Source organism: Pelodiscus sinensis, chromosome 1 (genome assembly GCF_049634645.1).
Source record: "Pelodiscus sinensis isolate JC-2024 chromosome 1, ASM4963464v1, whole genome shotgun sequence".
Lineage (NCBI taxonomy): Eukaryota > Metazoa > Chordata > Testudines > Trionychidae > Pelodiscus > Pelodiscus sinensis.
The window spans coordinates 213220207-213364385 of record NC_134711.1 but is presented as its reverse complement, the minus strand read 5'-3'; the positions used below and the strand labels follow the sequence as shown (position 1 = coordinate 213364385).

General features: G+C 43.3%; 1 protein-coding gene across 4 annotated transcripts; it reads left to right on the top strand.

The window, feature by feature from the left end:
* The first annotated feature begins 75208 nt into the window (after positions 1-75208).
* EGFL6 (EGF like domain multiple 6) lies at positions 75209-141559 on the top strand. Of its 4 annotated transcripts, none has more exons than XM_075914762.1 (12): positions 75210-75451; positions 86109-86218; positions 90390-90482; positions 94058-94177; positions 97766-97885; positions 102977-103111; positions 105873-105974; positions 118051-118359; positions 132708-132791; positions 134415-134501; positions 137676-137944; positions 139832-141559. In XM_075914762.1, exons 1-12 carry the CDS (start codon positions 75372-75374, stop codon positions 139940-139942), a joined length of 1620 nt encoding a protein of 539 aa, XP_075770877.1. In that variant the 5' UTR covers positions 75210-75371; the 3' UTR covers positions 139943-141559. The 4 variants fall into 4 exon arrangements, with proteins under 4 accessions (XP_075770878.1, XP_075770877.1, XP_075770888.1 ...); XM_075914752.1 differs by having other exon boundaries at positions 75212-75451; positions 105873-105995; XM_075914763.1 differs by lacking the exon at positions 105873-105974 and having other exon boundaries at positions 75209-75451.
* Positions 141560-144179: the final 2620 nt, after the last annotated feature.

Sequence of the window (144179 nt, the reverse complement as noted above, 5' to 3'; positions counted from 1 at the left end):
ATAACCTCTGGAACTTATTGTTTATATACATCACTGAGACTAAGAGCTCAGTCGAATTAAAAAAATTATTAGAACTACAGGCAGTCCCCGAGTTACGCGGATCCGACTTATGTCGGATCCGCAGTTACGAACGGGGTTTTTCTCACCCCCGAGGACGGGAGTGGCGGGACGCCCAGATGCGCCGCCGTTCCCGCTGCCCGCGTCCTCCGGGGCGAGAAAAGCTGCTCCACGTCTCCCTGGTCTGCTGGGGGGGAGCCCCCCCCAGTAGACTAGGGAGACGCTGAGCAAAGCCGCGGAGCACGCGGGCAGCGGGACAGCCCAGATGCGCTGCGGCTGTCCCGCTGCCGGCATCCTCCGAGGCTTTGCTCCCCATCTCCCTGGTCTGCTGGTCTCCAGCAGACCAGGGAGACGCGGAACAAAGCCACGGAGGACCCGGGCGGCGGGACCGCGGTGCGTCTTGGCTGTCCAGATGCACCGTGGCTGTCCCGCTGCCCGCGTGCTCCGCGGCTTTGCTCCCCATCTCCCTGGTCTGCTGGAGACCAGCAGACCAGGGAGATGGGGAGCAAAGCCTCGGAGGATGCCGGCAGCGGGACAGCCGCAGCGCATCTGGGCTGTCCCGCTGCCCGCGTGCTCCGCGGCTTTGCTCAGCGTCTCCCTGGTCTGCTGGAGACCAGCAGACCAGGGAGACGCGGAACAAAGCCGCGGAGGACCCGGGCGGCGGGACCGCGGTGCGTCTTGGTCCGCCACCCGCGTGTCCCTGGTCTGCTGGGGGGGGGGCGCAGCTAGTGCGCCCCCCCCCCCCCCCCCCCAGCAAACGAGGCTTTTCTCCGGACGCCGGTGCTAGAGCAGCTGGGGCGCTGCCGGTTGGTCCCGCAGCACCGCTCTGGGCGTTACTGGACCAACCTGGCAGCACCCCAGCTGCTCTTCCCCAGGCGTCCCGATTCAGCCGCTGCTGGTCAGTTTCAGCAGCGGCTTAATCAGGACGCCTGGGGCAGAGCAGCTTGGGTGCTGCTGGGTTGGTCCAGTAGCGCCGAGGAGTGGCGCTACTGGAGCAACCCAGCAGCACCCCAGCTGCTCTGCCCCAGGTATCCCCAAGTCAGTCGCTGCTGAAACTGACCAGCGCTGACTACAGGAAGCCTGAGGCAGAGTTGCTCTGCCCCAGGCTTCCTGGAATCAGCCGCTGATCAGTTTCAGCAGCAGCTGACTTGGGGACGCCTGAGGTTCTTAAGTTGAATCTGTATATAAGAACTGGCATACAGATTCAGCCTGTTGAAACTGATCAGCGGCTGATTCCAGGAAGCCCAGGGCAGAGCAACTCTGCCTCTGGCTTCTTGTAGTCAGCCGCTGGTCAGTTTCAGCAGCGGCTGAATCTGGATGCCAGTTCCGACTTACATACAGATTCAACTTAAGAACAAACCTACAGTCCCTATCTTGTACGTAACCCGGGGACTGCCTGTATCTATAGATAATTAGAACATCCATTACATTAAATAATAAATTGTAAGTAAATAATATTACTTCAGAAGATTTCTTCAATTTGTCCAGATCATTTTGAATTTTCTCCCTATCCTCCAAATCATTTGCAACCCCTTTCTGTTTAATATTGACCGCAAACTTCATAAGTATATTCTCTATGCCATTGATGAAGATACTGAATGGAACTGGACCCAGAACTGATCCCTGTGGGATCCCACTCATTATGCCCTTCCAGCATCACTGTGAACCATTGATAGCTACTCTCATGGAATAGTTTTCCAACCTGCTATGCACCCTTCTTACAGAAACCCATCTACATTGTATTTCCCTAGTTTGTTAATGAGAAGGTCATGTGAGACAGTATCAAAAGACAAACATACCATTTCTACCTCTTCCCCTCATCCACAAGGTTTGTTACTTTATCAAAAAAAGCTATCGGGTTGGTTTGACACAATTCATTCTTGACAAATCTATGCTCAACGTTATACATCACTTTATCATAGCAGAACACCAAAGTTATGAACAGCTCAGGAATAGAGGTTGTCTGTAACTCTGAAATGTTTGTAACTGTGTCATAATTAGTTCCCCTGGAGAAAGCTAGGTGAGCTAACAAGCCAGTTAGCCCATCAGCCAGATAGAGAGAGACAAGAAGGAAGTGCCAAGGGGATAAAGGAAGATGGCTAGCTGAACCCAGCCTCAGAGAGGCTTCGGGGAAGGGAGACCTCTGCTTCTGTCAGGTCCTGAGAAGAGGGCTGAAAGCATAAAGGACAGTGTAAATGATAGTATTGCATGGGAATGTGAAAGTGTTGGTGAAGGAAACTCAGGGTATGTCTACACTACAACGTTAATTCGAACTAACTTAGTTCGAATTAGTTAATTCGAACTAAGCTAATTCGAACTAACGGATCCAGACTAAAAAACTAGTTTGAATTAGCGTTTTGCTAATTCGAACTAGCGCGTCCACATTAAGTGGACCCTGAACCAGGCTTAAGGATGGCCGGAAGCAGTGCCGGCAGGGCATCAGAGAAGAACTCAGAGAATGGAGATGCTGTCTCAGGCTAGCCGAGGGCTGTGCTTAAAGGGTCCCGACCCCCACCCCGGACAGACAGTTCTCAGGGGTGCCCCGCTTGCAAAGCAGTCCTGGATTGGATTGCCCGGACTACCCACACTGGGCACATCACACCACTCGGCCATCAGCCCGGCTGCACTTGCCGCAGGCTGCCATCTGGGGAGAGGGGGCAATTAGGGGGCTACAGGAGAGTTTCCACCCCCAGAAGCCCACAAAGCCAGCCCAGTCCTCCCCATCGGGGGCTCGTGCCCCATTCCTCCCTCACCTCCTTCCACTTACCCTTCCCTAGCCCCTCTTCTTGATGTACAAAATAAAGATAACGTGTCTTCCAAAATGGAATCTGTCTTTATTGAACAAAACTGGGGGAGACTAGGAAAAGGAGGTGGGAGAGGGGAAGAGAGAGGCTGGGAGAGGGGAGGGCAACTAAAATGATCAGGGGTTGGGAACAGGTCCCATATGAAGAGAGGCTAAAGAGACTGGGACTTTTCAGCTTAGAAAAGAGGAGACGGAGCGGGGACAGGATAGAGGTCTCTAAAAGCAGGAGTTGGGTGGAGACGATGCATACAGAAAAGTTCTTCATTAGTTCCCATAAAAAAGGACTAGAGGACACCAAAGGAAAGGAATGGGTAGCAGGCTTCAAACTAGTAACAGAAAGTTGTTCTTCACAAAGCAAAGAGTCAACCTGTGGAACTCCTTGCTGCAGGAGGCCGTGAAGGCTAGAACTAGAACAGAGTTTAAAAGGAAAGTGAAATCAAGTCATGGAGGCTGGGTCCATGGAGTGGTATTAGCCAGGGGGTAGGAGTGGTGTCCCTGCCGAAGATTTGTGGAAGGCTGGAGAGGGATGGCACGAGACAAATGGCTTGGACGCTGTCTTCGGTCCATCCCCTCCAGGGTCCCTAGGGTTGGCCGCTGTCAGCAGACAGGCTACTGGGCTAGATGGACCTTTGGTCTGACCCAGGATGGCCATTGTAAGCTCAGGGCTCAGGGTTGGGGGTCTCACTGGACCCCCTTGATTCTCTTGCACACCTGCTCCTGGGTGACCAGGCTGGCAGCTCTCCTGCCCTAGACGGCCACTTTCCTGTGCCTAGTGCGGAGATCGTGGACGAGGTCCACGATGTCTGCACTAGCCCAGGTGGGTGCCCGCCTCTTGCGGTCCCGGGCAAACTCCTGGGAGCCGCCAGCCTGGTCCCGGGAAGAGGGGGAGGGCTGGGGGGCATCGGGTGGGTGGCTCGATCCGTGCCAGGTGCAGGGTCTGCTGGCTGGGTGCTGGCAGGCTTGCACCTGGCACGGGCACCGTAGCCAGCCCGTGCCCCTTTAAGGGGTCCGGGGCCGGGAGGGGGGCAGAAGAGTTTCCCTGGTGTTGGCCAGAGTGGCCACCAGGGAAACCTGGGGAGGGCTAGCCTCCCACTAGTTCGAATTAAGGGGCTACACACCCCTTAATTTGAACTAGCTAGTTCGAACTAGGCTTAATCCTCGTAAAATGAGGTTTTCCTAGTTCGAACTAAGTGCTCCGTTAGTTCGAATTAAATTCGAACTAACGGAGCGCTAGTGTAGCGCCTGTGAAAGTTAGTTCGAACTAACGTCCGTTAGTTTGAACTAACTTTGTAGTGTAGACATACCCTCAGATAAGTAGTAGGGGCTGGTTTCTGTTGTGCAAAAAGGCAGGAGTGGAGCTCATCCTACTACTGATTATGGATGTTAGATACCGTGTAATTGAATAGTTGTGTAACCTCATGAATTTTTAGCAGGCCTAGGGGCAGGAGTGGCAGCCAGTGCGCTTCTGGTCTCACTCCCGGGGAGCCCCCTGACACCCTGTGCTGCTGCCTCTCTATCTGTTCAAAAACCAGCTCCCCGCACAGATCGGTTGCCTGCCGCCACAGGCTGCTATCTCTGATTCAGAGGCAGCAGCACAGGGTGGCAGCAGCCGCTGTCCATGGGGAGGTCCAAGAATCATGTAGTCTACTACACAATGACATCCCTACTACAGCTGAGTTTTGAGGATTTAAAAAATAACTTTGTCCTTTACATCAAGGTGTATTAAAATGCTATTTTATAGAGAATGCCTAGCTATTTGGAGCCCATAATACCACTGATAGACAATGTATGATGGCTATGCCAAGGCAAAGCAGCTGGAAAGGCTTCATAAAGGCAGAGGGATGCCAGTTAGGGACTGCTGTGACTGCTCCAACCTGCATTATACATTAAACTATCTCTTGAGAATAGCCCCAGCATAAGGGAGAGAGAATGGTGAGGTAAAGTCACCTTCGCCCCTCACCCTTTACTCCCTACACTGAGCCCAATTTCAGTTAATTTATTATGCCAAAACTGCTATCAAAATATTTTCAAATACTACTCACAAGTGAATGCATTAGAGACTCACTGTAATCCCCAAATATTGGAGCTTCATTTTAAATCCATCTCTGTTCTCAGGCTCTTAGTTATAGAATACATGTAGATATGGTTAAAAGCTTTTCAAAAAGATTGGTTGTATTCTAACAAATCCAGACCATCAAATAAAATATATATTTAAACATCTATTAACACTCCCACTCATTGCATTACTTGCTAAATCTGTAATAATTCTATGCATTAATGTCACCACTTTGCAAGGATAAATGGTAACGAGAGCACACTGTGGCTTACAGTGGCTATAAAAACAAATCTATGACTAGCCATTGGATGTCACCCTTGCTTCACATAAGTACAACTTAAAAAACATGTGCCAGGTGGTACTGTCCATCATCCACAGAACCAGCATGTCAGATTCCTTGTTGCTCATTAAAATGCAAACAAATTTCAGTTTTCTCCTCTCCAGCTTGCACATGGTCAGCAGAGCTACAAAGATTTTGCCACCTAGGAAAAGGAATTATTTTTTTGAGTTGGCAAGTCGGCAAGACATGTGTAAAGGAAAAGTTGGCAAGACGTGTAAAGGAAATTCTATTAAAGATTACAGCCCAAACACTTATTCTACATGTGAGCATTCACAGAGATTTTTCCCCAGCGAAACTGTTTGACTACGTCTACACTGCAGGCTTTTTGCACAAGAACAGTTGTTCTTGCACAAAAACTTGCAGAGCATTTACACTGCACGCGCATTCTTGCACAAGTAAATTTATAGTACAGCGTCGGAAAACAGGGCTTCTTCCGGAAGAGTTATTCCTCTCCCCATGAGGAATAAGCCCTTTTGCTCAAGAGCTCTTCCACAAGAAGGCAGATGCTAAAATGGCTATCAGAGCTTTCTTGCGCAAGAGAGCATCCACGCTGCCATGGACGTGCTTGTGCAAAAGCACATCTCTTGTGCAAAAGCACATGGTAGTGTGGACGCCTCTTGTGGAAGACCTTTTGCACGAGAACGCTTGCGCAAAACAGTTCTTGCGCAAAAAGCCTGCAGTGTAGACGTAGCCATAAGGTTCCATCTACTGGCACTCTTAGGCAGACAAGACGTTTTTGTATGGAGCCATTAAAATCTTTATATTGGGACCTGCATATTTATTGGTATGCTAAAACAAAAAAGCAGCCATGTAGCACTTTAAAGACTAAAAAAATAGGTCATTAGGTGATGAGCTTTCGTGGGGCAGACCCACTTCTTCAGATCATATCATCATAAGATGATCTTATGATGATATGATCTGAAGAAGTGGGTCTGCCCCACGAAAGCTCATCACCTAATGAACTATTTTTTTAGTCTTTAAAGTGCTACATGACTGCTTTTTTGTTTTACCAAGATCAGACTAACACGGCTACCTCTCTCTGGCTATTTGCATGCTGTACATTATACTCTTAAACTGTTTCCCCAGAATCACTGATTAAGCTCAGAATATTACTGTGAAGTAGGTCTGATAAATTTATGAGATGGGGAAACTAAGGCACATTCTTTACATTCTTGCTCTCTAACCACAATTCCCATGTAGCTACAGACCAGCTCCCCAGATATAGAGAGTAATTCTAGAGAGTGAAGATGTGCATGTTGACTTACATCAGAGAAAATGCCTGGTCTTTTACCCAAATGAGAAGTATAGCTATGTATGAATCAAATATATCAATTAACAAACCAGCAAGTCAGCAACTTCTTCTACGGAATCACCTTAAAAATGTGGCTTAGGCTCTGAAATCTGCAATTTATATTGAATTCCCCAAGTGAGGAAATATACTTTGTGACTGAATAAAAGGCAAGGGAACAGAAAAAGACTTAAAACTAAAGCAACCATGTACAGACTATAAATTACAGTGGATTTCTCATACTAGGATAAATACTCACGACTTGCATTCCACTGATTGACTTGATGGGGGATATTAGGGATGTAAAATCCCATTTAATTGGTTAACCAGTTAAACAGTGGCTGGGCTGGAGTGGCCACTCACCTGTGGAGCACCAGGGCAACCCCTTCACCTGCGATGCACCGCCCGGACCAGGCCTGCCATGGACAGGGGCTGTTCCAGCCAGGTAGCTGGAGCAGTCCCTGTCTTCAGTGGGCCCTGAGAAGTTGGAGCAGCCCTTTGTCCACGACGGGTGGGGAGCTGCTCCAGCCCCTACCGGTAAACCACAACTGGTAAGCCTTACTTGTTAAGGGTGAGGCTTACCAGTTAACCATTCACATCCCTAGCAGATATACCATCTCCAGTTGAGTGTTCACCAATTCTCTCTGCTAAGTGAACAAATAATGAATGCTTCGCTCCTATCATGTGCTTTTCCTTTGAAGAATTCATTAAAAAGTGAGCTAATGGAGAGCTGTTAATGCTCCATTAGATCACCTTACAAAAGTCATTAAAGCTTGAGATCAAAGGTGGGTAGGGAGTTTTATTTCTAATGTTACTGCATTAAAATATGCTGTTCATGTGTTATACTTTCAGAGCACCACTTCCTTTGCAAAATACACTTCCCATCATCTCTCCTGAAATACACATTTATTTTATAACTCCTATACATCGCACAAGCATGCAACAAATTACATCAACATTTTATTTATACTTGTTTGGGATTAAATAACTATTTATGAATCCCACCCAAGCCGTTAACCTCTGTACCTCACTGCAGTATCATTTATACTAAACATACATGCTAGGTGCCCACACATGAAAATTAGCTGAAGTGCTACTGACGGGTACAGTCAAGGCCATCCCTGAGAGGTGCAGTGCTCCTGACAAATCACTCTGTGTTTTTAATCCCCTCTCCAGCTGCACCCAGGCCTTGCCACTCCTCCACCTCTTCCTCCGGGACCCTCCCCCTGTCCTTCTTCTAACCCTGCCTTTTCCTGCCCCCTCCTCTGAATGCACTGATTCTTCTCTCTCTCTCTCACACAGACACACACACACACAGACACACACACAGAGCGGTCACCCCAATTCACCGTACCCAAGGGACGGCTGTGGGTATAGCTAAAGTTGCTTGAATTGCAGTCACTCAGTTTCCCCCCTGACTTCACTGACATTTAAGGCAAGTTTAAACACACAACAGTTTTAATTAAATTCAGCAGTAAAAACACCTCAAAGGGATCTTTCAAATGGTGGCTCGGTGTGAAAATTCTGACAAAATGGTGAATGGTTCTCTGAGTGCACAAGGGAGCTGTAAGCAGATAACTTTGAACGCAGATTTTCAGAAAAATTACCTTTAAGCAAATAATCATCCTCCAAGAGAATGAGGAGTTAGCTAACCTTATGGGGGAACTGCTTTCTGTTTTGGAGTTTGACAACCAGATGTCATTTTGAAAGCTGCACAAGGGTCGAATTGCCTGGTCAGTCATTAATGGGAGTTGGCTAGCTAAAACTCCATGATTAAAAACAGAGAATATTCCCTGTAGTGCAAACTTCAAAATCTCACCAAACAATCATGTCAACCAAACAGATATGGTAAGACTGGGAAACCTAACAGTCTCCTCAGAGTAGGAATTAGTTTTCTTTTATATTTGCAGTGTTTAACACAACAGCATCCCGATTCACAGCTTCTAAACACAAGAACAATTCTCTGAATAGAAAAGAAAGGAGACTTATTCAGTATGCAGCTACCAACCTAAAAATCACTTTAAAATAGTCATAGTCTATTATTCTGAATCCCAAATCTTGTAATTGAAAGCACAGAATGTTAATCTTACATTTTGTCCCTATCATTGTTATTTGATAGACATAAGAATAGTATGATCTTTGATCATTGGTATGGCTAGAATGACATGTACAATCTTTTTAACGGGTCTACCATAGGATTATCTGAAAAACTGCTCAAAGTTAAATGCTATATATGATCCACCAAAAAATGTGTAGTTAGTTACAGGAAATGTCTAGCCATATATACAGCAGACACTGAGACTCTGTTGGTACAAGTTTTATTCTGGATTGGCTTTTCATAAACACTTAGATTTTGGTGCTATAGTACAAATTCTTTTCTAAAGTGTGGGGGAAAATATGCTCCCAAGTGTCTCCTAGAAATATTTTATTAGATATATTGCTTCAGCATTTGAAATTTTAATTATTGTTTGGTTATTTCTATAGTTCAGTGTGATAGACACTTCACAGAAAACTAAGATGTCATCCCGTCCTCAAAGAGCGTACGTTTTAAGGCAGTGGTTTCCAACCTTGTTAAGCACAAGATCACTTTTTGTACTTAAGTGCAATCCAGGATCTACCTCAAACCCAAATACCCTTGCCCCACCTCCTTCTCACCCCTTCTCTGAGACCCCGCCCCTGTTCACTCCGTCCTCCCTCCTTCCCCCATCCTTCCTCTCTTTCACCAAGCAGGGGCAGAGGGTTGGGGCACAGGCTCTGGTCTTGGGGATTTGAAGTGTGAGGGGGCTCTAAGCTGAGCCTGGGGCAGGGTGTTGGGGTGTTGGAGGGGGGCTCAGGGTACAGGCTTTCTAAGGGAGTTTGGATCCAGTGGGCTCATGGCTGGGGCAGGGGCTTGGAGTGTTGGAGGGGGTTCATGACTGGTGCAGGGTATCAGAGCTGGCTCTAGCTGGACACTGATTATCACAGGTGGCTCCTGGGTGTTGGGACAGGGAGGCTAAGGCAGGCTCACCCCTGCCCTGGCCCTGCACCACTCTCCAAAGCAGCCAGCAAACTCCATCCTTCCCAAGCCCTGTTGTCCCCCCCTCCATTCTGTGGAGATAGAATACAGGGTGGGAGAGAGGGCCCCCTGACATTAGGATTGCCAGGTCTCCAGTTTGGAACCAGACAGTCCGGTATTTGAGCTTTCTGTCCAGGAAACAAATTGAGAAAATACTGGACATATAAATGTCTGGTATTTTCTAATTAAATAAGTTTTATTGTTATCATGAGTATCAGTCGTAGTTGCGTACTGCGTGAGTGTGCCTACCAGCCAGGCAGTACGCAGCTATGCAGTACAGAGGAGGGAGGCGGGGCCAGGGTGAGATGGAATCCTCAGAGCAGGATGAAATCCCTGGGGCCGGACTTGCCAGCCAGCCCTGCTTCCCGCCAGCCAGTTCCACCCCCCTTATCAGTCCCGCTCCCCCTGAACCCTTCCCAGCCAGCCCTGCTCCCCTCCCAGCTGGTCCCCTCCTCCCAGTCTGAGATCATGTGTGTCCGGCATTTTTTTTGAAAGCCATCTTGGTAACCTTACCTGACATCAGTGCCCCTCCTCTATCTCCCCTGCCCTGCTGAGAAAGCAGGAGGCTCCCAGGGAGGGGCAGCTCCAAGGAAAAGGACAGGAGTTGCACAGCAATGGGGGGAAGGGCACTTGAAGTGCTGTGCTTGATAGCCTCTTGGCCAAACCAGTCAGGATCACCTGTCAAAGGCTCCAAGATCTACCAATAGATCATGATCTACTGGTTGGTGGCCACTGGTTTAAGGGTTTGTATAAACACCGAAGTTGCATTGGTTTAATTTAAAGTGGCTGCATTTTAACATACAGGTGCAAACTAATCTGATATAAACCAGGTTTAAAATTGAAAAATGAGGCTAGCAACCGCAGACTAGAAGTTAGGCACACATTTTTGACAGTTAGAATAATTAATCATTGGAACAACTTACCAAGGACTGTGGTGGATTCTTCATCACTAACAATTTTTCAATCAAGATTGGATGTTTTTCTAAAGACGTGTATTAGGAATTATTTTGGGGAAGTTCTATGGCCTATTTATACAGTCAGTGAGACTAGATTATCACAATGGTTCTTTTTGCCTTTGGAATGTACAAATCTATGATAACAAATTGTACAAAAGTCCACTCTCAGTTGCATCAGCTTAACTACGTGGCATACAGTCACACCTTTGTGTTTATATTGGTACAACTTTCTGTGTAGGCCAGCACAGACCTCTACTACTTAAGACAGAATATCTTTACCTGTAGCAGCAGCAGTTTTATTATCTTCTCTGTCTCAGCCACTTTGAGTGTGTATCTGCATAATTCACTTTACACACCTTACATACTCCACCTTTATGGGCCTTCCATACTTTGTTCGCAGGCAGATGGGGCAGTCTTAGCCCCTTCTCCTGTTTCACCCTGCATTGAAGTCATAACACTGAATTTCCAATTTTTTAAAATAGAATTAGACTATGTGATGGTATAAACATGTAATTATAATCTCACTTCAGTTTATTAATTCTTGAAAAATAGATAAAAAGGAATTGATAAAATATAGTTAAGATCTGATAAAAAAGAGTCAAATGAAAAAGAATCCCATACAATCCCATCATGTAATGGCAGACAGCTAAAAAGTGCTTATATACACACTCTAACCATCTAAATAAAATGTATGAACTAGAGTGCCTCATATAAAATCAGGATATTGATATAATAGGCATCGCAGAATCTTGGTAGAATTAAATTAAGCAATGGGACATCCTACAAAATACACCACAAAATATCTTGGAAGAACAACAGGTTGTGCTGGTGGGCGAGTGGCACTACATGTGAAAGAAATGAAATAACAATTTTAAATGAACCAAACTGTACCATAGACTTTCCAAGAGGTGACTATAGCTGGACCACTTGGAAAGAGTGACCACGATATAATTAAATTTAACATCCCTATGGAAGGAAAAACACCACAGAGCCCATGGGCAGTCAGTGAAGGAAGGGCTGGGGGAGTCAAGCCTCCAGCCCCAGCCCAACCCCTTCTGCTGAGGTCCTGGCCCCCCACAGGAGCCAAGTTACCTCCCCTCCCACCCTGGGGAAGTGGAGCAGTGAACCATGCACTGCTCCCCCACCACCACAGGGAGGGGACGGTATGGAAGGAGAGAAAGTGGGCACGTGCGCCACAGCCTCTCCAACCCAGATCATGGGCGGCATATGATCCTTTTGTTGGCAGAGGAATGTAAGTGAAGCACTTTGAAAGTGCAAATGAAGCCGGGATTTAAATATCCCGCACTTCATTTTCAAATCACGTAATGGTGCTCTTTCCAAAAAGCACTATTTCGAAATTGAAACCACAGTCTAGACACGGTTCTTTCGAAAACAGGGTCCTTTTTTGAAAGATCCTGTAAACCTTAAAAAATGGTTCTTTCGAAAAAGGGCTCCGTTTTTTAAAGAACCACATCTAGACTGCAGTTTCAATTTCGAAATAGCGCTTTTTGGAAAGAGCGCCATTACGTGATTATGCAAATGAAGTGCGGGATATTTAAATCCTGGCTTCATTTGCACTTTCGAAGCGCTTCACTTACATTCCTCTGCCGACAGACGGATGTAGTCTAGACATAGCCTCTGTGTGGTCAGGGCAAGGCTGCAATTTAAGAAAGCTGTGCCTTCCCCTGCCTCTTATACCAGACGCCCATGACAGAGCCTAAGACTGTGGCATTTAATTTCAGAAAGGGGAACTTCACAAAAATGAGGATGTTAGTTAAGCATAAATTAATAGGTACAGTACCAAAAGTAAAATCCCTGCAAACTGCATGGAAACTTTTTAAAGACACCATAATAGAGGCTGAACTTAAATATATATACCCCAAATTAAAAAAAAATGGTAAGAGAACCAAAAAAGTGACACCGTGGCTTAATAATCAAGTAAAGGAAGCAGAGAGAGCAAAAAAGGCATTTAAAAAGTGGAAGGTAAATCCCAGCAAGGAAAATACAAAGGCGCATAAACTCTGTCAGTCAAATGAAGTGTAAACATATAATCAGGAAGGCCAAAAAGGAATTTGAAGAACCACTAACCAAAAACTCAAAAAGTAATAGCAAAAAAAAAAAAAAAGTTAAGTACAACAGAAGCAGGAAGCCTGCTAAACAACCAGTGGGGCCACAGCATGATTGAGATACCACGGAGCACACAAAGATTAAAAGGTTATTGAGGAAAAACTAAATGAATTCTTTGCATCGGTCTTCACAGCTGAGCACATGAGGAATACTCCCAAACCTGTGCCATTCTTTTCAGGTGAAAATTCTAAGGAACTGTCCGAGATTGAAGTGTCTTTAGGGGAAGTTTTGGAATAAATTGATAAACTAAACAGTAACAAGTCACCCAGGGCCAAATGGCATTCACCCAAGTGTTCTGAAATAACTTAAGTCTGAAATTGTAAAACTTTAACTGTGGTTTGTAACCTATCCTTTAAATCAACTTCTGTACCAAAGACTGGAGGATAGCTAATGTAACATTAATTTTTAAAAAGGGCTCTATAGGTGATCCTGGCAATTACAGGCCAGTAAGTCTAACTTCAGTACTGGGACAATTGGTTGAAACTATAGGTAAGAACAGAATTGTTAGATACACAGATGAACATAATTTGTTGGGGGGAAAATCAAAATGATTTTTGTAAAGGGAAATCATGCTTCATCAATCTACTAAAATTTTTTGAGGGAGTCAACAAGCATGTGGACAAGGGGAATCCGGTGAATATAGTGTACTTAATTTTCGAGAAAGCCTTTGACAACATCCCTCACCAAAGGTTCTTAAACAAAGTAAGTAGTCACATATAAGAAGGAAAGTCCCTTCATGGATTGATAACTGGTTAAAAGATAGGAAACAAGAGGGGGGAGAATCAATGATCAGTTTTCAGAATGGCGAGAGGTAACTAGTGGTGTCCTCCAAGGGTCTGTACTGGAACAGTCCTATTCGACTTATTTATAAATGATTTGGAGAAAGGAGTAAACAGTGAGGTGGCAAAAATTGCAGGTGATACTAAACTGTGAAAGTTAAGTCCAAAGAAGACTGTGAAAAATTTCAAAACAATTTTGGTTCTGGACATCCAAAACATCTGAAGAAGTGGGCAGTGCTCACAAAAGCTCATGATACCATCATATTTTCTTAGTCTTTAAAGTGCTACCAGACTATTTATTGTTTTTTAAGTTTTTCACAAAACTAGGTGACTGGGTGAAAAAAATGGCAGAGGAATTTTAATGTTCATAAATGCAAAGTAATGGATATTGGAAAACGATCCCAACTATATGTATAAAATGATGGGGGCTAAATTAGCTGTTACCACTCAAGAGAGAGATCTTGGAGTCATTGTGGATATTTCTCTGAAAACATCTACTCAATGTGCACTGACAATCAAAAAAGCAAACTGAATGTTGGGAGTCATTAAGAAAGCGAAAGAGAATAAGACAGAGAATATCTTACATATAAATCCATGCTATATCCACATCTTTAATAATGCATATCCATAATCTTTAAAGTATGACGGTTCTTATGTTTGTCTAAGCAATACTGGAACATAAGAAATGTAAAAAAAACAAAAACAAAAAACCTTCTTTCCCCAAGAACTCAAGCCCATCCAAGTAAGATGCATTCCAATTACTCTATCATGTTCATATTACACTCAGAAGTTACAATATGAGAAACTGGGGAATGCAGAGAGTTCATTGCTTCAGGTTTCACATAATCCTAAACTTGACTCTGAATTTCAGCAATTTATTTTTAGTATCTTTAGCTGCCATAAATCAAGTCTGATCAGATCTGACAGTTGATATTAGCTTTTTTTCATATGTGCCCCAAAGTGTCTAAAACATTTTAGCTCTGGATACAAGAAAAATTGAAAAACATCTTGATCATTCTAAAAGTAGTGTATTGCATATTTAAGTTTTCTGACAAAGGGATAATCTTCACCAGAAATAAAAAGACAGACATAAAATGGAGTCCTGTATATTTCATCTGGAATACCCAGGACCTGAAGGAATAGAAATTATTTTTGTGTTATCTTCATTGACTTTATTGAAAACACAGATAGAAAAAGAAGACCTAAGTGCATGTTATAGATCTATATAGAGTAAAAAATGTTCAAAACCAGGGCATCTCTTTATTGCATGGATCTACAGATGCCAATCCATACAATAAAGTGGGCAAAGTTAGGAGATTTGAGGAGAGAGAAAGTTTGCTGTGTTAGAAACAGGCAAGTTAAAAGCTCCATGGCGGCTGCTTTAACTTATTCATCCAACTTTTTCCTCATAGGCTACGTCTAGACTGGCATGATTTTCCGCAAATGCTTTTAACGGAAAAGTTTTCCGTTAAAAGCATTTGCAGAAAAGAGAGTCTGGATTGGCATGGATGCTTTTCTGCAAAAGCACTTTATGCGGAAAAGCGTCCGTGCCAATCTAGACGCTCTTTTCCACAAAAAAAGCCCCGATCGCCATTTTCGTAATCGGGGCTTTTTTGCGCAAAACAAAACTGAGCTTTCTACACTTGCCCATTTGTGCAAAAGCTTTGCGCAAAAGGATTTTTGCCCGAATGGGAGCAGCATAGTATTTCCGCAAGAAGCACTGATTTTAGACAGTAGGAAGTCAGTGTTCTTGTGGAAATTCAAGCGGCCAGTGTAGACAGCTGGCAAGTTTTTCCACAAAAGCAGCTGCGGAAACTTGCCAGTCTAGACACAGTCAGCACAGTCAGACACAGAAAGCAGTTTCTCCCCATTTTACCTCTTTTCAGAGGATTTCAAATCTGAATGGAATTTAGAATCATAGAATCATAAAATACTAGAACTGGAAGGGAGCTCAAATGATCATCAAATCCAGTCCCTTGCCCTCACAGAAGGCCCAAGCACCCCCACAGAAATTCCTGCATACAGGCCTGATCTAGATCATTCCTGATAGATGTCTATCTAACCAGCTCTTAAATAGTTCCAGTGATGGAGATAGGTAATTTATTCCAGAGTTTAACCATCCTGATCATTAGGAAGTTTTTCCTGATGTCCAATCTAAACCTCCCTTGATGCAACTTAAGCCTGAGGGTACATCGACATAGCAACATTATTTCAAGATAACTACATTTCAAGATACACAGCGGGCAGTTATTTCAAAATAATGTCAAAATACTGTCAAGCTGGAGGACTTCTTACTCCTACTTCTGTAACCCTCATTGTACGAGGAATAAGGGAAGTTGGAGGAAGAGTGCTCTATTTTGAAATAAGCGCTGTGTAGACATTCCCAATTTTGAAATAAGCTGTTTTGAAATAAGCTACACGATTGACATAGCTCAATTTGCGTAGCTTATTTTGAGTTAAGCCCTGCAATATAGATGCTCCCTTATAGGCTTGTTTTTCCCCTAGAATTGTCAGTCATTTTTCTACATTGTTTTAAAAGTACTATTGTTCTTACATGTATGAAATGGCTAAAAAATCATAATCTTATTTTCTCTCTTTCCTAAACAGTTTTCTTATCCCATTTTTCCACAATCTATCATCACATATTAGAGTGCATCTGTTGGTCTGCGACTCCGTCTATCTGTGTGTCAGAGGCCGTTTGTTCAGGAACTCCTCCTAAACTGTAAGAACACCAAATTTGGAATGCAGCTTCCTCTTACCTTAATTTAAACCGAAGCCAGGGTTAGAACTGATTTTGATAACATGGAAAGGGAGGAGCACAGAGAGGAAGGATTTGATACTGAGAGTGTACCAGGAGCCTCACTTTTCTGACAGCATACAGGTCATAGGGAGGAAGGGGCTGCCAGAGGGAGACAACTAGAGGGAGGGCAGTCCCTAGAGCCTGGCCCCTGAAGACAGCCTGAAAGGGAGCCGCTGGAGGCCGGGGCAGCCCATAGAGCCTGGCCAGCCTCTCAAAGCACCCTCCTAAGCAGGCTGCAGGATGGAGTGGGCTGCTGAAGGTCGGGGTAGCCCCCAAAGTGCTGCTACTTCCAAGCAGTTGGGAGAGAGGGGGAAGAATCTGGAAGCCTGTGCCACCTGCAGAGAGCTGCCCCACAAACAAGCTGAAGGACAGGTTGCCACCAGTATTCCAAGATTTTCCAACCACAAGCAGAGTGAGTTTTGGCTTGTGCACCAGTATTGAGGTCATGTGCACTGGTCTGGATGCGTGCCACTCAATTTATTAACACACACACGTTCCCGGCCCCCAGAGCAGACACCCCTTCCCCTCCGCCATGAAGCATGTCCCATTCCCGGCCGCCAGAGCAGACTCTGCCCCCCCATGTGGCAGGTGCCATTCCCAGGCACCAGAACTGGCCCCACTCCCCCGCCACATGGCAGCCCCTGCCACCGGAGCAGGCCTCTCCCTCTGCCTTGCAATGTGGCCATAGCAGGTCCCAACCGCCTGCCCCAGCGGCTCCTCACCATGCTGTCTCAGCCAGCCCCGCTCACTGGAGCAGCCACCTGCCACGCAAGTGCTACTGTGCAGCTCTCCAGAGGAGGTAGGTGGGGGAAGAATTTTTTGAGCACGCCTTAGCGGGAACATTGGTTGCCACTGCCCCAAGCAAGACTCGCCCCCCAGAGTAGCTGCAGGCTGGGAGGAAGCAGCAGGCCGGGGCTGCCCCCCCAGAGAGGCTGCAGGCTGGGGGGGGAGAGGCAGCTGTAGACCAAAGCCAGCCTGCAGAGCTCCAGCTCCCACCTGACAAGCAAGCAGACCTGAATCCCCCACTCCCAGGAGGAGTGCCCCTCTGAGGAGTGCAACTCTGGCTCCTCATGTGGAACCACTGGATGGGGAGCACTGCAGAGCCACTGTCAGAGCAGCATCACCCTCACCATCCTGGGCAGCCTTGGTAAGCCCCCCCCCACCTTCCAGCCCCCTCTCCTGAGCCCTCTGCCTTAAGTCCTGAACCTCCCACCTGCCTTCATGTCTGAACCCCACCTCATTCCCCCTGGGCCCTTTCACCTCCTTTCCCACTGCCTTGAGGCCCCCACACCCTGCCGTGAACCCCCACACACCTTCCAACCCTCTGCCCTAAGCCACCTACCCCTTGCCTTGCCTCACTCCAGCCTGCATTTCCTTCTTTTTTAAAATATACAATCATGGCAATAAAGCATGTACATTTTTCATTTATTTAAAAAAAAAAAAAAAAAAAAACCTCCAGTTAAAGATCCGAGCAATGCCGGGTACATCTGCTATTATAAATATAAGTGAAATCTTTCAATGCTATAAAGCATGTATTCCCCAAATCAGGGAAAGATGTGTATTCATTTATCAAATAATTGCATGCCTTGGAATAAGAAGATGGAAGAGTTCAACTTCAGTGCCTTTCCTTTAAAAAAAAATTTTTAATTATGACACCCAATTTGTCTGACTTGGCTTTAAGCAAAAAGACAACTGCATCTAAACCAGAAACAGCTGAATAAATGACATTTTCTGAAGCTGAATCACACACACATTTGTGAATTACATGAGTGTTATGCTTATAAGAAGCACACGGGATCTTTTCTAGGGAAAAGGAAATAGGCTGTGTTTATTAAGAATACAATATGAAAAGCAGCCTAAGTATTTACACACACATGTCCTGCAGATGATTTATAGTTACCAGTCTCTCATGGCTTAAGTCAATCTTACTAACCAAGTAAGACTGAACATGAGTGAGGGATTGGGGCCTATCTATTTGAGGCTCGTCCAAGGCTTGGCTTGCAGCACTGAACCCAGCCTGAACACCCCATTTTATACCTATGAGATCCCATTTGAGTCTAGGGGTTTTGCAATGTTAGGGTGTGTCTAGACTACAGGGTTTTGTCGACAAAAGTGGACTTTTGTTGACAAAACTAAACCTGTGTCTACACTACCGCTGAGTTCTGTCGACATAATATCGACAGAACTCAGCAGTTTTGTCGACGCTGGTAAACCTCATTTTACAAGGAATAATGCCTTCTGTCGACAGAAAGCGTTATTGCATCTAAACTGTCCTTTGCATCTACACTGCCATGTCGACAAAGCAGCTTGCTTTGTCGACAGAACTGAATGTAGTCTAGACATTCTTTGTCGACAGAAGCTTTGTCGACAGTATCTGTCGACAAAACTTCTGTCGACAAAAGCCTGTAGTCTAGATGTACCCTTATAGTGCAATATATTAATCTTGGGGTTTTCTGGCAGTTATCCTTTGATGTTTATGGTCAGGCTTGTTTGTGTCTGCCTGTCTCTAGGGCTTGTAAATTCTGCTAATAATTGTGCCTTAGGCACAGTGGATGTACTCTGACCATCTCCAAGTTTCTCAAGTCTTCTTGATTATCTGTGCCTTTGTGATGGCTTACACACACACACCAAACAATTTTACAAAGCATTCCAGACAAAGGATTACATAATTACTAAAAGACCTTTACACAACTTAGTTTGCAATGCAGACATTGTCTAACCATGAGAAACAGGGTGAAATAGAAGCATACAGAACTTGTAAGCAAATCATTATATTGGACATTATATAGGACTTGTTAGCAAATCATTATATTATCATCATTGTACTTATATTATATCAAAACTAGGGCTACGTCTACACTAGCATGATCTTGCGCAAGAACTCTTTTGCGGAAGAGTTCTTGTTCAAAAACTCTTCCAGAAGAGAGCGTCCACACTGGCATGTACGTTTGCGCAACAGATGTGCTTTTGCGCAAGAGCATCCATGCCAGTGTAGACGCTCTCTTCCTCAAGAAAGCTCTGATGGCCATTTTAACCATAGGGTTTTCTTGCGCAAGAAATTCATGTTACCTGTCTACACTGGCCTCTTGCGCAAGAACAGTTGCACAAGAGGGCTTATTCCTGAGCGGGAGCATCAGAGATCTTGCGCAAGAAGCACTGATTTCATACATTAGAATGTCAGTGTATTTGCGCAAGAACTCGCGGCCAATGTAGACAGGCAGCAAGTTTTTCGCACCAATGTAGACACAGCCTAAAATACTATATTTGGGCTACATGAGTTGCCAACTCTCATACATTTCCTCCTTTTCTGCTTCCCATTCTTCTACATTCTTGCAGAATTTTCCTCTCAGAATTGACTCTGAAGTGACCATGGGGCAGTGCTACTCAATTGTTTACATCTCAGACCAAGTCTACACGATCAGAGAAAGTCAACTTACAATACACAACTCCAGCTACGAGAATAGTATAGGTGGAGTTGATGTACCTTAAGTCAAATTTCTGCAGCATCCCCACTGCAAGAGGTCGATGAGAGAAACTTTCCCATCAAGTTCTTTTACTCCTTGCAACCCTGTGGAGTACCGGCGTCATTGGGGGCACCATCAGTGGTCAATTTAATGAGTCCTTACTAAACCCGCTAAATCAAACCCCAGAAGATCAATCTCTGGAGCAGCAATTTTGGGATAATTCTAGACCTGGCCCAAGAAGCTGTCTTATCCTGTGATAGAATCACACATCATTATGAAATTCCTATGATGCTCTCTCAACCCGTAGAGTCTGAATAAACTACAGCAAGAGACAGACAACCAAGCCCCTGAAAATGGGTGGTAGCAATCATCATCAATGACTCCTTCATGCCATTCTTGATTTGCCTTTCTCCCCATAAGAAACTCAGTGCATCAACCCCTCATTCATAGCGTATGCTCTAAAACCGTGGTCCCCAACACGGTGCCCGCGGGCGCCCGCCAGGTGCTCGGGGCTGACCTGGCCCCGAGCACATGGCGCGGCGCTTGAGGGGAGCGTCAGCCCCGGGCGCGCGGCGCTTGCGGGGGGAGGGAGGGAAGCGCCGGCCCCAGGCGCGCAGCACTTGCGGGGGGGAGGGGGTGAAGCGCCGGCCCCGGCCCCGGGCGCACGGCGCTTGCGGGGGGAAGGGGGTGAAGCGCCGGCCCCGGCCCCGGGCGCGCGGCGCTTGCGGGGGGGGTAGCGGCGGCCCCGGGCACACGGCTATGGGGGGGCCCCAGCCCCGGGCGCGTGGCTATGGGGGGGCCCCCCGCCCCCGGGCATGTGGCTATGGGGGGGCGCCCCCAGGCGCGCAAGTGTCCCCACCCTGTGGCGCCCAGCGGGCGAACGGCCACGCCCCCTGGCGCCCGACAACCTCAAAAGGTTGGGGACCACTGCTCTAAAAGTTTTTAAATCTGCAGTGATTTTCCAACAGCGGTACATGCACTGTAGGGATACACAAAAAATATCTTGTAATGGTGGACAATACATTTTATTTAGAAAGACTTGTCAATCTAATCAACATGGAATCTCCTTTCTGTTAAAACTGCAGTCACATTTGTTGTATGTTCCTTTTCTTCTGTGCAACTCAGAATCAGAAGTTTTCAAACAATGGGATGTACCCTCCCAGAGGGTTGTGGAGGAACATTTGGTGGGGCAGTTGGTTCAGTCCAGCCCCACACAAGGGGGCTCTCATAGGGAGCACCAGTTCCACCCCCTGATTCACCTTAGTGAGGCACCCAGACCATCTGGTTTGGAGAGGGGACGCAACCAAAAATTGTAACACAAAGGAGGGCTCAGTTCAACCAATTTGAAAACCACTGTTTCAGAGATAACAAGAATGATAATAGAATATGCCAGTAGCAAGAAGTGAGAGAACATTTTGCAACAGTTACTATATTGCACTTCATGTTTACAAGCTTCAGAGGAGTAGACGAGTTTGTAACAAGAAAAACTTAAAAAACAACCAATAGTCTAGCAGCACCTTAAAGACTAACAAAACATGTAGATGATATCATGAGCTTTCATGGGCAAAACCCACTTTACAGACAGCCCTGTACAGCATCCTTCAAAGTCAATGGCAAAGCAATTATTGACTTCAGTGGGATCAGACCCAGCACTTGCCATTGAACTGCCAGTTTATGGTAACTGGGTTGTACCTCTGATTTTCCATGCCCCCGAATAAATTCCCAACAGCATGAAAATTCCTTACTAACTTAACATCTTGATATCATTACTGTTAATGTAACACACACAGGGGGAGACTATACGGTAAATGGTTATAACCGGGTGGGTACTGCTCAATTTATCATTTATTTGTCCACTAGAACTTCCCTTTCTTGACAGCCGGTTCATTTCGGGTGTGTCTAGACTACCTAGTTTTGTCGACAAAAGTGGACTTTAGAAAGTGGACTTTTGTCGACAAAACTATACCAGCGTCTACACTACCGCTGAGTTCTGTCGACATAACGTCAACAGAACTCAGCAGTTTTGTTGACGCTGGTATACCTCATTTTACAAGGCATAACACCTTCTGTCGACAGAACTCTGTCGACAGAAGGTGTTTTTGCCTGTAACGTTGCGTCCAGACTACGGAGTTCTGTCGACAAAGCAGCTTGCTTTGTCGACAGAACTCAATGTGTCTGGATGCTCTTTGTCGACGGAAGTTTTGTCGACAAAACTTCCGTCGACAAAACGCGGTAGTCTAGACGTACCCTTCATGTTTCACATTACTTCAAATTTTGCTGGTGAGTATTCTGTGTCTAAACTAGACTGAAAGATTGGGAGGCCTTTGTGCTACCCCACTGCATTCTTAGTAATTCCAGGGGTTAAAGTAATAGTGCCAACATCACTTCAAATATGCATAAATGGCAGAACCATGATAAGAGATTTGTGAAAAAATAACTAGAGAAACAAGGTTTTTAAAACTGTTCAACATCGTAGAGTGACTAGAACTTTGAAAGGATCAGGACAAATCCTTTCTGACACTGAAGAACAAAGTGAAGAAAAAAATAAAACTAAACAATGAATAGGAACAGAAAATAAATATCCTTTCAGAACGTATCAACACAAATGGATACAGCAGAAATTAAATTGATTAAAGATAATAGCTTTTAATTTGGGACCCTAAGGGAATCTAATTAACCAATTTCTAGAAATGACAATAATGCCTCACACTGATTTCACTGTCAGATACTTGGCTGGAAATCAAATGCTTCAAAAGACATTAATGGAGGAAAATGCAATGTCTGATTATGAAGCAGACAGGCTGGTATAAGCTATGAAATCTTTAATTCAAGAATTCCCAAATAACTATTATGAGCAAACAAACGATGAACCCACAAACAGGGTACAAATAGTAGTGAATGTCAAACAAACCATACCAAAATATATTGTCACCATAAGTCTCTCACAGCAATTTCCTTTTCATGCAGCAAGTGCTACTAGTAATCAGAATAATGAGCAATAACCCTCAGAAAAATTGAGGTTCCTATGTTCTGTATTGGCATCTTTGGGAACTTCTCAACATAAAAATTTGGAATCCATTAACACAAAACAATATCAGCATCTTTAACTTTTTCTAGTCAATTCTAAATAGCGTGTTTCTAGTCCTTGGACAGATGACCTAATTTCTGATGAAGTAGATATATTCCATATGTGATTATAACTGATGTATAGCTCAAATTCATCAAATTCATGTAACTCTTTTGATTTCCTAGTTATTATTGAGAAAACTATTTCAAAGCTGAATTTAGCTCACTATCTTCTTTCACGGTTTTTCTGTTCTTTATAGTACTTGTGTTACCACCACCAAGGTGGATTTGAACTTGGGACCTCGGGAGCTGACTCTAGGAGCCTCTAAAAGCCAGCTGGCTCTCAGCCCATGCTGTAGAGGTCTCTTAGTATTAACTGTTGCAGTGGTCTAGGTGCCACTTGCAGTACTCAGTAACCATACTAGGTGTGTGGGTTACACTCGCACTGCTGGTCACTGAAGATTTGAAAACCAGCTGCAATAAGGACTATATCAGCTCTGACGTGGAAATGTTGCTTAATGAAATATCAGCTGAACAATCATGGTTCTCTTTGCAAACTATAAGTAGGGCTTTTACAGTAAGGTTGTCTATGGCATGTTATTGTGCACTCCCCATGAGATAATAACTATTCCAGAGAGTGATGTTAACACAGAGAAACTGTGGTATCATATTTGAGTTAGTATGTGTGTGATAGGGGACCCACAGGATTCCTTTTCTTCCTTCAAACATGCAAAATGGAGTTTTCATAGACAATTTAAATTTTTCTGCTGAATTCAAACACCAAAACTATCTGTTTTGACAGAAATATTTCCGTTTTCAACATGAACGTTTTCCAAGGAAAACAGACACTTTCTGTGAAAATAATTGTTTTTAACCAATTATATACATATGCAATGTATAACAGTCACTGGCACTCCCAACTCTCTATTTCACTCTTAGGGTATGTCTACACTACCCCGCTAGTTCGAACTAGCGGGGTAATGTATGCATACCGCACTTGCTAATGAAGCCCGGGATTTGAATTTCCCGGGCTTCATTAGCATAAGCGGGGAGCCGCCATTTTTAAATCCCCGCTGCTTCGAACCCCGTGTAGCGCGGCTACACGGGGCTCGAACTAGGTAGTTCGGACTAGGGTGCCTATTCCGAACTACCGGTACACCTCGTTTCACGAGGAGTACCGGTAGTTCGGAATAGGACCCTAGTCCGAACTACCTAGTTCGAGCCCCGTGTAGCCGCGCTACACGGGGTTCGAAGCAGCGGGGATTTAAAAATGGCGGCTCCCCGCTTATGCTAATGAAGCCCGGGAAATTCAAATCCCGGGCTTCATTAGCAAGTGCGGTATGCATACATTACCCCGCTAGTTCGAACTAGCGGGGTAGTGTAGACATACCCTTACATAGTTAGTCTTGTATTATTTAAAATATTTAGACATAGAGCAGCATACGGATGACATCAGGACTCCCATGGAACAAGAAGATCCCTTGAGACTCAAATTCACTCAACATACTAGTCTATGCAAAAAAGTTAGGTCAAACCAACTACATTAAAAAAAATTCACACTCCTAAGTGACATAGTTAAACCAACTTATCCCCCTATGCAGACAGCACAAGTTTCACAGAAGAATTCTTCTGTTAACCTAGTTACTGCCTCCTGAGGAGGTGGATTACCTACACCAGTGGAAGAACCCCTCCCACTAACGTAGCATCTATGTGGTAGCACTACAACTGCAGCATTTCAAATGTACTCAAGACCTAAGTTTCGCTTTGGAAGAATAAGAGAGGAAACTAAAAATCTTTCAGACAAGATCATTACAAAAGTGAATCTGTTTTAGATCTAAAAGGATGATCTATGAATAAAAAAATTAATTCAGTATTACTACTGCTGGCTTTTCTAAAGATGGAAAAACAAGATAAGTATGAAAATTCAGTGCTAATTAATCTTAAAAAGCATTCTTGACTTGCACCACATTTGGGCATTAGTATTATTACAAAAGTGTCCTTTTGATATGAAATGTTGTCTAGAGTCTCCAGGGGTGGGGCTAGCGCTGGGCAGCTCTGTGGGTGAGGGGCTGTAAGAGGTGGGGGCTGGCACTGGGGGGCTCTGAGGGCGGGGCTAGTACTGGGGAGCTATAACAGGTGGGGGGCTCCAAGAGGGGGGGCTGACACTGCAGGGCACTGGGGAATCTGGGATGGGGAGCTGGCACTGGGAGACTCTGGGAGCAGGACTGGCATGTGGGGGGTTAAGGGGGCTAATATTGAGAACTGGGGACTGACTCAAGAGGGACTCTGGGGGGTTGGGTGCAGTGGAATTCTGGAAACAGGAGACTGGCACTGGCTGGAACAGTGGTAGTGGGGCTCTAATGGGTGGAGGGACTGGCACTGGGGGGGTTGGGTGCAGGGTAGGTATGTTAAATTTAGATTAACTAATCGAATAGTCAATGGGATTTCCATCGACTATTCAATTAGTCAATAAGGGCGCCTCTGCCTTTGAACTGTAGCAAGAGCCCAGGGGGACTCTTGTACATTTCAAAAGGAAGCCCTGCAAGGAGTGTGGGACCAGTGGGAGTCACCCACTGGCCCAGCGCTCCCTGCAGCATCTGACCGTTTGAAATGTACAAGAGCCCTGTACATTACAAATGTACATTTGAAAAGCAGAACCCTTCTGCCCACCATGCAATGAACCACTCTTCCATGTCCTGGAGGAAACCCTGCCCCTGCCCAGCACTGGTTGCCCAAGAGGTGGGGCAGGACATGCCTCTCCCAACAGCCGCAGTGGGTGGAGAGGTATATCCCAACTCGGCGCCCAGAGCCACCACAGCAGCGGGCAGCGTACCAACAGTTGGGAACCGCTATCTTAGAGCATTCCAGTAGCACATTAAGCCAAATGACTACACATTCATCATGTGTTTTTTGTTTCATCCTGTCCTTAGGATGGAGAAGCATGTGCAATTGTGCAGCAGAGCACCTAGATTTGGAAATGAGCTATATATATTTATATAAAAGTGACAAGGAGTCCCGTGGCACCTTATAGACTAATAGAGGTACTGGAGCATAAGCTTTTGTGGGCAAACACCCACTTCATCAGAAGTGGGTCTTTGCCCATGAAAGCTTATGCTCCAGTACATCTGTTAGTGTGCTCCCAGCCCCACTCCCGGGAAGTCCCCAGCCACCCCACACTGCTTCCTCTGATATAGAGGCAGCAGTGCAGGGCAGCAGCAGCCCCTGTCTGTGGGGGGCCTGAGCTCCCCTCAAACAGGGACTGGGCTGACAGTGTGGGCTGGGGAGGCAGCTCAACGAATCCTGTGCTCATGGGGAGCTGGCTTTTAAACCAGCTCCCCCAGCGCGCCACCAGCTTCCGCCTGCCTCCCCTCCCTGCTGCCTCTGTGGGACGCAGGAATGGGGGGAGCAGGCAGCTCCACGTGAGCCGATATGCGCAGGGAGCTGGCTTGAAAGCCAGCTTCCCACATGTACTGGCTTCCACCTGCTCCCCTCACCCTCTGCACTGCTGCCTCTCTATCAGGGGGGTGAAGTAGCAGGCATTTCCACAGGATTCAGTGTTCGTGGGGAATGGCTCCTTCCTCCCCCTCACTTGCTGCCTCTAATAGAAAGGCAGCAAAAGGGAGGCTAACAGTATGTGTAGTCATTAGAATGAACTGATAAGCCCAGGCTTATTGGTTAATCATCAACACAGTTATGCACTAACATCCCTAACACACACACACACACCAATCTGTTGCTATGTGCTTACCTTAAAGAAGACAAGGTCGTAAGAAACAGACCTTTCACTTGCAGCAGAAGGTAGTGAGGTTTTAATTGTCCTTAGCTCCTGGAGAGTTCATTCCACAGTCTTTAACTTGCCCCCAGGGAAGATCCAATATCCTGCACAGACTAGCTTTTGCTCATATTTGAGAGAGTTCCATTTTGCCAGTGGTGCATAGTTGTCAATCATGGTCTTTGTCCTGGAGCTTTAGACAATCTTTGAGGTATCCTGAGCCCAGCCCATGAAGTGCTTTGAAGGTAAGGACTGAGATCTTGAACTTCATTCAAAATTCTATGGGAAGCCAATGCAGGGGTGGGGGGAGGATAGTTTTGATGTGTTCACGGTAGGCATTGCTGAGGAGACACGTTTGCAGTATTCTGTACTAGCTGTTCTTTCCTAAGTACTGAAGGCTTTATGACCACATAGACTGCACTGCTGTACTCCAGCAGACAGATAAAGAAAGCATCAATAACTGAGGCTAGGTCATCATCCACCTTCAGGTATCTAAAAGGGTGTCATAAGGAGAAGGGAGAAAACTTGTTCATCTTGGCCTCTGATGACAGGACAAGAAGCAATGGGCTTAAACTGCAGCAAGGGAGGTTTAGGTTGGACATTAGGAAAAACTTCCTAACTGTCAGGGTAGTCAAACACTGGAATAAATTGCCCAGGGAGGTTGTGGAATCCCCATCTGTGGAGATATTTAAGAGTAGGTTAGATAAATGTCTATCAGGGATGGTCTAGACAGTATTTGGTTCTGCCATGAGGGCAGGGGACTGGACTTGATGACTTCTCGCAGTCCCTTCCAGTCCTAGTATTCTATGATTCTATGACTTTCCTTGCCAAGCAGAGATGGTAGAAAGCATCACTCAAGGATGCTGTTAGGTGAGAGCTCAGTGTTAGCAAGCCACCTGAGAGCACTCCTAGACCCCAGACTGACTGACCAATTGTGGGTGGGTATCTCCAACCAACAGAGACTGCACCATGGCTCAAATACTAAAAAATACTTCCCTCTGCCTACCAGCATCACATCCGTCTTGATTGAGTTCAGCTGCTGCCACTTATTCTTCAGCCAAGAGCTGATCTCATGCAAGCACTGGACTACCTTAGTGGTGGTACTGTATACATACATGGTGTAGGACAGGTAGTGCCATGTGTCAAATCTGCATGTTGCTGGCACTACGATATATATTCTGACCAGCTCACCTATACGTTGAGAAGGGCTGGAGACAACTGAACCTTGTGGAACCCTGCAAGTGAGGGATGTAGTGCAGGAGGTGCAGTATCCCTCCATCATTATTCATTGGGTGCATCCCTTCAGGAAAGACTCCAACCATTTTAGCAGATTACCATGAATCCTGCCACCTCTCTCAGGCCAAACAGCAGACAGAACCTCCTGATCAACAGCATCGAGTGCTGCAGAAAGGTCTAGTAGGATGAGAACGGATGTCTGTCTTCTATCCACAGACGGGAGGAGATCATCTATCACTGGCAAGAAAGTAATTTTGGTTCTGTGTCCTGGTCTTGTGCCAGAGGTAGAATGTTGGCTTCCATTAGAGGAGCTTGTAGTTGGCCTTTTGATTGCTTTTCTATGAACTTGCCCAGGAGTGGGTTTAAACACTGGGCAGAGTTGGCTAGGATTGAAGGATCCAGGGTGTCTTTCTTCAGTGTTCAGACATGAGAAAGACAAGATTACATCTCTGATTGAGATGCTGGCTATTTCAGTCACCTGTTGTTCATGACTCTCTTTCACAAGCCAGAAAGAACATGGGTTAGATTCAGCAGTCTTGGGTAGAGACTCTTAAGCTGTCCAGAACTTTTTCACAAGAGGAAGCACTGAAGTCTGGGGATGCAGGCGACCTATTGATTGGTGGCTCTAGGAGAAGTGGATTCACACTGTTTGAGAAGCCTTCCCTATGTGTGTGATCTTTTCAGCTAAGGAGGATGATTGTTTTTCACAGCAATTGGTGCTCCACTCTGACACAGAATCAAGGAATTTAGGACTAATAAAACAGATTACCACCCTGGTTAACTCACTGGGGAAGTTGACAGAAAGTTCTCTTGCTCTATAGTACAGCCTCAGCATAGCCTTTGAGAATTTCATACTGTCTGAATGAGCGTTTCCTTTTTCTTTCCACCAGCATCATTCAAGTTTCATCCCCTTTCTCTTCATCTCGTGAAGCATGTCAGAAAAAAAAGGAGATCTGTGTGAATGAAGGGGCTGCTTGAGAGTCAGCATGCCACTAGTCACGGTCAGCATATCACAGTAATGATTCACTAGGTCTTTAGCTTCTCCTCCTGTGAGGGGAGTGCTGTGGTACTTTAGCAGGCTTAGGGAATGTGTCAGAGACCATAACTCATCACAACTAAATCAGGGTCATAAGTCTTTCCTACTTATTCTCAGAACAACCCTATGAAGTACTATTATCCCCATTTTACATAAGGAGAAATCACAAAAGGTATTAAGGCCATATCAACATTATGTCAACCTAACTTATGTCAGCATGCAACCACCACCTTAATAGAATTGCTTTTGTGTATGCACATTTGACTGGCCTTATTGGTTAATCTTGTCAACTACACGCACTCTCCCCAACCCGCCCAGCTGCCTCTGTATCAGAGGAAGCAAAGGGGGGGGGGAGCTGGTGCCCATGGGGAGCTGGCTTTAAGCAGGCTCCCCACAAGCATTAGATCCATCTGCCCCTTCCTGTGCTACTGCCTCTGATAGAGAGGCAGCAGCACGGATGTTGAGGGGGCAGGAAGGAGTCCATACAGGCAGGGAGACAGCTTTTAAGCAGGCTCCTACATATGCCAGCTCTGTGGACCTGCCTCCCCGCCATCCTTCCCCCCCCCCCCGCCCGCTTTCCTGCCTCCTACAGTAAACATTATCTAATCATGAGAGACAGAGAAATAGAAGCATACAGAATGTATAAGAAAGTTATTATATATAAAATCATTATGCATCCTACTTATAGTCTTATAACCAATACTAACCAATACTAAAATATACATGTTTGCTATAGTGTAACCGCTAAGATTTCATGCGGTTACACGGCTATTCAATTACACGGTATCTAACATCCCTACACTTGACTCCTTCTGTCAGTGGTGCACGTCCTCATCAGGAGTGCATGTAATTGTGCTGTCAGAGTGAGGCATTGTGGGATGGCTCCTGAAGTGCAGGAACAGTTGATGTAAGCAATGCCGTCTCTACACTGGCACCGTGTTGATCTAATTACATCAACTGTGATTCCATGCTGCTCAGAGCAGTGGTGTTTCTAAATCAGCCTAGTGAGGGATTTGTGTCAGTGGGAGACAAATTTAAATGAAGACATTTCCATAAAGAGGTTGACGTAAGACAACTTAAGTTAAGCTAACCCTGAAGTGCAGGCCAGGCCCAGTGGAGTTGCCCAGGGTCACACTGACGTATGCAGCAGAGCAAAAATTTAACCTGGGTCTCCCATGGGCCAAGCTAGGAGCCTAGCCCCTAGACCACATGTCCTCTGAAAGGCAATGGAACTGCCGCATCAAAGACACTCTCGTATATTTTCAGAAACCTATGCACCTGGAGCTGTAAGGATGTTTGCAGCTGCAAGTGACATTTTCCCCAGGCTTTACATTTCAAGAATATAGGGATATAATAAAAAGGTATGAAAATGTCCATAAGCAACTGACAGCTATTAACTGTATGCCTGCAAGCTTTCTTTCCAGTTGAAATGCATGATTTATTTTTTCATGTATGAATTTTTATCAGTATGTTCTTAATCCTCCCAGGAAACAACCAATAGGTTAGGCAATAGAGCAAGAGGAGCCCTCAAGATGACATTCATGGGGTGTTATGGAAAAAGTCAGTTTCATGCATGTTTTCCAGTTTAACTCTCATTTCCATTGATAAAGAATTCCCAGGTCTATTTTTAGATTTAGCCATATATTGATAGCAAGTACATCATCCCCTAGATGCGCGCACCAAAGTGCCATTAGCATCACAAAGCATCATTTCTATCTGTACACAGAAGTATTACTGAATGAATGAATCTGTCCCTGTGGTGTTATTATTTCAACTGTTTCCGGAAAGCTTATGTACTTTTAACAACCCATTAACTTTAAAATAAATACAGTTACACCTCCCTAAACCGGGACTCTCTGGTCTGGACCACGGATGTTCCCAGTCCAGAGAACTCCAGTGGCTGGGAGTCAGGCAGCAGGAGGGCTGGCTTCTGGGAGCCCTTGGGAGCCCAGTGCGGCTCACAGCAGCCCAGCAGGGGAGCTGGGGCCACACAAGCAGGGAGGCTGACTGGGGGGCTGCATGAACTGGGAAGCCAGGGCATGTGGCAGCCTGGCAGGGGGCCAGAGCTGCGCACACTGGGGAGTTGGAGCCAAAGCTGGGGCTGTGCAGCAGCCGAGTACGGGAGCTGGATCCAGGGCCATGACAATGCGGCAGGGGGACTGGGCTCTGACAGCCTGGGGGGCAGGAGCGGGGACAGGGATTGCATCCCAGCAGAGAAGCTGATTTGGGGCTGCACAGCAGCTCACTGAGCTGGGGCCATCCCAGCTGGGGCTGTTAGCAGAGTGACCAGCCAGAGCCAAAAGCACAGACATCGGCAGACTAGAAAGCTGGCAGCAGGGGACCTCCCGGTCCAGCAAATTCCCTCATTCGGGACCAGTGAGGTCCCAAGAGTGCCGGACCAGGGAGGTCCAACCTGTACATTTTTACTGAGAAGGGATGATACAATAACAAAACGTTTTTAAAAAGTGCTTTTTAGTGGAAGTGATGTGACACCTTCATAAATGCACTAAACCACAAAAATTGCACTAGATGACAGAAACGTCTTATGTCACTCAATTCTGGCTAGATCACATAGATTCTCCAAAGAATGGGTGTGATGAATCAGGGTATGTCTACACTAGCCCCCTAGTTCGAACTAGGGAGGCTAATGAGGGCAACCAAAATTGCAAATGAAGCGCGAGATTTAAATATCCCACGCTTCATTAGCATGTTCCCGGGCGGCCGCCATTTTGGAAATTGACTAGCCTGGAATAACTGCCCGCGTCTACAAAGTAAAGCCCTAACTCAAATTAGCTGTTATTCCTCCTGGAATGAGGTTTAACAGATAATTCGAATTAAGGCTGAAAAAATGAGGAAGAACAGCTCTTGCGCAAGAGGGTTTTTTTGCGCAAAAAGGAGCCATCTACACAGCTCCTTTTTGCGCAAAAGCCCCGTGCACAAAAACGGCCCCTAATTAATTATGCAAATGAAGCACGGCGATATTCTACTCCCCACTTCATTTGCATAAGCTTTTGCAGAAGAAGGCTGCAGTACAGACATAGCCATAGTTTCCATCTGGCTAGCCAGTGCTCTCTCTCTCTCTCTCTATTTCTCTCTCTCTCTCATACACATTCACACACACACATTTCAGCAAAACCCCTCCACTCATGCAGTCCAAACCCCTATTCGGTTCACAACCCTGTTTTATCTTGAGGAGGGGGCTTCAGATTAATTTATCCTACATTTATGTTAATTGCAGGGTTTGTCCATATCCAACTTCAAACAGATTTGTGATCCAACCAGTCTCCAGTACCTCATAGCAGAATACTTTTTCTCTCTAGATGCTTTGCAATAACCATATTCATTTAAAACATGCTATTAGAAGAAAGTAAAAAGAGGGGAAAACATATTTATGGCTGATTTCATATAAAATTACTTAGGATTCCAAAGTAAGTGCAGATCTGAGGCATCTGACAAATTGCCCCTCTGTGATGCAAAGGTGGTTTAAATTAACTGGGTTTCATTTCAAAAGATGGTATTTCTGAAAAGTACTCGAGAGTTAAGCAAGTCTTCACAACTGCAGTGTAGACTTGTCTTTGAAGACAGGTAGATAAAATTGTCTAGTAAGTTTAATAATGTGCAGGAAGTGAAGGCCTGGTTATTTGGGTCTTCTACCACAAAGGGCTTATGTCCAAGTTGCTGAGATATAAATGAAGACAGGCATCTTTTAAAATAAGATCCTGGAGTGGGAATGATTAAGCTCAGTAAAATGACAGTGAATTATAAGCTCCATCTCATGTTCTGCTTGAAGTCTGTGTTCGTGCAGCATACCATCACACATACTTATACATTATCTTGTCCTTTGTCTGATGTATCGGGCTTCAAGACTACAAGTATGACAGAATTGATAAACCATTTCACAAATTGAAGCAGACATGCTGCTTGGAATGCAGTTCACATCTAATTACCTTCCTTAAACTACTTAAAGTTTAGGGTGCCCAATAGCAATCATTCTGACTTGCAGACCTGTCCTTAGGGCAAAGTGAGCAAGGCAGTTGCCTTGGGCCCCGGGCCTTTAGGGCACCATGCTGCCCAGTTGCCCAGCCACATATCACAGCATGCTGCCTTGGGCCCAGCAAACTCTTTGGCTAGGCCTGCTGACTTCATCAGAGAACCAGAGACACCCATTTAGGCCAGCTGTTTCCAGATGCACTAACTGTTACCACAAACACAAAAGCAACTCCAGCCTGCATTTCCTGGCACGTATAGCCACCTCAAAAATAAGGCCAGATATCATGACGCTGCTTTCCGTCAACCCTGGCAACAAAGATAGAAACAGGATAGGAAATCCATCATATTGGCCTCGCTGCTTAATGGATGGTCTCTGGACATGCTCTCTCAATCAGGATGTATGCTGTGTGTAAGCAGGGGAATGGTTTTGCCATTGAGGGGAACATTCCGGACTTCTGCACTACCCCGGTGAAAAAGGCTAGTGAAAGGATCTGAATCCCCGCTTCCACTTCCTTTTCCTCCCTGACCTCAAGGGCCCCCCTTCTACTCTCCTGAGTGGCAGAGTCCTTGTAACCCCAAGAAGTTGCTGGGGACCCCAACAAGGGAGATGGGGAGCAAAGCCTCGGAGCACGCCAGCAGTGGGACAGCCGCGGCGCGCCTGGACTGTCCCGCTGCCCGCGTGCTCTGCGGCTTTGCTCCGCGTCTCCCAGGTCAGTAGACCAGGGAGACGGAGCAAAGCCGAGGAGGACTTGGACGGTCCCGCCACCCCCGTCTCCCTGGTCTGCTGGGGGCGGGGTACAGCTAGTGCCCCCCCCCAGGAGACCAGGCTTTTCTTTCCTACCCCTGGGGTAGAGAAGCTGGGGGCTCCTGGGTTGGTCCTGCAGCGCCGCTCCAGACCAACCCAGCAGCACCCCAGCAGCTCTGCTCCAGGCGCCCTGATTCAGCCGCTGCTGGTCAGTTTCAGCAGCGGCTGAATCAGGACGCCTGGGGCAGAGCAGCTGGGGTGCTGCTGGGTTGCTCCAGTAGCGCCGAGGAGCCGCGCTACTGGAGCAACCCAGCAGCACCCCAGCTGCTCTGCCCCAGGCGTCCCCAAGTCAGCCGCTGCTGAAACTGACCAGCAGCTGACTACAGGAAGCCTGAGGCAGAGTTGCTCTGCCCCAGGCTTCCTGGAATCAGCCGCTGATCAGTTTCAGCAGCAGCTGACTTGGGGATGCTTGGGGTTCTTAAGTTAAATCTGTATGTAAGTCAGAACTGGCGTTCAGATTCAGCCGCGGTTGAAACTGATCAGTTTCAGCAGCGGCTGACGCCAGTTCCGACTTACATACAGATTCAACGTAAGAACAAACCTACAGTCCCTATCTTGTACGTAACCCGGGGACTGCCTGTAATATTAAAATGCCCTAGAACAACAATACTCAGTAGAATGTAAGTTTACTTTGCTACATGTGTTAACTTGATTTTTACATCCTGTCTATGCTGATTGGCATCTTTAGCAAGCACCAGTGCTACAGCTGGATGTGGTGGGAAGAGAAGGAAATTGGTGCCTTAAGATCCAGACTTCCAATTGGGGACACATTTAAGTGCATATACACTTAGCCCAGGGTGGGCAAATACAGGCCTGCAGGACAGATCCAGTTAATCAGGGTTAGCCCCTGGTGGGCTGGCACTGCTATATATACTTATGCCCCCACAGATACTGGTGATTGCAGCTCCCATTGGCCATGGACCACTGTTCCCAACCAATGGGAGCTGCAGGAAGTGATGTCCCAGGCTGCACCATTTCCCACAGCTCCCATTGGCTGGGAACAATAATTTGTGATCAATGGGAGCTGCAACAGTCCATATCTGGGGAGGCATAGGTATACACAGTGGCACTGACCCACAAGGGGCTAACCCTGGAGAACCTCCACCATTTTATTGCCCACCCTGACTTAGGCACATGTGCCTTTTACCATGGGCCTGTATGATATTAGTTTCCTTGCAGTACAGTGTTTCTTACAGCTGAAAAAGCAGACTCATTTCTATGTGTGCAATCAAAAGGCCACACGCTCTGGCCAATTAAGAATTATAGAAGGTTCTGAATGCAACAGAGCTGGTGTGCTTTAACTGAGCAGTGGCAGACAGAGACCACATTTTGCATTTCCAGCACTTCATGGCAGCTTTTCCAGCATTAAAAAGCTAATTGAAAGACCCTAGTCAGAGCTGGATCAGATTCAGGGTGGAGTGAATGTGGCCAGTGAGTCTATAACAACATAGATCTTTTGGCCATGGCACTCCAGTCAAGTAGGGAAATTCAGGGCACAGAGACAGCCCATGAGCTGCAGGAGATAGTCTACTGTCATAGGGTATGTCTACACTACCCCGCTAGTTCGAACTAGCGGGGTAATGTAGGCATACCGCACTTGCAAATGAAGCCCGGGATTTGAATTTCCCGGGCTTCATTTGCATAAGCGGGGCTCCGCCATTTTTAAAACCCCGCTCGTTCGAACCCTGTGCCGCTCGGCTACACGGGGCACGAACTAGGTAGTTCGAACTAGGTTTCCTAGTTCAAACTACCGTTACTCCTCGCCAAAAATGGTTTCCTTCTATGTCCTTCTTCTCCCTCTATGCCCTATGGCCTAGCTATCGTCACAACATCCAGTGATGTAAAATTAATGATGCGTATGTATTTAAAGTCTCTTGCTGTCTAAGTTAAGGTACAAAAAATGGAACTAGTGGGTATACAAATGTAAAAACAAATCTGTTGCTCTCGCTAAACAGACTGTTTGGTATTGAGTGAAGAGTCAGGACAGGTGCTTTCTCCCCCTTCACACATAGTACAATGCAAAATGTGTGTTCCATATTTGTTATCATGAAATCCAAGCCTCATGCAGTGGCTGACTAGACAGATGGCCTGTCACCTGGAAAAGCAGCCAACACATAAGAATGGAATACAGGATTAGGGATCAACATCCACTACTCAAAAACAAACAAACAGAAGCACACCTGTATATATTTGTGTATACATACACGCCCCAAACACACCTCCTCTCTTATCGATAGCAGGGAGCAAAGACTGAGAGAACTGTGGCTGGGGAGAAAGTTGTTGAGGAAGCCATCAATGCTCCCCTTGACCCCAAACATTTATGCCACCCTCTCTGTTCTCTGGGCCTGGTTTGTGACAGTCTCCCTCCCCTATGCTTTATGAAATTGCCTTATAGACATAAATATGCACAACTCGAAGACGCTTTGGACAAAATACCTCATGTAGCCTACCAATTTTAATGTCACAATCTGTTGGATCTATATATCTTACTTTGGTACATGTATCATTCTTATAATGTAAAGTTAGAAATATGAAATAGGAAATTGTTTATGGTTTTAAATGTGCAAATGTAAGCCCTCAATGGTGCTCCTGAAAGCCTCAATGACTGGGTGATCAACTTGACAACTTGGTAACAGCCTGGTTTGTCCTTTAAGTCTAAGCAGTGGTTGGTCTTAGGAAGATATGTGGCCAAATCAACTTATACTGGTATACCAGTTCAGGTAATTTTCTACGGAAGGGTGTGTGTAGAAACAAAGGATTCCCACACAAAAGGAAGTCTATTTAAGCTGGAAAACTACCAGTATCTTGGTCATTGGCCAGCATGACACAGCCAAAGGAAAGGCTGAAGACCCAAGGCAGAGTAAAAGATCTTCTCTGACTTGAAGGCTTGCCTGAAATAAGAATAGTTTTAGGGTAAGGTTGCAATACACTTTAATGTGTTAGAACTAGATATGTGTTTTCTTTTGCTTTAATTTTGTAACTTACTTTGATTTGCCTATTTTCACTTGCAACCACTTAAATCTAAATGTTTGTATTTAATAAATATACTTGTATTTACTAGCAAGCCCAGCGTACAAAATTGTTACCCAAGGGAACAATCAGTGCACACATCCTCCTTTCACTGTTAAAGGGGGCTTGCCTAAAACTCTCACACAGTGAAAGACAGATTTATTTGGTATTTTGATCCCATTTGGGGGTTGGTTTTCTGGATGCTGTGGCCCTGAAATGCATTCTCCCAGAGCTAAAGTGATTCAATGTCTGCAATGCTCTTCAGAGGGCGGTGATCTCAGCTCTGTGCCTTGTGTCACGGCGTGTAGGGGAGTCCTCAGGCCCTGCACCCCCATCCGCAGCCAGATGTGACTCTCAGACAGCAGGTAGAACAGAGCGCTTATTGGTTCTCAGGCACACAGAATAGCTTAGGATGAATGTTAACACAGGGAGCAAGAGCAGGCAGCATTATTTCTCTCAGGGTATGTCTACACTAGCCCCCTATTTCGAACTAGGGTGGCTAATGTAGGCATTCGAACTTGCAAATGAAGCCCGGGATTTAAATATCCCGGGCTTCATTTGCATGTTCCCGGGCGGCGCCATTTTAAAATACCCTTAGTTCGAACTGACTGCCCACGGCTACACGCGGCAGTCAGAAGTTAATCCGAGCTCATTGCAGGAGGAGTAACAGTTAATCTGAACTAAGGACTTAGTTCGGATTAACTTCTGACTGCCGCGTGTAGCCGCGGGCAGTCAGTTCAAACTAAGGGGATTTAAAATACCATGATAAATACCAGGAGAAAACTAGTGTCTGGAAATACCAGCCATGGCTTATGATAATGCATGATGATTTCCGGCCTAAACAGCATATTTAAGCTATGCCATGAACTGGCAGAAGTCTCCATCTAGCACATGGGTCAAATTAGCAGAAAGTGGCGTTAGAACTTAGAAAGATCTTCTGAACTTTTTTTTCTATTCTCTGAAAATAATATATTTAAAAAACTTTTTGAATGCAACAATTGTGGCTGTTTATTCTTCAAGCCAACTAGCCACTCTCAACTGGCCAAATAGCCACGTGTGGCTAATGGCTAGATTGTTGGACACAACAGCCTTACACTGTTACAGAAGGTGACCCTGTTGCTCAGGTTGGCATAACCACGCTTGTTTTAATCTAACTTGCACGGCTAACAATAGCAATAATAGCAATATGGGATAGTAACTAAAGTACATACCCATTCTTCATGGTAGGCTTGTACTCTGGGTATCTCAGCAAAGGAATAAAAGACCACAGCATAGTCACAGCTGGCCCAAGTCAACTGGCTTGGACTCCCAGGGCTTGTACTGAAGGGACAAAAATCTCTGTGCAGATGTTTGGATTAAGATTGAATCTGAAACCTGGGTTGCAACTACTATAGTTACCCTTGATAGCTGGATAAAAGCAAGCACACCTGTGCCAACTGGTGCTACCATCACACTTTCACTTGCAGTGTAAACTTCCCCTAGCTGAAGAAGGCAAATGGCTACAGGGAATTAATTGTCTTGTAGAATCTCCTGCTGGAAAGCTAAGAAGAGTGCTGCAAATACCACTGGCCAGAACTCAGAAAACACACTATTTCAGAATGCGAAGGTTTTGATTTGGGGAGAAGGAAAAATTCCTTTCAGGAACTCACCAAATCTGGAAAAGCTACTATATTATATATACAAATACACACACTGTAATGAAATTGACCTAAAGTTAGGCTCTGTAGCAGCGATCTTCAAAGTGGGCCAAGATCTTCTTTGGGAAAGCCTGGGCCACTTTGTTTACCTAAGGGGTCTGTAGCCAAGGAGCCTCGCATATTCCATTTGCTCCGGTTCACCATTTCCAGCCATGGGGAGCCATGGGAGATGCTGGCCTGGGTCATGCCACTTCCCACAGCTCCCCCTGGAAACAGCAATCCAGAGCCAACTGGCCCCACAAAGTTCCATAGACCCGTTAGGTAAACAAAGTGTCACAGACCGGTTAGCGACTTTCCCAAAGTGGGTCCATGGCCCAGTTTGAGGAACACTGCTCTACAGGAAAAAGATTAAAGGCTGATCAGAGTGCTCAGACACTGGGGCTAAGTCTACACAGTAGCATTATTTTGGAGTGACATCAGTTATTCTGAAATAACATAGTGCACATCTACACTGCAAGCCTTTATTTTGAAATAATGTTGAGCTGAAGGACTTCTTACTCGGACTCCTATAACCCTCATTTCACAAGGAATAAGGGAAGTTGAAAGAAGTGTGTTCTTCCTTCAACTCCCTGCTGTGTAGACAGCACCAAAAGCCGAAATGAGTTATTTCAACTTCAGCTACACAACTGACGTAGCTCAAGTTGCGTAACTTATTCCAACTTTAGCCCTGCTGTGTAGCTGTACCTTGACATTCTTTAATTTCTCCCTGGGAGAAGCATCACATTCTGCACCACCTGACATTTCCAAATGTTTTTATGGCATGTGCTCTTTTAAGGTGAGTCTACACAGCAGCATTATTTCGAAATAATGGTTATTATTCCGAAATAACGGTGTGAGCGTCTACACAGCAGGTCTGTTATATCGAAATAAATTCAAAATAATGGACGGCTTATTCCAGCTTCTCTAAACCTCATTCCACGAGGAATAACACCTATTCCAAAATAGCTATTTCAGAATAGCAATACTATTCTGCTGCTATACTCTACTGCTGCTATTTTGAAATAGCTCCTCCCCAGGGCCATTCAAATTAATTACTCACCAGTGCCTCCTGGGGCTCCAAATCCAGGTAGCACATCCACATTAGGTAGTCAGACTAATTTTTGAGGCATTTCTGTAGTGTAGACGTGCTATTTTGAAATAAGCTATTTCAGAATATTTCTTCCGGAATAGCTTATTTCGAAATAAGAGTGCAGTGGAGACGTACCCTTTGAGGCTACATCTACACTGCAGGCTTCTTGTACAAGAGATCTTCTGCAAAAACTTCTTGTGCAAGAGTGCATCCACGTTGCAAAAGTGCATCGAAAAAGCAGTGAGCTTTTGCGAAAGAGAGCGTCCAGACTGCATGGACGCTCTCTCAAAAGTAAGCACTGATTGGTATGCACAGAATGGCCACCAGGACACATATACCTTTTCCTCCTTTTGCACAAAAACCCCTTTTCCCTGTCCACCCATGCCTTTTTGCAAAAGAACTCTTTTACAAAAAGGCTTCTTCCTCGTAGAATGAGGAAGACCAATTAAGCAAACACTCCTCTGTTCTTTCAATTTACTGTCAATTTACTGTCAAAAGAATGTGCTTGCAGTGTGGATTCTCTGCGAGTTTTTGCAGAAAAATGGTCATTTTTCCGCAAAAACTCTGTAGTGTAGACATAGCCAGAGTGTTTTAAGGAAATCTGTCCCTGAGATGGTAAATGCTATGGATTGTTGCCTAAAAGACCACATGTTCCCCTGTATCTATAGGCTTGGCGGTTCATTGCCCCCACACATCTGGCCTTTGCATGTCAGTTATGAAAGTAAAAAAATTACTTGAGTCCCAGCTCCTCTTTAATTACAATTTAAGCACTGCTTGTCACCCTTTGAGCTTCTCTAGAACAGCCCCCTGGATTGAAAAGATTCAACCTGCCAAAATCCAAAAGGATCTCCCTTCCCAGGCAAACAAAATGAAAATATTCCTGAAGGAGGAAAAGAATGCAGCCTATTCTTCAGGGCAAAAAAGAAAGAGTAAGCTTAGGTACAAAGTGACCTGCATTCACTTTACATTTCCCAATTTCCTGTAATTTCCATACAGAGCTGTTTTATCAATTACATCCACACCTGGCAAATAAAGTTCTGTCAAAAAACAAACTTTAATTCAAATTGGATTTGGTATTTGTTCATCAAAAAAATATGTCATTCATGGAGCCTGATTTTTTAAAAAAAACATGATTTAAAGCCAAAGAAACTGCAGCTGGGAAAAGATTTGCTCCACATGATAGCAGTCTTCTAAAAGACACTGTAGCGCTGTTTACACTATCTGCAAGAAAGGAACCAGGACATGTCGTTTGGGATTTATTTCCAAAGGAAGCAAATATGCTGCTGCCATCTCACCGTACATTATTTACTGCTGAGATTCAGACTGACAGTGTCATCAGATTTAAAAACAGAAAAAAAATGGACAATGGTAAGACTCACCAAGAATGACTGACTTCTAACGCTAAAATGTCCCCCTCGAACAGTTTAATCACTAACATTCTCATTGGTTGACTTGAAGTGTTTTCTATTCTATATCGGGCTTACAATCTACTTCAATGACTCTCTGCACCCTCTCTTTAAAATTGTTCCAGAACTCCTGAACACTACTATGCCTCTGTTTCTTGCTTTACTGCATTGCTCTAAAACCTTCCCCATCCAGCCTGGTTTCAGATTTAAACAAACAATATTTCTATCCTCACATGGTTGATTGAGCATGCTTGTCTTTTTTATTTACCTTAATCCCACTCCTTTTTCCAATATATGCCTCATTTCCTTCTTCCAGGTTAAACATCATTGTCATTCAATCATGAAGTCATCCATGCAACACAAATGTATTATCCCAGAGAGTCAGACATTCTGTACAACAGACTCTCTGACTGCTGATTTGATTTAAACCTCATTTTCCTAATGCCCAATTGTGTGCCTAGACCAAACTTCGCTCTTGAAAAGCTTCAGGGGGTAGCCAAGTTAGTCTGTACAGGATAAACTTAAAAAACAACAAACAAAACATGTAGATGGTAGCATGAGCTTTCGTGGGCACAGTCCACTTCTTCAGATGACTGGAGTTTCTTCAGATGACTCCTTTTCCTTCCTCTGATGTACCAGCTGCTTTCAGTGTACCAGAACACTCCTGATCAATTAAACTTCCACTGTTGGATCATTTAGCTCCACACAGTAACAAGGCTGGACATGGCTTTCACCATCACAGAGGAAAGAGCAGGGCTGTCTTCCAGAAACAAATCTAGCATCTCTTGAACTTAGTCTTTTATTCATTCATCTTCATATATTTATTGACGTTTGCCTGAAGTACTTCTGTTTAAGGCTCCTGTTCTCTCCTAATTCTGTCACATTACATAGCATAAATTCTGAACCTTAAAGAATGCAGGGGAGGAAATTTCTATTTACTAATTATGACCTAGGCTTTACCTCTTTCCCAACATGGACCAGATTATTGAACAAGATTGGCTGTCATTTATTTAGGTGTCCAAATAAGACACCAATCAGTTCAGCTTCAGGGTGCTGACCCCATTTGAAAGTCAGGCCTTATGTGCATATCAAAGTGAAATTTACTACAGTGAAGCAACCACTGAAAAAGACAGAAGTAGCAACATTGCACTGGTTCAATTTGACATTTGAACCTTACAAAACAGTAAAACTATTCAGGCCCTTCATTGTATTTTATTGTGAACAAAATTTCACTATATCCAAATTCATTCTCAGATGGTTCCACTATATTCACATACCTGTGTAATATACATACAAATAATATATAGCAGGATGAAAACTATTTGATGAAAATAATTAGCTTCCTGCATAATAGGATACTGGATTTCATATCTTTAAATTTAATAAACACATCCATTCACCTGGTAACTATATTGCTAAAGGAGGACTGCAGGAGTTTGTTTGGATATATAACACAGATGGATTCTTATTTTATGTGGCCTGAGAATTAAACAGATTTAGAAAATCACCTATCTTAATATAACTCATAACAATGTTATTACTTTTTCTATTGCCTTTAGCAATGTGGCTATCAAGTTTTTGGATGTGCTGGCTGCATTTTACAATTACAGAAATTCAATTCTGAATTGTTGTGCAAGTTAAAGGACTGAACCAGCTTTTCTGAGTCTTGCAGTTTTCAACCATCATCATTTATAAAAACACTTATAATCAATATAATGATCACAGGGTGAAAAATGCTTTCCCACAAGTGGAATTTCCCAGAACAAATGCAGAAATGGAGATTATAGTGGTTAAAAACAGAGTGTGTGAGCCATGGGAAAAGCCAGTACCTTCTAACAGAACAGCACTGACAGTAGCCAGTTATGTATGGATCAATATTTAGTATATTTCTTCATAAAGAAAACTTTATACCTTTCCTAATGTTCGCATATAGTATTAAAGATTCTGAAATGAGGGAAATGACACAATGAGATAAGATGTCCCTTTTAGTTACTTAGACACTTACCATCTAGTGAACTCAATTCTTAGAAAGAAGAATGAAAATAAAGCTAATATGTCTACATATTTTAATATTTAGTTATGTTTTAAAAGAGTCCCCATGCTCACCGCTCCCCCTGCCACAGCCAGACGTGGCAGGGGAAGAATGCTCCTGCCAGCCTTCCGCCCAAGAAAAACAGAAAATACCGGACATTTTACATGTCCCGTATTTTCTGGGTTTTTTACTGGACAGAGGCCACAAATACCAGACTATTTGGGCAAAAACCGGACACCTGGCAACCCTAATTCTAATCCACATTTGGGCCCACAGCCTCAGATTACAATGGAACTGCTTCCATTTACACTACCTGAGAATCAAGCCCTAAAAGAAAATAAAAACTGAGAATTCTCCTTACTTGCTTTAGGACTCTGGATTGCAGGTATACAGGTGTCAACATTAGAAAACATTTGTTAGAGTGCAAATGATCACTGTTCGATTATACTTTTCACCCAGATGGAGACAAGGAACTTGGATTTATCTGTACAGTTAGGGGCAAAGTTGGCAAACAGAAAAACCCTGTGCCTATTCCTGGAGTACAGCCACTTCTGCAAAGAATGTGGCAGCAATTCAACAGCAAAAAAACACTACATTTTAGTACCCATCCAATGGAAGTTACAGATGAAAATTAGGGTCAGCTATTAAGAATTTGCAGTTTGTTTTCAAGCTCTCTCCCGAGGAAGTATTAAAGAGCTTGGGGAACTCCACAGGAAGAAATTCCCAAGTGCATCTTCCTGGGTTCCCAAAGAGTTTTGGGGGAGGGATTGTTTGTTTTGGGGGGCTTCTCTTTTTTTTCCCCATTTGGGTAGTGGCAGTGTATTAGGAAATCTGTTAACTTGGAGAGTTTTAAACAAAAGCCTTTACAGCCTTTTTTTTAACGTCTCTTGTGGGCCCCCACCTTCTACACTCAAAGTGGGAGACCACCTTGACAACTCTAATTAGGGTTGCCAGATACTTTCACGCAAAATGCCAAATATGGCGGGAAAAAAATTGGTTGAGAACAAAAAATGGAGGACCAAAGTTGTTGAGCGAAAAAACAAAAACGGGGGACCAAACTTGTTGAGCAAAAAATAAAAAAAGCACTGTGCCTTTAAATCCCCATGCTCAATGCTCCCCTTGCCCCTGCCAGACACGCAGGGGAAGAATTTCCCGGCTGGCCTTCCTTCCGAGAAAAACAGAAAATACCAGACATTTTACATGTAAAATGTCCGGTATTTTCTGGTTTTTTTACTGGACAAAGGCCACAAATACTGAACTGTCCAGGCAAAAACCAGACACCTGGCAACCCTAATTCTAATCTACATATGGGTCCATAGCCTCAGATTACAATGGAACTGCTTCCATTTACACCACTTGAGGATCAAGCCTAAAAGAAAATAAAAACTGAGAAGCTCAGATATGTATTTTAAACATAACATATACAACTGGGATTCTTTATTACAAAGAGAAAATGCCAGCTACATAGGTCTGTTCTCTGCCATGTCATCAGTCACCATCCCCTTCTGTTGTTCACCCACAGTTTTTCTCTTTCACAGTTTTTTAGCAGACACACCTCTAGTTCCGGACATGTTGGGCTCTCCAAATCCCACACATTACAATATAAAGGAGTAAGATCCATAGCTGGAATTCCAAACATCATCATTTACAACCAAACAAGAAGAATGGAAACAATACAATTAGAAGACTACTAGAGCTACTGCAAGATCAAAGGCGTTATGTCCTAGATGGCTACAAATCCCACAATACAAAAGGTAAGAACTTGAAGAACTACATAGACTCCTGAGAATCTTCGGGTACGTCTAGACTACATGTCTCTGTCGCCAGAGGCATGTAGATTAGGCTACCTGACACAGTAAAATGAAGCGGCGATTTAAATAATCGCCGCTTCATTTAAATTTACATGGCTGCCGCGCTGAGCCGACAAACAGCTGATCAGCTGTTTGTCGGCTCAGCGCGATAATCTGGACACGGGGGTGGTGACATCAAAGGTATTTGTCGACCACCCAGGTAAACCTCATCCCAGGAGGCATACCTGGGTGGTCGACAAATACCTGTGACGTCGACACCGGCGCGTCCAGATTATCACGCTGAGCCGACAAACAGCTGATCAGCTGTTTGTCGGCTCAGCGCGGCAGCCATGTAAATTTAAATGAAGCGGCGATTATTTAAATTATTTAAATCGCCGCTTCATTTTACTGTGTCGGGTAGCCTAATCTACATGCCTCTGGCGACAGAGACATGTAGTCTAGACGTACCCTTCATGTCCTCATACTCGTGGCATTTAAGGGAATGGCCTTTTCCTTGTGGTGGGGAGAGAGTTCTCAGGCTGGAAATCTCTCTGCCCCACTTAGGCTATGTCTACACTACAAAGAAAAGTCGGAAAAAGATAAATAAATTGTGAACCGCAAATTGCGTATCTTTTTCCGCTTTTCTTCCAAAAGAGGCTTTTCCGATATTTGGCCCATCTACACGGGGCCAAATGTCAGGAAAAACCCTCTTTCAGAACATCCCTTCTTCCTCGTAGAATAAGGTTTACAGGGATGCCGAGAAAACGCGTCCGCTTTTCCGAATTTTTTTCAGAAAAGCAGGCATGTTCCTTGGACGCGACAGAGCTTTCCCAGGATACCTGGAAGTTTAACTAACTTCCTCATTTTTGTGTAGTTCCCCTTTCTGAAATTAAATGGCATAGTGTTGGGCTGCTGAGGTGTTTTTCCCACCATAAGGATGTTAAATTTTATTACATTATGATCACTATTTCCAAGCGATCCAGTTATATTTACCTCTTGCACCAGACCCTGCACTCCACTTAGGACTAAATCAAGAATAGCCTCTCCACTAGTGGGGTCCAGAACCAACCACTCCAAGAAGCAGTCATTTAAGGTATCAAGACATTTTATCTCTGCATCCTGTCCTGAGGTGACGTGTACCCAGTCAATATGGGGATAGTTGAAATCCCCCACTATTGTCGATTTTTTTAATTTGATAGCATCTCTAATCTCCCTTAACATTTCATAGTTACTATGAAGGTCCTGATCAGGTGGTCAATAATATATCTCTAATGTTAGATTCTTATTATTGGAGCATGAAATTACTATCCATAGAGACTCTATGGAACATTTTGGCTCATTTAAGATTTTTACTTCTTTTGATTCTATGTTTTCTTTCACGTATAGTGTCACTCACCCATCAGCACAACCTGTTCTGTCCTTCTGATATATTTTGTACCCTGCTATGACTGTGTCCCTTTGATTGTCCTTATTCCACCAAGTTTCCATGATGTCTATTACATCAATAGCCTCCTTTAAAACTAAGCACTCTAGTTCACCCATTTTACTATTTAGACTTCTAGCATTTGTGTATAATCACTTTAATAATTTGTCACTATTTATCTAGCTACCATCTCCTGATGTGTTAGACTCTTTTTCATTGGATTGTGTGTCATCTGGTCTGACCCATACTTCCATCCTCTTCTCCTGACTAGAACATAGAGCATCTCTATTAATAGAACCTTCCCTAATAGATGTCTCTGTCCGATCCATGTGCTTCTCCACACCTGTCGGCTTTTCCCCAGCCCTTAGTTTAAAATCTGCTCTACAACCTTTTTTATGTTAAGGGCCAGCAATCTGGTTCCATTTTGGTTTAGGTGGAGCCCATCCTTCTTGTATAGGCTCCTCCTATCACAAAAGTTTCACCAGTTCCTAATAAATCTAACCCCCTCCTCTCTACACCATCGTCTCATCCATGCATTGAGATTCTGAAGCTCTGCCTGTCTACCTGGCTATGCACATGGAACTGGAAACATTTCAGAGAACGCTATCATAGAGGTCCTGGATTTTATTCTCTTACCTAGCAGCCTAAATTTGACCTCCTGAACCTCTCTCCTACCCATCCCTACATCACTGGTGCCTACATGTACCATGACCACCAGCTCCTCCCCAGAACTACACATAAGACTATCTAGATGCCTCGGGAGATCCACAACCTTTGCACCAAGCAGGCAAGTCACCATACAGTTCTCCCGGTCATCACAAACCCCCTCTATCTATGTTTGTAATGATTGAATCTCCCATTACTAACACCTGCCTTTTCCTAACGACTGGTTTGTTAGGAATGTGGACAGGGAGATTCTGAAACACATAATAAGCATGGGCAACCTTTATTTTCATAATAGCTGTTTGGTGGGTAAACTAACAAGCACCATGTAAAAATTGCTTAAAGCCTTACAGAATTTATGGTGAGAAAATGAAAAAGCTCTTCCAGGAAAGAGCAGGGAGGTCTTCCTTCTGTGAAGAGTGCGGTACAGAGGTTAAGCACTGAAACTCCTTAATGAGAGCTCTAATTGTTTTCTGTTGGACACAAAGAGTAATAAAAAACAGATGTCTCAAAGCAACCACTTTGTAGGAGTGCAAGGCAGGAATGGATTGGGGATGGGGGAAGCAATATGATGCAAGCGGCATGGTTTGGAAGTGCTACTTTATTTACAGTCTATGCACAGCTGAAGAGCCAAAAGGGGGTGATCGCATATTTAAAAAACATCTTTGCAGCAGGGATCTAGTAAGTACTGCTGCCATTAGACCTAGTTTTACACTATGGATATTAGCAACAGATTTTAAACAGATGTGCATGAGAGAAAATATCCTTAATACATAATCATAGACACTCAGATATATGCTAATGAGAAATAAATGGCTAACATGTGAGATTTAAAGAGAGGAAATGACTGGAGGGTTTGGTGGAAAAAGTTCCAAGATAGATTGGTCAAGTGGACTTTCAGCAGTGGAGCATCAGAGGGAGATGAGAGAGAATGCCAAGAATGAAGGATCAGGGTAAGTAGGTGGACATATGGTTGGAGAGGTAAAATGGAATAACAATAGAAAGTGCTGGATGAGGCACATGATCTCATTATACTGACAGAAATTAATTCACAGTGCTGCAGCTATGGTATGTGCCAAGAAAAGAATAGGTATTTGGAAAGTCCATAACGGATGGAATTGTGTAATGAAGATAGAAAATTATTTCACAAAGTTTAAGGCCCGAAGTCTGACCTCATATATATCACACAGTCTATTAAAATTTCATGCAGTTAGCCCAGTGATGAGCCCAATAATTTTAGACTAATACATTTCATTCCTCAAGAGAGTAACCTGTTAGGTGTCACAGAGAGAAAAGGAGAAACCAAAGTGCCCAAAACCCCTGCAATGGCAGGGAATTAACAGAAGGAGACATGCACAGATGATCCAAACAGATGAACCATGCTCACACTGCAGTGGAAGGCAAAAAGCCCTGTGTCCCTGCCACTTTAGCCTGATAAAAAATTCCTTTAGACCCCAACTCTGGTGATCAGTTTGACTCTGAGCATGTGAGTAAGACACTCCAATCAAGCATCTAAGAAGCCACCTCAGGGCATTGGTGCACCCCATCTGGAGTCCTGTCTCCAACTATAGCCAGTCTCTGAATACATCCAGCCAACTGGTGCATCAGAAGGGAAAGTTCCTTCCTGGCTCCTGCAAGTAACTGACTGAAGCTCTGAAGCATGAGAATTGTTTATAGACATTGTCTTAATGCAGCACTGCCAGTGTTAGGTGTTTGCTAAAAACAATGCAAGCAGCCCTTTCTCCTATGGCCCATGAAGAAAAGGAATGAACAAGGAGATTCCAAAGCCACAAGGGACCATGTTGACCCTCCAGCCGGACCCCCGGCACAAAGACCATAGAATTTCTCTGAGAAGCTAGAGCAAATCATACCTTGTAATGCAAGATGCATTGCTTTCTAAAGATACCAGTTGATGGCTCATCCATCACCTCTCCTACTAATCTCTTCCAATATTTAATTGCCTTTGCAGCCAGGAAATTGTATCTTATTTAAAGGTTGGATTTGTGTATCTTGTTATACCTTTGTCAGCAAGGTTGAAAAGCCTCTCCATCAAGTTATTTTCCATTGGTAAATATTCAGTGATCAGGTCGCCTCTCAAGCCTCTCTTAGATAAGGAACTCAACCTATTCAGTTTTAAACTCACATTATAAGGTTTGTTTCAGTCCCTGGATCCTGTTTGAGACCCTCTTTAGTTACTTTCACAGCCTTCCATAAGTGTGAACACCAGAACAGGGCAGAGTAGTCTAGTGGTGGTCTTACCAATGCTGTAAGGAAGCAATCTTGCCTCTGTACTTCTGCTTGATATTCCCCTATTTATATCTCCAGGGATTGAATCATCGGCCCCTTTTGCTGCAATATTTCACAGATGAAGTGGATAGAGGTCTCTCGCAATGCTAAGTTTGGGAAGTGGCAGGAATAGACCAACTATACACACAATTCACAAAGAATCTTGGTCCGAAGACAAGACATCTTCAGCAACATCTAGTTTGCTAGCACAATACCAAAAGAGTGGAAAGTAGCCAAGATTATAGCCATTTTGTAGCCTGGAAAAGCCGCTGAAAAACTACTAGCACATCTCCCCCCTGAGCTGTTGCTATGAACTTCTGGAGCAGCACCTACTACAAAAATTACCACCAATACTAGAACAACTGGTCCTCAAAGAGCAGGCTGGACTGATCACAATTGCTGTGGCCAGGCACTTGCCTTAGCCAACTACACAGAATCTGGCTATCAATGAAAATTAAAAACAAAAGCCACACTCACTGGTCTTTCTCCTGCAAATAACACTGTATGGTGCAAAGGTCTCCTGCGAAAATTATCGTTAGCTTTCCCATGCCAACCAACCATCAGACTCATCACTGAGATGCTGAGTAGTACAAGATGAACTCTTGATGATTCTGCCAGTAAATCACAGAGACTGAACAATGGCCTCTCACAAAGATGCATTTTAGCACCTGCTCTGTTCAAGCTCTACATCAGTGGCATTCCGGTCACATCATCCTATAAATTAATCTATGTAGATAACATGGTACTAGCAGCACAAGCATCCTCTCTAAAGACCAGAGAAAATGTTGTGAACAACAACCTCCTTGTGATTTGTTTCAAAGCCTGGCAAGAAATCTGCAGGATGTATCTCAAAACTTGGCAACAGAAATCAACACTTCAAAAACCACTCATCTCTGCCTTCCACCTGAAGACTCATAAGGCCAAAGTGCTACTTAAAGTGGACTTTTGTGGTCTGCCTTTTTCACATGACCATAGTTCAAAGGTATTTTGCAATTACTCTCCATCAGATACTGAGCTATTACCAAAGTCTTGTCAACAACAGAAGGCAGAAAAAGACAATGGTGAATTTCAACCAGCAGGATGCTGCTACACCAGGGGATATGATGCACACATGCTTTGAATGTCAGCACAAATCCTGGTCATGCCACCAATTGAGTACTGTGCACCTGTTCGGTGCAACAGCTAACACCCCAATCTCATTGACACTGAAATTAATGCCATGCTCAGGATTGTTAGCAGCTCTCTCCAATCAGCACTAATGACATGGCTTCAGCTTTGGTGGACACCATGCCAACCAATATCAAGTGCACTACTATAGTCCAGGAGCACAACAAAATCCTGGCTTCTCTGGACCTGTTGATACATCAAGGCCTCAATTAGTTGCCACTCCCCCAAATCAAATACAGGAAGACCTTTACAATAGCATCCTTCTGGTGGTACTCTAGGTTGAATAGGAGCTGGAATTCAATGTGAGTTGAGTGTTACTGGACATCAGAAAGGATGACAGGACTCTCTGGCTCAAATCATGGGATGCTTGTGATGTCCTAAAGACCTGATTGAAGAGCTGATAAAAAAGTCCCAGGATTCTGTCTTCCTTGTACATGGTAGACATCATTTAACCATGTTCAGATAACTCATGGATGTGTGAAGTATGCGTGAAGCCACCCAGGAGCTTTTGGCTAAGTACTGTACTTAGCCAAAGGTACAAAGGGGCTGAGAAGTGATCATACAGAAACTGAGGTGAAACAAGAACAGACTGAAGGAGAGACACAGCCTGAAGTGGCTATTGAAATCATGGTGGCTGACCTTGGAAGAAACATGAGAAGAGATTTTTGGGTCAGAGATGCTGGCTTAAAGAGCACTTCTGATGTTGCGAGCAAAAGAAGCCATTTCCTGTTCTATTCCCTTGGGGCTCAGAAACACGGGGATTCATACATTCTGTACAAATAAACAAAACTGCAATTAAGGAAGCTACCAGATTCCATGTATTTCTGCTCCCCAATGGAATACCCACAATTTTGACAAGTCACTCAGGTAAAAGAGTCAAAAATGGTATAGTCATATGAAGAGATACACTCTCACACTGGTGGATGTGACTGCCAAGCTCCTCTGGAAGGCTTGTTCTGCCTGGAATTTAGAAAGAAAACCTGCCAGAGGAAAGGGTGATGAATAGGAAGGAGGCAGCCATGCCTCATACAGTTGACAGAGAAAACAGCAGGTCCTTTTGCAGGCCCATTGACAAAGGGAGCAGCTGTACCAGGGCTCAGGGTTCCTGGCTGTCACTACAGCCCTGAGCCCTTTAAATCACAGCCAGAGGCCCAGGTGGTGCATGCTGGGCAGCACTGAAGGGCTGACTGAGAGAAGCTAACCCCAGCCCTGCCCCTTCCACACAAAGCCCCACCTCTTCTGGGGGCTCAGAACTCCCTCCCTCCCTCACTCCACACACACACCTTGTCCAGAGATAGGTGAAGTCTGTCAGCTGCTCTTCTCTACGGCTCCAACAGCTGCAAGACCCAGCCTCAAAGCAATATGCCTCATGAGAATGGGCTGGATGTAGACCCCATTTATACTAAGCCTGAAGAGCTGACCCAGGAAAACTACCTGAGATCCACGTCACTTTTGCCTCTTTTCCTTTGGACCCTGCTCTTTCATAAGGGAAGGAAGACTGGAGAGGACTTTTGTTTGCTTAAACCTTTCTGGGTGTCTGGTTCAGGTGGGGAGAAGACAGACATTGTAAAGGACTAGAAGAGGGGTCTGGAGAGAACTTGAAGGGAAACCCCCTGACCCCCGCCACCCCAATGTCACAAGGAGGAAGGGGAGGGAGGCAGGAAGCAAAAAACAAGATTTGAAGGGAGACCCATGAGAAGATAATTTATTTTAAAAAAAATCAGTCTGCTGCAGCTGACGGCTATCATATGACCTCAAATGTACACAACAGAGACTGTACCAAACTCTCTCTAGGTATTCTAATACACAAGTCAGCTGCATAGTTCTTTTTGTTGGTTAGATAAGAAGCCTTGGGTATCATAAATAATACTCAACTTTTTTCCTCAGGGTTTTATGGAAGGACGTTGTTTCTACTCTCTTCTACTATGAGATCAGCCCCTTGTGCTTCATTACTTCCATGTTGAGTTGCTTTCCTAACTTCCCTGAAACATATTTAGTTTAAAAAAAAAAGCCTAAAAGAGTTTGCTTAGTCTTCTGAAGGAAATATCGCTAGAAGGCTTGCTTAATTAACTTGTCAGCTACTGCATTTTTTATTGCCAGTACTTTAATAGTTATAAATCCTCATGCCATTCTTTTGTAACTAACTGGAAAGGATGAACATGATACTTTGGGGTGCATAGGTTGCCCTCCCCCTTTTTAAAATATTTCATTGTTTTAACTTCTAGATATGCTAGCCATTGAGTTATTCTAGCCATTGTCCTAAATAGTTAAATGAATAAACAGGTGCTTCCTGAAACTTGGCTGCCAACACTAGGAAAACCTTTTATTTTATTTTGAAAAGCAAAACAACCATCACCACCCTTACTTGATATTAACTAGTGTAACATTTACTAAGGAAGACTGGAGCGCACTTTATTACCTTATGTGAATCCCAGATTGTTAAGATATAAAACTAAACTCTGACTCTCTTTCTTTGTATTGATATAAAGATAATGCTGCTGGAAATTTTACATTTTAATGGTGTAGTGAATGCCTACTACCTTTGACTTTCCTTACTCCTCACAAAATGAGGGTTACAGGAGTTGGAGTAAGCAGTCCTCCAGCTTGACATTATTTCAAAATAATGGCTTGCAATATAGACACGCTCTTTGTTATTTTGGAATAAGGTCAGTTATTCTAAAATAACATTGCTGATAGACATACCCTTAATTATTAAATAAAAATGAGAACCTTAATCTTAAAAAAACAGACCTTCTTTACTGCAATTACTTTATCAGCCATCTGTCAGAATACTTGGTTCAATACTCCTAATCCAGACTATAACACACTGACACAATGATAGTGTTAATTGCATTACCAGTTTCACAATAGTATTTTAACTCAAGAGTTTAGATGTTACATGTACATTGGCAGTATATATACTTCAGTATTATGGCAAAAGGCAAACACCAGAATAATGCTAAAGTTCTACAATGGCAATGAGTGAGCCCTGTTTGGGCATGTCTGCACTAGGAAATTATTTTGAAATAAGTAAATTTGAAATAACTCCCAAAATAACTATTTCAAAATATGCTTGTCTCCCGAGGAAAGCAGGAGCTATTATTTTGAAATAACGGGCTTGGTAGTGTGGATGCGCTGCTTGTAATTTCAAAATAAGGGATGTATTTTTGAAGTAACTCCCTAGTGTAGACCAGGGCTTTGTGACAAATCACGGCCTCTGAAGCATGGAAGTCAATGAGTGTTGCATACATACACACACCAGTAGGTAGAATTTAGCCCTTTCTGTTAGGTTGGAAGAATACTATCAAATGTCAGAATGGACCACTATCAAAGTAAGGATTTATGGAGGAATTACTCCTGGAGAGTCCCTAGTTTTGGGGATATTTTACAAAGGTTAAGATTAATTAAATTTGTCTAACTTACAAATACCATTAAATAGGTACAGTAATGCTTCTGCTCTGTTCTTAAGAGTCCAATCCTCTGGCCTTTACCCATGTAAGCAGTCTCTCTGGCTGGCTGTCTTACAAGAGGCCTAGAGAAGTGAAGAAGACATGGGGAACAGAAGAAGCTCCAGCAATACATCCAGAGATAGACACGGGTATGAAGGAATCTAGGGAAGCATCAATAGACTCTATAACTAAGCACACTTATGTTGCGAGTCATAGGATCCCTAGGCTGGAACCCCAAGTAGTAGCCTGGCCTTGGTTTTCCTAGCAGCCATTAGCACAACATGAGAAGCTGGAACAGAGGACTGCCTAAGATGGCATGAAGGCAACTTGGGGGGTGGAGAAATGTTGCTGTCCCAGAAGTGAGGTGAGGACTACAAAATAACCTCGCTGGAAGCCTTAGTCATGAAGAGGGAACACCTCAAGACAGACCCACAGACATTGTGAGCAAATGACGGAAGGGGATGCTAAATGCAGTGAAAACTAATTCCCAGTCCCCTGAAAAAAACAGCAAGCAAATGGTCTGGTAGCACTTTATAGACTAACAAAACATGTAGATGGTATCATGAGCTTTTGTAGGCACAGCCCACTTCTTCAGATGATGGGAGTTATGACTAAAGGATAAGAAAACTCGAAATAAATAGGAGAAAGGAAGGGAGAGGGGAAAGAGAACGATGCTCTGTAGTCCACCCCCCTACCTCTATACATAAGGTATAAGGAGAAAGGGTGCTAAACCTGAGTAAATAAAGATCAAAGTCAGTGGATGAATTGCTAAGGCAGGAAGGATACCATTCAGAAAGTTGTTCGCACCTTTTAGGAACACCTGTGATGAGCAGCACTGCTTTTTCAGGTCTTTATTACAAAGAGACCTAATGTGGTTGTGGCTTTTAAGTACTACTCCAATACCAGCATTACAAAACCATAACTAGAACTGGTTGCAAATTCTCTGATGGAAGTTGATATAATAATGTAATCAAAATGCTCCTCAGGAACATGTTTATTCTACTGAAACTTTTGATGGAAAGGCTATTTTCTGCTAACTTCCCCAGCAGCCTGCTGGGCAGGGAACTTAACTTGGGGCTCCCCAGGCTTCAAAGCTTTTGGCTCCTATGCAGCCTACTAGATAGGCTGCCGCAGAGGCAGAACTACCAAGATCCCTGGCTCTCTGGCAGGCAAGCTGCTTAGGAAACCAGTTGGCTCCCCTCTCTGGGCTGCCAGGCTAGCTGACTCCACAGACTAGGGATGTGAATGGGTAACAGGTAATGTTTACCAGGAGCAAACACACACCCTTCACTGCCGCTTTCAGCCCCGTGTGAGGCTGCTAAGTCCCAGCCTACGTGGGCTGGAAACTGGCAGCCCAGCACAGGGCCAGAAGCAGCCAGGATGGAGCAGCCCCTATCCATAGTGTGGGGACCACTCTGGTCTGGCTGCAGTGGATAGTGGAGACCGATCCAGTTTCCAGGGCTGCAGCAACCTACTCCCTGTTTAATCAGTTAACAAATTAACCTTAATGTTTAACTCATTAACTAGTTACATAGGATTTTACATCTCTACCCTAGGCTGCCCATCTGGTAAGCAGGCTAGTTGCTCACTGGCCAAGGGGCCCAAGAACTGAGCAAGTTTTTTAAAAAAAATCTTTGTCAGTTCAGCAATTTACTTAAAAAACTGTCCTTCCTGTGGAAAACTTTGCATTTGCATCTCTTTATTCCAATTAAGAACAGAAGAATTTTCAGAAATGTGACATTCTAGTACTCACCCAGCTCTCATCATAATCCTAACAACTGGTTTACAGCTGTCCTAAGTTTTCATGACTGTCTTTGAAGGGAAAGGGCTAGACATTTAATTTTTTAGATTGGAAACTGAGGACCTTCTTCAGAAATGACCTCTGTGAACAAGAACAAAATACAGGACTATGTGGCACTTTAAAGACTAACAAGATGGTTTATTAGATGATGAGCTTTCGTGGGCCAGACCCACTTCCTCAGATCAAATAGTGGAAGAAAATAGTCACAACCATATATACCAAAGGATACAATTAAAAAAATTTGATCTGAGGAAGTGGGTCTGGCCCACGAAAGCTCATCATCTAATAAACCATCTTGTTAGTCTTTAAAGTGCTACATAGTCCTGTATTTTGTTTCAGCTACACCAGACTAACACGGCTACATATCTATCACTATTCTGTGAACAAGGAATTCCCATTAGCTCCCTCCTGTCAACCAGGTGTATGAGGCAAAAAGTTACCAGATGGAAGTCCTCTGCCTCCCCTGTGTATTTGTAATCCACACACCTAGGCTATGTCTAGACTGCAGGCTTCTTTCGAAAGAGGCTCTTTCGAAAGCATCTTTCGAAAGAGCCTCTTTCAAAAGATCGCGACTAGACTGCAGGCGGATCTTTCGAAAGAGAAATCCGCTTTTTCGAAAGAGAGCACCCAGCGAGTCTGGATGCTCTCTTTCGAAGACGGCCTCTTTACATTGAAGAACGCCTTCTTTCGAAAGAGGAACTTTCGAAAGAAGGCGTTCTTCCTCGTAAATTGAGGTTTACCGCCATCGAAAGAAAAGCCGCGTTCTTTCGAAATAATTTCGAAAGAACGCGGCTTGAGTCTGGACGCAGGGGAAGTTTTTTCAGGAAAAGGCTACTTTTCCCGAAAAAACCCCTGAGTCTGGACACGGCCCTAGTGTGGTTACTGAGCAATGAAAGTGGTACCTAGACCACAGCAACAGTTAAGACCAAGATACCTCTACAGCATGGGCTAGGAGCCAGCTGGCTTTTAGCTCAGAGGGTAGAGGCTCCTATATTCCACTTCAGAGGTCCCAAGTTCAAATCTGCCCGATGGTGTGGCAGTTACTCCTTGAGAAAGGAACCTCCATGCTGATATGGAACAAGCCAGTATTGAGATAGGCACTGAGGGCAGGCTAGGAGATGCAGACTTACACAGATCTGATGACTCAAACCCTCTGGGTAGCAGTGACCATTTTACCCAATGCTCAGACTAGTTGACTAGTCGACTATTCAATAAGCAACTGCTTATTGGATAGTCAACAAGATAGGACTAGTTGCTTCCCCCCTCATTGCTGCCTCTATAATAGAGACAGCAAGGGGAGTCAGAAGAGCGGGTACTTCAAAGTGGCAGCACCGCTTGAAGCGTGGGGCCAGACCCTGGGCTCCATGCGGTGCTGCCACTTTGAAACACTGAGTGCAGCCTGGGACCAGCTGAGGTGTCCCCAGACTGTACGCAACGTTTCAAAGCGGCAGCACCACGTGGAGCCCAGGATCAGCTCCACGTGGGAAGCCCGTCAGGTTCCCTGCAGCATTTCAAGGCCGAGGTGCCCTATCGACTAATTGAATAGTCAATTAGTTGATACTTAACATCCTTACCCAATACAGTGAACAAGCAGCAGCTATGGTGGCATGTTGCCTGTAGAACACAGGGGGTAAATTCCTTCTATCCAGCCAATCTTCACTTAGTCCCTGGTACAAAACCCAGCTTCCTGCTGGGACAGGGTAAATTTCACCTTTCTTCCATATGCTGTGCTAATCATTTTATTTAAAAACATCGAAAGGAATTAAGCTGTTAAAATGTAAAGCTCCGAAAGGTTGAATTACAGAGCAATCAATTACCATTTAACACACTAATGTAAATTAGTAAAGCTGTAAGTTTTGTACCTTTCATTTTTAAAAGTACAATTTAACTTCATGGGCTGTAAAGTCACCTTTTCCTGTCAGAAGGAAGACAGCAATTCTATTTTATTGAGCAAACATATGGAAAATCTCATAAAGAAGGATCAACAGTACTTGAATTATCTTGTTACAAAGGTATGTAGTCAAAGAGCAAAAGACCTACATTACAGAATGAACTAGCAAAGTCCACAGTTTTTTTACAAGGGGGGTTGAAACCAAAAAATCATGACAAAAGCCAGGAATTTATACTTGTAAAAATTCTCAGACAAAACCATATAGTGGTCTCTTATTACAAGCATTCGTTAAAATTGCTAAAAATGGCAATCCCTGTTGTAGCCTCAGATTGCATAGGAATCAATGTTGAAAAACCTGATGGGGAAAATGATCTCAAATGTGGGGCTTTATATATTGAATGTTTGGTGTTAGGTTCCTCACGCTGAAGTTGTGACTTTTTCAGGATCAAAGGTTTCATTTTAAAAAATAACAAAAGTCTTAAATGTTCCCCTTTCTCTTGTGAATGTGGAAGGGACAGCTGCAGCCTGAACCAGAGAAGCCAGGAAGAGGAGAATTCTGGTTCCATGCGATTTCATTTTCCTGCCCTCAATTCGCCTATTCATCTACTCGGGACTCCAGAGAAATGAAAGAGAAGGGTCAGGAACAAGAAAGCATGGTTCAGTCAAAGCCATTCTACTATTCCACAGAGCTGGGTGAACCTAAGAGGGGTGTTATACAGTATCCTCCCTGAACAGTCCTTACTTTTGGCACGCTTCTAACATGATCTATTGGTTCAGAGAGCAATTTCTATGTCATTTAAGCTGGGAGTAAGAGAGGCTGAAAAATTAGGATGAAACTAAGCAAGTACAAACTTGCTGCCTTTCCCAGTGCTATGAAGAATTGTAGCCTGATTTCTGGGCCTGTCAGGCTGTGGAAATCACCTTCCTATAGTAAAGCCATACACTCCTATGCTGAAATGAGACAGATAGAATATTGTACAATGGCTTCAAACAGATACGAGAACTTCTCCCATCTGTTTTAACAGCATTTTAAACCAACCAACTTTTAATAAAAAATAAAAATGGTAAACTGTCATAAGAATATTGAGTCCTAAAAAGGAAAATGGATTTACTTTTAAAAATTGTCCTTTTTATTCTCACCTGTTCTTTTTTCTTTTCCTTTGTTCTGTTGTTATTGTCATGCAATACTGAATCAGTTAAGTAGATTTGGTACAGTGGATGTGCACAGCTGGAGTGGCTATCTCTACAAAAGGAAACTGGCAAAGCTTGACACTAAAGGGTCCCTATGCCAATGTTAAAACACTTGAATGGCTATTTTAACGGAGGGTAGATAGATATTTTTAAAGGCACTTAGGTGTCCAGCTCCCACTAAAAGCCAACAGGTGTGAAGCACCTAAGAGTTACATCCACAAAGGGTGTGTTTTACACTGGGGCTACATCTACACTGCATCCCTCTTGCACAAAAGCTTATGCAAATGAAGCACAGATTAACATATTGATGCACTTCATTTTGCATAATTAATTAGGGGCCATTTTTGCACAAGAGGCTTTTGCTCAAAAAGGAGCAATCTACACAGCTCCTTTTTGCACAAAAAACTCCTCTTGAACAAGAGCCATTCTTCCTGAAAAAATGAGGAAGAACGGCTCATGCACAAGAGGGTGTAGTAGTCCGGTGTCTAGGAGATTCACATTGGGGTTGGAGACCTGTGTTCATGTCCCTGTTCCTCTCAGGCAAAGTTGCCCACATCCTGAGTGAAAGCTCTAATCCTGAAATTCCTGGATAAAAGAGGACACCACCTCCGCTGATTGTATTTGATGCAAGCCCTGCTCCAATAGGCATGTTCTAAAGCAGCCGCTAAGCATACCTACTGGATCAGGTGAGACAGGAGAAAGAATGACTAGTTTGAGGATCCTGCTAGTGCTTATTTCAGCACCAACCATCAGGGCTTAGAGAGTGGTGCACAATCCCACTGGCAGATTTTTAGCACCCAATCCAGGGACAATATTAGCAGAAATGGAGGCACCTCGAGAGTTTAGGTGCCTACAGGGCTAGATGGCAAATGACCATGGATTTTTAGAATCTAAACTTTGGATTAGGGGTCTGACGTGACAGTTAAACCTCAGTGGTGTTGCACAATGCCACTTGGTTTGGGGGCCCCCTCTAAGGGTTGACTCAGGCCCAATTCTCCCTTTTTTCCACCCCATTGTGCAGCAACATCTAAATCCCTTTATGACTCTAACCTTGTGTATCATTTCAAAATCTCTCCTAGGGCATTTTCCAAACGTGTGATTGAGATTTTAACTTACAGTGATTTTGGTTTCTTGAAGTCCCAAGAACTTTATTTCTATAATGGCTCTGAAAATTATTTTGTCCCATATTTACTAGTAAAAAACCATTTCAGTACCAGTTCAGCAGGAAGTGTTGCTGGTAACCATTGTCTTGAGAAACAAAGTAAAGTATAATACCTAGCTGAGGTTTATGTGAGGTTTAACCTTGCTTGCCTTACTCACAGGAGCAGTTTTACATAATTAACAGGGACTGCTCAAGTGATTATTACGAGTAAGATTTGGCTTGTGGAGAAGGGTCAGGAACTCCCTTCCTGTGTGGTAATGAGGCAATCCCACAGTGAAAGAATTGTTTAAACACAATGAAATGTCTATAAATTAGAGATGTTAGATATTGTTTAATTTAATTATCATGTAACCACACAAAATCTTAGCAGTTACATGATTATTTGATGGTCCTCAGGGGCGGGATTGGCAGCCGGTACTCTCCTGATCCCACTCCTAGGGGGCCCCTTGCTATTGTGCTTTGCTGCCTCTATAACAGAGGCAGAAACATCATGGACAGAAGCTGTTCCACCATCCCACAGAACAGCCTCTGTCTATGGTGAGCCTGGACACACCACAGATAGGGGCTGCTCCAGCATCCCGCCTGTCTCCCACCATGAAGCCAGGGGGTAGATGGCTCCACAGAGCTTGCACACACTGAGAGCTGTCTTAAAGTTGGCTCTCCATGCGTATCGATTCTACCTGCCCCTTCTCCCACCCCGCACTGCTGCCTCTGCCTCCCACGGAGCCAGCATGTTCAGGGAGCTGGCTTGAAAACCAGCTTCCCATGTGTACTGGCTCCCGCCTGCCCCCCTCATCCTCCACACTGCTGCCTCTCTATCAGAAGCAGCAGTGTGGAGGATTGTGGGGGTGGGAGGTAGGCAGCTCCATAGGATCTGGTACTCATGGGGAGCCAGCCTCTTTGCTGCCCCTGATACAGAGCCAGTGGGGTCCAGGAGTGCATGTAGTGGTTTGAATTAACCAATGTTGTTTAAACGACTATACACTAACATCCCTACTGTAAATTAAAATGTTTTATGGATTAAATGTCTAATGTTTAAGAGAAAAGGCTAAAAAACTTAGATGTATTTTAACTCACTGTAAATTTGATCACATATAAGCTAAATGAAAACTTGTTTTACATTGGCTTAATACTGATCAGGGAAATTTACTTAAATCATTTTGTGTGTGCCTAAATGCAGCCTTATGTATATGAGCATAGTAGTGATATTATGTGACTGACAAGTGAACTACAAAGGGATTATTGAGTGTTAGTGAGAAATCAAGACAACCCAACAGCTTCATCTTATGGGTTAAACTGTTTGCTCTACTCATGTAAGACTCCATTGAACTCAAGGGCAACTTTGTGTCAGTAAGGCAAGCAGGATTTCATTCTAAACAGACGGGTTCTGTACGTCAAAGACTCCCAAGAGAAGGAATTTCTTGTTATGAGGCCCAAACAGCATTCACATCAACTACAATGCTCCTACTGATTTAGCAGGAGTGGGATTGGGCCTTTCAGAGTAGAATTTGTTCCACTTTCAGTATATGTACTACTTCACCTCAGTAAACAATGATCCATACACATCTCCTAGTCCTGCAGCTTTATAGAGACTTGACTTCTGCTGAAGTCAACGGCATTATAGGTCACAATCCTGTGACGGCTTATGCATGTGTTTAACTTTATACATATGAGTAGTCCCACTCAAGTCAACAGGATGATTCACATACATTTGGGAATACATTTTTGTAGCTGTGGAGCCTTAGTGTGCATAACATTGCAAGCTCAGCCATTTCAGTGTATACCTTTGAACCTGTTTGTGTCCAGATTTATCAAATGAGCCTTCAAAACAAATCCAGGACCCCAATGAAAGGACTCATTATCACTCACAAAGCACTCCCTGACCATGGTTTCTTGATTTGTCATTTTTGATTGCAATAAAGTATGTCCGTGAAAAGTGGGCTAACTGTAGTGCCTTGGTACACTACAGCAGAAAAGATGGAATCTATCACTGAATAAAGAAAAGCGGAGAGTGATTTTTGGATGACTAATATGACCTTGTGGACCACTCTTATCTATTCTATATTGTGAATGGCATCTGGCCCTATATCCCCTCTCACAGGGGCCAGCCAGTTGCAATCTCACTGTTGCCCTTCTTTAGCAGAGAGATTACTCCTTGTGAATGCCCACCAGAATACATGCCAGCCCCAGAAGATATGGGAACCAGGGTGTGAGGCCAGTCATCTGTACATTGGGCATTAGCACGGAGCAGTTAGTGTACAGGTAGCATATGTCACTACAGCTGACTGACCATGCAAAGAAGAGCTCATGTTGATCTCTTAAAGGAGTTTACAATGGAGTGCACTTCCTTGAACTCTACAGTGTGGGTCTGTTTCTCCATTCTCTTGACTGGTGTAAATGAGGAGTGACTTCACTTCACTGAAATCAATGGCCATATTCTGGTATAAAGCTTTTGTAGGGAGAGGAAAAACTGACCCATCAGATGGCCTAGATACATAAGAAATGGTTTGTTACCCATGTATTAGTGCATGTCTTGGATGAACTGGTAGATATGAGTCCCCAGAAGTGTACTAATCCATTAATTTGGAAAATATTGTTTTAACAAGGCAAAAAGGCCCTCAGAACAATTACCAGGTATAAGTGACATGACTATGACATCACTGACACCAATCAGAAAGTTCAGTTTATGTCCAGGGTTCATTTCATTATGTAGAACAGGGGTCGGCAACCTTTCAGAAACGGCATACTAAGATTTAACTTATTCACTTCTATTTATGGATATGCGTGCCATTGATACTTTTTAAAAAGTCAATAATAGTCCTACTCAAAATCAACTTGCATGCCACTTATGGCACACATGACATATGTTGCCAATCCTTGATGTAGAATAAGAAACAGGAAATTCTAAATTAAGGATACCCGTAGTGGGGGGGAAAACCCTTAGATAACTGCACAGATACTCTCTCTCACATACCGCTTTAGACATATCTTAGGTCTTATCTTATCTTTCCCTGAATTTTTTGCCAAATGAATAATCTGTATTATTTCTCTTTTTTTGAGAGAGAGAGAGAGAGAGAGAGAGAGAGAGAGAGAGAGAGAGAGAGAGAGAGAGAGGAGGGGGGGGGAGGTATCGGGGAGGGAGAGACAGAGAGAGAGAGACAGAGACACACAGAGAAAGAGACAGAAAGTGCGAGAAGCTGATTCCCTGATAAAGGGTTTGGGGACACTGTGGCTTTACAGCAGCTGATCCTAGTGACCATCAGTTAGTGAATTTTAAAATTATATGCTGCCTCTGGTACAAAAGAGAATCTGTTTGGCGGGGAAGATTGGGGGTAGAATCACTTACTTTTGTATCTCTTTTGTAGCTATTTGAAAAACAAACATTGCTAATTGAATTTGCTGTAAATTAGTTCAGATTTTTGCCTAGACAGTCCCATCACTTTTAACTTGGATAGTAGTGCCTTTTGAAGCACAAGACTATTAAATGCATGTGTTTTGTGTATTGTTTGTAGGGATGGCTTGAGTCAGGAAGTTTGAGTTGGACACTTTATGTACTAATTACTTAGGACAGCTATACTATGTGTTCATTGCAATAACCTCCCAGCATTGTGATTCTTATGCTTTGTATGATGTCAGTATAATGTTTTTGTTACTGAAAGGAAGGAAGCCACAAAATGTGTCAGCAGTGTAAATCTGTCACATTGGGATTTTACATTATGCCTGTGTGCTTATTTTGGAGAGGAAAAACTGAAAGGTCTGGGTGAAGATATTATCATCACTTCATTGAGTTTTCTATACACCAGAGACTAGAAACTTTTAGGGTTCAGCAATGTGGAAGGTCAGGAAGGAAAACAAAACAATAGCTCAGACAGAGGTGAAGTGAGAAATCCTAGATCAGTCAGGAATATAGTCAGACTTGGATAAGAGTTTGCTTTGATGGGCAGCTAGTAATCTATCGACCAGGGAAATTAAACATCCTGTGGCTCTTTTAATGACATTAATGAACAATTCCAAAGAGCTCTGCAGTGCACACCTGTTTCTCAGATGATTCTTCTATATCTGAGTGTTATCTGAGATCATCCTAAATATAACTGATAGAAGACTAATATTAGCTATCCTTTTTCTCAGGATATTGTATCACCTTTTTCACAGGCACTGAAATGACATTGCAGAATGTGTACCAAAGCTCAGATGGCCCTCATCAGATGACCGACTGCCCCAGAACTCTGAAAGGTAACTGCCCATTTTACACTTCATGCTGACCTTTGTTAGTGGAAGTCATTTGACTGGGAGGCACAGGAAGAAAGAGAAAAGGGAGGAGCAGTTAATAGAAGTAAGGTTCTCATTTGTTCCTTTTGTCTTGGTGATAAACTTAATTCTGGTCTCACAATATGGACAGGTACCAAAGAATCTCTGAACTAACTGGTAGTAAATGCTTGCTCAATCTACTAGAATTCATGCTTCACCATCTAGTAAAATTATTTTAGGGGATCAAAAATCATGAGGACAAGGAGAATCTAATGGATTGAGTTTATTTAGATTTTCAGAAAGCCTTTGACAAGGTCCCTCAACAAAGGCTCTTAAGCAAAGTAAGCTGCAATGGGATAAGAGGGAAAGTCCTGTCATGGTTTGGTAACTGGTTAAAAGACAGGAAAAAAAGGGGAGGAATAAATTATTAGTTTTGGAGAGAGATAAATATTGGTGTCCACCAGGAGTTCATACCATAATCAATCTTATTCAGCATTCATAAATGATCTGGAAGAAGGGGTAAACAATGATGTGGCAAAATTTGCATATGTTACAAAACTACTCAAGATAGCTAAGTCCTAGACAGACTGTGAAGAGCTACAAAAGGATCTCTCAAAATTAGGCAGTGGGGCAACAAAATGGCAGATGAAATTTAATGTTAATAAATACAAAGTATGCACATTGGAAAACATAATCCCAATAATACATATAAAATGATGGGCTCTAAATTAGCTTTTACCACTCCAGAAAGAGATCTTGGTGTCATTGTGGATAGTTCTCTGAAAACTTCCAATCAATCTGCAGCAGCAGTCAAAAGAGCAAACAGAATGTTGGGAATCATTAAAAAAGGGATAGAGAATAAGACAGAAAATATAATATTGACTCCATACACATCCATGGTATGCTCACGTGTTGAATACCATGTCCAGACATGGTCACGCCATCTCAAAAAAAGATTTACTGGAATTGGGAAAGGTTCAGAAAAGGGCAACAAAAATGAGTTGGAGTTTGTAACAGCTTCCATATGAAGAGAATAATAATACTAGGACTTTTTAGCCTGGAAAATAAATGATTAAGATAGGATAAGGCAGAGATCTATAAAATCATGGGGTAGAGAAAATAGATAAGGAAGTGCTATTTGCTCTTTCTCATAACAAAAGTAGTCACCAAATGAAATTAATAAGTAGCAGTTTAAAACAAGCAAAAGGAAGTATTACTTCACACAATGCACAATCAACCTATGGAACTCCCTCTTTTTTTTTTTTTTTTTTTTTGTCAGAGGATGTTGTGAAATTCAAGAGTATAACAGAGTTAAAAAAAGAACTAGATACAATTATGGAGAATAGGTTCATCAATGACTATTAGCCAGGATGGGCAGGGTTGTGTCACTAGTCTCTTTTTGCCAAAAGCTTAGAATGTATGATAGAAGATAGATCACTTGATTTCCTGTTGTGTTTATTCCCTCTGGGGTACCTGGCACTGGCCACTGTCAGAAGACAGGATACATGATGGTTACATTATGTTTTAATCTAGATGGGTCTTTGGTCTGATCCAGCATGGCCGTTCTTAAGTACAGACAAATGTGAGTCCTGACTTCCACCAAAAGGAAACTCATTGACTGGCAGGCCCCACAGCAAAGCAGGAGATCTGTGTTTGGAAACAACCTCTCCAGTGTTTGACAAAGTAGAGGTCAGATGGCTTGAGCCTTGTGTACAATGCTTCTTCAACTGAGTCCAGGGAACTTTTTACAGCATGATTTAATCATGTACTGTGAACATGTTTAAAGGAACATGGCTCTGTCGTAGCCTCCTACAATGTTTAATCATGTTGTAACAAGATGAGCGGTAGTGTTGTTGAGAGTAAATACAAGTAAATGGAGTTTCTTGTTTGGAGAATATGGAAATTAGTTTAGATTAGTTTACCCACTTATTTTTTTTACAACTGCAGGTTAGGGGAGAAAATATAGATGGTAATTTAGTAACTCCAGAAGAAGGCCATCATATCCTGGGAGTAGATTTTGTATAAGAGAGGCCTAGAGCAAAATTGAACTCAAATGCCAAGCATGAGGAAAGTCTATCTGTCCCATTCCACTGGGTTCTTTCACTGTTTAAAATGTTTTATTTTAACCCTGTCCTAAGAAAGTGTGAGGAGTGAGTGGTACTCTGGCGATGTATGATTTCCTCCTGCCTTTGGTCTAAATCTGGCAAATACTGAATGGGAGCATTCAGTATCTCACAGGATGGCTCCACCCCTTCCAAAACTGAATCCTTAAAAGGAGTCAGGATTGCAATTAATGTATGCAAATATTAATATAAATATCCTGCAGGCAATCTAATATTTCTGTTTCTCTAATTATTTTACTAAACATAAGGAAGGATAGTCTGATTATTATCTATCAATAGATTAGTAACATCTAACATGGTTTTGAAGGGAAGAATTACAGAGTTCAACTATTTAATTTTAAAATTCAAAATCAATTCTCCATTAGTCAGTAAAACAACGGAGCAGCATTTTAATGGAGTGGCTTGCATCAAAGGCTGCATTAATTATTGAGTATCTATGCATATGCACATGCCTGGTAAAATCTCCAAGTTTTTATCACGTACATCTTAAGGAAATGCAATATTCTTAAATGGTACTTAACTGACTGAATTCCTCTCTTTGTCAAAGACATAGGTAACCGAGTATGACATTATATTGGCAATGCACATTTCCCCAATTTGTCTCACCTAAGTGCATTAAGCTTGTCTTGAAGGAACCATCCCTCTGTGAGTCAGTCACCATGCACTCAATTTACATAAATGCCAATACACTTCACAATGGCCACCATCCAGCTATCAAATGGCAAACACGTCTCTTCCCTACCATTCAGGGCTGAATTTCAACCAATGGCCTAGAGATAAAAGGGCTAGAGCCTGTTATCAGTCCTATCCAGTCCCCCAAGAAATGGCATTTCCACATGTTAAATAGGTGGCCATATTTCTCAATGCTGAATATAGGACACCTAATAGAATTACTCCTATTCAAGTGAGTTCAATGGCTATCAGAACTATGTAGAATACATAATCAAATTAACATCAAGTTGACTGAGCCCATTAAAAAGAAATACTGCATAATTACATTTTTGTTATTTACTTCCTTATCTTTAAGGCTTTAAGGTGTGTGTGTATACACACACACACACACACACACACACACAGAGAGAGAGAGAGAGAGAGAGAGAGAGAGAGAATGAGTCCTGTATAAATCTCTCACCATGGGGCAGAGAGTAGGTAAGGTGTGATCTACCAGACCAACCCTACCTGCCTAGCACTCTCCACCCTCCAAACCTGGTTTGGCCCGCGGGATGGAATCTGCCTCTCCTGGAATCTAGCATCGCATCTTCCAGAGGCAAAATGTAGGAGGGGGCACACAAGGTCACATGTCCCCCATCCCCAGATTTCTGCCAGGGTTCACACCAGAATGTGGCCAGCAGGAGAAGAGGATGCTAAGCGCCTGGGGCTGCTGTGGAGCCTGCAGGGTTGGAGAGTGAACAGTGGACATCATTCTACCCCCTACCCTCCCAGCAGTGCAGAGCTTAGCTGAGGGGTGGACAGGCTTCCCTGTGCCAGCACTGTGCAGGGCTTTCACACACACGGGGCTTGGCTCCTCCTGGCCAGATCCCAGGTCAGAGGGTTTTGGGCCTTCCTAGGGTGCCAGTCCAGCCAGAGGCCAGTCAGACTATAGGTGAGCTCAGCACTCCAACCAGGCGGCTGGTTCTCTGCACAGCACTGGAAGCAAGATACAACCCACTGAAGAGATACAGCGGCGCAGCAGGACTGGGGGGAGGGGGAAGTGAAGGGGAAAAGCAGGGAGAAGGCGAGAGAACAAGCACATGAAAGGCCAATGGTTGGGCAGCAGAGGCTACACATAAACAGCCAGTGACAGCTGGAAACAGGACAGAGGGCAGGTCTCTGCTGGCTGACAGCCGGCACGCAGCAGGGGCTGAACTGACAGACCAGCAGAGAACGGCTAGCCCCACACACTGCATATTTGCCCTGCTACCAGACTGGCACATCCCCCCCCCCCCCGCCACTATCAGCACCAGACTCCCCACACATACTCCCCACTTGTGGGCAGGTGGGCAGGTGGCTGGCAAGCAAGGATCTGGCCAGCAGCAGGAGCTGCCAGTTCTGATGGAGGCAGAGGCCAGAGGAAGACAGAAAATATGGGAACAATTTGCCAGTTTTTAATCAAAAGTCAGGATACCTGCAGGAGGGTTTAAATATGGGACTGTCCCTTCAAAAATGGAATATTTGGTCACCCTAATTTTAAAACATTTATGGTTCATTTAATACTGGCCCTCAATTTCAAATCTTGTTAAAAGTATGGTTTTCAATAAAGAACTCTTAAGTTTTGATGTTGCCCCTCAGTGATAAGATGTTAAAGTTGCCAACTATCTAGGTTTGTCCTGGAGTCTCCAGGAATTAAAGATTAATAGTTATTTCAAGATTATGCCATGATGAAAGCTCCAGGAATATGTCCAACTAAAATTGGCAGCCCAATGAGATGATATAGAGTCTGCACCAGGCTATTTTGGGAGGAAGTCTGTGGTCACAGAAGACAAAGGAAAAACTAGCAAGGGAGTCCATCATAGCATATTTTACATCAAGACTGGATGAGAAATACAGACAAATGTCAGACTGATTTACAGGGTTTGGATAAAATATTATATTTTGGGTACTTTTTTTTATGTGAGTATGGTGCAGAGACTTAATAATCATCCTGGGTAGAGTTCAGATAGAGTAAACAAGTATTTTTGCTTAAAACACTTGTACTTAAAAGGTTAGAAGGGCTGATCTGGTGATTAAGGAACAGGAGCTGCTATCTAAGGGTACCTCTAGACTGCAAGCTTCTTTCAAAATAAGCTTTTTCGGAAGAGAGCTTCCAAAAGAGAGTATCCACACTTCAAAAGTGCATCGAAAAAGTGATCTGCTTTTTCGAAAGAGAGCATCCATGCTCATTTGACGCTCTTTCACATGTACGCTGTGATCACTATGGATGGAGTGGCCACCAGGGCACCTGTGCTTTTTCCTGGAGGCCTCTTCTTTCGAAAAAACTCCCTCTTCTGCATCCACACATGCCTTTTTCCGAAAGAGCTCTTTCGGAAAAGGCATTCTTCCTCATAGAATGAGGTTTACCAATGTTGGAAAACCCCCTGAATTCTTTCAATTTTCTTTCGAAAGAATACAATAGCAGCATGGACGTAAGTAAAGTTTTTTCGGAAAAACAGCCATTTCCAAAAAAAAACAAAAAACCCTGCAGTTTAGACGCACCCTAAGATGTGTCTTCCACAGATGTCCTGAGAGATGTTGGACATGTCATTTAACTTGTTCTAACTTCTCCTTCGGCCAAATGAGGATAATGGTACTTTTCTAGTTCAGAAAAGGGTGTGGCAAAACTTAATTATTTATAAATAGCTATGAGATCATTGAATGAGAGGTGTTATACCAGCACAAAGTATTGTTGCTGGCTAAGTTTCCCCAAGTAGGTTTTGCCTACTGTCTTTTGAGTTTGATACATAATTGTGAGTGAAGATAGGTGAATAATTGGCAAAGAATAAATAACTGTAAATGTATGGGAGGGTTTTGCAGATTTGGAAATTTCATAGCAGATTATAACTCTCTTGAATGAGTCAAAGGACTGTATTTCAAAAACCTTTTTGAGAATACCTTTCTGAATTCTTTGTGAGCAGGACTGCATATACTGTATTTGGTATAGTATGGTATAAAGCTTGAGCTGTTGTGCTTACTCAGATAAGTCTCACTGTATCAAGTCAGATTCTGGCATCAGTTACTCAAGATACATACTGTTGTAACTCTGCATTTGCACAGCTATAAATGGGATTCGAAATCATACACAGATATTGCTGGTGAGAAAACTGAATCTGAATCTTTCCCATGCTGCCAGTGCCAAATATTGCATCGGGCACAAAGAAGGGTCTGCCATCTCTGTCTATCCTGGACTGCCCTTTGCCTATCCCCTACATTAAGTCCCTTTGAAATCAGGTGATTTAGAGAAAACAGGAGAAAATAGAATATGGAATCAGGAATATGGAATCAGACATTTCTTTTATGCAAATCTAATTATTTACAAAGAATATTGTTCGTTAAACACAGAAACAAGAATGTATACTCTCACCTCTTCTGTTTGGCATTGGCATTGCCCTCAGTATGAGGCTACGTCTACACTTACTGGAACATCTCTAGTAAAGACCCACTAAATAGACCACTGATTGTACTCTTGTGGACTCGGTATTCTGCCAGAACCAGACACATAAGGGGAGTTGCTGGGAGAGTTTCTCCCATTGACCCCCTGTAGTGAAGATCTCGCGACAACTCAGTCTAAGGCAGTGGTCCCCAACCTTTAGAGGCTGCCGGGCGCCAGGGGTTGTGGCCGTTCGCCTGCCAGGCGCCAGAGGGCAGGGACATACCCGGGGCTGGCGCTCCCCGCCAAGCGCCGCACACCCGGGGCTGGCACCCCCTCCAAATGCCATGCGCCCGGGGCCGGTGCCCCCCCACCAAGAGCCGCGCGCCAGGGGCGCGAGCAGCCAATTTGCGGCGCTCCCGGGGCCGGCGCTTACCATGCGCCCGGGCTGGCTCTGGCACCATGCATGCACCACGTGCCCGGGGCCAGGCCAGCCCCGAGCACTTGGCGGGCGCACACAAATGGCCCCGCGGGCACCGTGTTGGGGACCACTGGTCTAAGGTACGTCAACCCCAGCTGTGCTAGTCATGTATCTGGACTTGCACACCTTAGTTCAACATTGCCCCCCATTATAGACCTACCTTGAGAAAACGGTAGACTGATACAATATGGGCATTGCATGGGTCAACAACAGGACACTATCAGAGGGGTAGCCGTGTTAGTCTGAATCTGCAAAAGCGGCGAGGAGTCCTGTGGCACCTTATAGACTAACTGAAGTGTTGGAGCATAAGCTTTCGTGGGCAAAGACCCACTTCATCAGATGCATGTAGTGGAAATTTCCAGAGGCAGGTATAAATAAACAGGCCAGAATCAGACTGGAGATGACAAGGTGGATCCAATCAGGGAGGATGAGGCCCACTTCTAGTAGCTGATCTGGAGGTGTGCATTCCAAGAGAGAAGAAGCTGCTTTTGTAGTTTGCGAGCCATTCACAGTCTTTGGTTAATCCTGAGTTGATTGTGTCAAACTTGAAGATGCTTCAGGCTCTTTCTTTCTCCTACAGTAACAAATGCCAAGAGTCACTAGAAAGATCAACAGTGTCATATCTCCAAAGTTTTCCAGAAAAGAAAATGGAAATGTGTGGATGCATAGGCATTGCTGCACTAAGGATGTTAAAGACTAGTTGACTAGTCGACTATCCGATAATCATTTGCTTATCAGATAGTCTTTTGACTAGTCAACTAGTCGATATTCTCCCCCCTCCCCTTGCTGCCTCTATGAGATAGAGGCAGCAAAGGGGGGAGAGGGGGAGGGAAGGGTATTTCAGCGCCACACAATGGCGCTGCCATTTTGAAAATCCAAGGCGCCCACTGAACAGCTGATCTGCGGATCAGCTGTGCGGTGGGCTGCCCCTTTAAAACGTCACCCCTGCGTGATTCAAAGGGGGAATCATGGAACTCGAGGACTCCCCAGTGGATCCCAGGCTCACCGCAGCATTTCCCTGGAACCCAGGATCAGATGGGGAGTCCCCAGTTGACTCCAGGCTCCTACCAGCATGCAGCATAGCATGGAGCTAAGGGTCAGCAGGAGATTGTGAGGATTATTCTAGGAGGGGGTGGGTGAGATTCTGTGGCCTGTACTGTGCAGGGGGGTCAGAGTAAATGATCATAATGGTCCCTTCTGACCTTAAAGTCTCTGAGTCTATGACTTTGAAATGCATTTCAAAGTAGGCACACCGCGTGCAGCCCGGAGTCAGCAGGACTTCCCACTGGCCCCGGGCTATATGTGGCGTTCTGCATTCCTCCTTTGAAATGTACAAGAGCCCCAGCAGGGGTTCCATCGACCAGTCGACTAGTCAACTAACCGCATTTTAACATCCTGATGCTGCACCCCCTGCTTGAAGTGGATTCCATTATATTAGGGATGCTAAATGGTATATAATTGAATAATTGTGTAATCACATAAAATTTTAGTGGTTGCATGTTTATTTGATAGTCCCCGGGGGCGGGGCCAACAGCCAGTGCACTCCTAGCCCCACTCTTAGAGAGCCCCTGCTACCTTGCACTGCTACCACTGTATCTCAGGCAGCAGCATGGGGCAGCAGGCGAGAGCCGGTCTGCATGGGGAACCAGTTTTTAAACCAGCTTCCTGCACAGACCAGTTCCTGCCAGCCATCCTGCGCTGCTGCCTTTGACACAGAGACAGCAGCACAGGATGGCAGCAGCCCCTGTCTGCAGGGAACCCAAGCTCCCCGCAGACAGGAGCTGTGCCAGCATCCCATAGAGCAGCCTCTCTTCGTGGCAAGTGTGGGCCCACCACGGACACAGGCTGCTCCACAGTAGCAGCCCCCATCTGCAGGGGGACCAAGGTCCCTCAAGACAGGAGTTGCACTAGAATCCCATGGAGCAGCCTCTGTCTGTGGCGAGCCTGGGCCTGCCACAGAGAGAGGCTGCTCTGCAGCAGCCTCCCCTACCCCTCCACTCTGCTATCTCTAATAGAGGCAGCAGTGGGGGAAGCGAGCAGTTCTGCAGAGCCGACATGCATGGAGAGCTGACTTAAAAGCTGGCTCCCCATGCATATTGTCTCCTGCCTGCCCACCCTCTGCTGGTGCCCCGATAGAGAGGCAGAAGTGTGGAGTGGCAGACAGTTCTGTGAGAGTCGATGCACATGAGAAGTGGCTAGAAAGCCAGCTTCATGTGTGTACCAGCTCCCGCCTGCCCCCCTTACCCTCTGTGCTGTTGTCTCTCTATCAGAGGCAGCAATGTGGGGTTAGCAGGAGCAGGTGGCTCTGTGGGATCTGGTGCTATGGGGAGCCAGCCTTAAAAGCCTGCTCCCCACGAGCACCAACTCCCACCCTCTCCCCTTCCCCTTACTGCCTCTGATACAGAGGCAGCACAGAGAGAATGTGTATAGTTGCCTACACATTTACATCCCAACATTATATACAGGCAGTCCCCGACTTACGCGGATCCAACTTATGTCGGATCCGCACTTACGAACGGGGCTTTCTCGCCCCGGAGGTCGAGGTGGCGGATTGCTACCTGCGAGCTCCGGGGCGAGAAAGCCTCGTTCGTAAGCTGCTCCGGTGCCCCTGGTCTGCTGGAGACCGTCTCCAGCAGACCAGGGGCACCGGGCGGGTTCCCACGCTTCTGAGGCTTTGCCAGAGCAAAGCCTCAGAAGCGCGGGAACCGCCGCTGCTGCTGCTTGAGACCCAGTGCCTGTGGTCTGCTGGGGACGGTCCCCAGCAGACCACAGGCACCGGGACTGAAGCCGCAGCCGCGGGGGGGAGGGGTCCCGCACCTCTGAGACTTTGCCAGAGCAAAGCCTCAGAGGCGCGGCACCCCGCTGCCGCTGCTGCTCTGCTCCCCGTGTCCCTGGTCTGCTGGGGGGGGGGGCGCGGATAGTGTGCCCCCCCCCCCCAGCAGACCAGGCTTTTGTTTTGGACCCTGGAGCAGAGCAGCTGGGGCGCTGCGGATTGGTCCTGCAGCACCCGCTCTGGGCACTACTGGACCAACCCGGCAGCATCCCAGCTGCTCTGCCCCAGGTCCTGATTCAGCCGCTGCTGGTCAGTTTCAGCAGTGGCTGAATCAGGACACCTGGGGCAGAGCAGCTGGGGTGCTGCTGGGTTGGTCCAGTAGCGCCGAGGGGTGCTACTGGAGCAACCCAGCAGCACCCCAGTTGCTCTGCCCCAGGCGTCCCCAAGTCAGCCGCTGCTGAAACTGACCAGCGCTGACTACAGGAAGCCCGAGGCAGAGTTGCTCTGCCCCAGGCTTCCTGGAATCAGCGCTCATCAGTTTCAGCAGCAGCTGACTTGGGGAAGCTTGGGGTTCTTAAGTTGAATCTGTATGTAAGTCAGAACTGGCGGTCAGTTTCAGCAGCGGCTGAATCTGGACGCCAGTTCCGACTTACATACAGATTCAACTTAAGAACAGACCTACAGTCCCTATCTTGTACGTAACCCGGGGACTGCCTGTACAAGGTTCAATGACTCTCAACACCCCCACTATACAAATTGTTCCAGCTCCCTGGTGAGATGTGTTAAAAATGAATGCTTTTCAGGGCAGGGACCACCTCTCCTTCTGTTTGTACAGTGCCTAGCCCACTTGGCTGGTTCTTAAGCACTGCTTAAATAACAATAAATGTGTCTCCGTGGCAAGGGTGACGGGGCAGCGGGAAGGGAGAACCCTCATGACTAAACATGACGCTCACAGTTGTGCAAAAACACCGAGGTCTGAAATTCACTTTCCTTGCACCACTACAAATCAATCTATCTTTGCAGAAAGCCAACACCCAAGGCCTATGTCTAGACTGGCATGATTTTCCGCAAATGCTTTTAACGGAAAAGCATTTGTGGAAAAGAGCGTTTAGATTGGCACGGACGCTTTCCGCAAAAGCACTTTTCGCGGAAAAGCGTCCGTGCCAATCTAGACACGGTTTTGTGCAAGAAAGCCCCGATCGCCATTTTTGCAATCGGCGCTTTTTTGCGCAAAACAATACTGCGTTGTCTACACTGGCCCTCTTGCACAAAAGCATTTGCGCAAGAGAGCTTTTGCCCTAACGGGAGCAGCACAGCATTTCCGCAAGCAGCACCGATTTCAGACAGTAGGAAGTCATTGTTCTTGCGGCAATTCAAGTGGCCAGTGTAGACAGCTGGCAAGTTTTCCCGCAAAAGCAAAACTTGCCAGTCTAGATGCAGCCACGGTGTGGAAGTGAGTATGTGAACTTGTACTCCTGGGTCCATCGCTAGGAAATCCACTGCTAACCCTGCTGTAAACGGGTTGCCTGGGTCACCCTTGTTTTACCTCCTTGACTGGGTGCCAGCAGCCTCCACTTCAAAGGGGACGTTGTGGTGTTCAACACAGCAGTACCTGTGCCCTGCTGAACTGCTTTTCGGGCTTTGTTGTGTGTGTGTGTGTGGGGAGGGGGGGTGTTAACGGGGGGGTCAGCCCCTACTTTTTCCTGCCCCCCACGCTTAGCGGCCAGTGCGCGCCGCTTGCCTTGCCCCCGAGCGCTGAAGCGGCAGCAGCGTGTGCCTGTAGGCGGGTCGCCACAGTGGGAGCGAGGGACCCGCCCCCAGCCGACCCCCTGTCTCATTTAACCAGCCCCCCGCGCGTGTGGGGGGCAGCGGCGTGGCTGTCCCCGCTGGCAGCCAGCTCCCCTCGCTCCTCCTCCGCTCTCCGCTGGGAGAGCCGCTCCCCCTTGCTCCGCAGCCCCGAGCCGGCACCGGCGGGCGAGGCTCGTCACGCCCACCCAGGCAGCCCGGCAGCCCAGCCATGGTGGGGCCGATCGCTTGCAGCGCTTTGCTAGCCGCCCTGCTGCCCGTGGTTACCCGCGGCGTTGCCGACACGGCCAGGTGAGTGGACGAGGGCGGGCGCCAGGCGCTGCTCGCCTCTCCAAGGCAGGGGCGGGAGGCGCTGAGCGGGGGGCGAGGGTCTGTCTCTCACGGCGGAGGCGCGCTCCGCAGCTCGGACCCTGAACTGGAGTCGGGCAAACTGTAGAGCACAAGTCGTGAATCCTTCAGGCGCCTTTTGTTTCCGCTGGCCGGTGACCAGGGAACAGGCGCAGCGTGTTACAGATGTGCTGGGCAGGCTCTGGTCTGTTGGATGAACGCTTCCAGGGACATCCTCCCCCTCCCGCTCCCAGCTCTTTGCCCACCACAGCTTATGCCCTAATATATCTGTTAGTCTCTATGGTGACACAGGGCTCCTGGTTGTCTCTTTGACTGTTAGCTGGGGGAACAGGGGAGGGATGACTGGTGGTCACCCTGTTGTCCTGCTCTGAGTGGTGAATTAATGTCATAGATTACAGCGGTTCTCAAACTTTTTGGGCTCCAGAGCCCTTTACATGTGTAAAAATTTAGGCGGAGCCTCTGCGGTCCACTGATTGTATGTGTTGTACCTATCCATGTTTCCAGTTTGTCAACCTCCGGAGCCCCTGGAGATGTCTTGCGGGACCCTGGGGCTCCACGGAGCACAGTTTGAGAAACACTGTCATAGAATGAAGAAAAGGGAAATCAGCCATATCAAGGTGTTGATGGAAACACTTTTCCTATAAACATTTGCACAGACACCTGTCCACCTCCTGGAGAGGGACTGGTTGCAGAAAGCAAAACATTATTGAGAATGAGAAAAATCGCCTGTACTAATGATCACAGAAAACTAATAAAAGGGCTTGTGAATGTTTTTAATTACACAGATATTTACAGTTTTTCATCAGTATTTACGCAGTTCTACTCAAATGTATGTTAACGTAAGCTTTCCCCCTGTTCCTCTACACAGTTATCCTTTTTAACAACATATACACGTGTTTGGATGTTTTTATCACTATGTGAATGCATGTACTGTACCTCAGTTTGTAATGTTTTAATCTCATGATATCTAGGCATTAGTGTAAAATGTGTATTATTTTGTGAATTATGCAATTAGAGAGCGACCCAAGTTTCAGGATCTGATTCCTAACACTGCAAAGTTTTGGAGCATTTGGGTCTAGACATGACATAAAAATAATGGGGGAGAGAGTTGTGAAACATATATTGTAGTTAGAATTTGCAAATTCATGGGTGGCCAAACCTGGAGTTTTGTTTCAAGCTCTTCACTAGCTTTAATATATAAATTTAACACATTTCAACCCCTGCTTTGGGTTTTTTTCCTTCTCTAATCAATTGCTTATCAGAGACTGTTATAGCTGCTGGTTCTGGAGGGTAGGGATCCTCTCTAACTTTGATTGAGGGTGCAAGCAGCTGTTTGGTGGGGGTGCCCAGCTTCGCCTATTTATGCTTGTTCTGCCTAAGAAGAGTGCTTCTTTTAGGGTACTTTGACTGACATGCATTTAATAGACTTTCCATAGGAATTTATATCTTCATGTTGTGTTTCCTCTAAAGCTTTTTGAATGCATCAAACCCTCAAGCATTTTCCAGTAAATAGATGTAGATGTGCAACATGTTAAATTCAGTACAGATTGTACCTCCAAAATCTGGGACTCTCTAGTTCGGCAACATCTGTGGTCCGGCAGGACCAGAAATGCTCCTGGAGCAGAGAGCCCGGGAGCCTAAGGGCAGGAGTGCCAGCCAGGGGGGACATCAGAATCGACAGCCCTGCTGAGGGCAGCATGGGACCAGGGCCAGAGCCCTCCAGTAGCCCCCAGGAGTGCAAGGCTGGGACCAGAGCCCCGCGGCTTCCCCTGACTGTGCAGGGCTGGGGTCAAAGCCCCATGTCTTTCCCCAGCCCCACAGCTGCTCCAAACTGCACAGGAACATAGCCCCACAGCAGGAGCTGGAGCCTGTGCCTCCCAGGGAGCCAGCAGTAGATAGGCAAGCAGCCCAGCCAGGTTGGGGAGGGGTGGAGGACAGCGAGGCAGGGTTGCCTGCTAGGACAGCCTGTCAGTAGTGGGAGACGGGCTTGGGAGCAGGTGGTAGGAGATTTCCCCTGGTCTGGAAAATTCTCTTGTTCGATGCTGGACCAGATGGGTCCAACCTGTACTGCTTGTTGGTACAGCTTTGATTTTTATAAAGTTGAGTATAGAGTACTAAGATTTTCTCTCTGTTTTACAGACTGTAGTATAGCCTAAACTTTCTATGGAGTAATTCCACTGAAGTCAATAGGGTTACACTGCATTTGGCTCTGGCTCTATAATTTAAAAAACTCAGGGAAATACAGATGAAGAAAAAGGAGTTAATCAAAATACAGAAGGCGATAAATTATCCTTGCCTTTCATTTGCTTATTGAAATAGACCCTCTCAATAACCACATGTTAAAGGTTTTTAAACATTTGTATTCCAACATGGAGAACATCGAGGTAAGGTCTAGATACAGTTTTGAAAGGGAATTACATTTATTCTGTATCAGACAAACTTTTCCAGGGCTTCACGTTCAGAGTTAAACAAAAAACCATAAAGACCACAATAAAATAGTAACTATTAAAAAGGAGAATTCATTGCAATTAGAGATGAAGTGTTCAAGATGTAGCATGGTTTATTTGTTTAGTATTAGGGTCGCGAACTGGTATGTTTCTTATCAGCAAGTGGAAGTGTGCTGTTCCAGCATGTTCAGAGCTGTCAAGTACTCAGTTTTTTTTCAAGAACTGCACTGGGACTCAAGTTTATAAACTCCAGAGCTGCTCGTATAGAAAACACATTTTGCATTTAAAGTAGGGAACCCCAACATTATGTTTGTGCTGGTTATTTCTTGAGCTTTTATGTGTTTGTTTCAAGCTTCCTCAGAGGCTTTAAATTGCAAAATATAAGCATCCTATTTCAACAAAAAACATTTATTTTTGAGCTTAATCAGGGGTGTGTGATATAATTTAGTTAGTATACATTAAACCAGTAGTTTGTAAGACCAATCCTTGCATCATGTTCTATAGCTAGATATGAGAAGACGGATTGGTGTTCCCCAAGAGCTTTGACAAAGATCAGAGTGCATCTTGTTCTAATAAAAAAGACTTCAAACATCTGGATGGAAGGATACAACAGCATGTTAAATACTCTTGTAGACAATACTAAATTAGGACAGTTGGTAAGTTTTTTGTCCCCATACAGAGCTTAGAAATATGGACAGGAAATAGCAAAATTAGAATCAGCTTTGAAAAACTGAAGTAACTGCTAATATTTTTCTAAAAGGAAAAATAATCACTGAAAAGGGATCCTGTAAAGAAGTGATACCAGAAGAAACATACAGGTCATAATGGACAATAGTCAAGAAACAAGTATGAAGAGAGCTAAGACAAGAACAAAAAGGCCAATGACTTTTTCAGGCATCATATTACGGAGCAAATGAAAATGGTTCTTTTTTTTAACATTCAGATTACTCAACGTATTAGGGATGAAATTATAATAAAACTTCTATTGATTTCAGTGGGGCCAGGATTTCACCCTACATCCAAGTCTTGCTGTACTAACTCAGCACTGATTTAAAGGAGAATGTTGTCTGCAAAAGGAGTATCAGATTAGTCCATTTGAATACTGTGTTCAGTTCTAGGCCTTTGTTTAAAGTTCAACTATTTTCTGATAATGAGTTTAGAGAACAGTGACAAAAATGGCTACATGCTGAAAAGAATGGCTAGGGAAAGAATTAGATTTGTATAATATTAGTGGAAGATAGACATGAAAATAATCTATACTCAGGGCTCGACAAATCCGTTTATCTACTCGCCTGTGGTGAGTAGATTTCAGCCAGTCGCTCCGTTCACTGGCGGTGTGCGCATGCACAGTGCAGGTCTGGCGCATGCGCGGTGCGAGGCTGGCGAGTGAATTTCGCCGCCGTTTGTAGAGCCCTGTCTATACTTATATAAAGGATAAAAGACCAGGTCTGGGTTGTGCCTTTGAGGCATAACCATGGGATGAGGGGAGGAAAGAAGTGATGGAACCCTTAGCCATATTCTTGCTGACTCAGCCAAAATTCCTTCAAGGGTGGGGGATCGAAACAAGATCATGTTGAAGCTGGTGCTTCGTCATGTTTCATAACTAGAATTGGCTAGGGCAAAGTTACAAATATAATCAAAGAGGTCATAACAAAGAAAAACAAAGACATTGCTTCAAATGACATGGCTTAACTCTATGTATACAATGTACATCATAAAACTTAACTGTTATTTATGGGTGTGTCTGTCACTAGTCAGCAACATAGTCTGAGGTAACAATAGAGCCAGCTTTATTTTTTTTTCTCGTATCCTCCTCACCAATGATTGGGTCACTTCCTCAGTTCTCCTGGCGGAATTCCAATAAAAATATTGACTTTTCACACATGATATTTTAAAATTCTGCATATTTTATTTCTCAATGTAACACAATATAATCACATTATTTTTAATTGTTTTGGAAATGTATTTCAAAATATTTGTCAGTGATCATGTCTGTAACAATACAGACAACAACAAAAATCAGGAAATGTTTTATGACAAAGAGATTTCTTACTAAGCATATTAATACAGAATTCTGAGCCGAGCCATCCCTATGGCTACCTGGCTAACCTGTCTCAGAGAGCTACAACAATGTACACCAATACATTTATTTTTAGGGTAAAAGCATTACACGTCATAAAAGGTCCTCTCTGCATGCTTAAAAAAACCTGACGAGTTGCCAGAGGAGACCCATCAGTCTTATGGAGTCCTAGTAAGCCAAACTCCTTCCAGTCCTTCCTCAGCAGTTACCCTCTTCCTTCCCCAACTGCCCTTGCACAGAGGGTGCTGTCCATTTGCTGAATCAGAAGGCAGCTGTGTGTCAGTTTAAACTCAGCCTTTTATACCAAAATCCTCTTCTTTGTCTCTGGAAAACCTAGTGTCAACCACTACATGCAAATCTCAGGGAGTGGTAACTCTCTGGAGGTGTTTACAAGCCGAGTGATTTTCCTTATTCACTCCTTGCTGTTTTTTCAGTTCCTGGAGGAGCTGTGGTAACCCTCCTAGCCACTGAAGTTGTATACAAACCATGGTCCATGGGAACCCAAACCATTCATATACTTAATACAGTATAGTCCCCAAAATTATTGCATGTGATTGCAATATCTGTCACAGCCATTTCCTAAATCTTCTCTGACATACTATACAGCACTGATAAGTGTCCTAATTCTATTCTATGTAGATTCTCTTGTATTGCTGCCTCATGATAAGTTAATTCAGAACCGTACAGGAACTGGTTAGGAAGCTAGAGGTGAAAGGCAATTTGGATGAAAGTGATCATAAAATGTCAGATTTCATGATCCTAAGCAAAGGAGTGAGAACAGCACAATAAGGATAGTGGACTAAACAAATAAACAAGCAAGCCAACTTTTAACAAACTCTGATAACTAGTAGTAAGATCCATGGGAAGAAAATCTAAGGGAGGAGGAAGTTTAGGACAGCTTTCAGTTTCTTAAACAATATTAAAGGCACAATGGTAAACACTCCAAATGCAAAAAATGTCACAAAGATTATATATATGGCTCTATCAGGAGCTTTTTCGCAACCTGACAGTCAAAAAGGAATCCTACAAAAAATTGAAACATGGACAAATTATTAAGAATTGCTAGTAAAGATGACACATAGTTAGAAAAACTAAAGCACAAGATGAGTTACATCTATCAAAGGGCATAAAGAGGTTCTATACATTCATTAAGAGAAAGAGCTAAACAAAGGGAAATGTAGATCCTCTACTTATCCGGTACATGAAAGGGACTTTTGGGTTGCTGGACTTAAGAACCTGTGGGGAAAAGGATACTGCTCAAACTACTTGGAGGTGGATCTTTTGCTCATAGTTTATGAACTCCACTTCTGGTGTTTTCCCAAATTAACACCCAGTTACTTCCCTCCTTTTATTAAACTGTTTCTTTTCTACACTCGGACTCTATGCATATGAATGGGGAAGTATTGCCTCTAAAGGCATCTGTTGTGGTGTATAATTTTCTAAAACATGCAACCTTGGTGTTTCATATATGCAACGAGTGTTTTGAGGTGCTTTGAGTTTCTGAGAATGCTGAAGAACTTCCAGGCTTAACATTCTTATAGGCATAAGAAAAGAGGCAGGTGGAGATGAAGGTCTAATGTGGGTCAGTTGCAGAAGTAAATACAACCCAAAGCTCCTGACTGCTTCTGCAACAGGCCAAGCACCTGTTATGCTGGGTACAAGACAAGGTTAGTAACATGTCTTGTTAAAAAATGTTTGCATCTTAGGATCTAAGCATCAACAATAAAAAAATAGATCACAACGTTAGCCACTTTTTAAAACTGTGTCTTCTTTATACAGAGTACCATACTTTCCCAAAGAAATTACAAGTCTGTTAATGTCTATCTTTTCCATGGGTGTAGTACCATTGTAAATCTCTGTAATCCATGCATTCACTTATAGCACCCATTGGGATTAAGTTACTGTGGACATGTCTACACTAGGAAATTATTTCAAAATAACTTATTTTGAAATAACAACTCCCAAAATAACTATTTTGAAATAGCTTATCCACACTACAGGGAACCTCAAAATTAGTCTGAGGCATGCTCCCTTAATGTGTATTCACTACCTCTACTTAGAGCCCCAGGAAGCACTGGGGAGTATTTTCTGTGAATGACTTCTGGGATTAGTTATTTTGAAATAGCAGCAGTAGAGCGTCCACACTTCTGCTATTTTAAAATAACTATTTTGTAATAAGCATTTTTCCTCATGGAAAGCAGGAGTTATTATTTTGAAATAACGGGCTTGGAAGTGTGGACGTTCCACTTGTTATTTCAAAATAAGGGGAATTTTGAAATGAGGTACAGGGTATGTCCTCTCTGTAACACTGCCTTTTTTTTTATAAACAAGGATAGTTGTCAAACAGAATTATAAGTGTGTATATTTCAAGCTTGCTCATGTGTAGTGTAGAAATAAAAATCTCAATATAGAATTCAAATGGAAAAAAAATTTGGTACAAGACAGTTTGTCTGCTCAAGTGTAAAATACCCACCATTGAGCCAACACCTTCAAATGAAAGAAGTTAAAGTAGAGTGTTGTTCACACTTAGACCAGAAGATGTTCCATCTAAAAGTTGTCCAAAAAGTCAGAAAAAAAACCTCTCCTGAATGAGCCTCTCTAAGAGTTAGTCTCAGGTGTGTGACATATTTGGAAGCCATGAATGGTTTCTGTCCAGTGGGGTTCAGGAGATAGAGGTTAGCTTTTGACATGAGTGGTACCAACTACTGTGGTTTATTTCTGACTCTGTCAATCACTTCCTGTCTGACCTTTACCTTAATGTGCCTCCATTTACCTCTGTGTTAGAGGTATCATTATAGTTTTCATGATCGATTGTCTGAAGCTTCCACTGATCTATGCATTTCAAAGCACTTCACAAATACTCAAGTTTTATATGGACTAGAAGGTGTATTATAATAGTAATAACTTTTTACTGGGGTTAGCTGTTCCAATATTGAAGATTAGATTCACTTTGAACAAAAAATCAAAGAGCCCCAATTTTTGGAGACTAGGAATAATGAACTGATTCCTACTGGAATAACCATCTGAGACCCTGACATGCATTTTCAATGTACCTTTGCATATCTCTTTATATATAAATTTAAGAGTAGCTGCAGAGCCAATGTAAATCAGCACAGCTCCACCAACTTCAAATTGAAGGAAGACACTTTCCAAACAAGTTTATCTGTAACGTAGGTCAATGAGAGTATTTTTTTCTGTGCACATTCTTTTTCTCCACCTCAAGTGTATAGTGAAATCAATGGGAAACATCAGCTACTTGTACCTCCAAGAGAATTGGGTCTTGTGAGAAACTTCATCTAATAAATAAAAGGAAGAAGTGCAAGACAGAGTTAAGGTGAAATTCTTCAATGATCAGATTGCTATGGGATGAGACTGGATTAATTCCAAGTCTTACAAAACTAGGCCATTTTGCAAGATCCTCTGACAGATAGCTTTACAGCCCAGGGGCCCTGGGAGGAAGGGGCTCTGCATGCTGCCATACCCTCTCTTCACTGGCAGATGGAGCTGTATGCATCACTGCTAGCAGCAGTCATCTACAGGCTCCACCCTTGCCACTCATATTGGCCGGGAATTGCACACGATGAGAGTAGCTGGGGGTGTTGCATGCATGTGTTTCCCCCCCTCCCGTCCCCAAGAGTTGTGCCAGGTAAGTGCTATGGATATTAAAATGCAGGACAATGTAGCACTTTAAAGACTAACAAGATGGTTTATTAGATGATGAGCTTTCGTGGGCCAGACCCACTTCCTCAGATCAAATAGTTGAAGAAAATAGTCACAACCATATACACCAAAGGATACAATTTAAAAAAATGAACACATATGAAAAGGACAAATCACATTTCAGAACAAGAGGGCAATGCAGGGGGTGGGGGGAAGGAAGGAAGGTAAGTGTCTGTGAATTGATGATATTAGAGGTGGGGAGAGTGGGATGTTTGTGAGTTAATGGTATTAGAGGTATTAATGGTAATGGTATTGGGGAAGCTATCTTGGTAATGGGTAAGATAGCCTGAGTGTTTGTTCATTCCTTTTTGGAGAGTGTCGAATTTTAACATGAATGACAGTTCAGAGGATTCCCTTTCAAGTGAAGATGTAAAAGGTCTTTGTAGCAGAATGCAGGTGGTTAAGTCATTGAGAGAGTGTAGACTAACACGGCTACATTTCTATCGGATATTAAAATGTGAGTATTTAACTAATCAAGTAGTCGATATAATTTTTATCAACTACTTGATTAGTCAGTAGGCAGCCCTGCTCAGTTCCAGATCGTGCCGAGTGCAGGATCAAACCCCTCTGAAGCTCTGCAATTTAAAAGGCAGAAGGAGCCAGGCAGCCTGCCCCCGGCTTCTACTGCATTTTAAATTGCAGAACCACAGCTGGGTTTTGTCCCACACCTGGCATGAGCTCCTGTGCCTGGGGGTCCCAGTGGGAATTTGGGACTTCCCGTGCACAGGTATTACTGATAGAGAGGCAGCAAGGGGGGGTGGAATGCAAGTAGTGAACTTGACTATACAATAAGCATAGGCGACTAGTCGACTCCTCCTTTACATCCCTAGTAGTTGCCCTAATCCTCAGGCCCCTCCCAAACCCTCTCTCCCACCCAGACTCTCCACCCCCAGATCACTCCTGCATTCTATCGCTTAACTGCACATGCTTCTTCCTTTGGGAAAAAGGAATGAGAGAATAAACATCACATAACAGATGAGTCATGTGCCTTAATGCATTGCTGGGAGGCATTCAGATTCTATAGTGTGAGCATATTATTAAAACTTATATAGAATAGACTTTACAGAGCTTCATCAGACCCCTAAGTTTTGTCTCATTCAGGGTGAGATGCAACTCTCCAATAACTTTGAGATTTTGGATTTCTTTGGGTGACTTGTCTCCTGGCTGGCCTGCCTCTGTTCAATTTCAGAAGGCAGTTTTGCTGAGTGGAAATATTATTCCCTACCTTTAGAAGTATTATTTTTCTCTTAATTTATGTGAATGATTCCTATGGGGATGAGTGCTTTGGAAACCTGCAATGAGTATGTAACTCTGTAGTTGCTCTAATAAGTTATATTACAACTCAGTACAGGGTAAAAAGGCATTTAATGACATTATCATCAGAAGATAATGTGATGCAGAGGAAGTACAAAAAATTAATGAGTCTTATTTTTATTATAGGACTTGTGTGTTCTCACAAATTGCCCTGTAAATAGCCACACAAGCTACTGAAATCTCACTAATGAAGCAACATTTTCTGTGAGGGATGACTAATATTTAAAGACTTTGTCTAAGTGTATTAGAAAGGGACTTAGAAGGAAGCAGAGGCATGGGATTTCAGGTCAGGGAGGGAGTTTCATGTATAAGTGTCTGTAGGGTTGCCAGATGGTTTCAACTAAAATACCAGACACACTTGACATTACATCACAATTTACATTACATCTTATTTTGAAAATGCCAGACATTTATATTTTCTCATTTATATTGTCTCAATTTGTTTCCTGAACAGAAAGCTCAGATACTGGACTGTCTGGTTCAAAACTGGACACCTGGCAAACCTAGGTGTCTGCATGGCAGAAGACGTTATGGACAAAAGTGGGAGGAAAAATAGGCCAGGGGGAGGAAGTAAATGGGCAGGGGGAAGGAGCCCCCAAACCATCCTGTCATTTATCACTGCATGTCAACCACCTCAGGATTTATGTAGTACTGATTTTTTTCCCTTTAGTATTGTAATTTGGTAATTAGCATTATAGAATTAATCACAGCGAGCTATTTCCTTATGTGGTGCAAAATGGAATAGCCCCATTGACTCCCGCAGCTTACAAAAGTCAGTGGAACTTCACTGATCTGGCCCTACTTTCTCCTCTACGATTTTAATCGAAAAGCTGTCAGTTAGTTGGAAAATCCCCAACCCATCTACTCAGCATCCCTTCAACAAACCCTGCTGACTGCTTCAGTAAAGCACATCAGCAACATTCAAATGTGTGATGGGATGGGGGAGATGACATTGAATTAAAACATGCGAAGGAGGCAGTGGGGTGGTAGATTAAAAAGTGTTCCTCTGCTGCAGCTAATTTTTTTGCTTCATGCACAGTTCAAGAAGTCACAAGCAGCTGATGACTATAAGCCAGCCTGGGGTTTGTCGCTACGGTTCTAAGCTCGAATGCTGTTATGGCTGGCGAAAGAACAAAGGGCACTGTGAAGGTAACATCAGCAAATAACCATTGATATCTTCATGACTGTGTGCTTAGCTTTTAACTATTGTGGCTCCTTATGGGTCTGCCAGAAGTTATAAAAAGCAGAACATGTGTGGACTAAATATATTGTAGGAATAGGATGAAAATAAGTTTGAGAGACAATCCCTTTAAAAATGCGGAACTGGATAAACAGAGCCACCCAGTGAAATGGATTCATAACTTTAAGGCCAGAAAGGACCAATAGGGTTACCCGGATGACGTCAAGCAAAAGATAAAAAATGGGGTTTACTTGTACCACTATTGCCGTTAAAAATTATAACAAGATAAAAAAATAAAATACAGACTGTAGCCACTAAAACTTTATTTACAGACAGATGTTGTCCAATAATTAGCATCCTTGGTCTTCAGATTCTCTGAGAAGCAATAGTTTTCACCCTTCTAAACCCCGACTAAATGTCAAGCAACACATCCTACTGAATATAACTTATTCTGCCAGTCAGTATTCTGCTCCATGGCAAGTTGGCTTAATGAAGGATTAGGGTCTTTTAGGAGGCATGCAGTCTGTTATGGATATACAGTTGCTGCAGAGAGAGCAATATGAAATTTCTCCCCACCTCTATTCAGGCAAAGAACAATAAAGTCAGAATTTTGAACTTTAGGAGTACATTTTTTGGCTGGTCTACTTGCTATCTGGATAAACTTAGCATTGACTACCTGTTGAGGTTTAATAACAATTCACAGTATATTTGGAGAAATTAGAGTGCAGTCTAAAAGGGAGTGGTACCAAAAAGTATTTTTTCCCTATTTGTAGTAATATGATTTTGAAATAACAATGCCAATTTAACCCCTTTCCCCCCAAAAAACCCCCCAAAACAAAAAAAAAACCTGAGCAGAGTAATTCCTTAATAATTTTACATTGTTTGTATAATCCTAATTCTGACACTAAATAATACATAGAGGTAAAAATGACAGTATGCAAAAGTAATTTGAATGAGCAAATGCAGTAGTCACTTCCCCTCCTCTCCCCCCTTCCCCAAAAAAGCGCTCAGATAACCTCTTATTGGTGTCCATTTTTCACCAGTTTTTTAAATTCTTCGCCTGGCAGATTTCTGATTTGAAATAAATAATTAATTGTAAATAAAGATGCAGTGGCTCCTTGCTCTAGATGAGTTTCTTTTTAAATACTCTATTTCTCAGTGTGCGACTTTTTATTTGGATTTTCTTTACATCTTAATAAATGTTTAACAAATTTAAACACACCTTAAAGATATCTATATTCACTGTGATAATTCTGGCAAATTCTAAACTATAGCGTTCCTTTGTGCTTTAATTGGCAATGCAAGAGTATTGGTACAAGAGCCTATACATTTTACGCACTTACGTATCTAGGGATCCTTCGTGCTATGGCAATGCAAATAACCAACAACAGCTCACTGACTTAAGCAGGAATTGTATTAATGCATTGCAGGGTTAGGCCTTAAATGAAAAGAACCTGTCATATTGGAGAATATCTGCTTTTGTAAAATATTATAGGGGGTCTCATGTTCATGATATGGTGCTCCAGTTCTCAATTAAATATCTGATGAGCACCTCTGGAAAATAAACAGATCTGTAGCAACATAAGAAACTTATTAAACACTGGGGAAATTGGAGTTTTACAACAGAGTTGTGACAAATTGGCTAATTATGGGAAAAGCCACATCCCCTAGACCTGTACCACAGAAACACTTTCAGAAACACTTTAACTGGCCGTCCCGGTTTATATACTGGCGCCGTGACCATGAAGCCTCGCAGCTCCCATGGGCTCCATTTCATCCTTTGCAGCCAAGGGGAGTCATGGGAAGTGGTGTGAGCCAGGCCACAACTCCAAAGCTCATTTTAAGGTACATTGACTCCAGCTAAACTTTTACATAGCTGGAATTGTGTATCTTAAGCTGATCTTCAGCTACACAGTGTGGACCTGGCCCAAGAATCCAGGCCTAGATTTCTGCTCCTTTTGCATACCAGGATGCACAAATGTCTTTGAAGCTCTCTTGACGTCATTAATTTATCCATCTGGGAAGACTTAACATCTAATAGTAAAGCTTATGCAGCATTTAAACATCTTACTACTGTATACAGGCAGTCCCCGGGTTACGTACAAGATAGGGACTGTAGGTTTGTTCTTAAGTTGAATCTGTATGTAAGTCGGAACTGGTGTCCAGATTCAGCCGCTGCTGAAACTGACCGCCAGTTCCGACTTACATACAGAATCAACTTAAGAACCTCAGGCGTCCCCAAGTCAGCTGCTGCTGAAACTGATCAGCGGCTGATTCCAGGAAGCCCGGGGCAGAGCAACTCTGCCTCGGGCTTCCTGTAGTCAGCGCTGGTCAGTTTCAGCAGCGGCTGACTTGGGGAAGCCTGGGGCAGAGCACCTGGAGTGCTGCTGGGTTGCTCCAGTAGCGCCGATCCGGCGCTACTGGACCAACCCAGCAGCACCCCAGCTGCTCTGCCCCAGGCGTCCTGATTCAGCCGCTGCTGAAACTGACCAGCAGCGGCTGAATCAGGACGCCTGGGGCAGAGCAGATGGGATGCTGCCGGGTTGGTCCAGTAGCGCCCAGAGCGGTGCTGTGGGACCAACCAGCTGCGCCCCAGCTGCTCTGCCACAGGCGACGGAGAAAAGCCTAGTCTGCTGGGGGGGGGGCGTACTAGCTGCGCACCCCCCCGCCCCCAGCAGACCAGGAAGACGCGGGCGGCGGACCGAGACGCACCGCGGTCCCGCCGCCCGGGTCCTCCAGGCTTTGCTTCCGGTCTCCCTAGTCTGCTGGAGACCAGGAGACCAGGGAGACAGGGAGCAAAGCCTCTAAGGACGCCGGCAGCGGGACAGCCGCAGCGCGCCTGGGCTGCCCCCCTGCCGGCTTCCCCTGCGGCTTTGCAAAGCTGCGGAGGGGCTCGCACAGCGGAGCAGCCCAGGTGCTCTGGGCTGCCCCCCTGCCGGCTTCCCCCGCGGCTTTGTTAAGCCGCGGGGGAAGCCGGTAGGGGGGCAGCCCAGGCGCGCCCCTTTGCTCCGTGTCTTCCTGGTCTGCAGACCAGGGAGACGCGGAGCAGCTTTTCTTGCCGGGGAGAACACGGGCGGCGGGACCGCGCGGTCCCGCAGTCCGTGTTCGTAACTGCAGATCCGACGTAAGTCGGATCCGCGTAAGTCGGGGACTGCCTGTACAGAACAGTGTTGTGCTACATGAGCGTTGTGTCAGACAGCCACTGCAATTCTTGGGTGGCAGGTCAGATCCCATAATTAGAATGTGTTCGGACACATCAGGAAAAATCAGTGTCTGTTCATGTAATTTGGTTCCCCATGAAACTGCATGTCTGCGTCTAGATTGGCATGATTTTCCAGAAATGCTTTTAATGGAAAAGTTTTCTGTTAAAAGCATTTTCAGAACAGAGCATCTAGATTTGCGGAAAACAAATCCGAGCTGTCTACACTGGCCCTTTTGCGCAAAAGCTTTGCGCAAAAGGGACTTTTGCCTGAACGGGAGCAGAATAGTATTTCCGCAAGAAGCACTGATTTCTTACAGTAGGAAGTCAGTGCTTTTGCAGAAATTCAAGCGGCCAGTGTAGACAGCTAGCAAAATTTTCCGGAAAAGTGGCTGATTTTCTGGAAAAACTGGCCAGTCTAGACACAGCCCATGGGTCTAAACCAATTGGCAGATAGTCTGACCTTTCATATCTACAATAACCTGAAGCTGTTCTGGAATGGCTTTAAAAAAGACAACAATTTAGCAGCATTCTATAGAAATAAAGGCTCTCTGGAGAAGTTTGTAAGTGGAACTCCAGAGTGGGTAGAAAAAGGAAGGAAGAGCCATGGACAAAAGACAGTGAGGGGGAATTCAGAAGAAAAGGGGAAAAAAGCTCAGACCCACGCATTATATATCATAGACATTACAACTTAATCTTTGGTTTTAAAAAGTGAAAATATCTCAGTTGTTTAACACTTATGAACACTCTTATGAAAATGAACCAGTGTGGATGAGTTTGAGACTTTTTTTGAGAGCATGCACATTTTAGTTCCAAACTTTGCCAGCCTTATGTATTTCAATTCACCCACTCCCCCACAGCAAACTCTTTGAATGGTGATGGAGAGATGTTTTGACCCCCCAGCAATAACACCTTTAATTTCTCTCTCTTTTGCCCTCCAGCCACCTGTGAACATGGGTGCAAATATGGCGAGTGTGTGGGGCCAAACAAATGCAAATGTTTTCCTGGATTTACAGGGAAAACCTGCAATCAAGGTTTGTACACCTCCTAGTTCTTCAAAAAAAGAGGTTTTGATCATTGAGAGCCTGTCCCCTTGTCGTCAGCTCCCTGTGGAAAAGTGTGGGGGAGCATCAGCTATCACCAGTTTAACTGGTTTAGGAATGGATTTGTCATGGATGATTAAGACTCCATGTTTGTCATGAAAGTCACAAATTCCATGACTTTCTGTGATTTCTGCAGTGGTCAGTGCACCTGGTACTGGGGGCCACCTGAGCAGCTCTTGGCCAGTCACACTGGCCACTGCTGGAGCAGTCTCAACTACACAAACCTCCAACATCAGGAGTTTTGGTGTGGAGGCGCTCAGGGCTGGGGTGCAAGACGGTGACTATCGGGGGGCTCAACTCTTCACCCCATGTCCTGCAGGCATTGCGCCCACAGCTCCCACTGGCCATGCTTCCCAGTCAATGGGAGCTGCAGGACTTCAGGGCTTCAGAGGCAGCATGGGGAGCTGGGGCTAGGACCTGAAGGTTACTGTTTCCAAGGAGCCAGGTAGGAAGCCCACACCACCTCTGTCAACTCCTCTCCTCCCCCCCCCCCCCAAAAGCACCTGTGGCCAAGCCATCTCCTCCAAGCACCCGCAGTGCCCCAGGACCGCCCCCCAAGTTTTAGTCAGGTTATACAGTAAAAGTTATGGACAAGTCTTGGTCCGTGATTTTTATTTACTTCAGATGATCTATCCATGGCTTTTACTAAAAATACCTGAGTGTAAATCTTAGGCTTATAGATGTTTAAAGAATAAATATGGAAACTAAAACAAATAGGTAGTCTTCAGTGAAAATATTCCACTTATCTGTTCCCTATACATTAAAAAAGTCTCTCTTCTAGATACTGTACTTATCTATCTATGGTACTTACAGCTCTATATATCCAAGTCCTTTACAATATTTACACTGACTGTTCTCCTATAAGGCAGGTCAGTGACATGAGCGCTTTTATACTGATGGGGAACTGAGGCACAGAGCAGCTAAGTAACTTGCCAAGTGTGTGTCAGAGCAAAGACTTGATCCTAGGTTTCCCAGGTCTTAGACTGTAATCCAAGCCATTGGACCATGCTTCTACTTTAAATGAAATTTGATATGGTAAAGATATTGAAGAACAAGTATTCAGTGTTCTGAGCTCATCTTGTACACTTCCTTTCTTCAGCTTATGCATCCGGGATTTGAAGTGTGTGTTTTTGGCTGTCCTATATTTTTGCTCACTGAGAGTATCTGATGTATGCAAACAGTTTTTGTATTGTTCATAGTACAGTAGGACCGAAAGGCCTTGATCAAGATCCCACTGCATTAGGCATAGTGTTTGAGTAAAAATAAACTCTGAGCCAAAGAAATGAAAGAAAGGAGACATTATAAATGTGCTCCCCCTACTTGTCTAAAATAGTCCATATGTGGTGGCCTTCCAGGCAAACTTCAAAAGACATACATTTGTGAGAATTTGGGTGTAGAGCTAAGAGCATGCTTCTCCCTACAATCAAGGGGTGGAAATGAGTTTTCAAGATTGGCTTGCTACATTCTTATTCAAAATTATTGTCATTCTGTTGGATTTCTATTATATTATAGGTTGGAGCACTTAGAATCTTGTATAAGCATCTTATTTAAATAAATTATCTTGATCATTTTATGGATGGGGAAATGAGATGCAGAATGATTAGAGACATGCCCAAGGACAAACAAGAACTCAGAATCCAGGAAATAAACTCAGAAATCCCATTCTAGTTCCTTAACCACAAGTTTTTCTTCCAAACTGAATTGATAGACACTTAACAATTTTCTTGGGCCTTTTGTTTGTATATTGTAATCTGAATTTGAAAACTCTGAAATTAGCACATCCATCGTTGTACATTCAGAAACTTGAGTGCATAGTTTGGCTTCATAAGTTTACAAGGTGCCTTTGAAAATTTTGCAGAGACTGTTGCTTTTTCAGTGTTTTGGGCTCTGCTTTAAAATGTTAAGCAACCAGATTAAAAGGAGTCTGTCAACTTTACATATTTAACTGTCTGCAAAAAACAAAAATGAATCCCATATCTGAGAACTCTGCAAATAATGTTTTGAAGTTATTTTCAAACCCCTTCAGAAAAGCCATTTATATTTTTCTTCCCTGTTGACATTATTTATAAGGAATTTTCCACATAAGGAAAAAATGATTCTACAGAGGAAATAGTGAATTTACTATATGCAGTGGGTAAAAATTTCAAAAGCACTTAAGTTCCATTTTTCAAGAGAAGCTCATAAGATAAAAATTCCTAAAAGACAATAGCTCCTAAGTCACTACAATAACTTTGCAAAATATTTCCATTGTTGAGTTGAAAAAAAAGCCTGTTTATCAGTGTTACAGTAATCTTGTATGTTACATGAAATTATAGTAACTATACAATTCAGTTTTAATTTCCAAATTGGTGTGCGTCTCAAATGTATGAAAACCAACATTTTGAGTAATATCATGTTTCCTCTTTTTGTTGGAATAGGTGCTGACAAATTCTTTTGCAGATGTATCACTACTAGACTGTTTGCTCTTAATGGCCTGGAGATTTTCCTCTGGCCTACAGGCCACACTGACACGTGAACAGATGCTGAGACCATTAGAACTGGAAGTGAGCATGCTCAGCCCTCTGAGATTTCTCTTTTTTGAAATCACTGTGTCATGAAACACATGATGTATGGACTGTGTGCAGTGATGTGTTTTGTTATAATGAACTCTTGAGTATTTGATAAACAGGTTTCAAAATAGTGAAAGAGAGACAGTTGCCAAACAGTTTATGAAAGTCACAAAACCAGGTACTGTTCATATACAATAGGATTGTTGCCTGTATTGTCAGCACTGGATTTCACTCCAGGTAAATTAGATTCTAGGTGAATTAGATGCTAGGCGATTTCCTTCTCAGCAGAAACTAGTTACTGGGAAATTTAAAAACGAATATTGTTCCTTTCTTGCCCTTTTCAAGAGTAGTTTTTAAAAAATGGGTAAGCTAACCTAAACTCCATATTCCTCAAGTGAGAACCCTCCGCTGTGCTTCTGCTTTTCAGATTTTATTGACAGGTTAGGTTTTGAGAATTGAATTTAGAACATTGATAAAAAAGTCAGCTGTATCAGTTTCCTTTTAAAACATATGATCACCTCTGTCTCCTTAAAGATTCATGCTTGCCATGGTATCATGGTTGATGCCTGTCCCATGAAATCTTTGAGTTATCTTTTTCCCTATGTTGTGTGACTGACTGGTTTTCACTTTTAAAATTTTTGTATGGATGTCAGATGGGGCACTAAAATCTCTAGCTAGAATAAGAAAACATACGCTTAGCAAATGTTGTAATTTCAGATCTCTCTCCCCTTTGCAGTCTGCCAGAGATTCCACTGTAATCTGTCAAAGGCAGCAGGCTCTCCTTGCTAGTTTTTATAGCACTCACACAGATGGTCTGCTGAATTCCTCTCTTGGAAAGGGTTGGATCATTTTCTATCCCAGTGCTTTTACTTTGGGGAATTTAAGGCATGAAGTAACATTATAACCCTGCATTTAATACAAATCCCTGCATTCATTTCATTCAAATTATTTCTGCAGATACGAATGAATGTGGATTGAAACCCCGTCCCTGTGAGCATAGATGTATGAACACCCATGGCAGCTACAAGTGTTATTGCCTCAATGGCTACATGCTTATGCCAGATGGCACATGTTCAAGTAAGTAATGTATATTACAGGATAGGGCATAACTTTGATACATAGATTATCCAACCAATATCTTATCACAAATAGGGTTGCCAGGTGTCCGGTATTCTACTGGACAGTCCGGTATTTGTGCTGTCTGGCTGGTAAAAAAAATCAGAAAATACCGGACATGTGCAATGTCCTGTATTTTCTGATTTTTCCAGTTATACACCTGACAGAAGCCTGGCATGGGCAGGGGGAGCAGCTGCAAGACAGAGCCATGACTGGCGCTAGGAGCCTGTGATTGCACAGATACCTGGCGGGGGTGGAGGGAGTGGCTGGGACTCACCAGGATTTTGCGCAATCACAGGCTCCCAGCTGAGATGCAGGGCCGCAATTGCCTCTCTGGGCGCGTCAGAAGCCCAGAAGCCTAGTGGGGGTGGAGGGAGTGGCTGGGAGGCGGGACGCGATTGGCACTGGGAGTTCTCTACAATCATTTCAGCTGCAGGATAAAAAGGAGTTCTTCTAAATTCTTTTATAGCCTTAGCTTTAGAGGAATAGAAAACAATGAAAATAACATACACATTTGCATGATTACTTCTAAGCCTCTTTACATAGAGATGGTGTAGGATGAAGACTGTTTATAATAAAGTTAAGTACAGGCAGTCCCCGACTTACGCGGATCCGACTTATGTCGGATCCGCACTTATGAATGGGGCTTTTCTCGCCCCGGAGCTCACGGGCGGGTCGCCACCCGTGTCCTCCGGGGCGAGAAAAGCTTCTCCCGGTCTCCCTGGTCTGCTGGGGGGGGGGTCCAGCAAAGCCGTTGGACCCCCCCCCCAGCAGACCAGGGGGACAAGAGCAAAGCCGCCCAGGTGGCGGCTTTGCTCTGGTGTCCCTGGTCTGCTGGGGGGGGGGTCCAGCGGCTTTGGTCTGCAGGGATACGGGGAGCAAAGCCTTGGAGCACGCCTGCAGCGGGACAGCCCAGCAGCACCCTAGCTGCTCTGCCCCAGCTGCTCTGCCCCAGGCGTCCCTAAGTCAGCCGCTGCTGAAACTGACCAGCGGCTGACTACAGGAAGCCCGAGGCAGAGTTGCTCTGCCCTGGGCTTCCTAGAATCAGCCACTGATCAGTTTCAGCAGCAGCTGACTTGGGTCGCCTGGGTTTCTTAAGTTGAATCTGTATGTAAGTCAGAACTGGCATCCAGATTCAGCCGCGGTTGAAACTGATCAGTTTCAGCAGCGGCTGACGCCAGTTCCGACTTGCATACAGATTCAACTTAAGAACAAACCTACGGTCCCTATCTTGTACGTAACCCGGGGACTGCCTGTATTAAACATAGCATGTGTGTTCGTGGCAGTGGTTTTTTGCTCAACACATTTTTAGCCCGCATGTTCAATATTTTTTGGGAGACCATCTGGCAACCCTAATCACAAATGACTTCTGTGCAATCATGGCTAGTTTCTAGTTTCTCTCTTTGTCTCTCAGGTTCCTAGGTTTAGTGAGCACTAAAGGATATGCTCTCCTGTGGCAGTATTTTTAAAGGTATGGATTACACTAAACTAGGGCACAGTTGTGGTTTAGAGGAATTTTAATCCTTAAAAATAAAACCTTTAGACAGTTCAGTAATGTTAGGGTAGCTAGCATAGCCTATGTCCTCAACTGTGCTAGTGCACCATATTAGAAAAACAAGGCAGATGAAGTTCTCTTTTATTGGAGCAATTTCTGTTGATGAGAGAGCCAAGTTTTAGAGTTAACACAGCTCTTCTTCAAAATCTATATAAGCTCAAAAGCCTGTCTCTTTCTCCCCCGTAGCCCAGCTGAGCCACTTGTCGGTCCCCACATCACGCTGGGCTCCCATTCCTTCCAGCTCCTGCAGTGCATCAGGACTCTCTGATCCTAGAACATCCATGGTCCTTCCTGACCATGGATGTTGCCAGACCAGAGAGTTCCAATTTAGAGCAGTGCGACCTGTACATTTATAAGATGAAGTAGTGATTCTGTGAGACAATTGTAAGATGACAAAAAAGAAGTGGTTTGTGCCCACGAAAGCTCATGATACCATTTACATATTTGTGTTCGTCTCTAAGGTGCTACAGGACCACTGGGTTTTTTTTTTTTTTTTTTACTTACACACTAAATATGGCTATCCCTCTGAGACATATACTGCAGTTAGCTTGTTTACACATTCTGTGTTGGCACAAAGGGTTCTGAGAGTGAAAATATTTTAGGCCAGTAAGCAAGCTATTTTTATTCATATTATTACCATTTTTGACCCAAGCAACCAACATTCATGGTCTTTCAGCCTGTGTAGATGTTTGATGATAAAAGCATGTATTTCTTTGGTGCAGTCTTATTAATTCATAAAAAACATACTGCAAGGACTCAAATGGAAAGAGATGGTGTCTTCTTTACTCACAGTTCCAAGAGCTATACATTGATCAACCCTTGGGGCTGACACACTTCTCACCCCCCACTCAATGGTTCAAACGGACTAGAGTGCCTTAGGACCCCTGTGTCTAGCTAACCTTTCACTTCAGCCCTTGAGCCTGTCTGTTCTTCTCTCCTTCTAAGCCTCATTTCTAGAAGAAAAGAAGGTGGTTTTCCAACTCATTTGGGCTTTGTCTCTAAGGGTGCATCTACAACTGCAGTGTTTTTCCAGAAAAATGGCCATTTTCCAGAAAAACAATACTTGTGTCCACACTGCCATTGAGTTCTTTCAACAGAAAGTCAAAAGAATGGAGGTTTTTTCCCAACGGCGGTACACCTCTTTCTACAAGGAAGAAGCCTTTTTCGAAAAAAAAGAGGTCTCCAGAAAATAACACAGGTGCCATAGTGGCCACTCCATCCATACCAATTGCAACTTAAATGCAAGATAGCATCTATTCAGTATGGATGCTCTCTTTCGAAAAAGCACATCACTTTTTCATTGTGCTTTTGCAATGTGGACTTTCTCTTTCAAAATAAGCTTTTCCGGAAGATCTCTTCTGGAAATAGTGATAGAAATGTATCCGTGTTAGTCTGGTGTAGCTGAACCAAAATACAGGACTATGTAGCACTTTAAAGACTAACAACATGGTTTATTAGATGATGAGCTTTCGTGGGTCAGACCCACTTCCTCAGATAAAAAAAAAAGAGAGAAGCTTTTTCCAAAAGAAGCTTGCAGTCTAGACATAGCCTAATAAGGTCTGGCCATCCCAAGTATTTGGGTTAATTAGTTTCAGACCCACATTATTGTCTTTGGCTGAGAGGAAGTTGATGTTTGACTGCTCGTTCTGCAGCAAGGTACTTAGCTACCTATGTGGCTTCTCCTACTCTACAGGTAAGGATTGTGTCTTAGGTGTAGAGAGAGCAGCATGCTTTTCTGGGGACCCTGCTATAGTTTGGAGCAGGAGGGACTAGTGTGGACCAGGCTCTGATACTCACAATAGTGGGGGAGGTTCTGGTGCAGTCATATCTATTGGGTAATTTTTTTTTGATGACTAAACAATGTGATTAACAGAATAGATGCTGAGAACAGTGAATGAGATCATTCTGTGCAGCTGAATATACAACATGCAGTTTAGTAAAAGAGGTGGTCTAGTTTCCAATCTAGATTCTGACAAAGGTGTGTTTTTTTTCAGACTCTAAGACGTGTGGTATGGTGAACTGTCAGTATGGATGTGAAGCAGTCAAAGACGAGGTGCGGTGTCTGTGTCCATCAACTGGACTTCAGCTGGGACCAAATGGAAGGACATGTATAGGTACGTGTGATGCGGTTTTCCTGCTTTCGACTTTTTCTGCAGGACCAATACAGAATGGGATCCTGAATCTTAAAAAAAAACTTCATACCGAGGCTGGTGTTGGACTAGTGACCCCTCTCCACACGCTCACAGTTGGGACCTCTTGTTTTCAGTGTGTGAAAAAGAAATTACCCCTACTATTTTCAGATCATAGGAAACAGTAGTGGTGTGCTTAGAATCCAAAAGGCAGTTTTGTCACTGACAAATGATCATGTGCAGGAGTTAAACAGGAGGGAACTTTTCCACAATGTACAGCCCCTTGCTCACGGCAAAGCCAGAGGTGACCCCACACTTGGGGCTCACTACTAGTTGCATAATATGTTTAGAGCTGACTGCAAGGCTTCCATGCTGTTTCTGTCTGATAAAGATCACCACTTGTTTCAGTTATCTGTACATTCACAAGCACTGATTTTGTCCTTTTCCTGGGGGGGGGGGGGGGGTGCTTAGCCCATGCTTTGCCCCAAGCTTCAACACTATCTCCCCTATCTCTCCATGCTTTCCCAAGCATGCTCCACCCTCACTCCTCTTCCTCCCCTCTCCATGCTTCCTGCATGTTGCTAAACAGCTGATCCACAGCAGGTGGGAGGCACTGGGAAGGATGGGGAGGTGCTGATCAGCAGGGGAAGGTGGAGGAGCTGGGCAACCAGTACGTGCCCACCCACCATTTTTTCTTGCATATGTTAAAAAGCTACTTTATTCCACTAAGGATGTTTGTTTCAAATTGGGGGAACATAGGCAACAGGAAGTTGTGGGAACATAGGCAACTAGATGCACACCAGAAATCTTAAACTTCATGCTTATGCTTTCTTAAAGGGAGGGCAAAAGATCTCTTTCAGGTTTGTGTGTGCCACTGGCTTGAGGCTATAGATATTCATTTTCAGAATACTGTTCATTTTGTGCAACAATAAATATCATTAGGCTCACGTGTTCATTTGCAAGCTGCCACAAGAAATTGTAGGTGCACCAGGCATATGCAAACTTAGCAGTTTGACACACTCAGCTTCCAAGACCATTTATGTATCACAAAAATGTGGAGAGAATTTGTAACTATAGCTGGGCAATAAGAGATTTTTTCCCAGTTCAGTGACAGTTCTAAAACACTGAAAAACAAATTTAATTCAGGTTGAATTGAATCTAATTTTTTTTTGAATTTGTGGTGATTTGAAAAAGTGCATCTGTGTTTTGTTGAGGAGCAGGGATTCAAATATAGGGCTCTAGCATCCCTGATGAGTGCCCATACCACTGTGCTCATAATTATGAGGGGCTGGGAAGAGACATGAGCAACATCACCACCACCTCTATCAGAAAATGGCAGGGGAGAAAAATGGCTGAAGCTATTTGTGTGGCAATTTACATATAGCTTCAGGTTGATCATAAGGGCACATTTTGTTAAATAAACCATTAAAAAATACCTGCACTTAGCTCTGCTCAGAACAAAGAAAACTCTCTGATCTGTGGTTGAACCTAAAGCATAATAGAAATATCTTTTCTTGCATTTTATAGTATTCAGTGCCAAACTAAGAAAGGGGCTTTAGGGGATGCAGTCTTGAGTTAAAGGAGACCCTGAAAAAGATTTCTGAACTGTCAAAAGTGCAGATCTTTTTGTGGGATTCCCTTAGTCCAGGGCCCTGGGCTGTTGCTGCTGAAGCCCCTGCATGTTATCTGGCCCTGCCTGGTGAGGGGAGAGGGAAAGGATGTGGTTCTGCTCTCTGCCATCCCCCTTGCTGGGCTGCAGTCACATCACTGCAATTGGGAAAGATGCATCCCACCCTGCCCTCGTCTTCAGGCTGTGCCCCTAAAGCTCTCATTGGTCAGGAATCCCAACCATTGGGAGCTGCAGGGGATAGTGGCCACAGTGCCAGCAGGTGAGGGCAGGGCAATGCAGCCTGGGCTGAGCCACCTGTTCGCCCCTTCCCCAAAGTGGAGCTGTCCCAGGTAAGCACCCCACATCCTAACTCTGAGCCCCATCCCAGAGCCTGCTAAGGCATCCTAACTCCTGCCCAGACCCCATCTGCCCTCCCCTTGTCTTTAGCCCACTCCTTCATCCCAACACCTCAGATCCCAAACCCCCTCCTACCTTAACCCCATCCCGCTGCTTAGGGGGCCTCACAAAATCTAATAACCCTGAGCCCTCAGAAGAGTTAATTCGGCCTGATAGTATTACCTGTGAAAATGCCTTTAACATCGAAGAGATTATGATGATTTCAGGCATTTACACCATGCTTATCTCAATGGTATCTGATCAAACTACAAATGACTTGGCTTGGGATCTGGATGATAGAGAACAGCTGTGGAGCCAGTATGTGGCAGGAGCAGAGGAATACAGTAGCTATTCAATTTCAGATGTTGCTGAAAGAATACTTTTTATAGGAATTCACTCTACAGCCCAAAAGCATATTTTGGATCTTAGAGAGCTATCCTATGTCCAATGCACAGGAAATAAATTTTAACTACATTGACAGATAATATTATGCATAACCTTTCAAGCAACAGATCAATTAGGCACATCAACTTAGAGATGCTTCTCTAACAAAAGACAGTTACCACAGGAATTATCCTTTTGATACAGCTGCAACAACACACACCATGCACAAATTTCCTATGACCTGAGTGTTTTATCACTCTGTGAGTTACAGAGTGAACCCATATGGAGACTTGGCTCAGTTTCTAAATCATAAACATGTCACGATGGGAACAGTGTTTCTTTCCTTTAAATGTGTTGTTTTGGGATATATGAGCAGGATTCCCTAACTAGCCTCCCATTGTAGTTTTATTATTAACATTTGTTTGAATTATTTAAGAGCTGTTTTAAGGCAGACAGTCCGGAAGCATATGTTTAAATACAACAAGGAAGTATAGAGCCTCTAAATTTTTCTTTTAGCTATTCATACATTTTGATTGTTTCATATGTTTCTTTAGCTTATAAAGCACCATCTCGGTGCATTCAGCATTCTCCTTAAACTAAAAAGGAGATTAGATAAATTCTAATGCTCCCATAGAATTGGTGTACTCATGAGCAAAAGGAAGGATAGTCCAGGGGTGAGGGCATAAGCCTGGGACTTGAGAGATCAGTATACAACTCCCTTCTCTGTCACCAACCTGTGTGACTTGGGCAAGTTGTTTAGTTGCTCTATGACTCGTTATTCTCATTTCACAGCTGGGAAACTAATAATTCCAACCTCACAGGAGTATTGTGAGGATAAATTAATCAAATATTGTGCCGGGCTCAGATAACAAAGCACTAGGGATCATGAAAGTGCTTACAATAGATGAGCAGCTCAACAGAAAGCATTTAGTCTAAGTAAAATGGGTTGAAAATGCTGCACTATTTTTGGACCTGAAGAGCAGCACACTTCATTCAATTTTAAAAACTAGCAACTATTACCTAGATTTGCACTTATTATGACTAGATTTGCAACACCCACTTAATGTGCATCTGCTTTTTATATTGGCCTTCAGAGGCATATAATTAACTATTATCCAGCTAATCACCTAAATAGTGTGTGCACAATTCAGGTAGCTGGTCATCTAGCTGATAATATATGAATTCACAATTAACTCTATACATAATCCTGAGTCTTGTAGGCCACATTTTGGAAATCTGGGCCATGATCTGTACACTGTCTGGCAACACTTCCCCAAGAATCCAACGGAATAAAGGCTGGGAATGATCTGGAAATAAATGAGCTCTGTAATAATTACTCCTTAAGGTAAAAATCCTTCCTGATCTGTACTGTGGCTATTCTGCATTCAGCACTCCCTCTTTTATCAGTGGGTCTTCAACATTCATTCCAGGTGCAGATTAGACAATAAAGATCAAGGAACTCAGAATGAGCTTTAGGGGAAGACTTTGACTAAGTGAGTTTGAACTTTTAGAAAGTAGACATACAATGGAGATATCTTAAGAGTTTTAACTATGTGATCCAAAATTGACTGCAGTGTGACTTTTGTAGCTAATATCCTCACACACACAGCAAAACACATTGAGGGGACTGTGTAAAACTTGTTATACAAGAAAACTTGCTCATACTCTGTCATTCTCATCTCTCTTCACATGCAAGTGCCTAAACCATCGAGTTTAAAATATATAACCATTGAAGAACCTTTCAGAGGCTATGTCTACACAGCAGCATTATTTCAAAATAACTGATTTTATTCCAAAATAACATAGTCATTGTCTACACTACAAGCAGTTATTTTGAAATAATGGAAAGCTGGAGGACTTCTTACTCTGACTCCTGTAAACCTCATTTTACAAGGAGTAAGGGAAGTCAGAGGAAGAATGCTCTTCCTTGGACTTCCTGCTGCGTAGTCAGCGCCAAAAGCCAAAATAAGCAATTTTGACTTGAGCTACGACAATTGCGTGGCTTAAGTTGCATAGCTTATTTCTGCTTTAGCCCTGTTGTGTAGATGTGCTCAAACAGTGGATCTCAGGCATTATCCATACCAGGACCCCTTCCCCATTTATCAGTAAGGACAGGGTCATCATGTGTCATTGACGGCTGTCTGCTAACCCTTGGGAGTCATAACTTCCAGCTTGAGTTCTACCCATAATTTCATACTTTTCAGCGAGTGTCAAAAGATTTCCCCCTACAAGCAGCAGTGAAAGAAGTCTGCTGTTTTTTCTTCACTGATGCATTCCCAACTCTGCAAAAGGCCTCATTTGTAACAGTCCTCTGTTTCCCCACCTCTCCAAAAAAGAGAAATCACAACCCATGTAGTTCCCCCCCCACCAACCTACATTCACTTTCCATGGCCATATGACAGGAACCTTTAATGGGTTCCTGCTGGCTCCCAACCTAACTTAACTTGGCAACTCTCAAAATTTTCCATGCACTTGGTTTAACTGTTGTCATCATCATATCCACCTACCCCCATATATAAAGCAATCCCCAAATATAAGATCCACAGGACATGTTTTATAACATGGACATTTTGAAATGTGTGTTTCCAATGACTGCCATGACCGAATTACACTGTGTAAATGACAGCATTTGCTGTTTCCTTTTGTCTTCTGCTTGATCTTACCAATTTCCATTTTCATTGCCCTAGATATTGATGAGTGTTCCACTGGCAAAGCTATTTGCTCTTATAACCGCAGATGTGTCAACACATTTGGAAGCTACTATTGCAAGTGTCAGATTGGTTATGAACTGAAATATGTCAGTGGCCATTATGACTGTGTAGGTAAGCTTTAAGCAGTAGTTTGGTTTGTCTCTTCTCTTTCTTTAATGTACATCTTTCATGTTATTACATGGTAGGCAGTGGATTTTGACATAAGCTTCAGTATTTCAAAATAGACCGCTGAAAGTGCACCTCAGAATCAGATCTAAAATATCAGTTAGAGCCCTCATTGCGACACTGACTAAAATCACCTGCCTGATTATTGAAAAATTATGTGAAGGACATCAATGAAAATTTACAATGGTAGTGTAAACTAGTCTGTCACAGAGAGTCGACAACAGTGAGTCAACAACACGGCCGATGGCCCTCTACTGCGCTCGCTTGCGCCTTCACCCGAGCTGGATCCGTCGGTCAGCGGAGTAGGGGGGTTCGGGCCCGCCCCCTCTCTGAACCCCGGCCCAGGGCCCTAAAGGCAGGGACCCAAGGTCCCTCCCTAGCGGATGGGGGAAATGCCCCAAAACACACCTGCTCACGGGCTCCACGACCCTGCCCTGGGCCGCTTCCTACTCCACCAGGCCTCCCGGCCCGCCTCTCCCGCGTTATCCCCTCTCACCTCTCCCTTCTCCTTCCTTCCTGCTGCTCCGTTCACCTCCTCCCCCTTCGCAGTGCCGGCCCCAGGTTTAAATCCCCCGCCGGCTCCGCTCCCCCTGTCCATCACTTCCTCCACGACGCCTCTCAGCCTCCCTTCCCCCCTTCCCCCGTGACCTCATCAGCCCGCGCCTCTCTGGCCCCTCCCTCCTGGGCCTTGTCTGTCGGCGCCCTTTGCCTCCCAGCGCACCCCGCGCCGGGTCCTGGTGCGTCCGCGCAACCCGACGTGCTGGGCCTGTCCGGGCTCCCCGCCCCCCGGTGTGTCCGCCCGGCGTCCCCCCGCGCGCCCTGAGTGCGGGGCGGGAGCGCCCCGTCACAGGCAGCTGCAGTTTATATTACCTTATCTTGCCAAGACCTCTGTAGGAAATTTTACAGAAAGTGTACAATCATTTGCAATCAAGTCTGCAACTAGGGAACAATGGATTATAAGGGAGTGTTCAGTTTTCATTTAAGGATGCTAATTGAAGGCTTGCTTGCCTCGGAGTAAATTCATTTTTTGGCTCTGATCTGCAAAGTGAGGTGCAGCTTCCTATGCTTTCATTAAGTTGCGACACAGTAGAGAGAGATGTTTGTACAGCTCAGAGAAGGAAAAAAATAACTGTCTGGAAAAAGTGGGTTTAAATTACTTTGAAGAACTCTGTTACGCTTTGGGTCTTTCAGGTGCGGAGACAATACAGGTGAAAGGACTCTTACATCCTCTTGACATTTCATTTTTGTATCTGTGTATGTTATACATCTCTAGTGCTCTGTTGCAGTCCATTAACTAGGGGACTCACATTGTGTGTAAGAAGAGCTAATTTGTAGCGTATGTAGCAGGCATTGAAAAATGTTGCTTTGATACAATATGTAAGGGCCTACGAGAATTGGAATTACACTGAGCACATATAAAAGAGAACTAATATTTCGATTTTTTTAAGGCAGGTTTAAGAGAGTGGAGTCTTGTTTTCCTATTGTACTCAAATCTCAGAAGCCTTAAAACTGAAAACCTATGAATATGTTCATAGACAAAATGGAGACCTGGCATAAAGATTGCAGGTCTAAATCTTATTGGCAAATACATCCACCTTTTGATGCAGAGTTCTCCTCTGTTGCATGAGTGTCCATGCCAAGCCATTCTTTGCATCTGTACCTTTGAACTTCTGTGTGTGAAGTATGGCTTAGTATCACTTCAATGGGTACAGAACTCTTAGGATACTCCTAGACAGTGGTGCTATTTCGGGATACAGCCAGTATCCCGAAATAGCGTTTTCCGCATCTTAACAGCACACCTGTTATTTCAAAATGCTATCGAAATAATGGGTTTTCTATTCTGACGTGCCAGTAAACCTTGTTCCACATAAATTAAGGGACTTGTTGGAATAGCGGCCTATTTTGAAATTTGGCGCTGTGTAAACAGTGTCAAATTTCAAAATAGACTGTCGTGAAATAAGCTACACAATTTGTGTAGCTCAAATTGCATAGCTTATTTCGAGCTAGCGCCGTTGTGTAGATGCACCCTGACTTTGTAAGAATGTAGCTCCCTCCTGTGAGAAATACCAGAAAAGTTCTTGTCATTCAGTAACAAAATCAAATGGAGCAATAAATTAAATCAGTTACTTCCACTCTTTAATATGTTCTGATTTCAGTTTAACACAATACTTTATTGAGTATATCAGTTATATTTCCAATAACATAATGAATGTGCCTGCCACTTCTCCAGTAAATCCCCCTGACCTGCCTATCTTACAGTCTACAGGCACCGTTCTGCCACCCTTATTTAAAATGGATTGTTCCTGTAAGCAGTTACTATTCCATGCAAGGGGGGCATATTGGGATCTAAATGTCTATATTTCATCACAGTAACGATTATTCTCATGGGCCCTTTGTATTTTTTGTTAGGAGGACAACATTCACAGTCTCAGTTCCAGTCCTGCTATCATTGTAGTCAGAAAAAAAAACACGTCATTGACTTCACTGGGAGCAAAATCAGGTCCTAAATTATTATACTGTCATGCTCAAACATTCATGCCAAAAGTTGTGGTCTTGAGAAACAAAAATCCATTTTAGAGCAGAGTCTTCAGGACATTCTTGTTCTAATGCTGGTGCTTAAGCTGTCTGAAAATAGATGACTGCCACAGGCAGATTGTTATGAAACTATGATTTGAATGAAATTTTCACTGAAGTATCCCCTTTCTAGATAAAAATGAATGTGCTGCAAGTACGCACAAGTGTAACATCCATGCAGAGTGCCTCAATACTCAGGGATCCTTCAAGTGCAAATGTAAACAGGGCTATAGAGGTAATGGATTTGAATGTTCTGGTAAGTAACTGTTTATCCCTGGATGTGTGTTGCTTTTACTGTTATCAGGTAACTAAGGAATGATTATTAGAAGCCAGTCCTGCATTCTAAAGCCAGACAAAACTCCCATTGAAATTGTATATTGAAAACACATATTGAAAAAATAATTTCTTAGGGTACGTCTACAATTCACACTTATTTCAAAATAAACTATTCTGGAATAGTTATTCCAAAATAGCTTATTTTGAAATAGCACATCTACACTGCAGAAAAACCTCAGACTTAGTTTGAGGCAGGCTTCTCTAATGTATACGTGCTATCTCAATTTATTGCTCCAGGAGGCACTGGGGAGGAATAACTTAGAATGGCTCTGGTGAAGGGCTATTTCGAAATAGAAGCAGTGGAGCATCTACACACACCTTATTTCAAAATAGCTATTTCGTAATAAGCATTATTCCTCAAAGAATGAGATTTACATATTTCAAAATAAGCCATCCATTGTTTTGAAATTATTTCGAAATAACGGAATGGCTGTATAGATGCTCGCATTGTTATTTTGAAATAACGCTAGTTATCTTGAAATAACGGTGCAGTGTAGATGCACCCTTTTTACATATATAATAGAATGATTCTTCTGGCCAAACTATGTTCTGTTACACTGGTGGGATCCCAGTTGTGTAATGGTAAGCAGAACATGGCCTTCTTTCCGTAAAGAAGTCTGCTGCATTTTTTCCTCAGAGGCATGGCCTCTTCGACATTTTTCAGACCTTTCTAGAAGAAATGCAAAGCAGCTCCAGGCAACATGAATGTGGAGGGGAAATGGGGTTGCTTTTTGTGCTAAATTGCCTTTGTTTATAGTTTTGTCTTGTGTCTTCTCTGTCCACAGAGATGTGTATGTCTATTCATTAATGAAAATGATCCTCCAGAAAAGGAAAAAATAAAAGTAGAAGACAAGAGCAGTCTTTTTAAATGCACCTTCTTATTTTCTGGGGAAGGCCTCTCCCACAACTTAATTTAATAAATCTTTCTTGGGGAGATAGGAATGTGTTTCCATTCATTAAGGAAAAAAGTTGTGAACATATTTTGATAAGCCCTTGGCTACTGTGACATGCAAAGTAGATTTTTCTGTGGGGCCTGTTCCATTAATCCTATTTAGGTACTTCGTTATGGACCTCCCTCGTCTGAACCTCCCAAGGTCCCTTCCATCCCTGCATTTCTGATTCTATTTAATTCTGTCTTACACTAGTACCCCAAAATGTGCTAGTACTTTATATTCTATCCAGGTTCTTATTCCCATTACTGAAATACCACAAACCTTGTAATGGTGTCTTAAAAAGCATTTCTTGCAATTGTCATATTCTAGATGCAGTACACAGTGACAATTTATGCAGAATTTTTTTTTCTTTTGCATCAATACTGAATCTGTTAGGCACCCAAAATTCTTTGACCAAAACCTGAAAATTTAGAGTTGGAAGTTCAGTTTCTTCTTCAAGGAGTGTCCCTGTGGGAGCTCCACCTTAGGTCTTGTGGCACCATTGCATGTCTACACGGAGCTTTTCAGTAGCAGTGCCCTCAGGCTGCGGCCATAGCTCCACCACAACTTCCCCCGGCACCGCATACACCAGGGCCAGCATCATTCACCACGGAGGAGGAGCTTGGGGTATCCTAGGTGCCCACAACACCTCTCTTCGGCACCAATGGCACTCCCGCGTCTGGCAGCTTCCTATGCTTGCTTACTCCACGTTCGGCACCTCCTTTGTCGAGTGAGGATGAAGATGACCCAGTGGTTGGTACCCATTCCCCAAGGCATTCTTCCCCGAAACAGCCTCAACCACCAATACTGCCAGGGGCTCAGCAACAACCTCTACAATGGTTGCCCTCTCCCATGCCTCTACTCTCCAACTGGCCTTATTGGGACTTGTGGGCACCATATCGGGTTCAACATCAGGCATCAGGCTCATGCCGACGGCCCGTTTCCACAGCATCATCCCTGCCACCCATTGACAGGTCGCTCTATCAAGAGGAGGTGGAGATTGCTTCCAGTGATGATGATGAATCAGCCTCTTCTCATCTGGCAGCTCACATATCTTCCTCCTCTCCTGATGACACCCTTATGCCCCCATCCCCTACAGTGGATGATGACTTCCGCTCTTTTCAAAAGCTCTTTAAATAAGTAGCTGATGTTCTTGAGGTCTCCCTGGTCAACCTCCCTGACACCCAACACACACTGACCAGCATACTCCATGCCACGCCAACCTCCAAACTAGCCTTGCCCATGAATCCTGCCCTTGCCGACCCTGGCAAGATTATATGGCAGATGCCAGCTATGATTCCACCAGTCTGCAAGAGATCTGACTGCAAATATTATGTGGTACCACAAGGTGCGGACTTCCTCTTTTCTCATCCTTCCCCCAACTCTGTAGTGAAGGATGCTGTCAACCAAAGGAGTAAACAGAGCACAACACATACTATCCCGTATGACAAAGAGTGGAAGAGGTAAGATCTTATGGGAAGGAAGGTTTATTCCTCAGCCTCGCTTCAACTACATATGTCGAATTATACAGCCATGTTGGCTAAAAACATCCACCACATCTTCGAACAACTATCACCTTTTATTGATAACTTGTCAGAGGTTAAGAAACAACAGTTCTCTGCCAATATAAATGAAGGAATGCTGATCTCCTGCACACCCATTCAAGCCACCCTCGATGCATCCGACACGGCTATTGTCATGAGGAGGGCCTCCTGGCTCCACCTGTCAAGATGCAGGCCGCAATACAGGACCTCCCCTTCCAGGGATCCAAGTTGTTTGTGGACACAACCGATGCATCCCTCCATTCGCTCAAGGATTCCAGAACAACTTTGAAACCCCTTGGGATCCATGTGCCTGCAGCAAAGCGCAAACAAAATAGATACTTTAACCGGAGATATAAATCTTCTCCTTTCAATCAGACTCAGAGGCACTTTGACAACAGGAGGAGACAACGTCAAACCAAATGCAGACAGACAGTTGACCAGCCAGCTACATCTCAGCCATCTACCTCCAGGCAAACATTTTGAAGGTCAGATCGAGAGTCCAATACTGTCCCTTCATACAGAACAACTGCAGTCCTCCCTTCTTTTCCGCCACTGTCTCCTACCCTTCTTCTACCAATGGACAGCGATCATGACCGACAAGTGGGTGTTAGAAGTCGTAAGAGTGGGATACTGCATCCCTTTTACCAACTTCCCTTCCACCCGTCCTCTCTTCCCGTCCCTCTTCAGGGACCCATCTCATGAGAGCGTTCTACAAGAGGGATCAACCGTCTCCTCCACCTGGGTGGCATAGAACTAGTATCTCAGTATCACAGAAACAAAGGCTTCTACTCCCCTTATTTCCTCATAACAAAAAAATCAGGAGGTTGGAGACCAATTCTTGGTCTCTGGAAACTCAACCACCACATTCTCAGGAAGCGCTTCAAGATGGTGACTTCAGCTACCATAATACCAGCCCTAAACAAAGGGGACTCTTGACCTCCAGGATGCTTATTTTCCTGTATCCGTGCATCCTGCGCATGGCAAATACCTCAGGTTCAATCTGGGCACAGCACATTTCCAATACACAGTGCTGCCCTACAGACTTTCCATGGCCCCAAGGGTCTTCTCAAAACTCATTGCAGTAGTGGCATCCCACCTCCGTGAATGAGGCGTATCTATATTCCTCTGCCTCAACAACTGCCTGACTAGAGCACCTACCTACCAGGAGGCCCTCAAGGCAGTCTCCCAGGCCATGTCCTTATTCCAGATTCTAGGATTCCAAATCAACCTAGCCAAATGCAAGCTCCAACTGGCTCAGACCATAGAGTTTATAGGGGCCTATCTCAACTGCATCCAGGCAACAGCCTCTCTTCCACACCACTGATTCCAGGCAATCAAGCACATTGTCAATGTGCTGCAGACCAGCCCAAAAATTCCTGCAAGAACTTGCCTACAACTTCTAGGCCACATGGCAGCGGCCACATCAGTGGTGTCGCACGCCAGGTTACATATGAGACCAATGCAGTGATGGCGCTGAATGGCATACAGGCCCCATTACACCAATATCAACAAGTTGATTTCACTCCCAAACAGGATCAAGCACTCACTAGATTGGTGGGCAGATCAAAAAAAGTGTGTGCACTGGGGTACACTTCCACAGAGCTCCCCCGACGAGTGCGATCACGACAGATGCACCTTGCCTCCTAGAAAGGACAAAGGCACTTCATAAAACTAATGGACTTTTCATCTCCATCTCTAAAAGCTCATTGGGTTTGAAAATCTCCACACAGAGAATTTCCAAGTGGATCATAGACTGTATCCGCCTGGCTTACACCAGTTTGAACCAGCAGCCCCCGCTGCAATTGTGAGTGAATTCTACAAGGGACAAGGCAACCTCTGTAGCCTACCTTAGCAGCATTAATCGAATGGACATTTGCAGAGCCACAACATGGTCTTCTGTGCACACTTTCGCCAGACATTATGCCCTGGACACTTACCTGAAGTGGATCACGGAACTTGGACTAACAGTCCTCACCAAAGTTCAACACTATTATTAACTGAAGCATCCGCCTCCTAGCACGGGTACTGCTATATAGTCACCTAAGGTGGAGCACCCACAGGAACACTCCTCGAAGAAGAAGAGAGAGTTACTCACTTCATGCAGTAACAGAGGTTCTTCAAGATGGTCATCCCTGTGGGTGCTCTACCACCCGCCCTTCCTTCCCTCTGCTTCGGAGTTATTGCTATTATTCTTCCGGGGTAGAGAAGGAACTGAAGGGACAGTAGCTGCACATGCGCAGTACACCGGAGGGCACTACTACTGAAAAATCTGTCTAGACGCACAATAGCACCTCAAGACCTAAGGTGGAGCACCCACAGAGACAACCATCTTGAAGAACCTCCGTTACTGCACAAAGTGAGTAACTCTCTCTTCTCATGGAAATTGTAGTTCAAATGTCATATGCTTGTATTTCCCACCATATAAACTGGCCTCCCCATTCAGAGTGCATCACCCAGGCTGTACCACAGTGGCTCAGAAAGAGGGGATACTGTGGTGCCTTGTGGAAGACATAGCCTGTCTTACAATACAATTTAACATTAAGCCAAACTGAAATACAATATTTCTATTTGGTCCCACAAACAAAAGTAGATGCAGAAATGTCAATGTTTCATTTTGATAGAAAATTTCTGTATCAAAGGTAGGGATTTTGTTTAAGAAAAGTTAAAATATTTCTTAGTCATGAGTTATTTTTACTCAAACAGAATTATTTCAAAGATAAATATGCATCATCCTGTAACATTTTACAAGTGACTTGAATCAGAACCAAGGAAGAATTTTTGAGCTTATGTGACAGTTCTTGCACACTCTACAGGAGCTAGTCCTATAGAATAATCCATGTTAGAGATTGAAAAATCCTATTAGACTATCTATTGCCTGCCTGCCAGTCAGGAATTATTCACTACAATACAGTTTCTAGTATTCTGTCCTAAGGTACCATAAATTAGCAAATATAACCCGCGTCCATGTATAACATGCACTCATGTATTACCCACAGTTTTTCTATCGTGTGTAAAAAATATATATAAGATTACCTGCGGAAGTACATAACCCGCAGAGACTTCTGCCGCCTTATAAAAGGCTGATTTTATCATGTTGCTCTTGTCTTTTTTTAATATGAGTAAAAATCAACTTGCATAAGGCGCGGACATGTATACCCCAGAGGCGGGGGGGCGGGGTGAAGAGGGCGTGGTTGGTAAAAACAGAAGAGGGAGGAAATTGGCACATTATTAAAACTTGCGTATTATAGTGAATTAGGAGCTCTGAGCACCACAGAGAACAGAGAAATAACTGAGATAAATAAATACATTAGAAACCTGGACAGAAAGGAATGAAATGTGAATTCTATTAGGAAAATGTATGCAAGTCAAGGTAGAGGAAAGTAATCTAAAATATACTTAGTGGGAGGCAAACCTGGACAGCATTGGTGCTAAAAGAGATGTGTGTAGTAGCTGACAACAAAATAGACATACAGACTTATACTGAACAGCTAAGTACTCCCATTTCACAAGGCAATGGGTGTGAAATCCTGGATCTGTTGGAAGTCAATGGGAGTTTTGCCATTAATTTCTTCAGGATCAGGATTTCACCCTGGTAGTTCAGGGAACTTGTTAAGTTTGCATGATCAGTCTTAAAATGATACCTTATCTGGGAGAGGAATCACTAGGTCTGGATAAGTTTTGTACAAGATACTATGATTTTCCATGGCAATGGTATTAGATTTTACTTATTCACAATAAACCAAGTGTGATGTGAGAGGTTAGCCATGTAGTTCTCATTGCTTGTAACAATAATTATGTGTCTAAACATCACTGATTAATATAAGAGGTTAATAAATGTTAAATGCAGATGAGGGTGGCTATTTTTAATTTGTATGGTGAACAGAATACAGAATACTACATGTAATATGCCATCTGGGTACTTCAGGGTTACTTTTGCCTCTTGGTTTGTAGATTTGGCTGGTATGTGGGAGTATTTCTGAATTGCCTCCAAGAACCTCCAAAAAGTGTAACCTTTTTACCTTTCCCTAACCAGGTGTTAGTCATTCCCATATCTGGCCTTCATCTTATTCCAGTCCATTGTTTTTGTCAGGCCTCTGTTTCTCCTGAGTTCTGATTATGTGTTGACTAAGCACATTTCTTTTATCACACACTTGTGTGTGTACTCTTTAGCCTTTTATTTAAGAATAGAATACGAACAGTTTTTACATAAGCAATATGGAGTCCTGGGAAAACAGGAACTGATTCTTTTAATTCACTCTTTGTATGAGGTTATTAAGAAAGCAAGGAAAAAGCAGTCCTAACTTTGAAACTAGAAGCTTCATCCAGCATTCTGGTATGAGCCAGCTGGAGACTCTGCATTCTTATATTCTTATGTCTTGTTGTCCATTCTTAGGTTGCACCTGGACACAACTGGCCTTATCTCCCATCTGTCTAGCATATCACTTTGTCCAAGGTGATTTTTTTTTTTTTTTTTTTTTTTTTTTTGCTCCTCTCATAACATGCAAACCTCAAGTCTGGTTCTGTTTTCTACGAACTCACCAATCCTCAATAAAGCATAGGCTAATATGGCAGGATTTCCAAAAGCTGTTACTATGAGACTTTTAATTCCATTTAAAGTGGAGCCCAATACTGCTAGCATCCTTTATTCAATAACTATATGATCCATTTGCTCTCTTATGTATTGTCTGCTGAAAGTCTCACTACTTGCTTTAGGCAAATAATAATCCAGCATTGGTCTCACTATCTCTTTCCCTACCTGAAGTGTTGAGATTTTTAATGAGAATGTATTTGATTTGAAAATTTGATTATAACGAAGTTAGCTAACTACATTGACTATTAACCTGCTCCTGAATAAATAAAGAACTTGGCTGCAGTGTCAAATCCCTTTACTGTCTTATCTGTATCGTCAACATTTTTTTCACTCAATTTTATGCATCTCAAAAATTAAATGAGCTTCTTCCTGAATCACTCTTGAAATGTTTTAATGAGAGTTTCTGAAGTAGTAAATAGGTTTTAGTGTGTTGTGAGAGTAATAATTGCAATAATTCCTAACGGAGAGTGTTAACCTTTCTGTAGGGCTATGTCTAGACTACGCTCTATTTTCGAAAGAAGATTCCGCAGGAATTTGCATATCTTCTTCTGATCTCACTTTCAAAAGTGAAATTGGTGTGGACATGGTTTTTTTAGGAAAAAATCCTTTTTCAAAAAAAAACGCTCTTCCTTAAAAAATGAGGTTTATGCAGTTTTTTTCCGAAAGATCCACTTTCAAAAGTGAGATTGGAAGAAGATATGCAAATTCCCAAGGAATTGCCTCCAAGGAATTTGCATCTCCTCTTTCAAAAATAGAATGTAGTTTAGACATACCCTAAGATTTGTAAACTAGCCTTCGTAATTTTGGAAATTTATTGAATAGTATCTACCAAATTTTGAAATGGTAGCATTCTCTACTAAATGCAATAGATTTTTAGTTATTACTCTGAAACCCTACTTGTTGCATCTCCTATTAAGTTCTATAGAAATTTTCCATATACTCTTTCACTTTTATATATAAAGTTGTAAACTTGTTTTATAAATTAACCTGGCTTTTAATTATCCTAATGTGAGGTTAAGTTTCAAGGAGGAAACAATATATAGGAGTTGACAATAATTACTCTACTCTGTTGGGACCAGTTGGTTCTTATGGCTGGGAATTGGTACATAGTAACAGAGGCCTGGGTTAGAGAAATTTACATCTCTATCTTTTTATTGTTGTTCTCATGAACAACATCCCACTTTGTACAGCACAGCACATAAAAAGCAGGAATCTAACAATTGTTCTATGCTCTTTCCAATTCAACCTGCTTAACTCAGGCATTCGTTACCAATTCCTGGGTCTCCTTATCTTCCACAAAACCTGTTGATGGGAAAGACTCACTTTTAGCCCTTAGCCTCTACTGCTGGGTTTTGTTTGTTTAATTCTGTATGAATTAAAGTACTTTTGAAAATGGATGCATTTTCATATGGGCATTATAACACAAAATGTAAAAGAATGACAACACGTACTAATCTACATACCCCAGTGAGGAGATGTATAAAGAAGGGCAGGGGAGAAATGGATCAAATTTGTTGATACTTGCATGGAAGTTTGTGTTCAATAAATATAGGATTATTATGAGTTTTTTCCCTCAAATTCCAGCCTCACATCTTAAGCAGTTTGGCCTGTGGCTTTTTCCATTACATTCTACTGTCTCGTGAAGGCTCAGGCTGTTACTTCCTGTGATGTCCATGTATAGAAGTTAGCAGACTCTGATGACAGTGGATTCTACAGAACATGATGTGGGAGCATAAGATTTTCCATTTGAATCTGGGGAAGATGCTTCTGGGAGTAGCTAGTAATTTCCAGGCTTAAATTTAGCACCTTAGACTAGTTTAAGACAGGAATCATAATGGAAAAGGGATTAGTGATATCTCCATAAAGCAGCCCCCAGCCCAACCTTCATCCATTAATGATTCTAAAATGAGTATGCAGCTTTTCATAATATTACAAACCACAAAGGTGTGTTTGGACTGTGCACTTTTTCTCCCCATATTTTTATCACGTCTACGGGTTGGTTTTCTTTTGCAATTAAAAGGAGGACTGGTTTTCTGGCACGTTATTAGTTTGAGCTATAAGAATTTTTTCACTTCAATAGGAAGACTTCAAAGCAGAAACTGAAAGCAGATGTTCAGGTTTGCTGGGCAGTCAGACTTAACTTGAAAACTTCCATAGCCTCTTTATTAAAAGCCTAAAGTTTTGTGTTACTGATTTGTGGAGAGGAAATTTGTTGTGAATGGGGTTTTCCTGTTAATTTTTCTTTCTGTGTTCTGAGTAGATTCAGTGAACCATATTGGCTAAATTATACAGTATGTTCTTCATAGCACCATCCTCTGGGAGAAGGCTTGCTAAGCAGCCCATTAAGAAAGTCATGACATGCAGATGTCTGGCAAATAAGCTTGGAACTATTAAGCAAAGGAAAGAAAAATAACATCTGAGATTTTGATTTATTTATACTAACATAGGTTTTCAACCTCATAAAACCTGAATACATCACTAAGTACCTCCCAGAGCAGCTGCTTTTGTCCATATGGGACAGTTCATTGAAAAAGAAAATATAGTCATTTTTAGCTTAAAGAAAAAGCATCAAATTCAAACTAATAGTGATGTGTTAAAACAGGAGCTGATGTGATCTTAGTATCTGTCCCTTTACACTCCATGTTACACATTTAATTATTTATTTTTAATTGCTGGGGGGTTTTCCGCTGCTACTATTTAAAGAAAAACAAGAATGCGCTTCCCATCCATTAAAATACAATTAAAAATCATTATAAATCCAAAGCAACAGAAACCCCCTCCCCAGATATATGACCACAAGGTAGAGGAAGCAAAAAGGGAAATATCCACTTCTCCCTCTACCCCTCAAACTTGTAAAATAAACTTCTCACACCTCACCTAACATTTCCTCCCCCGCCACCCCCCAAGTATCTTCAAAGGCCATTGTAAAGCTCTGCTTACATATTGATGATGTTCTGTAGGCCAAAAAGTCTTCTCCTCTAGAGCGCTCTGGAATGCTCAGGTCTCATTAACCTGTATTGACAGACCATGAAAGCAACTTCTCCACCCTAACAGGAGAGACTGGCTCTGATCTCAAACCAGAGAAGGCATGTCATGGAGTAGTACATGCCATGGAAATAACATGCAACCCACCAAGGTATGTTTCTAAGCCATGCAGATTTCAGAATAGGGCCAGCAATGTAAGTGAAGCATACAAGGACATGGAATAACCCCGTGAGTGACATTGCAGCTATGAAGTCCTGAACTGATTTAGAAGACTTGTTAGCTGTATGACTTTTAAAACTCCTTAGACACAGTATCCCTCAGTTCCTTTCATGCCACAGGTAGGAACTTCCTTAGCTTGTACAGCAGAGCTACTCAATACATGACCCATGGGCTGCCCATTTGTTTGCAGCCCGCAGTATAGTTTGGGTTTACATGGGGCTCAACACATGGCCCGCAGGTGGGATCCTTTGAACATGAGCTCCACTGGGAACATGCTCCACAACGGTGAGGTGCCTCACAAGTGAGGTGAGCATTGAAAGAGGCAAGCAGACAGGCTGACTGGAACAGACGGGTACAGGATGTTGGCATTTCTAGGAGGAGGTGCCAGGAGCGCCTGAGCATTGTAGGAAGTGCTGGCTGTTTAGCCTTGTGGGCAGAGCCTGAGAGGTGTTGACTGGCTCACACGGACCACGTTTGGGTCCAGCGCCACGGCTTAAGGCTTAATCTTTGTATTCATGCCCATCACTGTGAAAGAAACTATTTGCATGTATACATAACCGCACTTAAGTTGCGGCCCTCAGCATGTGCTATGAGTATCATTGTGGCCCCCAGGCTTCCAAAGTTGAGTAGCCCTGCTTTAAAGCTAAAGATGATATTCAGATTGTGCATCTAAAAATCTATGCAAGGATTATTTAAGAAATTTAATTTTTTTTTAATCTTCAGCAACACACTGATTAAATATTTATAAAGCAAATTTTAAACTAAGGTCCTGAGCAAATATTACAGTAATGCACAACTGTTCTTGTCTGTATATTCAGAAACAGAGAGTACATAGTTGGAGGATGGCAAATGCCTGTTAAATGACTTCATTATCTCTTTAATGGCTCTTTAACAGTTTCAATGTTGTATTAATAGGTCTGGCAGGCTGGAAGGCTTTTTCTCTTTTACGTTACTAGGTTCCCTCCGGAGGAAGACTCATCAGGATGCAGCTGTAGCCACCAGTGGTGGGAACCTGTAGGAAGGGCCAGAACAGGGATATGAAGAGTTGGAAGGACGGATACTGACCCAGGGGTGCCCTAAATTTTTGATTGCCCTACACAGATGTGTATGCCTAAGGATGGCCCTGCCCTACCCTCTGGTATCCTATTCTGAGATATAGCATCCAAAGCCTTCTAGCGGGTTCTAGTTTTTGGATTATGTTCCAAAATATGTTCCACAATATGACAAAGTTGAATGTTCTTGTGGTATTTTGTGGCCAGCTGAAAGCAGAAATACAAGAAATCTCAGGAGACAGAATATTTGTGTAAGGCTTCTGTTCTCCTCCTGCAAAAGCAAGAAGTTATGATAATCTAGATGAGCTCCTGATCTTCTGAGTGCCCATTTGAACTGAACTTTCTGAGGTTCACCCATCACTACTGAATACTGTATAGTTTTTTAAATTACAGCAGATAAGCCTAGACAGTTTTCACTAAAACATAGTCAGACAGTAGGGAAAGGTTGTATATACTGTTCACTGTTAAGGTATGCATGTTCACTGTTAAGGTATGCATGTTCAACTCTACGTTTCACCTATATTTGACAGCAGTGAATTTGGCCATATAGTTTCTTTGAAACTTGTAATGGAGTGTATGTTTAGAAACACCAAGGTTCTGGTGTGGTTCAATTACTTCAAGTGTATCTTTTACATTTCATTGTTGGTTCTAGTTATCCCGGAAAATTTGGTGAAGGAAGTCACAAGAATCCCTGGAGCCATGAAGGACACAATCAAGAAACTTCTTGCACACAAGAGCAGTGTGAAAAAACATGACGAGCTCAAGAATGTGATCCCAGAACCAGCCATGACACCAGCTTCTAAGGTTCACTTGCCATCCTTGGATTATGAGGATGGCATTTACGTTGGAGGGATTTATGAAGAAGAGGAGAAAGGTACTGAAGATGCTGTAGAGGTGGAAGAACAGGAGGACCTTGAGAACCAGATTGACCATGAACAAATCCTTAGAGGAGATGTCTTTAGTAAGTGTGGCCATCGTTTCTTATTTATGTGAATAAATCAGTGCTGACTTTCTGTAAAAGTACATCTAAATAATAACAAGATTGCAGGCAAACATGAAACATCTCATATATTTTACCTTAAAAGGAATAAAAGTAAACCGGTACAGTGTAAAGATTAAAAAGGATCTCCTGTATAGGGTATCAGACAATTAAGGGATTAAAAACAGGTCCATTAGTTTAGACATAAATCAATGGCACTAATTATATACTTTCATGGTACTAGTTACTCACTGGCATCTACACACTACAGGGATGGGTATTCAAAGAATGCCTAAGGGAAATGAAAATAAACCTGAGTAACTGTCAAGTGAGAGAGACAAAATCTAGGAGTAGAAGAGAGAAAAATGATGAGAACATGCGTTCACTTGAAGAAATGCTGTTTTGGTAATATATTTCTTGACAAGGACTGTTTCAAAAAGATATCTAGTATAAGAGTATATCCAGCATTCTCTCTAAGCTGTGGGGCAGCAGAGCTTCACAGGTGATTAATCAGCTCTGCCCAGTCAGAGGCTAGGGCTTCCATGCAGGGAGCTGACTAATTGGGTGGGGCTGATTAATCACCTGTGAAGCTGTGCTTCCCCACAGCTTAGAGGGAACACTGGGTATGTCTTCTACACTATGGGATAAGCTCGGATTAACCTACACAACTTCAGCTATGTAGCTGAAGTTCAAGTACCTTAACTTGACTTTTGGCGCTGTCCAAACTACATGAAGTTGAAGGGAGCACACTCTCCCTTTGACTTCCCTTACTCCTTGTAAGGACTGGAGTGCCCCTCTTCATTCAAATTAGCATGTGTTCACTAGATCCACTAATTCAAACCCTGGAAAATCAACTGTGGCTGCTACAGTCTTCTCTGTAGTGTGAGTCTGGAACCTCCCACTGTAACTAAGACCTAGCCCAGCGAAACCAGAGTATTAAAGGAATACAAATTAATAGCTTTTCCTCCATCCTCTCTGAAAAAGCAACTGACAAATTGTCCTGCTTTATTAAGAATAAGCACTAAATTAAGTTAGCTTCCTGATACCCATGTTTGGCATCCTAGATGATGAGTGGACATTGTACAGAAAAAAAACACTATTTTGTGTCTTTGTACTTCATATAGCAAGGCTTATTCATCATGAATTGTTGTTTATGTCATATAAAAGTCACTAGCTGTACATCACAAAGTTTCTCAGGTCTTTGATTTGAATGTGGAAATTTATCAAAGAATAGAGTTGAAAACTTTGGTAGTGCTCGGATGGGAGTTCCTAACTCAGTCAGGAAGATGTACATATATTTCCTCAGAAAGCACTCAAAGCTTTTCAGTTCAGTTATTTCTTTGGAATACAGGTGTTCCTCCTTGTTGTTTACTTGGAAAGTCATCTTCTTTGTTGAAGAAGCTTTTAAATCCACTTTTAAACAATATTTATAATATCTCTAGTTCAGATTCTTCGTGGCTAAATAAATAAATACTATAAAAGACATGCCTTGCTCTTAGCTTATCTGGAAAATTTTCTTTCTTTCCCAGTGTAGGAACATAATAACTTATTGGTGATCCCTTAAACTGATTTAAATGATATATTTATGGCCCATAGTATTATTTATGAAGATATATTCAGTTTAGCAGCCACTGGAATTGTTGGTACATAGAATCAAAGAAATCTTTCAAATAATATTGATGCTTTTTTTTAAAGGAAAAGGTTATATTGACTGCTGCCAGAACAAGAATTATTTTATTGCAATAGCTATAAACCCAATTACAAATATGTTTATTAAACTGGAATATATTTGAAAATACTATTTTGCATGCCCAAGGCACTATTATTCTAAAATTCCCTTCCTTCAAGGTTAAGCAATAATTGGAGGATATTTCAGCTCAGTCAGAGGATAAAACTAAATATTACTACATGATTTGCACAGCATACCCAGCAGGACTTTCTTCAGTGCCCTTCCATTTCTGAGCTCTTCCAGCATGGATCAGTTTAGGATCTCAAAATACTTTACAAAAGTGGAAAGACTTGAGGCATATGGCAATTAAGTGACTTATCCGTACACACTCTGAACAAACAATAGAATCCAAGTCTCCTGAAGGGTAGTTTCATGCTCTAACCACTTGAATAGACTGTTTCTACTAGAAAAATACACCAAGTCAGAACATGACTTTGATGAGCTGTGTCAAACTAACTGTTGTTCATAATACTGCAATTTGTATAAAGAGTGATGAGTCGTGTTCTATATCCTGTCATTGGGTTCTAGAACACCAAATAAACTGGGACTTTTCTTAGAGTTGTGTTTTAATTCAATGCAGCTTTCTAGTGAACAGAAGCTCAGATTAGAACTAGCATAGGCTCACATTACAGTGCTGCCTTTGCACCTATGAGGAAGTTGACCCACATTCATGTCATATTCATTTGAGCCTCAAAAGACTGAAAAGGGTTTTTGAAGATTGATTGATCATAATATGCCAGTGGGGTGAATTATCATAAAGGAGTGATTTGTGAAGGGTCTGATTTCTGCAGAAGTAAGATCCATTCATTCACACAGGAATGAAGAAGAAATATCAGTATTCAAGTATTTGAATGAATATATATTAAAAACTCTAATTAGTGGGACTAAAGCTCTAATTAGTGTGGAGTCTCTAAGGTGCTACAGAACTACTTTTTTTTTAAGTTGTAGACCAACATGGCTACCTCTCTGAGACTTTTTTAGGATAACATAATTATTCAATTTTAGTGGGATAACACAAATTAGTAATATTTGTCAGCAAAGCAGTTTAGGAAACGTCATGATGCAGCAGAATGAAATTCAGTCCCTGAATAGGTAGAACCAGCACTTAGTATTGTGGGACATAAAGTGCATACATAAATACTTCCAGATACCTGTCTTTTGAAGTCCACATAACAGGTAGTTAAATAAGATAATATAACATACATTCCAGCTGAGGAGCAATATCCCTTAGTAATTTTTGGCCTTTTCCTACTGGCAACATATTTTTAGAAAGAAGTTTATTGAGTATGAATTTCTTCAAGAAAGATATCTACATAAGATGCTGTTGAGAACAAGCTAATTACAGTGATGATCATGGGTATCTAAAATAGAGATATCTTTCCAAGAAGGTAAGAATAACACATGATTTCATCTACCTTATTAATTTAGGTATCCAGTATAATTTCTTGAAGTGCCTTATTCCTTCTGTTTTTAAAAAGTTACTCTATTTTTGTAACAAATGGTTGGATAATGATTTCTATAATTATAACCAAATCCTAGAAATTAGGAATGAAAGTGAACTATTAGGTCATCTGGGAATGCAGCGTTTCCTAGTGGTTAGAGCAATGAACTGCGGCTCAGCACATTTGGGTTCTATTCCAGACTCTGTGATTTATTCCCAGATTTATAAAGGTATTTAGGCATTGCAACACTCAAGGTTGCAATGCCTGAGATTTAGAAGCCTAAATATTGTTTTCAAAAGGAAGTTTTATGCCTAAGTGCCATCATGTATTTGCGCCTCAGTTTCTTCAGCAGCAAAATTAGGCTAATACTGACCTCCTTTGTAAAGCTTTTTGGGATCTATTGATGGAAAAACACTATTTAAGTGCTAGATATTTAATTAACTATTAATTTTTATCCTTCTCCTACCATTACAAGACTTCTCAGATCATGGCAGCCATTGCTTTTTTTAGAACTTTTTTAAAGTGCCCATTAAGTTTATTTTGCACGTGATGCTCAAGATTCAGAATAGTAACGGATGAATTTGCTTTTTTCACTTTCAAATTTCTGTATTGGTTGTGAGTGCACAGAATTCACCTCCTGGAGCCTTGCAGGCAATGTGTCTGTATGGATCCCAGCACAGAGTTCTGTTTACTTTAATGTGCAACTTCTCTAGACTCTACACAGGAACTGATTTCTGTCCACATACACCTTACTGTACAAACACGGCTTATGTCTCTACTGGGGCCATTCAAGTTCTATCCTAATGAGCTGGAATGTTCCATTACTAATGTAAGGTATTTAGATACTGAATGTTTCAGAAGAATTTGTGTTGTGCCAAAGAGTACTTACTGGTAACTAAATTGGCATCTTTCTGCATACGGGAAGAATTCAGGTTGAACCTCTCTAGTCCAGCACCCTTGGGGCTGGACCAGCACCAAACCAGAGAATTTGGTTAACCATGGGAGGTCAGTATTGTCTAGTAACATTGCCAACACTTCCACTGCTTACTGGGCAAGTAGAGGACATTTAAGGGTAAATTAGAGCTAAATAACTACACAGAACACTGAAAGCCAGGATTGGTGGCTGTAAACACTTTATGGGACCATGGGGAAACTTGGCTACGCCCATGATAAGTGGACATCTGGCTAACTAAAATCATGCTGGACCTCAGATGTTGCCAGACCAAAGAGTGCCAGACTAGAAAAGTTCAACCTGTACTATGCAATGAATCTCAATCCAGAACCTGACAGAGAAAGAGTGTGTTTTGTTGGCTTTCTGATTTAATCCCTCCTATAAATAGGACTTAAGGCATTTTACCCTCTGTGGCATTCAAACAGCCTTTCTTTCAATTCAGGGTATACATATTAATTGTATTTCCCTTCTTGTATAATGTCCAAATACTACATTTCACCTACTTTGCCTTGGTTTACTTAGCCGGGTTTAGTGTTGGTTATGAAAAGCTTTGGCGAAAAAACTGCACACATTTTACCTACAGCAATGAATGAGCAAAGCAGTTCCTTTAAAGATATGAGCTGTGTCTAGACTGGCAAGATTTTCCGGAAAATCAGCCACTTTTCCGGAAAAACTTGCCAGCTGTCTACACTGGACGCTTGAATTTCTGGAAAAGCACTGACGATCTCATATAAGATGGTCAGTGATTTTCCGGAAATACTATGCTGCTCCCGTTCGGGCAAAAGTCTTTTTCCGAAAGACTTTTGCGCAAAAGGGCCAGTGTAGACAGCACAGTACTGTTTTCTGCAAAAAAGCCCCGATCGCAAAAATGGCGATCGGGGCTTTTTTGCGGAAAAGCATGTCTAGATTGGCCACGGACGCTTTTCCGCAAAAAGTGCTTTTCCGGAAAAGTGTCCTGCCAATCTAGACGTGCTTTTCCGAAAATTATTTTAACAGAAAACTTTTCCGTTAAAAGCATTTCCGGAAAATCATGCCAATGTAGACGTAGCCATGAAGTCCTGAGGTGGTGGTGTGCATTTTGACAAATTTCTGTTAAGCCTGGATAGCATCATACAGGTTGTACCTCCCAAAACTGGAATTCTCTGGTCCAGCAACATCCATTGTCCAGCAGGACCATGGATGTTCCTGGATCAGAGAACCCCAGTAGCCTAATGGCAGGAGGGCAATCCAGGAGGGGCTGGGCTGAAGCAGCAGGATGGGGCAGAGACTTGGGCTGGCAGCAGCCTGCAGGAGTGGGGCTGGAGCCGGCAGCAGCACCCAGCACTGGGACCAGGTCAGAGCAGCCCCCAGCAGTGCAGGATCAGGCCAGTGACAGTCTGTGGAGTCAGATCCTGCAGGCTGCCACAGGGCTGGGACAAGAGCCTGGGCACTCGGCAGCCCCAGGCAGCCTGACCAAGGCCAAAGCCAGCCCCTGGCAGTGCGGACTGCTGGAGCCCAGCAAGAAGTCTGGCTGTGGCAGCAGCAATGGGGCTAGCAACCCAGCAGGCAGCACTGCAGGGGATGGAGGTAGTTCCCTCATCCACCCCGAAGCTGGCAGAGTTGGCAGCCTAGGGCTGTGGAAGGAAACCTTCTCTAATCTGCCAAATTCCTTTATTCGGGACTGGTCCCGAAGGTACCGGATAAGAGAGATGTCCAACCTGTATAAAAATCATTGTCCTCTGTACATCAATCCATTTGCTACTATGTGGTATAGACATTGACCACAATTGCAGTGTTGCTTTTGCTCTTATTACAATGGATCACTGGCTCTGATTGAACCAATGTTTTCCTGTTTTTAATATTTACTGGGAGTTGGATTTTTTAATCAGGGCTTTTTTTAATAAAGCCCTATTCCGGAGGATCTCTTATTCCTACTTTAAAGTAGGAATAAGAGATCCTCCGGAATAGGGCTTTATTCCGGAGGATCGGGCCAGTCTAGACGCTCTTTTCCGGCTTTTCTACAAGCCGGAAAAAAGCGGCGGACATCTTTATTTAAATCCCACGGGGGATATTTAAATCCCCCGCGGATTTCCCTATTACGAAGTTTAAAATTAGCATGCCCCTTTCAGAAAAGGGGCCAGTGTAGACGTAGCCTATATGTATTTATGTGACAGTTGTGGAGAGGGACATAAACTACTACAGACATAAAGAAGGGGCACAATCAAATACATTTGAAAATCACTGGTTTCCATGTAAATACAGTAGATCATTTATATGTATAATGGATCAATTGCTTACAGCTATATTACACAGATAAATAACAGCTAATACTCCATTCAGCTGAAGAAGTGGGTTGTGCACACGAAAGCTCATGATACCATCTACACGTTTTGTTCGTCTTTAAGGTGTTACTAGACTATTTGTTGTTTTTTAGGTTTTTCCTGTTACAGACTAACTTGGCTACCCCCTGAAGCTTTTGAACAAAAATACTGTTTGGAGATTGAAATGATTAAGAATAGCTCAGGCCAGTTACACCAAACATTGGACCTGTCAACTTTGAGAGCAGCCCTTTACATTATACACCTAAAAATATTAAAGGAAAATGTTAAAATTTGCAAAGTCAAGCACTCAAAAGTGAAGTGCCAGTATAAGGGCAAGCTGGACCTGTTCTGGGGATGAATCAAGTCTATTTAGTAGAGGAGGCTGTTGTCTGAAGGGCCCCTGCTACATTTGCTGCAAAAGTTGGAAGGTGCTAGTGGCTGAGACAAGGGACTGTAGGCAGCTGAATGCTGCCAGGAGAATTGAATTCTGCCTCTGCTTCAGAGTTCCTGTGATGCTTGGCAAATCCCCCAAAACAAAGTTTTCACGAATGCTTCAGAAGGGTAGCTGTGTTAGTATGTAACTGGAAAAACTTTAAAAAACAACGAATAGCCCAGCAGCACCTTAAAAACTAACAAAACATGTGACCTGAATCGCTTCAGAGCAGGATTTGGATACTACAACGCAGTCCACACATTGTACAATGAGAAGACAGAATTTAAAATAGCAGCCTGTTCATGGAGACCATCCATCCTGTACACTGAATAAGGTATAGAGGTGTCATCCCATGTACTACATTATCTGTATCAGTTTATGGAACACGTAGTGGAATACAACCATGAAATGACCTAGCATACTGTGAACATGAAAGGATCTCTTGGCTTGCTTGCACCAAAAGTTAAAAAGGTTTTGAATTCCCCTTTCTTTATACTATTAAATACAGTTGTCGTCTCTTAGGCCGTGTCTAGACTCAGGGGTTTTTTCGGGAAAAGTAGCCTTTTCCCGAAAAAACTTCCCCTGCGTCCAGACTCAAGCCGCGTTCTTTCGAAATTATTTCGAAAGAACGCGGCTTTTCTTTCGATGGCGGTAAACCTCGTTTCACGAGGAAGAACGCCTTCCTTCGAAAGTTCCTCTTTCAAAAGAAGGCATTCTTCAATGTAAAGAGGCTGTCTTCGAAAGAGAGCATCCAGACTCGCTGGGTGCTCTCTTTCGAAAAAGCAGATTTCTCTTTCGAAAGATCCGCCTGCAGTCTAGACGCGATCTTTCGAAAGAGGCTCTTTCGAAAGATGCTTTCGAAAGAGCCTCTTTCGAAAGAAGCCTGCAGTCTAGACATAGCCCTAGATTCTATATTATTATGTTCTGAATCATAAGCAAAACATTTCAGCTAAGCAGGTTGATTGCTGCTGGTTTTATTCTTCTTTGATAATTGGCCCAGTGTGAGTGCAAATAATCTGTAGATGCTGCTCAACTGGATGAAAGCCTCATAAAAAGATGTAGGCAATCTGGCAAATGAAGTCATCTGGAAGCTGGACATGGTGGTGGCAGCAGAGATGTAGATAGAATTCTCAAACCTCCTGGATTGGCTGGGAATCTCCCGGAATCTGAATCAATCTTCCAGTGGCTAGATTGAAACCGGTCTAGGAGATTTTAATAGGCTACTAAAAGTCCAGTCAGCAGAGCTAAGGTGGACTTCCTCCTCACAGCACCCAGAAGCAAGCAACTGGCAGGTCCCTCTAGCTACTAGGCACAGGGGCAGTCAGGGATTCAAGTGCCTGCTTCAAGTGCCAGCTTCGCAACTCCCACTGGCCAGGAACTGCAGCCAGTGGGAACTATGGGGAAGGGGTGTTGCCTGAAGGCCGGAAAAGTGCACAGAAGCCACTTGACAGCTCCTGAGCCTAGGAGTCAGACATGCTGGTCGCTTCTGGGAGCCACCCAATGTAAGGGCCTGCATCCGCAGCCCCTGTTCCAGGCCTGAGTCCCCTCCCACACCCAATCTCCCTCTCAGAGATCCTCCTGCACCAACGTCCAATCCCAGACTCAGCCCAAAGCCCCCTCCCACATTCTGAACCTTCAGCCCCATCCACCAGTCCAGAGCCTGCACTCTCCCCTGTACTCAACCCCCCCTCTGCCCCAGCCTACTCAAAATGAGTGAGGGTGGGGAAGAATGAGCAATGGAGGGAGGAAGGACCTCAGAGAAGGGGCAGAACAAGGGTGCTGGGGTTTGTGCAGTTATACAAATAGCAACCCTAAATGGAGACATTCCTTGTTTAGATAGTGATACAATATTATGCAGTTCTTCTAGGTTTTCTAGAGTTTTGAAACATTTTATGGGTAACTTTGATTTAGGCAGCTGAACTTAATTTTGTTTTATTTTTGCAAGGCTTTTTACTGTTTAATATTAGATGGTGTTTGGTCCTGGTGTGAGGGCATGGGACTGGATTAATGACCTCTCATGGTCATTATTACAGTTCTAGTATTATATGATACTATGCTTCATAGTAAGATAAATAGTGTCAATGACTGTTTTCTGAAGCTGTTATAAGATCCAAACATAAGAGAGTAGGTGAATATGGTCCCCTGAAGGCATCTGTTTACTAGATACTGTTTTGTAAGAGGCCTATGTATCAGTGTTAACTATTTAGAAATGGGTGTAATTATAGCTCGTATACATATTTATTTGTTTCACAAGGTGAAAGCTCGATATGTTCATTTTATACTTACACTAACCCCAACATTGAGACATGGCCAACTACTGATTTGCTTACCTGTTCAGAATTCAGAATGCTTTCCCTGTTACCTGAGAGAGGCAAAAACAGCTATAAGAGCTAGGAAAAACCTTTGGGGGCAGAGTCATGTTTTTGTTCTGTGTTTATACAGATCCTAGTAAGTGGCGTCCTGGTCCATGACTGGGGTTCCTAAGTGTTATGATATTACTACTAATAATAAAAATAATAAAATAAACTACTTACCTTCTATCATGCCATGCATTCATTCTTCCAGGATGGCTGCCTCATTAAGAGGACATTGTGGTACCATAGATGAGATATAAGAAATGTAATAATATTTAAGTATGTCCACCGAGATGGGCGGAGACTAAAACTTTAGGGATAGAATATGTATTACTGGAAGAAAACAAAAATATATTTTTAAAACAAAGTGTACTACAAAAAACTTTATATACAGCAGTTGCTTCTGCAAAGAGTTGAAACCAAGTGCAGGTAAAGGAAAACTTATCTTAGATTTGGATAAGTGTCTTTTGCTCTGTAGTAATGACTCACTTGTCCATACTTTTGTACTATTTCTGGATAACATCCTATAAAACACTGTTCCACAGATTTCATGTCACATTCTAGCAAGTTATCTCATTTTATCTGTCGGGTTTTTTTCTTTATTTTTTTCTTTTGATTGTTTCATGCTGTAGCTTGGTCCAACTTATGTTTTTCCAGATGCGGTCTTGAAAATTTCTCTTTACTTTTGTCATCATTGACTCTTAAGGGCATGTCTATTTCAAAATAACAAGACGAGCATCCACACTGCCAAGCCCGTTATTTCGGAATAAGAGGCTTGTTATTTCAAAATAATAACTCCGGCTTGTGAAGAGGAATAAGCTTATTTCAAAATATCAGAGGGGTAGCTGTGTTAGTCTGAATCTGCATGAATACCAAGAAGTCCCATGGCACCTTATAGACTAACAGATTTATTGGAGCATAAGCTTTCGTGGGCATCTGGTCTTTGTCTATAAGGTGCCACGGGACTTCTCGTTGTTTATGCTTATTTCAAAATAGTTATTTTGGGAGTTATTGTTTCGAAATAGGCTATGTCTACACTACCAGGTTAAGTGTCAAGCCACGCTGCCTCTAAGGTTTGTGCCAAGGGCCTGCTAGAAATGGAATGAAGTATGTGCTCAAAGTGAGCCAATACCATTACCAACCATCCAGAGGGCCTCCCTGTCCCCTTCATGAACTCAGCTACTCAGAATCCCATTGCCTCAGGGAATGGCTTACAAGATGACTCTCAAACCTACTTTTTTGCACTATAATATGCAACCCTTAGTGACACTTTGCATGGGCCTTTTTACAGTAGCAGAATGTTTCATCTCCCTTTTCTCACTATCTGAAACAGTTGATGGAAAAGTGTTTCCATGAATATGGTTTTCCTGAGTTGTTCCCATATTGCATTATGTCGTACCTACTATTTTTGATCAAATAAAATTCTCCAAATAGGGTAAGTCGTGGTAGTGGTGGTAATTGTTTTTGTTCCGTTGTGCTGAAATCACAATATATCTTAATTGTAAGTCCTTCAACTGCAAGTCTAATACTGTACTGGAATCTGTGAAGTGCCAAAATGTCCTTTTAGAACAGGGCTCTTACTCAAGATTGGTGCTGCTTTTAAAAAACATCATGGGTGATAACTGCATAGAACACCCATGCTAGGTACTTCAGAAAGAATGTGCATTTATTTGGGCATATGCAGAATATGACAGTTTCTCTTCTGGTTCCAGAGCTTATCTGGAACTTATAAATTCTCCCGACAACCATGTAAATCAGCAGAAGTTTATTTGTATAAAAGTTTTTTTGCAGGTTTTTGTCCTTCTCTTTGTACATGTTCTAATATATCTGAAGGTCACAAACTTTTTTGTAATACCCTGAAGGTACTTGATGGAAAAGGAGAGCATGAGGCTATGTCTAGACTGTGGAGTTTTTCTGGGATACCTCTTGTGACGTAGTGGGGGTACCTGGCTGGTTTCTATGCTGCTGGCTCTGGGGTAACCCCCACTGGCTGCCGTGGGTACCACGACCCAGCACAACAGGATGAGTCACTATGCAGACCAGTATGGCCAGACACCCCCCATGGAGAGGAACAAAGGAAGGTGGAATGCTACCCTGGCTGGGGGGCAGGGCTGGAAGAGTGTTAGTTAGTTCCTGTCTGGAAAGCAGGGGAGAAGGAGCGGGGGAGGGGGGCTGGGACTCCCCTATCTCAAGGGGAGCACTGAGGCCTCTTAGCCCCAGTTCCTGTAACCAGATTACATCTGTGCTATGCTTATCCTGAAGGAGCAATAAACCACCCTCAATTCCACTGGCTGGTGGAGTCTGTTTGTGCCATTTCGGGGTGCAGGAGACAGGGGACCCCCAACGCGCCGTCACACCTCTGGTATCCTGGAAAAATTCCACTGTAGCCAGGGAACACGTCCGCTCTTCCGACTTTTTTTGCGGAAGAGCAGACACGCTGTTTCGGAAGCCCTGTCTTCCTCGTGCCACAAGGAAGAAGGGTTCTTCTGAAAGAGGAGTTTTTTCTGAAATTTGGCCCTGTGTAGATGGGCAAACTTTCGGAAAAGCCTCCTCCAACAAAACTATCAAAAAAAGGTACGCAAATTGCAGAACGCAATTTGCGTATCTTTTTCCAGTAAAAAGCAGCAGTGTAGACATAGCCTGAGTATAACACTTGATGCTGAAAATAAAAAACAGGCTTTGAGACAAAGTTTGCCTCCTTGTTATACTGTATTTTGAAGACAATTCTTCATTTGGAGTATGTGTAGCACATAATTACACAGAGGATACATCTCCCAAGAGAAAATGGACTGTAATTCAATAAACCATTCTGATAGCTCCTGTCGTTAGTAAATCTATTTGCTCTTCCCAGAACAAATCATACTAAAGTTGCTTTTTTCAGTTTGGCAAGCATTCTTAGAGTGTCAGATCCTTTTGCTAATGGTGTGCCCAGATATGTGTAATGACAGTGCAATGTTACTGCAGGCCTAACACTCAGTCTCTATGTACTTGTTCCTAGGTAAAGAAACAGAAATACATATATATTAGTCTTAGCCTGAGGTAAGATCATTATCCAAGTGATTTAAGCAATGATCTTGGTGAGGTGAAGGCTGCAAGTGCAACAAGAGAAAACAAGCTCTTAGCAATCCATCAAAGTGAACATAGCATTTCAAAGGTCTCTTTTCTCTGCCCAGTTCTAGCTGCCTTAAGGGCCTGTGTGTATTATCTGATGGGTGCACAGGATTTTTTTAGCAACAGCTGTCTCAAACATCATACAGACTTGGGTCCAGGAAAATCTTTTTGTCACTCTGGCAGTAAAAGAAAGATTCAGAAGGTGACTTAAGGCACTAGAGGCTCCATTCATTTAAGAAGGTGGTTTATCTTGATCTTCAGGGGGCTCAAGTACATGCTTAAGTGTATCGCTGAAACAGGCCCTAGATTAGTGATGATACATATTTGGATCAAACTTGCATCTAAATTATATGTCATGTTCATGCATGGGAAAGAATTTTTTAAAAAATATTAGAGTGGTAGGTGAACAATAGAATCCTGAGGCACAGAGAAGCAATTGTATAATTTCTGTAACTCCTCTGGTCTGGCAGTGTGAGGGAAATCTGAACTTATAACTGCACTGTTTGTGTTCTGTGGATGTTTAGTGCACTTCTGCCTAAAGAACTGCCAAGATAACACTGTTAATAAGTAATTGTACAAGGGTTTGTGTTACTCCCCAGTAGTACCTTCAAGCTCTTTCTATCCTCCATCACTGGAAGCTGAATTCTCTATCATGAGAATAGCTGTACTGTTTCTATGTAGACATCTCCATGTTGTCTTTTATAGTAGTGCTGCTCCTTTTTTAGTAATCACTTAACATAGTGCAAAACAATGAGAGACTGCATCTCAAAACATCAGGAAGACAATCAGTTGAACACCTTAGTTTGCCAGTCCTTCAGACTGGAGTAGATCATGCAGGTTGAAGAGGGTTTGGTTTGGTTCCATATCCTGGACTGATGCTCACAAAAGCAATATGACTTGTTGTTTGAGCACCCCCGTTGGACAGTTATGAAACAACAGAGATATGGACAACAGAGAACACATCTCCTGTTTCCAATGCTGCAGTAAACCTATGCTAACTCTTCCAAGGGTGGCTTAGACCAGTTTTTATGTGAAAATTTGTTCAGAATCCCAAACATTCAAAACAATTCAGATAGCACCTGGGCCTGCCATCCCTCCACACTAGCCAGCTGTCAGGCTTGGAGGGGAGCACATATTGTATCTTCTAACAGGTGGTACCTCTTTGATCTCCTGCTCTGACAGTGCACTTGCCACTGCCCCAATGCAGGGCGGTGTGTTCAAAGCACAACTGAACCTAAAGGCTGTGTCTACATTGGCAAGATTTTGCGCAAAAGCACCTGCTTTTGTGCAAAATCTTGCCGCCTGTCTACACTGGCCGCGAGTATTTGCGCAAGAACACTGACTTTGTAATGTACAAAATCAGTGGTTCTTGTGCAAATACTCTGACGCTCCCACTTAGGGACAAGCCAAGAGTATTCTTGCACAAGAGGGCCAGTGTAGACAGCAACGTTAATTTCTTGCGCAAGAAAGCCCGATGGCTAAAATGGCCATCGGCGCTTTCTTGCACAAGAGAGCGTCTACACTGGCACAGATGCCAGTGTAGATGCAACCAAATGTTTTATGGGCTTTTGTGGAATTTTTAACATTCTGAGTATGCTATAGTTACTGTTTTCAGTTTGCTGCCAAAGCATGAGGTCACTGACTTTGTAGTATCCCACAGCTCTGTGCTTAAATCACAGGTCTAAAGCTTGGGGCATTATATCAAAAATAACATGTTAATGGGTACTTGACTCTGTTGGCTTCAGGGTAAAATATAAAGTCCCGGTAGTCAGCAGTTCAAACAAATTTCATTTGCTGGCTTGGTCAATATTAAAAGTTTGTTGTTTTTAAAGTTCAAAGTTGGCACCTACCTGGTGGCTGGACTTGGTGTGTAGGTTTAGTAATGTTGCAGATAAACATATTACATCATGAAAGCTATATGATGGTAAAACAGTTTAATTCTGTGTTCCAAGCAAATTATTTTCTGTGTTCAAGTAAATTATTTTGCACTGACAAATTTTTGTCATTAGTTCCTAAGGTTAAAGAAGCAGCGGCCTTTGGTCCTTCTGTCCTGGCACAAAGAAAAGTTCTAGTATCAAAACCAGAGCAGGAAGGTAAATTATTTCTTTTTACTACAGTGTTGATTATCTTGTGCAGCATGTTTTTCTTGTGCACCCTTTTCCCCTATCTTTCCTTTCAAACAAAGCTTGTGGCTTCAGAGAGCACTAGTAATTTCTGAGAATTATAATGCATAGCACTGCAACACTAGGCAGAACATGGAGAACGATGGGACGGACCAAGGTTCAACAGGCTCTCACTCATTCTGTAAGTGTAATAAACTAATCAGGTGTGATTTGACCACCTCACTGTTCAGGGCTCCTGAGGAAGGTTAAATATGATGTAGGGCACATTGGGAACTTCAGGAAGTTGAAGATAATTAAGGGCCTGATGCTGGGAGGTATGGAGAAAGCCAGAATCCATGTGGTGGGCTGGAGGAGTTGCAGGAAAGCAACTACATATTCAGCACTGCCACAGGCCTTACTGTGTAGCTGGATGAAAGGTCTCCTGTGGATTGAGCACTGAATACAGGCTTGGCAGTGGGATGAGAATTTGGGGTCAGCAGACATTTGAGTGTCTTTAAGGGGTAGGTTTGAGTAAAAAATGATCCAGTGGCATTTTACCAAATCTTAATAACAAAAATCCCCTATACTTTTTGGCTGAGAAGAAGCATTAGACATTTCAGCTCAATGATAATTTTTTCCTCCAGTAAACTGCAGTCATGTGACAATGGGCCTTTACAGTAATGATAGGCACCATAGATAATGCCTTCTCAATACTCGGTCTTAGCTCTACAATGAAGTACATTAAACGAATTTGAATGGTTTGGTTTAAAGCCCTAAAAGCAAGGAAACTCAGAGGACTGGCTGAATATGACACATTATGCTTGTTTACTGCATTGTACAGTGCAGTATTTATTTCATTCCTTCTAATTTATACAAGTTACAAATATAGAATTAGTCTATGTTGTGCGCCAAACAATAAGGTCTTTTTAGTATGCCCTAAAAGTCAATACATTCATTATTTCAAATCAAGCATTGTACGGAGTGCGAGTTACAAACTCAAGGGCCCCTCGCGGATGCTGTCATGGCTCTCTTAAATGGAAGGAGCTGATCATATAATAGAGAGAGAGTTTCTCATATTGGCTGGTCCCAGGTCATTCCAGGCTTTATAGGTCCAAATAAACAAACAAACAATTAAAATTATACAAGGAAGCCAGCAAGGAAATCACTGAACAAACACAGTATAAAATGGTAGGGGGAAGGGGTCTCTTGCAGTAACTAGCGGCGAGGAGTCCTGTGGCACCTTATAGACTAACTGAATGTAGGAGCACTTCATCAGATGCATGGTCTTTGCCCACGAAAGCTTATGCTCCTACACTTCAGTTAGTCTATAAGGTGCCACAGGACTCCTCGCTGCTTTTGCAGATTCAGACTAACACGGCTACCCCTCTGATACTTGCAGTAACTAGTCACAGCACATATTAAGAGTTAAGGTAAGAATTGTTGCATTGATTCTAAATGTTATACCTTTATGGGCTTTAATATAAATTAGTGCTATTGAATACAGGTTTTAGATAATTTTCTTATGCAAATAAAACTTCACAAAGAGTCACATCATAATACAGGGTACTGCCTTTTTTTTCTTTCTCCTCATATGATGTTTTTCAAAATTGTCAGTTGATTGCAGCTTCAGTCAAGGGATTTGTAACTGGAAACAAGATACCGATGATGACTTTGACTGGAATCCTGCTGATCGAGAAAATGGTATTTAAAATATATACTATTGCTAAGATTTAATTTGATAATTCTGTTCCAAAAAGAAGAAGCTGGCTGTCATCAGGTGTTGGAATTCCAGTAAGCATTTTACGTTTGGGGAGAACAAATTCTCAAAAATAATGTTTAAAAGTTTTGGAGGCAATGGATACTCCCGCAACTTATTTCAACACAACTGAATTTGCGTAAAGTAGTAAGAGAGAAGGTATAAAAACAATGGGTACAGCATTAGAGATGTCAGTGGAGACTTTCCACAGGCAGTTAGGGAATTTAATCACACTGCTCACCTTGATTTCAACATTATGTATATTAAAGACCAGTGGCTGGTACCAGTTTACAATTCCTGAACACTACAAGTTAAGATAGCCAAGAGTAAAGGTTTTTCACTTGTTGCAGAGATGTAGGTACTACATGTTACCATTCTGCCAGCTGTCTATTCTGTCAGGACCTGCACTTGTTGGGCAAGTTCCTCTCTGGTGTTTACCATGGCTACGTCTACACTGCACAGTTATTTCAGAATAAACTATTCTGGAATAGTTATTTAAAAATAGCACGTCTACACTGCAGGGAAGCCTCACAATTAGTCCGAGGCAGGCTTCACTAATGTAGATGTGCTATCTCGATTTAGAGCCCCAGGAGGAATAACTTAGAATGGCCCTGATGAGGGGCTTTTTCGAAATAGCGGAATAGTGGAGCAACTTTGCTGTGTATACACACCCCATGAGTACACTGGCTACAAGACTGAAAAACTGCTATGTAGACGTTCAGGCTTCTGCTTGGGTGTAAGCTCCGGGCTCCTTCCCTCTCAAAGGCCCTAGAGCTTGGGCTCCTACCCAAGCCCAAATATCTACACAGCAGTTTTACAGTCTTTAAGCCCCAGGACTCCTCTCACCCAACCATCCGAACCTAAGTGTGGGTGAGGGCCCGTCGTTGTGTAATTGCTGTAGACATACTCCCTTTTACACTCCAGTTTTCACTCTGGACATTCTCTCCCTTGTGCTGATTGGCCATTTGATCCGGCTATTTCCTGTGTCCTCCCTCTCAGTCTTTACCTCAGCCTCTCTCCACCTGTCCTCCATCCCTCTTGTCTCCTCATCCTTTTCCCTTCCAGATCCCTTCTCCTTTCCTGTGCCTCTCCTCTCAGATAATTCTCTTGCAGCAGCACCTCATCCCAAAACACCCTCCCAAACAATGGAATTAAAATGAGATTTGCTCTTTATTGTGGTGTTTGCTTTCCTCCTGTATTTTATTCCTTTTCCTTACTTTTTGTCTGTCTCATCTATTTAGATTGTAAGCATTTTGGGACATGGACTGTTGATTACTCTGTACAGTATTTAGCATGGTGAACTTCCAATCTTGTTTGAGCCTAGGTAGTGCCATAATACATATGGATGTTTCAGACTAACAACAGTACAGGGAGAGATGAAGTACTGTGTTCAGTCTTTATTTCCTTGCTAAGAAAACAGAATGCCATTTTGTTCAAATTATTAGTCTTATCCTTCATCTATAATTATGTCATAAAATCCAGTGGTTCCCAATCGCCCGTCCATGGACCAGTCCCAGGCCACACACCATCGGCTGCCAGGCCATGGCACATTGTCAGGCCATGCCCATGCCTTGACAGGCCTGTACACAGGGTGGGGTGCGAATCATGCATATGCACTTCCCCCGCCCCAATGGTCCCTGTCCTGGTCTCTCCCACAGCCTGATGAGGGTGTCAGGTCCTTGGCCACCTTCCCCCCTTTGCCCAGCTCAGCAGGGGGCAGGAGCTGCTGGGGGGAGCGAGTGGCCTTCTCACAGCCTTTCGCCTGCTCTGCAGAGCACTAATTACCATGGCTCTGCCCCCGTGGCCAACTGTTTACTCCAGCTCCTCTCCCCCGGTGTGGAGCAGCAGCGCGGCCAGGACAGGACGGACCCAAGTGTTGCTGGGGAAACTGCTGACAGAGGCCCCCTGTGGAGATGTAAGACCTTCCCGCCTGCCCCAAATGTGTCCCCCAGTCCTGGAGGCAGGTGGGAGCATGCTGGCTTCTCATGTTGCAGCAGCTCCTGCCTTCCCCAGGAGTGCCAAGTAGGCTGGAGCTACTCTTCCCAGTTCATGTATGGGACATGCAGTCTAGGGGGCTAGATATGCATGTCTCCCTCTCTCCAGTGGTAGGAACTAGTGCAGTGAGTTAGTGACAGAGGGGAGTTTGGGGTGTCTAACTTGTAGGGTTGCCAAATGGTTTAACCAAAAATACCGAACACCCCCCCCTACACACACAAAAAAACACCAGGGGAAAAATTCTGTTGAGGAAACAAAAAGGGGGAGACTGAAGTTGCGGAGCAAAAAAAAAAAGGACCCTGAGAGTTATTAAGCTAAAAAATTGTTTTTAAAAAAGCATGGACCCTTTAAGAAATTCTTTTGAGGCTTTTTGGACCTAACAGACTGGCGGCAGCTGGCAGCAATCTTGTCTTCCTGTTCTGGGCCAGACAGCTTCCCTGCAGAACCAGGTAAGCACCCGGGATTTTCGCCTCTTGGCCAGGAAAAAATCAGAAAATACCGGACATTTTAGGTGTCTGGTATTTTCTGAATTTTTTACCGGACAAGAGGTGAAAATACCGGACTGTCCAGGTCAATACTGGACACCTGGCAACCCTACTAACTTGTTTCTCTGTGGGTTGCAGACAGAACAAAAGGCCTACCTCATGATATTTGCATGATTGCATTTCAAACAAAGTTTACATAGGTGTTTATGGCTCAAGATAAGAAAGGAAAGGATTCTTGTAACAGAATGTTTTAGTGTTGTAGGTATCTGCAAATTCTGATCCTTTACAACAACATGTATTGTGTTCATACAGATGTGATATAAAATAACAGGTGACCTCTTAAAATTAATTACCATAATGAATATGTAAATAAAATGTGACCAGTCCACCAAAAGTTGTGAATGGATTTGCTGGTCAGCAGTATAAAAAAGGTTGGGAACCACTGATTCTAATCTATCCTTCTGGACATGCCGCATTGTTTCCTATATAGTATGTTTGACACTTTTTTCTAAACTAGATTTTAGTTAAGTGATGACGCTTTCGCTTATTATCTCGATAAACTGTTATTTAGTTAACTAAGAAAGATATTTCAGAGAATGCAACAAAACACATCAGATGTCTGTTCCTTCCCCTCATAAGGTGATGGATATTACATGGCAGTTCCAGCCTTTGTGGGGCACAAAAAGAACATTGGCCGCCTGAAACTTCTCCTCACTGACCTGAAGCCAAAGAGGAGCTACTGTTTGATTTTCAGTTATCGCCTTGCTGGAGAGAGGGTGGGGAAACTCAGAGTATTCCTGGGCAGCCAGAGAAGCGCTCCTCCTGCCTGGGAGCAGAGCAGAGGAAAAGATGAAAGGTGGAGGACTGGAAAAATAGAAATGCTTCAGGGATCAGAGACTACTAAGAATGTAAGTAAAGGCAGAAACCAATTATAAGAACTAACACAACAGCTTGTGTTTTATACTTACTGGGTTTTAAGCATTCTGTAGACTGTTTTGTATGCATACTAGTTACCAATACAGAAAACCAACTCCATGTTAGAAAATGGGAGCCATTCTAAGCTACCAACACCACCAAATAATTTCTAGGAAACAAAAGAAAGAATAATTCTCTTAAAATTTCAGGGTCAATTTAACCAAAGAGAATTGAATTACCTGAGTTGCTCAAGATGTTAAGAATAAGAACCTTATCACTTTGTGAAAGTTCCATCAGCTCTTTAATGATCACAACTAGTTAAGGCCTCTCCTTTATGTCTCAGTGCACTGAGAAATTATGTTTTTTTACTTCTACCACAACTGCTCTTAAAGATAGAACTATGACAAAGATTAAAGCTTTCAGTTTGGCTTGCAACATTTCCTGACAAGTTGATGGGGTGTGCTGAATGATCCTCGTCATCAAATAGCCTGGATTTGGGGGAGTTTTCACGAATACCTTTTAATGAGGAAGGTGGGAGGAGGGAGTATCTAATGCAGGTGCAATCATCAGTGTTAGTGCAGATCCTGTATCCAGTGGGCGTTAACATGCTTATTAGTTTTGTCTCTACATTCATGATACATGTGGTGGCGTTGCGACTTCTGATACTGCATACACAAAGACTTGTTTCCTGTATATGACACACATACACTGGGGGTCAGATTCCTGTCCATGTGAGCTGTGTTTTGTGCCAGACTGGTCTTTAAGATGAGTTTATCCTTCTTTGGCATCTCCTGGTTCCTGGGGCTGGCCAGGGGATGGGATAGTCCTGGGAATTAGAGCAACCCAAAGCTCACAACTACAAGGGTCTATTCTGATAGCTCTGGATCACCAGAATATACTCCAGTCCCAGTCTGGGCAGGAGATGAATGGTGTAAAGACATTTTGCCAGCCCTAACCATCCTGGGATTCCAAAAAAGAGAATCCACAGGTAGACAGTTAAGCCATCTTTCCAGCTGCTTTGCTAAGCAGGGGCCAGAACTTGCTTCAAGAATTGCAACAGGTATAATTAAGGTTTCCCCCTGACACTTCTCATTTAGGGCAAGGTCTCTTTACACAGCTTTAGAAGTGCAAAAGGCTTTACTTAGGGCATAAATTTTATCTGTGGCCACTTTAAGGCTCCTTTGCATGACCAGAAGGGTGTAAATGAGAATCAGCTTCCTTAAGACCTAGATCCTGAAAGTATTAGTCTTCTAACTTAATTCCATTGAAATCTATTGATTTCAGTAAAAGTTAGGAGTGTAAATACCTCTGAGGATCTGGGGCTAAATTCTCTAAAGATAAGTACGAAAAAGTATCTAAAATAAATTCTGGACTCAGTAACCAAACATACAAATAAAGTCTCAGAGGAATGGCCATGTTAGTATGTAACTTTAAAAACGTAGTCCTGTGGCACCTTTGAGATTAACAAAAATAGGTTAAAGGGCAAACTCACAATTGTAATGTCCCTCCAAAAAGGAATGCATACAAACATCACATATCAACAACATATATGTTACGCTATTGTGATGTGTTCTTGGGGTTTTTTTGAGACAGCATTTTATCTGTACTTTAACAGTAGTAAATTACATTATGAGAATCAGTTTGGTATTGTAGATAAGCATAGAAGACAATCGGTCTTGCTGCAGTTCATATATTATAAGAATTATAAAAAGATCAAGGATCTTAAGTGGGTAAGTCTTCCTAGATAGTGATAAGAAAACAACCTTTCAATTGATACGTTATCTCATTCTAGTTAAATAACTTTCTTTCCTCTTCAACAGAGGTTAAATGGTCTCATTTGCTACCTCCTCATAATGAATTTTTTTCCTTTCTTATGCCAGATCATTTTTGAATCAGAACGCGGGAAGGGCAAAACTGGAGAAATCGGAGTGGACACTGTAATACTGGTTTCAGGCTTGTGCCCTAAGGATCACTTGATAATGGATATCTGAGCTTGTTATTTCTATTCTTATTTTAATATTTGTTTTACTAGTACTGTATTTTGTTACATCATGACAAATCCGGAAAATGTCTTGAACTTAATGCAGTAATGCAAACTGACATTCAAAAGAGTGCAAAATCCTTTTTAGGTACACATTTTTCTATCAGATATATTAATACTTGCTTTGAATCTAGCACTACTGTGTTCAAGGTAAGAGTTTATAAAGTATGGAATTATTTGTCTTTCTTTTCTACAGTACATATGCTTTATTTATATAAAATACCTTTTAAAGCATGTCCTTATGTCTTATATTCCACTTTGTCCACTTCAAAAGCACAAAGCAGTATTTAAAATATCTTTATTATCTCTAATGACATTTATATGACCCTAGAACAACTTGTTTTACCCTAAGTGCCTTACCTGTGATTATTAACAGTATAACATTTGATCTCAAACTGTAAAATGTATGTTTTCAAGAGGCCCTGATCCTGCAGTGTGTTACCTCTTGTGTAATCATTTTTACCTCTGTAAAAAGAGTGTCAAACAGTATATAGCGGCATGGCACCCCTTCTGGTCAGGCATGTCCACAGTTTTTAAAAACAGTTCCAGCCCAGTTACAGGCCATATACCCAGAATGTCCTCCTTGGAAGTGATGGTTTCACCCTCTTGTTCTGCTCTAGCCTCAGCTCTCTAGCGGGGCCTCTTAGCATTTCAGCAGTTTGGGAGTTATTGTTGTCCAGTTTAAGCCACTTCACCTACTGGCCTATGGTATGGATCTGTGCCCACCCACTACTGCAGGTCCAGCCACAGACTGCCATGTCCTTTTAACTTGCTTTCCATTCCCTGGACCACTTCGCCACAGCCTTCACCCATGCCTCACCCTTAGCTCAGGGCTCTTCTAAGTTCAGGTGCAGAAGCCAGACAGTAGCTCATCATTTCCCTGGATTCTAGGAACTCTGACCTGTCTGTGGTACTGTAATTCCCTTTAGCCAGCCAGGAGCACCATTTGCACTACTCTGATTCCAACAAAGAATTTCCCATCTCTGTCTCTGCAGCTCCTGTTTATATGGCCCTCCCAGGTCCTGATTGGCTGCTTCCCCCCACAGCTTCTTTAGCCCACTTTAAGGACTTTTTCCACTTCTCCTTTCCTGGGATGGGTGTGACAGGAGGGGCCTCTGGGCTTAGTCCACCCTATTAGACCCTACTATTCTGATTTTTTTACAACCACATTGTACTCACTTTACACTGGTATAAATGACTATACAAAGGTGCAAGTCAATTACATCTCCCAGGCTCAAGGTATTTTTTAAGCAAAGTAATATTATTGGGGGCTTCACAGCATAAAAATAAGAAGTCTGTAGTTTACATATCTAGAAAATATGGCATCCATTTTCTTCTCCGTTCACATACTTATTTGCCATTAAATTGATGACAGTTAATGTGAACATGGCAGTTAATGTGAAGTAACCTGTACAGATTTCTTACATTGTAATATGTAGATCTAAAATTTGCTCTACAGTAAGGACAGAGGGAAGCAGACTTTTCCTTTAATGGATGGAAACAAGTTACTAAGGAGAATCATATATTTTATGTATGTATTCATTGCTAATAAAATATGTGAAAAGTACACTTGTGTTGGGTAAAGTTTCTGAGTCACAAATGTTGCTGCTGGGGAAAAAATCTGCATGTATTTTCTCTATTTTTATAAATGTCTATGTTCATCTTTAAAAGTTTATAGTTACATGAAAAAGGGATGTAGTGTGTAGCAAAATCACCCCAAAAAACAAAAAGAGCAAAAGATGATCTGTCACTGCTGTCTCAGAAATTCAACAGAACACAAGTATTTTATTGTATATTGTCCTTTGTGGCAAATGTGAGTCCTTCTTTCTCAAGTTTGATTTCCCTTTAAACAAATCTCTGTCCTAAAGCCAAAAAAATATATGCAAGACAGCAAGTTTCAGGTTTGGGCTTTCCATTGACTCTATAGTTGATGTGAAGAACTGATATGCGGGAGTATGATTATGAAATGTTTGCCCTGCTTTTGTAAATGTGATCTTAATTTCTTCAGTGGTTTCCTGTGAAGTATTATGGGACTGTGCACAGTAGTGAGAATCCCCCACCGAGTGGTACGGAGATGGGGAACCCAAGCTCTCCCACTCCATGAGCTTCAGACCATATCCAGGGTCTGGTGGAATGAGGAAGAATCATGGGAGGCCATGAACATACTCTTCTGTGCAGCGCTTGAGTTGAGCAACTGGCAAATGCCACTGTCATTTGATCAGTGGAATGCCAGTTCTAGTGCCATCAGACAAGCACAGATTGGTGGGACAGCATTGTGATGCAAGTATGGGATGATCAGCAGTTGCTGCAAAACCACATGCATAAGGCCACTTTCATAGAAGTCTGTGAATTGCTTTTCCCTGCCCTGAAGTGTAAGAATACCAGAATGAGAGCTGCTCTGTGAAAGCTTGCAATGCTAGTTACCAGTCAGTTGGAAATCAATTTGGAATGGGGAAATCTATAGTGGGAGTTTTGCAATCCGTGTAGCCACGGCAATCAATACTCTTCTGTTACAGAGGGTAGTGACTCTGGGAAACATGGAGGACATAGTGGAGGGTTTGCCGTTCTGGGGTTCCCTAACTATGGTGGGACAATAGATGGAATGCGTATCCTCATCTTGGCTCCTGACCAACTTGCCAAGGAGTACATAAAACTTGCAATGGGTACTTCTCGAGGCTGCTGCAAAGGCTGGTGAATCACAAGGGCTGTTTCACCAACATCAACATGGGATGATAGGGAAAGGTGTATGACGAGTGCATCTTTAGGAACTCCTGCCTGTTCAGCAAGCTACAAGCTGGAATTTTTTCCCCTGACTGGAAAATTACAATTGGAGAGGTGGAAATGCCAATAGTGATCCTCAGAGACATGGCCTACCTCTTGCTCTTGTGGCTCATGAAACAGTACACAGGAAGCCTGGAGCATAACAAGAAGCAGTTCAACTACAGGCTGAGCAGTGCAGAATGGTAGTAGAATATGCTTTTGAGTGTTTAAAGGGGTTCTGCAGACTACTGACTAGATCAGACCTCAGGAACCCAACATTCCTATTGTGAAGGCTCCATATTTGTGAGAGTAAGGGGGAAAGTTATCTGGCAGGATGGGAGAGGGATTTTGAGGAGCCAGACAACCATAGCAATAAGGAAAGCACAGCAAGGGGGCAGTGCAAATCAGAGAGGCTTTGAAAGACAGCTTTACAAATGGCTAGTTTTGAGAGTCATGCATGCTGCTTTCAATGAGGTGTTCCTGCATTCAGTGTGCTTGCCTATAACCCCCTCTCCTTCAACACAAGCAATAAAGAGACTGTTGTTCAGAAATCACGTGTTTTTATTTAGGCAACACATCAGGGGCAGAAAAGGAATCCAGGGTAGGAGTTTGGGGAGAGGAGAGGCATGATCACAATTGCGAAAAGGGCAGCCTTTTGCTTCAGGATGCATTCCTTTGGTATATTTTAATTATATCCTTTGGTATATATGGTTGTGACAATTTTTTTCCACTATTTGATCTGAGGAAGTGGGTCTGGCCCACAAAAGCTCATCACCTAATAAACCATCTTGTTAGTCTTTAAAGTGCTACATAGTCCTGTTTTTTGTTGCAGGTTGAGTGTGAGACTTCCCTTGACTATGCTGCCCTCCCCTGCCTGCACACTGTAGGGCCTATGGGGGAGGAGGCTATGGAACTTGAGGCAGGAATGTTGGTCTGCAAGACTGGAGGAGGTATCTGTGTTTGTAAGCATCCTGGAAAGCTTCCATGCAGTCCATCACATCTGCCATGGGCAACAAGACTTTCACCTGGTTCCTCACTTCCAGTTCCTTGCAAGCTCTCCTGTCCTCATGCTCCACGCACAGCTCCAGCAGCGTATTCCTCCACTCACGTAAGTGCTCTCTGTCCAAGTGAGCGGACTGCGTTCACTCTTTGAACCTGTCTTCCCTACTCCCTTTTAGCCTGTGGATTTGTGCCAGCCAGCCAGCTGGCAGAGCCAGGAGCATGTCCAGCAGGCTCACTGCTCCTCCCACTGTAATGAAAAATAAAGGGCAGACTTTACAGGAGATACATTGTAGACCATAAAACCTAATTTATTAGCATGAAAGGAACAATAGAGATATTTTATGTACAAGGACACAGTTACTCTTTTATGCAGCCACTATGCAGCAGGCACCCCTCCATGTTCTTAAGGAAGCAGCTGGAGTTGG

Coding starts and splice junctions, on each gene's coding strand:
- EGFL6 (XM_075914752.1), top strand. CDS start 75,372: ATGGTGGGGCCGATCGCTTGCAGCGCTTTGCTAGCCGCCCTGCTGCCC. Junction 86,219..90,389: donor GAACAAAGGGCACTGTGAAG/GTAACATCAGCA, acceptor TTTGCCCTCCAG/CCACCTGTGAACATGGGTGC. Junction 137,945..139,831: donor GATCAGAGACTACTAAGAAT/GTAAGTAAAGGC, acceptor TTCTTATGCCAG/ATCATTTTTGAATCAGAACG.